The sequence below is a fragment of the Haemorhous mexicanus genome, chromosome 18 (genome assembly GCF_027477595.1).
Source record: "Haemorhous mexicanus isolate bHaeMex1 chromosome 18, bHaeMex1.pri, whole genome shotgun sequence".
NCBI classification, from domain to species: Eukaryota; Metazoa; Chordata; class Aves; order Passeriformes; family Fringillidae; genus Haemorhous; species Haemorhous mexicanus.
In genome coordinates, this window is record NC_082358.1 from 8,126,730 (window position 1) to 8,260,715 (window position 133,986).

The window sequence follows — 133,986 nt, forward strand, 5'->3', positions numbered from 1 at the left end:
GATCAATGCTCTGCTCTGAGCCAGGCTTTATTCTGACATGCAGCAAATGCTGCAGCAGGTACAACTTTTTTTTTTAAATTATTGATTAGTAAAGCAGGTATGAGGCAGCACAGCTCCTGGCCAGGGACCTGCCTTGCTGGAGGGGAATGGGAAGCATACCCCCACTCTTTCTGGAGCCCTGCCAAGGGAAGGCTGAGGAAATACAGTCAGTATTTTCAAATCCAATTTAAAGAATCTCTTTGCAGCCAACATCTGTCATCTCATGGCAGAAAACACCTGAAATAATCTGATTTTTTTTTCTGTTTATCTAGAGAGCACATAATATCCTTTTGATTGCTCTGTTGCATGCAGATACTCTCTTGTGAGTGATGCCTGCTCTGTGCCTCCCCTGGTGCTGAGGCCAGGGTTTAGGAAAGTGATACAGCACCACTGGGCCCCTTGGTGAATTTTAGGCTTTTCAGAAGAGGTGCAGGAATTGCACAGGTGCTGTTGCTGTGGTTGTGACCTGCTGTGAGGCGCAGCTCTGGAAGTGTTGGTGGGTTTGGCCTCAGGATTTATGCACCCAAAGGGCCAGGGGGAACCTAGTGGTTCCATGAAATCCTGCTCTCGTCAGGAGCAGGGTGGCTGTTCCAGCTCTCTCTGGTGCCACCAGCCACACTTCAGCCGGGCTCTGAGGGTGCATGTGAGCTTGCAATCCCCCTCAGCTGCAGGTTTTTCCCTTTGAGACAAGTCTTGCACGGCCTGGGACAGCGATCAGGATACACGTGGGGACGCATGTCCTTGTTCTTTCTGTAACGTTTCAAAAACCCCTCCAAATGCCCCCAGATGGGCCCTGGCACGGAGCACCGGGCACTGCCCCTCCGGCACTGCCCCTGCAGACGCTGGGGCCGTGCTACGATGAACGGGATCGCACTGGGCTGGGCGGTACCGGGCCGTGCCGTACCGGGCTGGGCGGGCGGAGCCGCGCTTTGCCCCGGGCGCTGTCCCGGGTGCTGAAGCCTCACCCGCCTACACCCGCGGGGCCCGGGGTCTCGCCCCGCGGGGCTCGGGGGCTGGGACCGCCGGGGATGCCAGGGAGAAGAAACCTTTCGGACCTGTGCGTGCCGCGGGGCTCTGGCCGTGCTGACAGTCCCTGCAGTGCGGTGCGGAGGGTCCCAGCGAGGCGAGGGAGTCCTGGCGGGACGGGGGGCCCGGGGGGTGCCGAGGGGTCCCGAGTGGGCGCAAAGGGGTCCGGGTGGGGCGGTGCGAGGAATCCCGGTGGTGCCGGGGGTTCCCGGCGGTGCGGGGCAGCACGGGGGGGTCCCGGTGGGGCGGTATCGGGGTGTCCCGGCGGGTCCGGGGGTCCCGGGTGGGCGCGGCGAGTCCGGCCCCGCCCCGCGCAGTTTGAGGATGAACCGTGGGAAAAAAACTTGGGGGGTGCGCCCGGGCCGGGATCCCTCCGCCGGGCGGGGGAGGCTCCGGGCGAGCCGCGGCACCGCCTCGGCGCGCGGCGCCCTCCGCGCGAGGGAAGAGCTCCGCAGCGCGGCGGCGCCGGGACCGCGGCGCAGCCCCGGGGACAGGGCTCGGCCCGGCGGCGCCGCCGCCCCCGGGACGGACGCGCCCGCGGCAAGATGGGCGCCCTGGCCCTGGCCCTGGGGATTTTCCACTACCTGGGGCTCTACCTGCAGCTCGGCGCCGCCTCCCGGCACCCCCCGTGGGACGCCCCGGCGGCGGGCAGCGGTGAGGCGGCGGCCGGGGCTCGGGAAGGGGGCGGCTGAGCGGCGGGAGCTCCCGGGGCTCGGTGCCCCGCGGGGCTGGCGGCGGGTCGGGGCGGCTCCTGCCCGGGCAGCGGGACGGGTGCGGAGGATCGGGGATCCCGGTCGGGCTCCGCCGCCGAGGGCAGTTCCGTGTCGCGGACCGTCGCGCCGGCTGCTCGAGAAGCGGAGCGGGGGGCAGCCGGGGCGAGCTGGGGTTGGGCTCCGCCGCTCCCGTCTCCGGAGCCCAGGGGATGGCCTCTGCCTTCGCCGCTGGGCTGCCGAATCGGGGGCTCTGCACGGTGCGTCCCGGTGCCTGCAGCTACCCGCACCCCGTGTCCGTGAACCTCCCGGTGCGCCTCCCGGTGCCCGCCGCCGTCCGCGCCCCGTCTCCGTGTGTCTCACGGTGTCGCCGCCGCCACCCGCACCCCGAGTCCGTGAACATGTCTGTGCGCCTCCCGGTGCCGCCGCCCGCCCCGCCGTGCGGTGCCCCACGCCCCGGCAGCGGGGCTCCCCGCCGCCTCCCGCTCCTCCGCTCCCTCCGGTGCACGGTGGTTCGGTGCTGCCGAGCAGCTGGGATCCACCGGGGTTGGGAAGGGGAAGCTCTTCCTGCATCCTGCACCCTCCGGTGAGGAACCTGGCGTAGGGGCAGCTCTCCCGTGGGTACCAAGAAGGTGACAGGGGACCGAGCCCCCTCGGAGGAGGCTGCTGAGACCCTCCTCGCTCTCTGTGGTGTGACACGGGCACGTTCGATCTTAGCCCGAGCAGTGACCACGGGGACATGCTGGGTGCCCGGGTCCCAGCTCTTCCCCTGCCCGGCTCCGAGGCCTCCCGTGTGCGGAGGGGCCAACTCTCTGTCCCGAGGAGCCTCCGAGCACACGACGCCTCGGGCCATGCCAGGGTGGCAGGTGTGAGGTGTCCCGCAGTTTGTGGTGTCCCGCAGCAGCGCCTGGGCTGGCAGCACTTGCCTGCCCAGGGAAGGGATGATCAGCCTCTGCATTGGGGGCTCACAGCAGGAGAGTTTCTAGACCTGCCAGGCTGGCATGCCAGATGGAAAGGTGGGTGAAGAGCCTCCATTAGCCATCGCTGCTCCCCACAGAAATTCAGCAATAGGCAAATAAATAGTGAAATGGTCGCTGCGAGGGAACAGGGAGCCAAGGAGATGAAATATTCTGGGAGGGCGAGTGCACTTTGGAGCCACATTACAGCTTGCTACTCGAGCAGTTCTGCAGCAACTCACTTAATCACAACAGAAACCTTTATTAACGATACTGAAAAGCAGTGAATAAGTGGGTCATGTATAATAAGCCATTTGTGTTCAGTAGGTGAATACCAATTTGATAAAAGCTGTGTGTGCTGAAAACCTGTATAAATCGCTGTTTAGCAGATCGGAGACTGATCATTTCATTACTGGCTGGTGCAGCTTTCCCTCCACACCACGAGAGTCCAGCAGGCTGGAGACGTGGAGCTGGAGAGGGGCTGTGGCCGGCGGGATGGGTTCGGCTGTGGCTGGCGGGCACGGGCAGGTCCTGCCAGGCTCTGCCCGCAGCAGGCAGAGCCCGGAGCTCGCCACCATCTCTGCCCGGTGCTGGAGGCCTGGAGGAGCCTCCACGGCACCCGCAAAGCTCTGCCACAGCCCCGGAGGGTGTTCACTCTTCCTTTTAACTTGTCCACACCGGATGCAGCGAGGGAATTGACCGGAGCAGCGTGTGCTCTGCAGGCATCGGCGAGCAGCCATGAGCATCCCTGGAGCACGGGCGGCTCCCCCATCCTGCCACCCCACAGTGGGCAGCGGGGTTCTGCTCGCAGGGCAGCCACGGCTCTGGGGAGGGAAAAGTCGCAATCAAAGAAAGTCCTTTACCTGCCGCCACAGCAAAGGCTCTGCCTTTGGCAAGGATGGAGCCAGGATGGGCTCCAACTGCCCCGTGAGAGCATCTGATCCGCAGGATTACTTCCCACCATCCCTTCCCTACCCACAGTGCTGCCTCTCCCCCTTCTCTCCTCTCCTCAGGCTGGCGCCTTCAATTATTCATGCCCCCCATTGCAGCCTGTGCAAGCTGGGTTGCTGCCATCGGCTTTCTCATGCGCTGGCTGGGAAGCTCCAGCCGCTTTCCCAGCCTGCTGGCTCTGGAGCGGGGCAGGGGAGCCGTGCCGTGAGGAGGAGCAGCCCAGCTTCTTCCCGGCATCGTGTACAGGCGATATCGCCTCGCCTCAGCTGAGCCGCGGCTGGAGGCTGGAGGAAGCGGTGCCCCGGCTCCCCAGGGCGCTGCCCTGCTCCGTTCCCGCACACCCCAGTGATTATTCTATCAATTACTTTCATAAACACTTTGCATTCTGCCGGATTTTTGCACACTTCCTGGTGGGAATTCTCCACGCGATGTGTTTTTCCTGCTGCTGTTCGTGCAGTCATTCAACGCAATTACATCTGACACCTCTCCTCATCAAACGTCTGGGCTTTCTCTTCCCTTGAAGCGGCTGACAGACGACGGGCCAGACACTGGGAATTATTACGTTAGGACAGTGACAGCTAATTTTAATCATAACGTTCCCTGCGAGCGAGGCAGGAATCAACCGAGAGCCGGCGCGGCTGCACGGGGTCGGGGGGCTGTGGGCAGCACGGCGGGGCTGGAGTGAGCACCTGGAGTGGGCCAGGGAGCTGGAAGCTCTGCACTGCTGCCTCCATCAGGGGCTGCTCTTGGGGCCAGATGGATGCCCAGGAGGGCACGGCTGGGCCCTCTCCCCTTCACGGCTCCTCTGGGGCTTTGGTTCATGGTGTGAGTGGGACTTGTGCACCTCGGGACGACAGCCCTTCCTGGCCCTGTCCTCGGCAGCTCCTCGAGCTCCTCTGTTCCATGGCTGTTTCCCCTCCTGCGGGGCCCTTTCCTGCCTGGCTGCCCCCTTGTTATGGCTCTGGGTGCCCGACTGATATTGGGATATTGGCTGGGCTCAGTTGTGAGGGGTGCATTCGTGACTTGTGTTGTGTGCTCCGTGTGAAGCTGGGTTGGGATGAGCTCAGCAGTGATGGGGTGGGCAGAGCTGGGCAGCAGAGTGCTGTGTCCATGAGCTCTAGGTACTGCCAGCTCTGGGGATGGTACCAGCACCTGTGTGTGGTGTGGGCAGCTCTTGGCAGCAGCTGCCAGTCTGATGGCTCGTGTTTTGGGTGCTGGGTGTGAGACCAGGGGGGCTCATCCTGTCTGCCCCATCTCATTCCTACTGAATGATTCCAGCTGAGAATCCTCCCCTGACTGCTGGGAACCATCCCCTGGCAGAGAGCAGCACCAGAGCAAGGGGTGGCTGCGGGCTGGCTGCACACACTGCTGGAGCCCCACGGGGAGCTGGCTAAAAAAGGCTGATTTAGGTCTTTGCTACTTACACTATCAAATAACAGCTCTTCCTTAAGCCCCTTGGGAGGGAATTTTCTGAGAACTTGAGTCCCCGGGAGCCAGATGGGAGCAGCAAGTCCCACACAGCAAAGCTCTGTGTAGCTGGGGCCAGACTGGAGACATTCACCACTGACCTCGCTCTTGCTGAGGGGGTTAAACATTAGAGGAGTGGGAAGCGCTGGGGGCAGGAGCTGGGGCAGCCCAGCACGAAGGGGCACTGTTGGAAATATCTGCAGTTTTCAAGGTTAATTCCAGCTCTCTGGCGAGGTGACCACTGGCCTGATCACAGTCACCGAGTTAGGTGGGGTTTTTTTGTTTTTAATTCACATGCTGCAAATTTGAGCTCCTTCTGCTGCTCATATGACAGTAAAGAGGGGCAGAGCAATGGCGCTGCCATCCCCAGCGTGTGGTGGGAGCCTCCCGGCCCCAGCCACGGCTGCGATGCTCCAGCCTGAGCGTCTCGTGGGAAGGGAGATGGCCGGCTGGCTGGAGCAGAGCAGCGCTCAGCGCCGAGGTGCTCTGCCCGCTCGGCTGCCGGGGCCGGAGCCACCTGCCCTCTGCCAGCAGAGACGCGGCCGTCACGCCGTGTTTATGCAGCGGTTTGCACCGCGATGTGTTTTCAGCGCCCCGGGGTCAGCATCCCTGCTCGCAGCCTTGTCAGGAGGAGACGCATCCACAGCTGTTCCTGGCGGTGGGAAGGGGAGGGGAGCGAGGCTGCAGCCCGACCTGTGCAGCAGCCTCTGGCAGAGCCGGTGTCCCCGCGGTGGGGACAGTGTGGGTCACCAGGCACTGGGGCAGTGCCCAGCTCTCTTCTGGATCCATCCGGAGGGTGCCTCCCGATCCCCCGGGATGGCTCTTTCCCAGGCAGGCTGTGCCAAGGGCTGGGGGGTCCTGTGGCAGCCAGGAGGGTCCATCTGTCTCTGGGTCTGGCCCTGTCCGTGTGCCGGGATGTGTCTCGGGTGCCTTTGCTGCCGGCAGGACAGGGAGCCCCTGAAGCCGGAGCCGGAGCTGTCCATCGGCCACAGGAGCCGCGGGCTCCCGGGAAGGGGAGGGTGCAGGGGAGGTCATGGATGTCTGGGGAGGGGACGGTGTCGGAGGGGCTGTGGGTGCCTAGGGAGAGTGCCAGTGGTGGTGGATTCTGTTGGACACACTTGCTTTTCCTGCAGCGGTGCAGCACAAACCCAGCAGGTCAGAGCCGGCCCTACACCGGGACGCAGGGCAGGGTCTGGATGGACACTCCAGTGGGCAGGAGCAGGAGCAGCCCAGCTCCCCCAGCCTCTGTCCCTGCCCAGCGCGGGATGGAGCCAGCCCCAGCCCCGCCGCCTGCTTGGTACTTGTCACCCCACCAGCCCGGCTGTAGCTCCAGTGAGCTGGGGTAGAGAAAGAGGCTTCTGACTCCCGGCTTAGGGAAAAAATCCCTCCCGGAGCAGGAACCTGCCCTGACCGAGTGATTAACAGGCGTTTGCAAGTGTCCAATGCATATTTCATCGCCCCTTGGTACATCTTTACACAACAGTGAGCCTGGGTTGGTGCCCATGACGCTGCTCCGGGGTCGTCCTTGGTGCCTTGTGGGGGCTGTGGTGGGGGGCCGTGGAAGCTGGCACAGCTGAGAAATGGCAGGCAGCAGGCACAGTCCTGCAGGGGCTTTCTGTGCTGTGTGGGGCCCACGGGACGAGGCAGGGGAACAGAGAAGGGGTCTGAGGTCATTTCCAGGTCCTCAGGGCAATGCGCGACCTGCTCTTACTCCAGCACAGCCCCATGCCCGCTGATGGAGCCCCCTCCCTGTGCAGAGCATGACCAAGGTGAGGGATGGTGCCCACAGAGGTCTGCCTCTGGTTTATGAGAGCACCAAGCTGTCCCAGCAGGCATTTTCAATTCTGTTTATCTGTGTTTCCCCATTGAGTTCATTTTATTTCCCCTGATTTTTATTTCCTGGAAGATTTATTGATCCTGGTGTTCTCAGTTTATGACAGGTAGCAGGCCATAAAGCACACGGAGCAGTGCCCCCCTCCCTCCCTCCTGCTGTGGGGATATGGCCCCAGTGTCAGTGGGGGGAGAGGGAGGGGGCTGGGGTGGGCAGGGCCCGGGATGCTGGGGGACAGGGCAGTGGCCAGAGTTGGTGACTTGTCCAGTGTTCTCAGGAGCAGTGTCCAGGCAGCCTGGCCAACCCCGTGCAGGGTCCATGCCCAGCCCGGGGGCTGCCTGGGGGGACCCTGATCCCACTGGTGTCCCTGTGAGGGGCAGGGCTGGGCGGGCAGGGAGTCACCTCTGTCCAGGCGGGGCTGGCATCCATGGCATCCACCAGGGAGGGCACACGGTGCTGCTGGAGGACATATCTGAAAGATGTGTCCCCAGCAAAGGTGATGACCCTGGCCATCCGTCTGCAGGATCTATGCTCCTCTGCATGTGCTTGGAGGTGGCTGAGCTCTGGGGTTAATTAGTACATACGCTTCCCAATTAAAATGGGAAAGAAAGAAGGCGCTTGATTCAATCCAGCCTTTCCTCAGCTTATCTGCCAAATTCCTGTCTGTGGGAGCAGATTTTAATTGTGTTCACAGCAATTTGGACCTGGCTGGAGCCCTCAGGCCAAGACCCCACCCCTGCACTGCTGGAGCTGTGGAGGCTGGGGGCAGGTGCAGGCTCTGCTGGGACCCACTGGCTTTGGCCATTGCTCCTGCCTGCAGGAATTCTGTGGGGCAAGAGCTGATCCTGGCTGCAGCCAGGGAATGGGTGGGAGAGTGCTGAGTAATGACTGGACACAACAGCCTCAGCCCTACTGTGGCTCAGAGCACAGAACCCTTTGTCCCGTGCCAAGAAGGCCCCCCTGCTCCTCCCACAACCCTCAGTCACCAGAGCTGTTCCCTTGGGGCTCCCTCCACTCCCCAGCACAGAATCCACGTTCTGTGGTGCCTGGTTCTGGGTGAACAGGATGTGGGAACAGCACTGGGAACCCCACCAGGACACCCTGCCTTGGTAAACCCCAGCTTTGGGTATTTTCCTCTGTTCCCTGCTGAGATGGATTAAAGGAAAGCGATAAGTGGAAGGGATTTCCATGCGTCCAGAGGGACAGGGAGATATTAGAGGTATTAACTTTTTGTCTGGGCTGGTAATAATTGGTTTTCAGAGGGATCAGGGCTGGAGAGAGTGTTGCTCCCGACAGGCTGTGTGTCCCAGAGGGCTCCCCTGGCTCCGGTGGGACCTGCACTGTGGCTGTGAGCCGGCAGTGCCGGCAGCTGAGGTGGTGAGTGAAGACAGGAGACGCAGGGCAGCCTCGGCAGTGCCCGGGCTGTGCAGGGGGCTGGCAGGGCTGTCCCCGTGCCGTGTCACGGAGAAGCCACTGCACCGATGGTGGCAGCAGCGCTTGCCGGTGCCCTGCGCGCTGGGGCCGTCTGTACGGAGAAACAACAGTCTCTCCAGAGGAGATGAAAAGAATTCTAATTACATCTCTGAACAATATTTGTTTTGAGCGAGGAAAGCAAACCATATGGCGTGTGGGAGCCTGTTTGGGGCCGCATTAAGTGAGGATTTGTTTTTCAGTTATGTCCTGATCTGAGTGAGATGCGATCATGCTCTATTCCCTACACCTCAGAGGTGTGACAGGTCCTGCACTCGTTCTGGGGCAGGGGTATGAGGGATGCTGTGGGAGCACGGGGGCACAGGCTCCTGCTCCCTCCCTTTACCCCCCACTGCTCTTTGCAATGTGCCTGGGGTGGGGGGCAGGCACCTCTGCTGGGGCTGGGAGGGGGCATGGGGTGGGAAAGGAGAAGCTGGGGATGACACGGACCTGTCTGCTCTGCTGTAGGGCTGGGTCTGTTTGGCCAGGGAAGGATCCAGGCGCTCCTGGAGACTCTGCCCGTGTGGCTGGAGGCATTGTCCTTCACCAGGACAGTGCTCTGTCCCCGCAGGCCCCCACAGCCCTGGCTCTGTCTCCAGCAGCTCTCTTCACCGAGACCCCGCACGACATGACGGCGCAGGCGGGTGAGGATGTGGAGATGGCGTGCTCCTTCCGCGGCAGCGGCTCCCCCTCCTACTCCCTGGAGATCCAGTGGTGGTACGTCCGCAACCACAAGGACTGGACGGACAAACAGACGTGGGCTTCCAGTCAGGTAATGCCCCTCGTCCTCCTCCTCCCCGGCAGCATGGAAAGGCTGAGCCCTTCAGGCAGAGCTCTTGCCTGCATTCCCCATGGGGAAGGGCTTTGTTTGCAGCCACTGTTGGGTTTTGGTGGGACCCCAACCTGCAGCAGCACCCCCGGTGCTGACCGGACCTGCAGGGCCCCTCTCTGACAGAGAGCAGCCGGGGGTCCTGTGGTGCAGTTAATGCATGGGCTGCTCAACATCCAGCTGCACTGAGGATGCTCCAGGGACAGTGGGGATGGGCTGTCCTGGCTGTCCTTCCCAGCCAAGGGGCTGCCTGGCCCATTGCCAGGACCTGTCCCAGGCTGAGGCTTTGTTGTTGTGCTTGTGTTTGTGCCTTTGCCTATCTCATCACCAGCTCATCCCTCCTGGCCCTGCACCCTCCATCCCTCCCTTGTCCCCTGTTTCTCTGTGTACTGGTCCGGCAAACAGCCTCTCTTTATTTCTCTCTCTGTTCACACTGAGATAAGGGCCAAAGAATGGGAAACAGCTTTGGGGATTTTAATGAGCCTTTATTGTAGTGTCTTTGGCAGGGCTGCTGCTGGTGCTGCCACAAATTGAGAAGCCTCAGGGCAGTGCTGCCAGGATGGGGGGGAGTGCTGCCAGGGGTCGAGGGTGGGCAGGGTCAAGGGTGTTGGAGGCACTGGGGATGCACAGCCAGTGGCTGCTGGAGAGGTGGCAATGGGGCAGGGGCTGGCAGTGATGGGGACAGAGTTCCAGGGACAGGGGTCACTGCTGCAGCAATGATGCCACAGTGATCAGGGCTCCATTACCACTCCGGGATCATGGGGAGCACCCGGAGCTGAGATGCAGTGGGACCTGTGGGTGAGCATCCCATGCTCCCTGGCTGCTCTGCTGCTGCTGGTCCCTCCCATCCCGGGTACCCAGTGTGGTTTCATCTGCCCTGGGTGCCTGGGTTTGCTGGCTCTGGGCAGTCTCTTCTCTCTTCCCCCTTCTCCCTCTTCCTTCCTCCTTGGGGCAGGCATCCTGGGAGTGGGAAGGAGTCTGGTGGGCTGAGCTGACCATTTCTCTTCCCTCTTTGGTCTCCCCCTCCCCTGCTTTTTCCACAGCTGAAATCATCACCACCAGAGGAGCCCGGGAAAGAGGCGACAAAAATCAGTGTGAGTTTGGGTGATGGCTCTTGTTGAGGGCTCAGCAGGACATCCTGCTGGTCCTGGTGCCACAGGCTGGGAACCCCAGGGTGGGAGGCCTGGACCTGCCTTGGCTCAGTCCTGGGGGTGACTGGGGTGAGGGGTGGCTGCCCTGCTCTCCCTGGCACCGAGAGGCACAGCCTGGACCCTGAGCCTCGTCCGGGATCCGAGTGACACATTAATGCCAGGGATAAAATAATCCAATTGACTCAGCGGATTAGCATCCCAAAGCCATTTAGGCTCATGTGAGCAGAATGAGGAGCCACTAACCAGTTAAATAAAACACTCTTGGCCTTCTGCTGCCAGGTGAGTGCCCCCCTGGCTGGCCCTGCCTTGGGGAGCTCTGTGTTTGGGGGTGCCACAGACACAAAGTGCTGGAGACCTTTCCACTGTCACCTGGCAGCCCCTCCTGGCACTTCCATTTTCCTTCACTGAGTGAGCAAGGGGGGATAGGGTTGGTCAGGCACCTGTGGCTTCTCAGATGGGTGCTCCCCACACCCAGGATCAGGCTCATCCCTGGGGGACCCTTCCCAAGGGAGAGCATCACCTTTCAGCATCCACCTGCAGGATCGGTGCATGGTTCTCTTGATGGTAATGAATCCCCCTCCAGGGATCAGGTCCCCTTCGATTAATTGAGACCCACAATCCATATCCAAACCTAAGCTATTTCCTCCAGAATCTGTTCCTCACCAGGGTGCTGTGGCTCTCTGCCCCACAAGCAGCACAGTTCCAGGACTGCTGCTGGAGCAGCCAGAGCCTGGGCTCTGCCAGAGCCTGTCTGCTGAGCTCGGGGGGCTGCTGCTCCCTGCATCCCCCCCAGGCCCTGCTCCAGGGGCAGGAGGGGCTACGGCAGGTGCATGGAGCCATCCTGGGGCCAGCATTCCCTCTCAGCTCAACCAGTGAATGTTTCAGCATAATTAGGCAGTTAATTGCACGCTGGGATGGAATTGATGGGTGTGCAAGTGTAACCAGGATTTGTTTTGAATCATTCGAGCTCTCTGCTGCCTCCTCCAGATCCAGCCAGCAGGGAGAGGCTGGAGCTTCAAACCTCTTTTGTTTGTTGTTATTTCAAATGTCCTTGATCATTAAGTGTTTATGGAATGGAGGAGGTAAATGAGCATGGGTGGTTCTGATGGAACGTGAGGTACAGACACAACTGCAGGTGGCTGGGAACAAACAGCAGGGTCAAACACTGAGGGGGGGATGTAAATCCCAAGGAGGAGCCACCGTGCCAGGCCCCCCTTGGCTGTGTGTTATCCACCAAACACACCTGGTGCTGGAAATGCTTTGCAGGGATGAAGAGCAGTGAAACATGATGGGTTTGGGTTTATTTTTTCTCCCTTCGAATCCAATGGCACAGCACAGGGCTGAGCTGGGGCTGGGCACAGCAAATCTGTCCATCCTGGCCGTGCCAGGGGCTCTGCCCCATTCCGATGAGCAGTGAGGGCTGTCCCTGCCCTGCCTGTGCTGGCAGAGCCACAGGAGTTATGTGCCATCATAAAATCTTCTCTCCTGAGGCTCAGTGACCTGCTGGGTAGCAGCTCCATGGCCACTGGTGGCACCAGCAAATTGGGGTTTTATTTTATTAGTTCTAAATTTCCCAGCCATTAATTTCAGTGACTTCTGGCTCTCCCAATGAAGAGGTTTTTTTTTGAAGCTCCTTTCCCATGACAGTCTCAGCATCTGGGCACACTTGCACCAGGGCCTGGCACCTCCTGCCCCTGCACATGGCCACTGAGCAGCCCTGAGGCGCTGTTTGGGGTGGCCCTGGCTGTGACCTGGGGCACCACCTCCCTCTCAGCAGCCCACGGTGTGCAGGGCAGCTGAGTGCAGCAGCATGTGTGAGCTCTTGGGTGTTTGTACGCGCTTGTAGGTGCACGTGTGGGCAGGTGCCTTCATGTTCCAGCACTGGATGCCCCCACAGTGAGGGGCTGAGGGGACACTGAGGGGTCCTGGTCCCCACAGTGCCTCCTGTGCTGTTTGGGGTGGGTTTTGCCCCTCTCCAGCCCCATTTCCAAACACCATAAAATCCTCAGCTAACAAATGCAGCGGCGAGTAGAAAAACGGCCTTTGCCATCCAGTGTGATTATAGGGAACAGAGCCAGGGGCCTCGGGGTGGGTTATAAATCTGATTTATTGACCCAGCCCAGAGCAGCCGCGGCTCTGGCTAGTGAGTAAGTCTTAAATTTCATTGGGTGATAAATACTGAGAGCGAATCAATTTGGTAGAAAAGCTAATTAGCCAGCGTGGTTCCGCATCGATCTCTGAGCCCCGCGTGGCCGGGTGCGAGCCAGGGCTTCCATCATCCCGCGGGCCCAGGCTGGGGCTGGGTCCCCCCGCACCAACTTCACCAGCCTTTACCACGGCCTCGCCAGCTGGGGCTGGTGGTGTGATGGCACACGGTCGGGGTGGCACTGACCCCGGTGTCTCGGGGGGCAGTGGGGAGTCCTGAGGGGGCCCCCTGACCGCCAGTCTGCCCCGACGCAGGTGGTGAAGGTGGTCGGCAGCAACATCTCCCACAAGCTGCGGCTGTCGAGGGTGAAGCTGGAGGACGAGGGGACCTACGAGTGCCGGGTGATCGACTCCAGCGACGGCAAGGCGCGGCACCACAAGGTGAAGGCGTACCTGCGGGTGGAGGCAGCGGGGGGCCCGGGGCACCCCCAGGACACCGAGCTGCGGGAGGAGCCGCTGGCAGAGCTCGCCGCGCCGGGCTCAGCCCACGCACACCACCACCACCACCACCACAAAGCCGGGAGGGAGCTGAAGAAGCGCTCGGCAGACACCTCCTGTGTGCTGTAGGTGGGCGGTGCGGAGGGACGCCGGAGCCCCCCTCCGCCCCGGACTCAGCGGGGCCATCGAGGGTCCCGCACCCCCTGCCAGAGACTGGCCCCACCACCCCGTCTTGTCCAGCCCCCCTCGCCACCTCCCTGTCCCACGGGGCCCGGCGGTGCTCGGGCTCGGCGCGGTGCGGGAGCCGGACCTGTCGGTGCCACGGCTGCATCCTGGGGCTGTGCCCGGGCCAGGGCATGTGCCCACGCGTGGTGTCCCCATCCCCCCGGCCTTGTGCGGGTGGTGCCGCGGGCTGTGCCGTGTCCCAGCTCTCTGTCCAGCGGGACCCTCCTGCCCACGGGACCCTCCCTGCCCTCCCCCGTGCTTCGCAGACCCAGCCGCCTGTTCCTGTAGGTTGCCCCGTTTAGTTGCTCGGTTCCAGTCCCACCGTGCGTATCTAAGTTCCAGCCTCCATCCTACAGCCCGTGTGTATCCCCCCGCCCCGCCCTGCCTGCCCCGCAGCCCCCAGCAGTCAAGGCCTGAGCTCAGCAGAGGAAGGACGGCACGGCACATTGCTGGCGTCCTCCCGGCACGCTCTGGCATCGCTCAGCCAGGCAGCTGCCCGTGCTCCGCGTGTGCCTGGGAAGGTGTGCCAGTGTGCCATCGGCGCTGGCCCCCTGCACCCATCATTCCTCCTCCCTTCGCATCTCACAGAGGATGGGGCGCTCACCCGCCAGCCCCGTCCAGCGTGGCCCCATCCCGCTGCCCGTGCTGCCGTGGCTCTCGGCCCCCTCTCGGTCAAGCACCCCTCCCCACCAGGCCACAGCACCACGTTGCCCCGGGCAGGGTCTGGCCCACGGGCGCTTATGTCGCAGTGCAAACAGCAGAGCCCGTCCCTGCTGCCCCCACGGGTGACCGCGGCCGCTGGGGCCGGAGCTGTGGGGAGGGAGAGGGGGGCCCGAGCTGCTCCCCTGCTGCCCCCCAGCCTGCCACCATCAGACCTGCTGCAGCTAATAAAGCTCTTTAAACGAAGCCTCTGCTGTCGGTGCTCTCTGTCTGTGGCACGGCAAGGGGACGGGGCTTTGGCACTGCCTCTGGTAAAAAGGGGCAGAGTTGGGGCAGCTGGGGCTGCTGGGGATGGGGATGAGCATCAATATCATCCCCTGCACTTGAGGGCTCAGAGCTTTAAAAACCTGCAGCTGGGGAGCTCCTGCCTAGCCTGCGAGCTGCTGCCGTGAGGGGTGCAGGATACAGTGAGGCCCCAGGTGAGCTGGGGATGCTCCATGCTGTGGCCATGAGATGCTGGGTCCTGTGACAGGTAAAATCCTGGCACCCACCTGAGCACCCAGACCAGATTTCCACCCTGGTGGGAATGGAGTCCCCAAAGTAGGGTGCTGGCTGCCTCTGGGGCCTGGCTCTGCCTCTGCAGGGGGAGAGCAACTCCGAGCATTGGCAATGCCCACCCTGGCCCAGCTGCCTGGAGTCCTGCAGCCCCTTTGAAGCTTGTTACGTCCTGTACCTCCATCTTGCTCACCCCTCACTGTGCTGATGAGAAGGAGAAAGAGCCACCAGCTCTTTCTGCCCCCAGAGGTGTCAGCCTGTGCTGGGAGCAGGAACAGGCAGACGTGGCTGGTGTCTCTGGAGCCATGGTCACCTCTGGCACCTGGAGAACTGTGGTCTTGGGGAGCAAAGAGCACAGGAGAAAAACATTCAGGAGCTGCAGGGCAGCAGCTGTAAATCACTGCAGCAAGTTTTTTCCAATAGTGATGGCTGTGCTGTAGCAATCCTTGGCAGAGCTGGGGGTGGGGGGGGGGGTCTATGCTCAAATTTTCTGTCAGGGAATGGGATTGCTGGGGGAAGAAGAGAGATTGGGATGCATTGGTCACCAGTGCAGCAAAACATAGGACACAGCAGAGGAAAAGGAAGACCCAGGGACATGCTAGGGAGGACAGGAGGCTGCAAATCACCTCAAACAGGGAATAAACAAATTGCTTTGCAGCCCAGTGATTTGTAAAACCTGGAGGTGAGCTTTAACAATAACAGGTTTTATTAGAAGAGATTAATTTTGCTGAGTTTATAGGAAATATTTGGAGCAGAAGTTGAGGAGTGGACCCTGCTGGATCCATGTGTGGCTCAGCAGTGCCTGGTGCCAAGGGTTGTGTGTGGGACTGTGCCCCCAGCACGGTGTGGCAGTCCCCCAGGGTCCTGGCGGGTTTGTGCATGGAGTAGGTGGCTGGGCACGGCTTTCTTTGCTCTCTGATCCCAGAGAGGGTGGCTGGAGTGGGAGGAGCTGGGGGTCCTCACCCCAGAGTGTCGGGGGCTGCTTGGTGGAGGAGAGTTCTGGTGGGGAAAGCCCGGGGCTTGTGAAGGGGCTGAGCTTAAAATGCAAGTCACTGCTGGGGAGGAACCAGCCTCATGAAAATGCCATTTCCACGCAGTCCCTCTCCCAGCCATTATCCTGCCTCAGACAAAAGCAATTTACTCAGCTTCCAATAAAGCAAGGGCGATAACGAAGCTGTGAGAGGAGCTGACTGACAGGCAGGACAGCCTCTCCTGCCACCAGCACCCACCTGCTGCCTGGGGCTGAGGCTGTGGGGAAAATCTCTGGACAGCACTGTGAATCACAGGCTCTGGGTGGGGGTGTCTCAGTGCAGCCAGCTGTGCCAGAGCCCTGGCTGGGTGATGTGGTTGGTTCCTGGGCACTGGGCACTGATGGGACAATGCTGCCCTTGAATTCCATGCCTGTCCTGCAGGATGGCAAGCCTTGGCATGGGCAGGATGGGTCCTTGGAATCCCCACCACAGCACAGCTGAGCAGAGCAAGACTGGATGCAGCATCTGCACCTAATGGATGAGTTTTGTCAAGTGCTACAACAACCCAGGAAACTGCACCAGCCCCAGGGGCGCTCGGAAACCAAAGACAGTATTTCACCTCCCTGCCTGCCCTGTCAGAGCAGCTCTGAAGGCTCCTTTGTATAGAACCCAACCAGCGTTAAGCACTGAACAGATATTAAAATAGACTAAAGCTGACCTGCAGCCCTGTCCTACTGGATAAAAAGCCACTGACTTGTGTTTTCCCTGGAGAAGCAAACAGGAGGAAAGCCTGAACAAAACCAGGGACACAAGGGGAGGTAACTTCAGCTGAGGGATGTGGCAGCAGAGGCAGTGCCCTTGAGCCCACCAACAAAGACTTGTTTTGGATGTTCACCCAGGATCCCAACAGTGATGCACAAAGCCTGCTCCAGGTCACAATCAATTTATTGCTTTGGTTTTTGTATTTCTGAGCTTGCTTCCAAATTTAGTCAAGATCTGCCCTTTTGCTTCACTTGCATAGATGTTCCCCGAGTGTCAGGAGGCAGCCTGCTGCCAGGAGCTGCTTGAGTGAAGCTGAGGGACTGGGAACAGCTGAGCAAAACAGTGCCCATGGACAATCTCTGCAGCAAGAGCCTGGGGATATGGGAGCTGAGATCAGGGGAGAGGCCCCTCAGCAGGGGGAGTGAGCTGACCCCAAAGACAAGTCATCCTCTGCTCCCTGTACCATGCTGTCCCTACTCTGACAAACCATGGCACTGCTGGGGTGCCACAGTGCTCACAGGCTCTGTCACCACTGGCACTGCCTGACCACAGACATACAGAGGCTGTACTGGGGCACAGGCAGGTGCTTCATCCACTTCTCCTTGGGGCGGGGGTTAGAAATGGCCTGAGAACCGTGATCTGGGCATGGGAGAAGTTGTAAATCCCTCCCAGGTGTAAATCAGGGCTGGCTGATTCTCTACAGAACCTCACAGAGAGTGAGATAGAGAACAGAGCACGTTTGGCCACCTCCATCTGGTCTCAGCAAACTGCAGCTGTGAGGAGCAGCCCTGATGCCTGAGAGGACACACTGTTCTTGATAGTAACATAGGTGAGGAATTTATTGGAAATGCACTTTAACTTCTGAGATTAATTGCTTTTAAAGAGAACAGGTTTACAGTGCACCCCAAACAAGATTCTCTTCCTGGGAAGGGTAAAGGCCAGAAAAAGCTTTTGCTTTGAGTTGTCAGTCACTGTCCAGCTGAGAATGGGGAGGGATCATCACAGCTGTGAAGAGATCAGAGAGGTGTAGGGGGTGCTGAAGGGGCACCCCCAAGGATCAAGGGTTAGGAAGTAATTTCTGGAAGATAACTCACTCTTCATACTGAAGAATTTGGAACAGATGTGCATATGGTGCTGGCCAGGCACAAGTCAGGAGGAGTCGGGGTCATGTACCCACCTCATCCTCAAACACCCCTTCAAATAATAGACCCTCTGCCACAGCGACAGTGTCTCAGCCAGTGCCCCAGGCTGGGCAGCCCTTCCTCTGCCCCTGAACCATTTGTGTCCTCAGTGACAATGTCTTCCCAGGCGAGCTCCATCCTTGTGGTTCCTCTTTCCCATCCCAGCTGCTGTGTCGGTCTGTCAGGAAGGAGATGCCTCCTGTGTGCTGGTGCTGGGAGCTGTGCCCTCCTGCTGCTGCAGCCTCTGGAGCAGGAGCAGCACGTTGTCCGTGAGCTCGTTCCGTGGCCGCCCCATCCCGCCGAGCTTCACCGGCTGCAGGCTGGCGTGGGGGGGCTCGTAGCCCTCGGGGCACCACACCTCACTCAGGAGCAGCCAGGTGCTGTCAGGGTCCACGTGCATCAAGTGCAGGAAAACACTATGGAAAACAGTAGGTAGAGAGGAAAGAAGAGTAAGGACAAAGCCTTGTGGTTGGCACCCAACGGGGTTATTACGAGCTAAGGAAAGCTTTGATGCTGCTGGCAACCTCTGGCAGCTGCACGAATTCTGCTCTTTACAGAAGGCAGTACAGTGGCCCCTGTGCCCAAGAAAGCAGCTCTGTGTCTCACAGCTACTGGCACGTGGGAGAAAAATACTTATGATACCACACAGTCACTTATGGATATCAAACAAGCAGCTGGTGCAGGACTGACCCCGGCTTGGTGCTGGCACTGTGTGAGCTGCTGCTGGCACAAGCATAAATCTGCCTGTCCCACGTGCTGGGGAGGTGACTGTGGGTGACTGCATGTGCTATGCATATCTGGGATCTTTTGGACAGCAGCTCCTGCAGAGATCTTGGAAGAAACTGTCTGTGTTGTTCACCACCCTCTCTGGTTTTTGGGGAGTGAGGGAGTTAACCCATCTGGGCTTCTCTGCCTTTCCAGAGGTGGCAAACCCAAGAGAATTTGGGGACAGCTGCCCAGGCTGGGCCCCAAGGGAAGCTCAGTGCTGTATTTGAGAGCTTTTTGCTCAAGTGAGATCTCCCACTATCCAAAGTCCTTATTAGCTGCCTCCAAATTTTTGTCACCTTTCACAGAGCAGGATTTTAAACCAAATCCAAACAGAACCTTTATTAACAACAGAATGAAGGAAAAGAGGAATCACAACTTCCTCTGCAGATTTACTGCTGTGTTGATGGTTTTCACTTTGCATTTCCATACCTCAGTAAGATGGGATTTGCCTTTCCAGCATGCCCTTCACACAGGGCTCCAGCTGTGAGCTGCTGGGACACAGCTGCTGCTGAAGAGCAGGAAGCTCAAGGAGTGAAAGAGCAAATGCTGATTTGTGTGACCTACACTTACTCACCCCCTCCTGCCAGTCCTCCCTGCAGCAACCTTTGGGTTAGCTAGGTCTGTGTCAGGGTTTAATGCACAGAAGGTGTACTAGGCTTAACTGGTATTAAACTCTCTGGCTGTGCCATGAACAAAATTAGACTGGAATTTGCAAGGCCTCTTCCTGAATGCTGCTGAGTGCTCTGTGAGCACCAAAGGCACTCAGCACTCACCACACCTATGGTACAGTTTTCCAAGATCCCAGTAAAGCCCAGCCATGATTCTTCAGGTCTCCAGTTTTCAGTGAAATCATGGAGTTGTGAGGAGAACAGCTGCCAGCTCAGGTAATGGGAACAGAAATCAAGTAGGTCTGTCTCTGCTCCCCCAAGAAGAACAGGACTGAACTCTCTCTCTACAAGCAAAGATTACTTGCTTCAAAAGCCACACAAAATCCAGATCTGATTTTGTGCTGTCCAAATTTCTCCTGGAAGAGCTTTCATCCCTAAAGTGAGGTTGCTTCCAATGTAAAGCAGGGAGAAATCCCTTTGAGAAGCTCTCCTCTGAAAAGGGAGTGCAGTGCCATGGGTAAAGTGAAAGAGCACAGAAATGAGATGAAGGTAGGAGAGAGCTCCCTCTCCTTTTCACAATAACCCTGTGGATGTGACTTGTTACTCATGCACAACCAAAGCTGTTGCTTTTGCCTCTCTGCCATGAACACCTCACCTGTCCCTCAGTGCAGGTCTCTGAACAGCAAGAGGGGAGATGCCACCACTGAAGCTGTTGGCAGTGTCCCCTCCCAAGGTGCTGGCAGTGCCTATCTGCCTGCTCCAGAGAAACCAGCGGGAATGTGCTCCACAATGATAGCTGGGCTTGGCAACAGCTGCCTCAGCAACATGACCTTTTTCTGTGGATTGGCCAGATGCAGGTGAGCTCACAGGACTCCTCATTCCCCAGGCTTTGTTCCTCCAGCTCTGCTGACTGGAAGGGGAGGACTGGCCCACTTGGTACCAGTGCAAGTGAGGGGCTGGCAGGGGAGTAAGTGATTTTTGTAACTGCAGCTTCATGCAATACTCAACAGGCAAAAATAGACGCTGGGAAAAAAAGGGTATGGAGCTCTCACTGCTGCCATCCTGGCTCCAGCTCCGCAGACACTGCCCTGGCCGTGCCCTCAGCTTGGCTGTGACAGCAGGAGCACACAGCTCCGTGTGCCAGCAAACACCAGCTCCCCGTGCTTCCACCCAGTTTTCAATGGGCAGCTGCAGAGATAATCCTTGCTCCTTATGGCTGGGATGGGAGCAGGCAAGGACAAAGAGTTGCTGTGAAGTGAACACGGGAAGAGGGGATATTGTGCAGCAGGCTGCTGATCCCCAGCACACACACAGCTGTAGCTCTTACACTCACAGCACAGACACTCTGCTCTCCAACCTCTTCCCAATCAGCTGCTCCAGGGAGAGCGACCCTCAGAGATTATCCAGACCCTGAAGAACTCACTGCCTCTGGTGCCCATAATGGTTTGAGGCTGTGATTATCCCTGATAGCCTGGAGTGCTCTGCAGCTTAAAGAACAACTTGACTTTTACATTTTCAAACTAACTCTGGGGTAGTTTCCAAGCAACCTGTTTCCATAGCAAAGAATCCTGGGGTTAATCCAAGTTTGTTTTCAGTTGTTGCCTTTTCTTTTCTTTTTTTTTTTTTCTTAAATATCACTTTATTGAATTTTGCCTTGAGCAGGTGGCTGTTCTGGCATGCTTCAGTCCAGCCTGGGAGTGACAGCTAACAATGAATACCCAAAAACCACACAAGCAAACCAGAAGAGGTAAGCTGCATAATCAACTTTGGTATGAAAAAAGCTCCCTGAATAGCTCATATTTGTCCCAAGAGTGCTAAACTTATTCTACTAGCACAGAGCAATTTGGCTATTCTATTGCCTTGTCTTTTCCCAAACTCCAAGCAAAGCCATGGCACAGTGAGCAGACTGGCAGGACAGGGCTTCCTGGCTTTCCATCCCTGCTGAATGTTTAACTGGATACAACCCACCATAGGCTTTGGTAAGAACTGAGGAAATTATTTCAGCATCTTAGGGGGGAAAAAAAATCATTCCTATCCAGACTGCTGACTGAAAGGTCATGGGCTGCAAACATTTAGTAGGAATTAAGTGTAAATTTCAAAACAGTCACTTGAAACTGAAAGAATGGAAAACTACTTGTCAGTTTTGACAAGGGCCAGTGACAATTTCCTAATCTCTTTTCCTTCAAGGTTTTATTCCCTGAAGTGAATGCTTGTCAGGGATGATGCAACTTCATAAATTGACGAGAAGCTCAGATTTACATACTGTGACTTTCAGTTTCCACCATCTTCCCTGGCCTTGCTCCCAGAGGTGGGGCCCCACAAGCTCCCCCTTGCTCAAGTCTTTCTGGGCACTTCCTCATCCTTGCACAGGCTCATCTTCTTCAATGATGGCAAAGACTTTTCTAGTTGCCATTCCCAAACTCTTCTTCAGTAGGTTTGGTCCCTTTGGTGATTTTGCATTTGGTTTTTGTTTGTTGTTTGGTTTTTTAAAAAGCTTTGGATAATACTCCCCTGGAATACTCTCAGCAGTCATCTTCTAGTAAAACCTATTGTTATTGTCCCATTTTCTCTTCCTCAGATGTGCTGGAGTTCTTTTTTTCCCAGCATCTATTTTTGCCTGTTGAGTATTGCATGAAGCTGCAGTTACAAAAATCACTTACTCCCACTGCTTCATCTAATAAAGCTACAGGGTCCCATAAATGGGATTAAGCAGACTCCTTGGGGCATGATAACATCCCTGGATGATAGCCAAACTCCCTTTCTCCTTTTTCTTCTTTTTTGTGTGGCTCAAGCACCTTGGCCAAAACTTCCTGCTCAGCCCTTTGCATGCCTACAGAATCCTCACATAGTCAGTGTATGATTTTTGGAGCTACAACTGACTTTGCAAGTCCTGACCTTGCTCTTGACAGGTCACAACCCATCAGCTGAATAAGAACCCTAAGAGCTGAGCAAAGGCCAGTTAGTATAAATCACCATGGCAAGCTGATTCCAAACATCCTTTTACCTCCTATGATTTCTGCAGTGATAAAGCTGAGTTATGTGACGTACCCTGGCGCTCAGGCTGGGGCTAAGATTAGTTCTGGTCTATCTGTTTTTAGAAGCATTTAAAATGCAGAATTTCTCATGTATCAGGCTGATAACACTGCCCTTGCTTAGATGGAAAGGCCCTTATGTGTGACAGCCTGTGTCAGTTTGCAGGATTACTTTCAGGCACATGGAGAGCAAGAAGAGCCAGAACTTAGAGGAATGTGGTGGTTCAGCAGCTGGAAAACAGAAATGGAAGGGTGGCTGAGAAGTGATTCTTATCCTGATACAGGAGCTGATTGTTATGGTCCAAACTAAATTTGACTTTTCCAGGCTGAAACCTCATATCAGGGAAATACAGTTAAAAGTGACTGTGATACAATGAACTCTGGTTCATTCAGGCTTCTAGACCAGGGATCACACAGGGCTAAACTGAAAAAATTAAACCCAAAAGAAACCTCCAAATGCTGCCGTGTCTGTAGTGTCAGGCCAGGCATGATGCATGCCTCAGTGCATACATGTGTCTGGTCAATGGAGTTAAACAGGAGACAGCAAGGGCTTCCAGGAGCAGCTTGGTTCACATATGTGGTGTATGGTGCATCAAAAGCATGGGGGGGAGGAGCAAAACATATGGTGTTCTCCCCTTAAAATATAATAAAAGTAACACACAGGAGAAAAATGTTACTTGCCCTGAACTTTGCTGCCCTTTTGCTCTAACAAGTGAGCTCACTTCAGCATACAGCTTCCAACAGGGCTCATTTCATATTCCCCCTACCCCTGCTGTTGGGGGGAAATTGCACAGCTTCTCAAGCTGCTTGCTTAATGATTTAAAAGCTTCAGATTCCAAATATCTAGATAAACCCTGGTGTTCTGCTTTTCATCCAGCATTGCTTGCACAGACTGAGGCATTATTGCATTAAGGGGATGCACTCCCACAGCATAGAGCCCCTCTGCAGAACAAATGCTGCTGGAGCCTGCTGTGCTGCTGTGAAAGCCTCCAAGGTAAAAATAAACCTGCTCCCATCCGTGCAGAGATACAAACAAAGGAATGCTCCAGCTCGGGAGAGCTGAGTCTCTGAACTGCTGCCCAGCCACACAAAGCCCTTCACACCCTGCACCCCCGGGATCCTGTGCTTTGTCAAAGGGAACGGATGGGCTGCACTTCCCTCTGCTTCCCTTTCCAGCAGCCTGCTCTGGAAATCCGAAACCGCAGAGCCTGCGGAGCCAGCTGCTTTCCCCTCCCCTCGGGGGAGGGCAGGGCTGGCCACACAGGAAGGGGGGGATGGCTGATTTTCACCCCCATCCTTCGGCAGAGGGGCTTCCTGATTTATGTCCCATGTTCTGTACCTGGACTTGTTTTGTCTTCTGAAATCCCCAGCCTTGGTTCCAGGTGACAACATATGACAACAGTGATTTCTTATCCTGACAGCAGAACATGCTGAGCTGGATTTTGTACACCAAGCAGCAAAGTATGTCTGTCAACACTTCCTAGAGCTGGAGTGTGTTTACCTAAACTGTCTTTACTCTTTTAGATTCTCCCAGCCTTCTCAGAGCAACACTGGTGCCAAGACTGACAGCTTCCCAAACAAACTCTGGTACACCTGGCAGAGCCTGGGTTGGAGCCCAGGGAAAATGGAAGGATAACAGAAGTAGATCCCCCAGCTTGCAGAAGGTATTAAGTGATAAAATACAAGGGAATGCCTGGCACATCCTCTTCCATAGCTGTCTTCCCTCTGCAGTTTGATGCCACCAGTGGGCCAAAAGCCTCAAGTATTTGGTGAGGAAATAGCAAGTAGCACATCTTCCCCTCTATCCCCAAATGCACCGCAAGGTCACCTGTAATGTGACAAGCCCTGTTGTACAGGACTTGAACATGCTGAAAGGTGGAACAGGAAAAGTGCAAAAGGAATGGGATCACCATGTTCCTTCTGTCCCCCACTATTTGTAAACCCAACACACCTGCATTTAAGGGACATTACCTCTGGGCAGCTTCTTGCAGTTTCACAGGTTGCTTGGCACTGAGGTAAATCAGGCAGGCATCTGCCACTTTATTCAGGTCACTCTCGCCTGCAGAAATGGAACAGGAAAGAAGGGTAGGAGGTGACCTCCTCAGCAGCTGCTGCCTAATGGAATCAGCTCCAAATTGGCTGCAGAGGCTTCAGAGCCTTTGAGCTGTCTGACCCAGGGCTCTTCTGACCTTGCCTTTTAAGCATCTTGCTGCAAAGCCAGGAAAGCAATCAAGGGCACTGAGAGGAAAAGAGCAACTAGCCAGCAAACCTTCTCCCTCATCAAAGCCAGTTCCAGAAATTTCACTTGGGGAGAATTTCAGAGTTTCAGTCAACAGAAGACTGTGATGTGCTGGATTTAAAGGGTCCACCAGAGATAAGCCCACAATGGAACCAGTCAAGCTAGCCAGAAGTCTTATCTGGGCTCCAGTTTGTCCAGTAAGAACAAAGTGTGGCCCATCAGCAATGCAGAGACTCCATTCTGTACCCTCTTCTCATCCACAAGTGGGATGAGCAGTCACATTTTGCATGTGGTGGGAACCTTCTCTCCCATTTGTCTCCTGGGGAGAAAAGTGCCCAGCACCTCTTCACAGAGCTCCCAAAGGGAACAGATTCAGGCTAGAGAACATCAGGAAATCAACTCTGGGCAGCAGGAGGAGAAGCAACAAGTTGACAGGAGACAAAGTCTGGCAGAGATCCATAGAGCCTGTGCTTCTTCTGGTACTCACCCATGTCCAGCTTCTCACAGAGGGAGCCCAGGCCCTGCAGCACAGCCAGCTGCAGCTTGAAGGCCAGTGTGTGGCTGTACACAGGCCCAGCTCGGGCACTCACTGGGGCCTGGCTGAGGAGGGAGCTGGTCAGCTTGGGCAGGACATCTTTGGAGAACCTCTGCCTCAGGAAGTCCCCACATGTTTGACCCAGGGTACACAGCACCTAAGAGAGACACCAGTTACAGGGGATAGTGCACACACTGGCCTGGGAGGAGCTCAATGATCCACACCAGCCTGGGGCATTCAGACATTCACTCTCCTGGAGAATTGTTTTTGCAGGGGAGAGCACTGTGACCACACCTGCCCCAGTTTCCCCATAATGAGTAGAAGGTAAATGTTTGAGAGGCTGAATGAGCTCGGCAGTGTCACTTGGCTGACCTCCTGGGCTGCCCTTCCCTCATTAACACAGTAAAGGTAAGGGCAGCTGTGCATTCTTACTCAGAATTAGTGGAGGAGGCTCTGATGGAAAATGCCATTAAATATGATTATATCCTTATATCTCTTTTGAGGTGCAGACAACCCATCTTTCCAAGCACGTCAGCAAGCAGAAAGGCCAAGTGGCCACAGAAAAAGGGCACCCAGCACTACTGGTGTTTGCACAGGATCAAACTCAAACTGGGTAGAGAATGGCCCTAAATGCACTAAAAACAAAGGGGGATCCATGTGGCCAGAACACTGATCTCTCTTTTGGAACTTCACTGAGCTCTAGGTCTCAAGTGTGCAGGACTGAGATGCTGGTTATGATGTGTTTGTTTTACACTGATATGACACTTCTTGTCCTGGAATTTAGGCAGGAAGACACTTCGGGGGGAATTCATACAGCAAAACCCATGCTGGGTGCAAATTGTAATGATGACTTGAACTTTTCAAGAGTTAATTAGTTTTTGTACAGCAATCTCTACCTCCTTTTAGGGCAGGCACATGATAGGTATGGCTATTCTGAGACTGTAGTGTGTGGCTTCTGGAATTTCAGGAATCAAAACTCTCTTTAGTCACGCAGAAGGATTCTAAAATGAATCTCACTCTGCTCATCAGATGAATTCCTCTGCAATGCTGGGGCTGGTAACCTCTGGAAACATGCTTTACTGGCCAGCCTGTGAGTCAGGAGGAGAAAGGAGCCAGTTGACAAGGTCAGGAGCTCTTTAATAATGTCATTATAGGGCCAAGTGTTTATTCAACCTCTCCCCTACCTTGCCAATGCCTCAATCATGAAATGTTCCCCTGGCTTCAATCTGAGACTTCCAAAGAGGATGCTGGGACAGTGTCTCCAGCAAGGTCAAGCTGCAGTGTAGGCTGTACAGCTGTTTTTCTTACCCCTGCAATAACCACCAACATGGCTGCTTCCCCCAGGAACAGCATCATGGCTTTACCTGTGGCCGAGCTGCAGTGAGAGTGGCACAAACCCACCCACAGCAGAGCATGGTGACCCCATGCTCCAAACCACATTTAAACATTGCTGCAGGAGCTTGGTGCTCTCTCCTGAGCTGCAGCACTGCTTGAACCACTTCCTGCCCAAGTGCCAGCTGGAAATGTTGCTGGCAGTCACTGCCATACCTTGAAGGCTCTGAGCACTGCCAGAGGGTCGTCGCTAATCAGCCGGGTGACGAGAGCTGGCCAGACACGGTGAGCCATGGGAAGCAGATGGTTTCCATGAGGATGCAGCATGGTTACACAGAGCTCCAGCACATCCAGGACCTGGGCAGGAGGGGAGGAACAGACTCTGAGTGCCGCAGTGCCAGGCATTCAGGTGGATCCCAGCATCACGGCAGCAAGCTGGGAGGAGGGGTTGAACAGCAATGGGTGCGGTTTTACCGCAGCAGGAATGGGGACAAGTGAACAGTGCTAGAAACCAGGCCTGCTTGGAAAGGGACAAGCACTGCAGTGACACAACCTGTGCTGGGTACAGAGCTGGGCTGGGAGCAGGGCAGGATTCCTGCCTGATCCCACTTGGACCCCACTGTGGCTGTGGCAGCAGGATCACCTGGCAGAGCTGGGGCTGCTGGGATGAGAATCTAGGTTATGCCTCATTTTTCTGTCTCACTTTGCACTTTAAAAGGAGGCCACCTTCAAAGGGTTTTCATAATTAGGAAAAAGCCAGGCTTTTAGCCCTGCTTATCATCACCCTAGCTACTTCAAAAACATTCATCAGCCTGTGCTCTGCAGCCTGAGGAAGGGGGATGGGAGGCACAGATGGGAGAAAGATGCTTCTGTTTCCTCCACCAAAGGACAAAGCACAAGACTTAACTGTCACGAGCATCAAGGGAAAGTGTCCAATACAAAGCCACCCTTAAGATTCTGTTCTGCCTGGCTGCCATTCCTAATCCAGAGCACTCCCAAAAAACTATCTCCCTTTCTCTTGCCAGGTTTGGAGGATCTGTCCTGCTGGAGCATATGGTAGCACAAACCTGGGGATGGCAGGGAGCCCAACGTGCATGGCACACATGCTGACGAGCTACCAGCCCCTTCATGGGCACCATCTGTCCCCTCAGAGCCGGCGATTACCGACCTTCAGCCGCACTCGGAGGCTCCCGTCAGACAGCAAGTGGATGCACCTCTCCATCACATCCCTGGCCAGCTGAGCATGGCCTGGCATTGGAGCCTCACCTTCTGTGTCAGAGTTGGGCTCTGGCTTAGCAAGGGGAACCTCATCTGGAAGACAAAACCATTACTGAAGCCATGAAAATGACTTGGGAGCTCTGAGAGATCACAGTCACAGATCACCCACACACAACGACTCTGTAAATTCCTGAGTAAGGCCTTTGGCATTTTTTAATGTGCTTAGATATAGCTAAGCCAGTGAGTTCTGTGAGTTAGTGTCAGGTTCAGTTACGAGTGTGGGGCCAGGGAACATTCGCTTTCTTTACGGGACAATGCAGCTGGTCTGACATTTGCAGTCTCTTCTCACCATGGACTTATTTCCCATTGATTTTTATTAAAAATGAAAAGCCTGGATATTTAAAGATGAAGTATTTAAAGGTCAGGATTGCAGCACAGCCCAGTGAAGACTAAAAAGTTCCCTATATGAATGTCTGCAGTGCCTGCCATGGCCAAGTGAGAAGGGAGCAGTGGCATCATTAGCCAGGAGAAAACAGTACAGAGATTCCCAAGGGAAGACGAGGAAACCACATAGGATCCTGGAAAGAGGAAACTTCAGGTCCTGAACCCAAATAAACTGTTATGAGGTAAGAAAAAGCACAGTGTGCTTGTGTCTCAGAGCTAGAGAAGCCTTGATCTGCAAACATTTGGCTTCCCCACTCAAAGAGAACCAAGTGAGAACGCCCAACAAGCACTTTACATGAAGCAAGGCCAGGCCAAAGAAGACCTGAGACTGCCAGCCTGGCCCCAAGGCCTCCATGTGACAAAAGGACACCTCAGAGGTCACAGTCTCTCTGCAAGCTGACCATGCTCCTCTCCAGCCACGCACATCACTGACCTGCCTCCTCCTCCTCCTCCAGGTCAGGAAGATCCCCCTCTGCAATCTGCTTCTGGCTGACATAGTCAAGGAAGAATCGTTCCACTTCTTGACTTGTCAATGTCACCTCCTGCTGTCCTTGGGACCGAGCCCTGCTCTGCCCCTTATCAGTCTGCCTTTGCTGGTGTTCCTCAGCACTGGGCATTCCAAACCACTGCACTGCAAAAAAGGAACTGACATGTCAGTGATCCCCTCCTGCAAGTCAGCAAGGTGCCATGAGAAATGAGATGGTTCTCACACCTCATGGGATTGCACCTGACTCAGGCACCTGCTGTCACATCCCAGTCACCTCCCTGATAGTATGGGAAAGTTAAAAAGGAATACATGGTAAAAGTAAGAAGAAACACATGCCATGTTCTCCTACAAAATGTTCATGGGAGCAGCAAATTCATCCTTTCTCAGCCACTAAAGGCCATGTTCCTGTGAAAGGCTGCAGGCCAGGCAAACTGGAGAGAGAAAGCTACTGGTGATCTTTGCTTGAGTGCTGCCCCAGCAAGCAAGGTACAGTGGCCATCACACTGCAATGCCTTGGCTACCTGGAACCTCCCATGGCAAGTGGAAAGGTTCAAGTACCCTTAGTGACAGCAAGGCTGAATTACACAAAGTAAACATTGTTTTAGTACCTAGAGCAGTCATGACTGAGTGGAGGACCCTGAGGAAAGTGGAAGCCTGGCTATTGTAAGACTGATCTAGTGCAGACAGGACATCTTGGATTACATCTTCTACCAGTGGCAGCAAGCTGGCATCTGAATGCTTCAGCATCGTGTCCAGGACCTGGGATGCACGCGGCTGACAGGCCAGCTGGCGCAAATTCAGGGAAATCCCGTTCACCAGATAGTCAGAGTTCTCATTAATCAAACACCGCACCGAGTCATAGCCACAGGCCTCACATATGTCTGCCAGGGTCCCCAGTGCTGTCTCACTGATGAGCAGAGTCCTGTCACCAGCCTTTTCCAGCACAGGGTAGAGAGCTGACAGCAGCAGCAGCTGGAACTCCTTCCCAAGGACAGCGGCGAAGCAGCCAACGCCCTCCAGCTGGATGCAGATCTGCCAGATGTTGCTGTTCATGGTGCGGGTTGTGACTGGGGGCTCTGGGGACAGTTGGAGAACGCTGCTGGATGCCCCTCCTGCACGGACAGTGAGTCCCAGGTGCTGCACTGACTGCTCAGGGCTGCTTTCCTCTGTGTCAATGCTAGTGACCAAATACCAGTTCGCCTGGTCCATGTACTCATCCAGAATAGATGTTATGGACCCTTTGAGATCATCCATGCTCAGTGGAACGTCCCTCTCCTGCAGGAAATCCACTCCCACTCCAGCAGCTCCTGTGACCAGCTCGTTGAGGATCATGGCTGCCTGCTTTCGGTACAGGCTAGACTCGCTGTACAGCCCCATGAAGTGATCCACAAGCAGGTAGAGGTTCCCGTAGTAGCCAAGAACACGACACACTTGCTGAAGGAGCTGGAAAACCTTCTCCTCCGTGAAGAAGCGGAAATATTTCTTCTGGCACCTGCCCTTCTGCACACCCTGCTGCAAGGGGCCTGGCAGCCCAGAGCGCCGGGCCTCCACTATCTTCACATCTGTCACATCCAGCTCCAGAACCTGCACCAGCGCCTTGGACAGGCGCTGCAGGTGGGACACGGAGTTGAGGACGATGTTAATCTTGGGGCCCAGCAGCTTCAGGTAGCCCAGCAATAAGCTCAGCGTGGAAACCTTGCCCATGTCATCCTGAGAGTTCATCAGGCGGGGAAGGGCTGTGGCAAGAGAATGGAGGTTCTCAGAGAGGACATCAGCAAGAGCCCTGCTCTGTGCCACAATCCTCTGCTCTGCAATCCCTTGCAGAACTTTGTTACACCTGCTCTGGACTTCACTGTTTTCATCATTAACCAGCCCAACCAAGGCCTTCAAGAGGTGACTGAATGAGTCCACCAGTGACCGACTGCAGTTCCTCAGTAAGTGGTGGACCAGCTCCACCAGCTCCAGCCTCACCTTCCAGTGGGGGTGAACTGAAGAAGATTCAACAACCTTATGCAAGAGAAGAGAGAGTTTTTCAGCAGTACTTTTAGTCCAGTCAGGTCCTCTGTGGATCATTAGCTCTGATATTCTGCTGTGTTCCACTAGCAGCTTTTCCTTACTCTTTGGGATTCTGGCTAGCTGTTTGTCAGCCATGACCAAGCCAACAATCAGATAAAAGAGTCTAATGGCAGAAATGGTGGTTTTGTGACCTTGTTTGATGTCTCCAGCAATAACTCGAGACAGTGTAATAGAAATCCCGGGCAGAAAAGAAGCAAACAAATCCCCACATTGCTGTGCCTCGTCTTCATCCAGGTGTCGGTGCTCCTGGCAGTCACACTGCAGAACCAGGACCTGTAGGCACTCCAAAGCAGAGATCTTGATTTGCTTTGCTTTTTCTTGCTCTGCAAGTGTCAGAAGCAAAGACACAGCAAATCCTAAGAGCGGAAGGGTGGAAGGTTGGTACAGAGACAAGATAACATCCCCATAAGCCGAATGCATCAGGGTGTGGAGTGCCTGGATCACAGCCAGCTTCAGCTCCTCGGACAGCGGGGCGGCTTTGCCCGAGCTGGGAGGGGGAGCGAGGCAGGTACAGAGCTCAGAGAAGAGCTCCTGCAGCAGCTCCTGTTTCTTCACGCACGTCGCGGCAAGCACGGAGGAGATGCACTGCACCAGGCTCTGCACCAGCCGCTCCTGCTTGGGCCCCGGCACCCGCAGGGCGAAGCGCAGCGGGAACAGCACGTACTCCTGCAGCTCCTGCAGGGCCGCGCCGCTCACCCCGGCCAGGTGCGCCTGCAGCTGCTCCACGTTTTCCACCGTCTGCGCCCGTGTCAGCTGCACGCAGACAGGGCGCAGCGCCCCGAACGCCGCCTGCGGGGTGTCGAACACGGCCATGCCGGCGGACTGGGGGCCGCGGGCCCTGCCCGGTGCCGGGGGATCCCACCCGGGCCCGGGGCCGCGCTGGGGCCAGGCCGGGCAGCCCTGAGGGTGCCGGAAGTGACGTCGAGTACCAGCACCACAAAGCTCCCGCGAAGTGGGGTGGGCGCTGTGAGAAAAGTCTCGTGTGCCAGCAAGACGCATGCGCTAGAGATGTGACCCTGAACTAACGGGCCTGTCAGTGCCACAAATCTCCCGCGGGCTTGGGCAGGCGCTGTGAGAAAAATCGCGAGTGCTGGCAGTGCGCAGGCGCTGAGGATGGTTGCGCATGCGCTGAGCCCGCCCGCCGTGCGCCCCGGCTCCCTCCGGCGCTCCGTACGATGCCGCCCCTCGCCCCGCGGCGGGGTCAGGGCGCGGGCGGCCATCTTGTGGCGGCGGCCCCGGCGGGTTGTTGTCGGTGAGGCCGCGCCGCGCCCCCCCCGCGGGCGGAGCAGCCCCGGCCCCATGTCCTCCTTCTCGGAGTCGGCGCTGGAGAAGAAGCTGTCGGAGCTAAGCAACTCCCAGCAGAGCGTGCAGACGCTCTCGCTGTGGCTCATCCACCACCGCAAGCACGCGGGGCCCATCGTCGCCGTGTGGCACCGGGAGCTCCGCAAAGGTGCGCGGGGGGTTTGTCCGGCGGGGGCCGCTCTGGCAGCCCCTATCCCGAGGTACCGGGGCCGGCCCGCGGAGCTGCCCGTGAGCGCGGCCGGTTCTTCCTCTCGGAGCTCCGCGGGCCGGCCCCGGGAGAAGTTGGTGTCCCGGGAGATCGTGGGAGCCTGGGCGCTGTTTAGCTGCTGTGTTGTTGTTTACTAAACTTTGGGGGGAACACCACGTGTGAGAGGAGTATTCCGGTGATACCGGCGGCGGCTTGCGGAAGGCAGAGGACGGAGGCACAGCCAAGCGTGGGTTGAGAGGAAGGGGATGTTCAGCTCTGGGCGGGTGTAAAACAAGAGATGTACGAATTACGTTCCCCTGACTGTGCTCAGGCAAACTTGGAAGTGGTTTGGCTCCGTTTTTAAATGTTGGGTTTGGATTCATACAGCTCGCCCGTTATAGAATTAGTGAAAGGAGATAAGCAAAGAAAAAGTAGTTGTAGAAGTCTATAAAACTCTTTGACGCTATCAGCCAGAAACATTTTGTGCGTGTTTTCCTTGCAGATTAAGAAAAGGTAATTTCCCAGATGGCTTCATCCTGAAGTCAAGGGAGACTGCCGGTGATGGGGGGTAGGAAGGAGGTGATCTTTAAAGTCCCTTCCAGCCCAGACCGTTCTGGGATTCAGTGTGGATGCCTTGTCCCTAGGTGCAGCCAGTGTCACCATTCCCCTGCGGGCACCAGCGCTGTAAGCCCCTTGGGGCAGCTGGGCTATGTGATTGCTGCTTTTTGCCGTTTGTAGTTTATTCATGAGTTTTGGGAAGATCTGCCTTTGCCCTGTTGTGAAAATGAGCGCCTTTATTTTCTGCCTTCTGTGTGGTGTTTTTGTTGGGGGAACAGTGAAACTCACTAATTCTGGCCATATTGATACAGAAACTGGTGGTGTCAAAATAGGAAAATTTAAGGTATATTGAAGAAATTTGATGTTAGGAGCATTGTTTGGAAAATTTTTGAGTCTCCACAATAGTTTCCTCTTGCAGGAAGTTAATTAACAAAAAATAAACTAATTGGTTTATTAATTTGCTGATGGGTTAGAACAGCTTTTTAAAATTGTCTTTAAAATTTATTGGATTTTCAGAGTCGAGGTGTCACTGTGCACAAAAAGCATTTAACTCTTGCTTGTTTTATGAATTAATTAGAAAAGATCAGAAGTGAGGACATTGAGAACTACTTGACTTGAAAGCCCCTGGTTTCCTTTGGTAAAATAGAAATGTTTTGGACTTTGGTTTTAGACTGCAAAGCTTTAAACAACTTTGAAAGCCCTGTTAATGATTCCAGGTGAAAGAAATGAGAAATAAATACAAACTCTCCTTTTGTTTTTTCTTTTCCCTTTCTCAGCAAAATCAAGTAGGAAACTTACTTTCCTATATTTAGCAAACGATGTCATCCAGAACAGTAAGAGGAAAGGCCCTGAATTTACCAGAGAATTTGAATCTGTTCTGGTGGATGCATTTTCTCACGTTGCCAGGTATGTTGCTGTATTTCTTCACCTTTCCTCTCTAGGGATTTGCATTCTTGTTATGCAAAGCTTAATTCATTTGGATTTTGTTGGTTTTTTAAGTCTGGGGCGTGCTTGTACCCTCTCTATAGTAGAGATTGGATCCTGACTTTGTGGTTGAGAACTGTTTAGTGTAAGTGACTAACTTTGTGTGTGAACCAGTCCTTCACAGCTTTACATGTTTGTGAAGTTCCTATGGACTTTATTTCAATTGTTACCTAAAGATCTGCCAGATCTGTTTATGAGCAGTGGAATTGAGCAGTTGGGTGTGTTTATTAAAGCCACATAATGAATGGCTCTGCCCCATTGTCAAAAGACTTTAAAAGAGCTGATGTTTTGGGTCACTGGGTTCTCACCAGCCTTCTGGTTTGAGCAGTTTCTTTGTGTGTTACCTGATCAGTAATAGCCTTGCTGGAGGAAGGAAGAATTTTGTAGTTAAAAGGGAAGAAGTCATGCAGGCACCACCTTACCAAAAATGCACTGTTGTTTAGTTAAGGTTGTGTCTAAATGGCTTAAGTCCTGTTACCTCAGCTAAACAACATTAATGCTCTGGGTATTGTCTGTTTTGGAGGGCTGTCTGACTGTCAGAGCATGCTGAGTGCATTTAAGTGCCTAATGATCCAATCAACCTGCTTTTAATTGGGATGTTATTGGCTGAAACAGCTGTTTAAAGTTAATACTCAGAGTTGTAAACTTGTCAGCTTCGGGGTTTTTTATAAACTCTTATTGCAAATTCTGAATGATAGCAAGTTTCTTCTTTCACAACTTTTCTGCCCCTACTTTGAGGTGGGAGACTTCTAGGCCATCTTTAGGTCAAATAAAGGGGAAAATTGACCCAAGTGTGTTTTGCACAGTTTGTCTCAGACAACATGAGCAAGATTCTCTCCAAATGTTCACATATTGCAATGGGTGCAGCTGCCAGTTTGGAAGATGCTCTCTGAAAACATAAGGAGTGTTGATCAGCTGAAGTGTAATCATTTCCCAATCTTTGAACAGAGAAGCAGACGAGGGCTGCAAGAAGCCCTTGGAAAGATTGCTGAACATCTGGCAGGAGAGGAGTGTGTATGGCAGCGAGTTCATCCAGCAGCTCAAACTGTCTATGGAAGACTCCAACAGCCCTCAAACAAAAGGTAAACGCATATTGCTTGTCAGGTGTGGTTTGGTTTTAAATTGGTGCCTATTTCACTGGAATTACTGTGAGGAGTTGAGTTATTGCCAGAGCTGGTTGTGGAGATTCTTCAGGACTGAGTTAAGAAGTGTGATTTTATTAAACCCTCAGTTCTGGTTTGCAGGTGTGCTGTCTTGGGGCTGGCAGTGAGCTTAACTGGGTGTGATGTCTGGTGCTTCTTGTGCAGATACAGTGCTCCAGGGCTGCCTTTTGGGGTGAAAGCAAGTCAGTCATGCAGGGAACTGTTGTGTCCACCTCAAATCAAGTGTCCCATTCTGCATCTCTGAGACTGCTCAGCTGGGTTATTAGAGTGTCTTATTCAATACTGTTAGTGCTTTTATTCTCATATTAATTGTTTTGTTTTCCATAGTTAGTGTATTTTATTATGATGCAGCAAGGAGTTTTGAATAACTGAAGTCTGGAATATATGCCCTAGGAGCTTGTCTGGTCTCTTATTTTCTTACACCAGCTGATGTCATTTGGAGAAAACGCTAACTTTGCATAATTTAATATCATTAGAACATCACAGGTATAATCTTATTACTGCATGAGACCTGTGAGAAACTGAGCATAAGCTTGTGTTTACTGTGCTTTGATTCACTGCTTTGGCAGATCTTGCCTCTTCTGTAGCACTTGGAGGTGTTTCACTGGTAGTGCTCTAATGGAAAGGGGAGAGCAGTGGTATGCCTCAACTATGGAAGGTGAGGGTCATTAAAAATCAAGAGTGTTCTGGTTAAAGGAATATTTGTCCACCTTACAGCTGAAGGAAGTGGATGCTCCATTCCTGGAAGTGTTCAAGTCCAGGTTGGATTGGGCCCTGAGCAAGCTGGTCCTGTGGCAAGTGTTCCTGCCCATGGCAGGAGAGTTGGAATGAGGTGCCCTTTAAGGTCCCTTCTGTTAAGCCATTCTGTGATTCTGTGAAGTGTCCGTGTCTTCACATGAGCTGGAATGACATTGCTGCTCTGGTCATATTTTTTCTATTGCCCGCAGAGTTCTGATGATATGAGAGAGTTGGTTGGTCATTAGTAAGAGACTCTTATGCCCTTCTTAGGTGGTGAAAACAAGGTCTGATTGAGTCAGTATTTAATGTAGCATCAATATGGAGATATGAGCATGAATAAGATCTGTGTGTGAAGACATCTCTGGCTATAGCTTTGAGCTTTTTCACACAGTGCTTTGGGCAGAACTGCTGGATGGATGCTTTAGCAGCTCACACCAATGCCCTTCCACCTGCCTCTGATTGAGGTATACCCTTTGGAAGAAGACTTTTGCAGTTTTTTTCCCCAAATGTTGTGAGCCAACTGCTCTGACCAAAGGGGTTATCCCATCTCTGTGGAGACAGAGGGAGTCTGTGCTCTCGGGGGTGAAGGTGAACAGTCTCTGCATGAACTGGCTCATGTTGGGGTTCCTCTTGTCTGGGTGCAGTGAATGAGGCACCTGTGTGTTATCAAAGGCCAGAATTTACACTCCCTATAACCCTGACCTGATTAACTGAGAATTTAAAACTTTAATTTAGTGTACCTGGGTAGGTGTTTCACAAGTGTTTAACTTTGAATCTGAAGGCATTGATTATTGATACCTTGTGTTATTTCCTGGTCATTTGGCAACCAGCTGTCCCTCAGCGTCCTTTCCCTTTGGCTGATGGTATCAACCACTTCTGCTACTGTTGTCTTCTCAACTTGAAAACACTTGTACAAAATTAAACTTCCTAAGAGTAACAGATCTTTGTCCGTGGGAAGCAGAGTGGAAGAATACAAACCCTGGAAGAGCTGCTGTGTGCACAGCTTCACTTGGCAAGAAACTTAGTTTATGCCTGGGTAATTAGAGATATTAATGTAGTATCTTTTATTTGAAGGAAGGTTCAGGCCTTTGCATGAGTGTGAATGTTACTGCCTTGTCAATTCATGGTCAAAAAGAAATTTGAAAGATTCAACAGAGTTATCCTGTGGGTTTTTCTCCTTGCTTTGACTGGCATGTGTGCAAATTACCTTCTTGATGGTAAGAGCTAGTTTCACCTGGGGGCTTTATGGATTTCTGACATAAATTAGTGTTTGAGTTTCTGGTGAGTTGCAGAAGGCTTTTTTGTGGTTACTGTATTCCATTTTCAAACAGGTGAACATAAGCAAGATGGAGATTAAGGTGTCCTGGTTTACAGATAGATCAATTGTTGTAAATGTGGAAAACTATAGTCCAATGCTCCTCCAAAGCCATTCTGGGCTTGCTGGGTTTGTGGACTCCCAAGGTAGACACAGCTGAGAAATAGGCAATGTTAGTGTCTGTAGATTGGTGCAAGCTGTGCTGTTAAAATGTTGGAGCTCCTTAAGGGCACCTGGTGCTGTTGATAACACCTGGTGCTGTGATAGCAACTATTCTTTTCTTCAGCCTGAGGTATGGCAACAGGTCAGTGCAAGGTAGTTCTCTGTTATTTTTCATACTGCAGTGTCTTAAATTCCTGGACTGATGGGTCCTTCTCTCTGAGAAGGATGACTGTTTGTCTTGAGAGCACCATGTAGAGTTGTGTGACTTGCTGAAGTGCAATGGAGTCCTGTATCAGTGAGGAAATACACCTTTAATGCTCATCAGTCAGTGTTTCAGTGCTACAGTTTGTTTCTTGTTTTGTGAGCAGCAAGGCCTTGGGTAGTGCACAGCCATTCAGTTGTCTGCACATGCTGAGCTCCTGTAGAGCAGAGCTGATTTCCCTTCAGAGACACAGAGGGGTAAGACAACCAGCCCTTTCTAAGCACTGTATTCCCTGGTTTGACTGCTCAGTGGTACAGCTGACTACCAGATTTTAGTCTTTTGGGTTCCTTAAGGAGATATGCATATGCATGGAAATGAGCTTTTGAATATTGATACATTGTTTTATCTCTAAATGTATTCATTAAGCTTGCATTTGCTTTCTCATTAATCTCATTTTTATTAGAATGTTTCTTTTCACAAGCAATAGGGAAGAGAACCCCCCCACAATCTCTCTCAAAGATTGGAAAAAGTAGGTCTTAAAGGTTTGATGTGAAACCCTTCAGGCAATACAACCGATATAGCTGATGTGTTTTCTTTTTGTTGTCTTTGTAACAAGCAGTTGAAGAAGGTCCTTGAATGTGCTGTGATGTAGGAGTGTGTCACTCTTAACACAGAACTGAGATGCTCCCCAACTGCTTTCATTGTGTTTATGTTGCAAATTCTGGCACAGAGAGTCAGACTTGTATTAAAATATGGAGAAGAACAGGGAGGAGAGCAGGCAGGGAGGTTTCTGAAGGTAGCTGAAATGAAAGCACCTGGACACAGAGCTGACTTCATTGGAGTTTCTCTGGCTTCTTTATGCCCACGTCAAGGTGGGCTCTTGATTTTCATGGAAGAAGCTGTCTGTATTCTACAAGGATATCTTGATTGTTTTGGGTATGTATTACATTCTGATCAGTTCTGGATGTTCTGAGTGCTTGTTTTCCCCTTCTCTGGCTGGATTTGACATGCTTTTCTGCTAGTGTAGACTGTGATGGTTAAATTACTCCTGGCTGGCAGATTTTGTAAGTTACTCAGGCAGGGTGTATCTGTGCTGTGCTTCTGTTCTCTTTCAGGGATCCTTTTGCTCCATATGCTCTTGGGTTTGCATATAAGCCAAGGGGTTTTTTTCTGTTTTGATGAAATTGAGATAGAGTTTCTAGAATTCTCCAGTGACTTTTGCTTAGGTTTGCAGGTGCTCAGCATCACCGATTTCAGAGTGCTTCCAGTCAGACTCACGTGGCCTTGTTCAGATGGAATATTCAATGAATTCTGAATCCTCTTTGTCAGAGTGGTGAGCAAGTGTAATGCTGTGTCTTGTGGTAGACCAGTTGGCAACACAGCAGGAATAACTCTTCAGCAATTTGAATCCCAGCTCTCAATTTAATTTCACTTGTGTGATCACATGGTCATGCATTCTTCTGTTGTTGGCTCATGTTTATCCTCTGTTGGTTAATTATTTTATGATAAGTACATACAAGTGATAAATGCTGATGACCTCTTGTGTTGGGCTGGGTAATTTTAAATGCTGTCTTTGCCCACTTTCTCATCTGCTCATCTCCTGTTCAACCTAACTCGTGTTTCTCACAGACCTCAGTGGGCAGCAGCTGTTTTCCTTGTTGATCTGGTGCATCACTGGCTTGTCAGATTGTCAAGCACTCATACATCAGTTGGATACATGCAATAATTCGCTGTCCTTTTTCTAGCCTAGGTAGCTTTGTTCTAGCAAACATTAACACTTCCTTTGGTTTAGGGTAACTTTTGTGTGCTGCTTTGCCTTCCACTGAGTGAGTCTGTCCTCTGACAGATGTGTTTCTGTCTGCCTTGGGAAGGTTGTTCAGCTCTTTCCCCAATGAGCAGGATGTAACAGCTCCTCTGATTTCTCTCCATGAGAATGAAGTTTTTTCATATGTCCCACCTGACAAGGCAGGCAAAACTCTGCATTTAAGGACAGACCTTTCTGTTTGGTTCCCCATTAGAGTGGGGCAGTCTGGTTTTGTTTTAAATTGAGTGGTCTTGGTTTTTCCTGTGAATCAAAGTATATACAGATTATCTAGGCAAGACTGGATTCCATTGAATAAATGTTCTTAAGACTGTCCAAAGATTTCTTACAAATTACCCTGTATCTTATTATCTTTGATGGCAAGTCTGAAAAATTATCTACCTTCTTTTGAAGGTTCTGTGGCTGGATCAAAGGTTTCATTATGACTTCTGACTCATTTAAATAAACTGTCTCTTCCCTTTCAAGCTAATGTTTGCCATGCTGAGGTTCATTTAACTAATGCTGTCTTGCTTTATGACATCCCTGTTTTTGAAGTGTTGCTGGTTACCTGCTTGGAGATCAGTTCGTGCTTTGCCCATTGGTGTTGCTGCTGTCACATCTTGGAGTTGTAGTTTCACAGAACTGTCCTGAAGCCCTTATTTTGATGAAAGAGTGGAAGGTTGAATAACCAGCAATTACTGTGTTGATTGTGGGACCACAGGGAGCATATAATTAATGCAGAAAGATAACTTGAAATTCTTCTGTCCTTGTGTGCCTTTACATCAGTGCTTCATTTCTACTGGTAGAAATCCTCACCTGTACACTCAGTGTTAGCCAGAGCATTAAAGGATTGAAGTCTGTAATTTATTGACAAATAGCACATTTATTTGTCTTTCCTACTTTCATTGTGGGAGGCACAAACACATGTGAAGTGCACACAGCTCATGTATCCTCAGGCTGCCATGCACAGAGATACATGGGAGGAAGAAATCAATCTTTTATTACTGTTTTGCATTTGAGTGTTTGGAATATGATTCCAACATTAAAGTCCAGCTGTGGTCATCCCCTAGAGGGCTTAATCATCAGAGCATCCATCTGGTGTAATTCTTTGAAGTACAGATAGTTAAGGTGGGCAGATCTGGCATCCAAATGAGTTGTTTCTGTGTCTTCAGTTGCAGAGGAGAAGAAATCTTTAAAGCGAACTTTCCAGCAAATACAAGAGGAGGAAGATGATGATTACCCTGGGAGCTACTCACCCCAAGACCCCAGTGCTGGGCCGCTGCTGGTATGTGGAATGGGTTGAGGCTGGGAGGAGCTCTGGAAGCCATAGGGCCACCTCCCCTGTGTCACAGCCACAAGGTGGAGCTGACAACAAGTGAAATGGATTTAGTGGTGAGATGCAGTTTGGGGTTGAGAAGTCCGCACAAAATGCAACAGATTGCTTTTTCCTACTGCAATAGTGTGTCACTTCTGAGCAATTCCAGGTAGTCTAACCCAAGGTCTGAGTAGTGCTGCCAGGAAAGAATCTCAAAGGACTGCTGGAAGAGCAGGCCATATTTTTAATTCTTCTTAAAATCAATGTGTAGCCTCTAAAACCTAAAGCTGTGAGCAGTTAATACACATTTTTCTTTCGTAGGCCATACCTTTCTGTAAGTTATTTTACAGCATAACATTTGTTATATTTGTATGGAGCTGGTAGGAAAACCAGCACTGAAGACTTTAAAGGCTCCATGTTACTGGTGTGGAAATATTTGGAATGAAATCGAAAATCATTGCGGCCATTTCAGGCTACAGAATGAACATATGTTAACCCAGAGCCTATTTGGAGGGGATAAAAAATTACACCATCCATCTGGTAAACTGTAAACATTGAAAAATAAAAATAAATAACAGTTGTCAAGGAAATAAGTGAAAATTTTGTTGTTGTTTTTACCTCCAGATGCCTTGCAGTTTATGGTTTCTCTTGATTATAAACATTGTCACTGTTGGAAATCATTTGCACTTTGCAAGGAAGTAGTAAATATTAGGTAATGGACCTCTTTGTTTTTCAGATTTAGAAAATGTTTATTTAAAATTTGTTAGTGTTTTCATTACCTTTCAAACTATTGAACGTAGTTTTAAAATCAGTGCTTGTGTTTATAGTATTCTGTTTCAAAAACCTCCCCTATTACAGAATTTTTAAAACAAAAAAGCAACACTTTGTTCTTCCTGTTCAGGGAGTTTCTCTGTTTAAATTTTTTTGAGCAAGGAGGAAAAAGAACATGTTAGGCATGGTCCTCCTAGAGCTCTCCTCATCCATGTCCTTTTAAAGTTTGGATGCATTTTGAGTGAATTAATTCAAACTGACACGTCTTTCCTCAGTGCAGGAAAAGCAGAGATTTAAAGCCAACTGAGAGATGAGCTGAGGGCACACCAAGGAGCCCAGCTGAGTTGCAGAAAGCTGTGTGCTTGCAGGGAGCTGGGTGAGGACAGCCATGGCATTGCAAAATCAGGAGATTACAAAGTTTGATTTATGGCAGGAGCTTTTGTCATCATTGGAATTTATAGTCAGTAGCAAGTTACAGAATTCTAAACCTTCTCATGATGGAAGTTTAGTATAGTTTTGTTTGGGCTGACAGAAATTTGGTGTTGTGTGGTTTTGCTCTGTCAGAATGCAGCTTTAGAACAGAACAAAAAGGTGCCTGTACACTCCAGGGAGGCAGAGAGACTGTCAGGGATGCTTGGGTGGAAGATTCAGTCCCAGCATGAGGCAGCACACAGCGCTGGTGGTTCTCTCAGACTGGTGTGGTCATGTCCTTCTCAGCTATGTCTTAAATGATCACTTTTCTTAATTGAACTGAGAAGTTTTCCAGTGCAGAGCCTTGAAAAGGATGGCCCTGCTGTAATTATGCAGGAGGAGCTAAACACTGGGATAGTGTAAACTCAATGAATACTCCTTGTGTTAGGTTTAAAAGTTACTTGAAGAAAATATTCCCCAAATGGTGCCTTTCAGAGGTGGGTGAGCTCCTCTGCAGTGACCACATCCCTGGGAAGTGGATGTGGTTAAGGTTACCTGGTTTTACTGTTGGCTCACTTGTAGACCGAGGATTTGATCAAAGCCCTACAAGACCTGGAAAATGCAGCATCAGGAGATGCAACAGTGCGGCAAAAAATTGCTTCTCTGCCTCAGGAAGTTCAAGATGTTTCATTACTGGAGAAAATTACAGGTATGAGACTGGAAGATGAATGAACATGGGTGCAAAGAATGACTTAGAAATCAAAGTGTGGTGTTTTTTTTTTTTAATAATCACAATGTATGGTGGAGTGAATTGCTGCTTTTGTGTCCTTGCTTTGTAGTTCTGGGGTAATTAACAGATAGCAATCCTGTGACTAACACTGAAGATTAAACTTACGTAGCTACTTCCTTTTTTTGGATAGGACTGAGGCTTTTGTACTTTGGGAGCATCATCAGCATTTTGCAAGAATATAAAGGAAATCGAGCCAGAGTTCTCGAGTGGATGTGTTTGCTCTTAAACACCTCAGCTGTTAAGATATCTTGAAGTTTTATCAGAGTGCACTGAGCACACACATAGTCCTTGATTGATATATTTTCAAGTTCTACCAGACTGCTGAGTACACACATACTCCTTGATTGCTATGGAAAAGGCAAATTGCTACCCCCGTTAATCTGTCAGTCTTTGTTTAAATTAACTTCTGCAATTGCATTTGAAAAGTAATTTTAATGGAAGCATTTAGAGGTTGAACTGATTTGACTCTTGTTCCTGGAGGTAGTTTTAATTTAGAATTCATTATTAATTATCACTTATTTGGCCGTTCATGATATATTCTTACAGTGTTCAACTGGACTGAGTGCAATTCTTAGATTTGTGTCAATACATTTGAAGTTGCTCCTATATAAGAGGAATTAACAAGTGCACACTGTGTTTAAATGTAGAAACCACCTGATTTGTTTACCTGAAGGTACTTCTAACATTTTAACCTGTTCGTAGAGGCTTACCATTCATAGATTTATCTCCCTGCTTTCACTGACATCTCTGCAAGGATTAAATGCAGTCAGTTATGTCACTGTCTAAAATACAGCCCACAAAGGGTGTATGTCCTATTTCCTGTTACCCCTGTGATAACAGCCCTTATTTTCCTGTCAAGCCAGAAGTATATTTACGAACAAGATGTTATTGTGCCTGTGGCTCATGAATCGCAGCCCTTCTGTCAACAATTGGAAGTTTTAAACTTTGTCCTCTAAATCACCCAACGCTTTTGCACGCAGACAAAGAGGCTGCGGAGCGGCTGTCGAAGACGGTGGACGAGGCGTGCCTGCTGCTGGCCGAGTACAACGGGCGGCTGGCGGCCGAGCTGGAGGACCGGCGCCAGCTGGCACGGATGCTCATCGAGTACACCCAGAACCAGAAGGATGTGCTCACGGAGAAGGAGAAGAAGCTGGAGGTGAGTGCCTGTTTCTGGGGCTGGCAGAACAATTGGCTCACCAAACGCTCGCCCTGGACTCCTAATCTATGGGTTTCTCCCGAGGGAGATGATTCCCGGTCCTACCTTTACTTTTGGTTCTAGGTTATCTAGGTTCTAGTTGTCTTTACACTTGGAGTAAAATGGGTAAGAAAGTGGTGTCATATCTGCAGAGTGCAAATTTGTCCTGATGTTCAGTCTAGATGTTTCAATGCAACTGGAAAGCCCAGAGTTCTATACTTCTTTAAGAAAAATAGACTTGCCTGACACATACCTTTTTTTTATGACAAAATTTCAAAAATTTAACGTTTATCAAGGAATTAACCTCCCTTTGCCATAATTACCTGAGGTTTTTTATATTGCTTGGGCTTTTTGTTATTTTCCTGATAGCTAGGTGTCCTTCATCTGCTTCCCAAGCCCCTACTTGTTTAGGGGAAGCAGTTTAAGCCAGATCTTCTGCTCTGCATCCTTTAACAGCCACTTACCCACAGCTGCTGTGGTGCAGCATAAATGGGGCTGGTAGTGAAAGACCAAGACTTGTGTTTCCTGAACAGCTCCTTTGAACAGGCAGGGCAGGACCCTAAAACAGCCTGGGGCTGAGCTGAGCCCCCCTGCTCAGGCTGTGCAGCCAGCTGTTTACAACTGTTTATCCCAAATGTGCCTTCTCCATGGAACTTCTTTCAGCAGCAAGTTGTGGGACTGGCGAGGAGTTTAATTAATGGCTGTGGTTGTGTGTCACTCTGCCATCTGCTAAACTGCCCCTTGGCGGCACATTAAGGGCTTCTCTGCACCACCGTGCTGGTGATGAGCAGCTGCTGCAGGGTGGGATGGGAGGGGATGTGGAGGACAAAATCTCCTGGAAGGAGACTGAGCTGCAGCAATTGCAGTCTCTGTTTACTCTCATGGCAAACCTCCTCCTCCTCTGACAGCTCGGCAACATTGTTCCCAGATAAAATTCATTTTGAGTGTTTTCTTTGCTTATGTTTATATTGGAGTTTCTCAATGCCTTGTGACTGAATTTCTTCAAGCATAGCATCAGCCTTATGACTGAGTCAGAAAAAACACTTTTAGACGTGGATACAGATGATGCCATGAAACCAAATGTTGTTTCGCAACTGATTTTTCTGTGGAAGTCTTGGGTCAGGTTTTGAGTTTTTTTCTTGCTTAAAGGATACCTATGTGTATGAAAAAAAAAGTTCATAAATGATAGGCATAGTGCTGTTTGCAGTAAATAGGTAGCAGAATGCTGCACAGTAATATTTTAAAAGGCTCAGAACAATGAAAAATTTTGAGTCAGTTTGAGACTTTGAAACTGAGAAATCCAAAATGACAACATGAAATTAAAATTTCTAATACATTAGCTGAAATGTTCTGACAATCATGGAGGTTTTTTGTTTGGAAAATATCCTTTTGCTAAAGAATGTTACTTGAAAATTGTAACTCTGGCAGAGGCAGAAATGTAACCCTGAAAATTAAGTGTTTTGCTGGTTGAGTTGCTTTGTTAATGATTGTAATCTTGCTGATGGCAATGGGACAGGCTGCTTGCACACTATTAGGTGTAAATGCAGTTCTTCACTACATTAGAAAATAAAGAATGATCCTATTTAAATATATTAGGATCTTATTAAGAATCTGTTTAGGTTGGCATCTTTGTCATTTTGCCAGACAGGAGGGCCTCAGTGCTGTAGCAGTCTAAACAGAGTTGCAGGAAATCTCACTCCAGCAGTGAACAGGAGGCACGATTGATATTCGTGTCAGCTCTCAAACCTCAGTGAGGGATGTTGCCTGATTACAGCGTTCCATTGTTCTGCCCTTGTAGAGGGTTAATAAACAGTGGAAGATGCTGGTTACAGATAAGGCAGGCCAGATCTGCTTATCAGTTATATTTGAGTCTTTGATGTTCTCACGGTATTGATAAGCCTGTATTTTTCTTTGTAGTGCTAATAAGCATTTTACTAGAAGGATCTGAAACTTGGAACAATTAAAAATGTATTAAAAAACCAAAACATTTATTCAGGCAAGGTCTGAAATGAGAAAATAACTTAAAACAATCTAATTTTACAAATCTGCTCATTGTAGGCTTTGCTCTCTGGAGGTATCTTTTCCAGAATCTTTGGTACTTTTAAGTTTTTCCTCTTGAGCTGAGGAAGTTTCTTCTAAGTTTCCTGACTTAGATGAGAGGGTGTGCTTGGATGGAAGATGGATTGTTTACTTCACCATCCTCATCTTGCCAAGGCTACTGGTTGGGTAGAGGGGCTTCTGACAGAAATAAGTCAGGGTTGTATTTTAAGAGATGGAAATAGCTAATTTGGAAATTACTCTGGATGTTTTTTAATTTTATTTACTCGCAAAGTCTCACTTTGATAGCAATGAAAGTAGCTAATCTGTGGATTTTTGAAAAGCAGCTTTTATGGTCTAAAGAGCTGCAGTTGTTTACTAATCCTGTTAATGCTGTCCCTCATGAAACAGCAAATTGTCAAAACATACAGAAACTCAATATATTTGTGTCTTGTGGGCTAATACTCAGAATACTCTGCATGTCAAACCCCTGTGACACAGCTCTTGTCATCACTTGCAGTAAGGCTGTTTAACTGAGGGACACTGCTGAGGAACGTGCCGAGGCTTTGGAAAGGAATTGCACATCAGCATGGACACAGCTGGCATGAGTAAGGATTGAAAGTGAGGGGCAAAGCAGCACTGGTGATTTGAAGGGAGAAAGCTGCAACAGTGCCTGAAGAGCATAACATATGGACAAACTCTGGTTTTAGGGTAGCAATAGAAAAAAATCAAAGTGTAATAATTAGGATTCCTTTATCCTGGGAGTGGTATTGTGGTGTTTTGACTGTAGTCTAAGAGCACTTAAGAAGGTTGATTTTCTTTAATTCTGTCACTAAAATCAGCTGGCCCCAAACTGATACTAAAGAGCCTATAACAAGGCATATATCTTCAAAGGTAAGTATTCCTCATGTTAACTTCCTGAAAGGTGTGGGGGATACTGTCATTCAACAGCTGAACACTGAATTTCTTTTAAAATGCTGCTTCATCTTGCTCAGCAATTGTGGGCTCGATACTGCAGCTGCAGTTTGATCTTCTGTGCCAGGGATAGATCAGAGGGGGCCTGGACATTCACAATAACAGATGACAGGAAATAAAATCCACTTTCAGACAGGCCTAGAAGCAGGAGCTGTTGTTTCTATAAGAATGAGATGTGTCCTTGTATCTCACAGTAGTATTGAACTTCCAATGGAAGTTTCCTGATTTGTGTTATTTTTGGTCATTGCTGCACCATTACAATTACTGAGCACAATCAGCTGGGGTGGTTTTTTGTCCTCGAGCACCTGAGCCTGCAGAGCTTCAAGGAGAATTGTCTTTTGAAGTCAGAGCACTCTTTTGGAATGCATGACAAGCAAGGAGAAAAAAATCCAGGGAATTAGTTTGTGTAAAATGGAAATGTAGTGGGGAGAACATCCCATATCGGTGTATCCAGCAGCTGTAAAGTGAAGTCAGATAAACAGATGAGACTGGAAGAGCCAAGGAAAAGTGCAAGGAAATGGCAAATTGTGTAGAAGCTTCTTGGGAACCTGAAATAACTACTGTCAGTAGGAAACATAGAGTGAGTGGAGGAAGGGTTTTTTTGATCTGATGGAGAGAAGAGGCAGAAAAAATAGAAGATTGTGCAGTCAGAATTTTTGGTTTGATGTGCAGTCAGTGAGGGCAATTCTTCCACATACCTTCTGTATCTGTGTTGGTGAAAGGTGGCATGAGGAGCAGTGTATGTACTCAAATGAGTGTGTGCTTACATGTCTGCAGCTATAAATCTAAAGAACATACTGTATTTAAGATCCAGTTTAGGGGAAATATTCTGATTCTTGGCTGCAGCTGAAAAATTGTCACTTAGAGTCCTGCTGAGAGCTCTAGGGGTTTTTAGATGTTTGTGAGTTTTAATATTCATGGCTTCAAGGCACCTTTAATAAGGTGTTAATGCCGTGCCCACACAAATTTGCAAACCCTCTTTGATAATGTATCTCTGAGGGATGAAGTGCATTCTCACTTGAGGTTTTCTGGACTGCCCAGGACTACACATTTTCTTGAAATACAATTTAGTTCAGTGGGTTAATAGGCAATTTATTGCTGTGCTGCTTCCACTGCCTGGGTCTCTGTAGTGTGTCACTGTTGGCACGGCTTTGTGGCTGCTGCTTCCCTCAGACAGGAATTCTTGGGTTCTGTGGTGTATTCATTTCAGTGGTTTAGACAGTGAAATAGGAGATTCAATTTTAGGGCTTCTGCCAGGAAACAAAATTGTCAGTATTTGACATGCGTGAAGTAGCAGGAGTGGCTGTGGGAATCAGCAGTAGAATGGGGTCAGCTCTGCCACCCTGGCAGGGAGATCCTGAGCTTGGAGCACCCAGACAGTGCCAAACCTGGGTCTGTGGGACCAAACTGGTGACTAATGGGGCAAGAGATGCTGGACTGTGCAGCAGTCCTGCCAGCAGTGAGCCACGGGTGCCTCTGGGTGTGGGGCAAGAGCACAGGCTGCTCTGTAGGGATGTGAGCTGACAGCTGCAGGCAGTGTGGGTTTCTTGGGCCGTGTATGGCTCGAGGCAACAGCTGTGTTTCTTTGCACAATGGAAAGATACAGTTCCCTCATTTTGTCAGTGCTTGTAGATATTTATAATTACAGTAGTGCTGCAAATAGAATAATACTAAACAATAAAAGTATTACATATAATAAAAATAATACAATATTAACATACAATGTTTTTATGCCTTTAACAGAAGTGAATGAGTGTTGACCACTCTCTTGCTTAGCTACAAAAGCATTAAGGTGCTTGGAGAGGTGAATGTAGCTGTTGGCTTGTGCCCTCAATGTTGATTTTTATGGCGTACAGCAAATGTACCCCCATCAATGTTTATTTCTGGAAGGGTATTTGGCAAATGAAATGATGATTTGTGTCCATCATACAGCGGCAGCAGGCTGGGCTTTTTCTGAGAGCTTTTGAACATTGCAGAGGTTGAGGCATTCCCAGCAGCTGGAGAAATGCTGCTCCTCTACTGCTGCTTCTTCTGTTGTCCTAAACAAAGAGGAGAGCAAGGAAATGAGTTCTGGTTTGAGAGCACGTAATTCTGCCAGGAGCAGAAACACCATCTCTGCTGAAGTGTGATGAATGATGCCACAGAAGAAAGAAGCCTTGTCAAATTTAAAAGAGCAAGACTGAACAAATTTAAGGTTGGAAATGAACTGAAGACTCTGTAAGGAAATACATCATTCAAGCTCTGATTCCTGAACTGCATCTTTCAGATAAAAACTGCTGGTTTAGTGCTTCTGCAGAATGAGGAAACCTGGTTTCACCCTGGCATTTGGTTTCACTTTGCTTTTGAGGAGGGTTCTGATGCGATGAGCTTTGGAATGGCTGAAGTTTTCCTTTCTGTTCTTTTTCTGGTGACTATGTTTTAAAAGTACTTTGCATAGGTTAAGTGGCAAGGAGCAGAAGGTGAGAAATACCTAATCAGCCTGCTGCAGTACTGTGGTATATTTAATGGTTTTAAAGAGAGCTTTACATATAATCACATGGCTGTCAGACCTCTCACTTCACTACATACTCTCCAAATTCCTTCTGAGCCTCTGATGCATTTTTCCCCGGGCTTGTGGTCTTCTGCTTTCCTACAGCTGGCTCAAGCTGCATCATATCAAAACTGCGCCTGACCGGCTGCTCTTCCTGTTCACTTTCCAAATTCTCATTAATGCTTAGATAGATGTTTTTTCAGCAGATGCAATTGCTGTGATGACTTACAGCATGTTCCTGCTCGACCCTGCGCAGGAGAGGACGTGTCCAGTACACACTCTGAGCCAAAATAAGCTGAAATCTCTGCTGTGGAACGTGACAAGGTGAACCAGGCCACGCAGCAGTGCTCAGGATGAATTTCCTGTCATGTTGATTACAGACAGTTCTATAATGTTCAAGCATGGCTGCTTTGGAATGAAACACTGTGTCAGCTTCATTCAGCAGTGGCTTATTCTGATTTTGCATTTGTTTCAAGGACTGAGTATCTAATTCTCTTGGCCACTGAGGATGTAGAACGCCATGCACTGAAAGGAAATGTTGATTAGCAAAAGCATCCGTGTGGCACAGAGCCAGTTTTTTCCTCTATCGTCCTGAAACTCCTGCTTACAGCAGAGGTCTCATTATTTTGTCTAAAAAAAGCAAATAGCATCCAAATACTATTAATCTTAATATAAGCCTACTGAGCAGTGAGACAATCAGCTCGACACAGAGTACAAACAAAGGACTCGGAAAGCAGCAGCTTTTTAACTGGACTTTGTGTTGCTCAGTTTCATGGAATGGAAGGACCTTGTGGAAAAATGTGCAAGGTGCAGTTTCCAGGCATGTCATGGGCTACATGAAAAACATGGTTGCCCATAAAACCTGCTTCCAGAGTCTTGTGTTGCAGAATATGGCCAGAACTTGTGGAAAAAGCAAAGCCCTCAAGCTGGAAGGGGGTTTGGTGTCTCTGCTGCTGTGTATTCTTGAGGGGAGCAGCCAGCATTCCCTGTCTCAGCTCTGGCTCATAGTCTCTCCTTGACAGCTCTGCCAGGAATCAGCACAGCATCTCAGGCCCAGAGGGGTGGAGAGGGTTAAACATAGAGCAGACAGTTTCCTACCATGCTCTGTGATGTGTATCCAATCTGTCCAGTAAGTATTCATCTATTCTAGGAAATCTTGGTTTCTGGATTACTCCCTTAGTTTCCATTCCTGAATTTATTGATGTTTTTCTGAGCCAGTTTTGGTTTGGGGGCTGTTGCTGCCTCTTCCTTGTGAGAATTTTTTCTGTCTTATTTTTTCAGTTTGGTTTTTAGCAGGTAGGATTTAGGCCTTTGGTGTTGACAAGGTAATGCTTGCATTTACTTATTAGTAAGGTGGAATTACTTAGAATTGAAAGGAATATGGTTCTCAAGGTGACTTGATGTTTATTTTTTGTCATCGTGTGCATACAAAAGTCTCTCTCCAAGTTGAGAGGGTGTTTCTGATAACTCAGTGTTCCATGTAGCCCTCAATGTAGAGTATCCCTGAAAATAAGGACATGCTATGAGCAATATTTTCCTAAACATTTGAAGCTATTAACTGTGAATTTGGAAGCAGGTTGGTGCTGTTAATATACAGAAGAATTGCTCCTAAGTCTGTGTGTTTGCCAGCAGCAGTGTGGTTTGGACACATCTTGGTGGTTCTTAATTTGCTGGTGTGTTTTATGAGAACTGGGCTGTCAGGCAAGGAAGGCATTGGCAAGATTCTCCCTCCCCTAAGTAGCTCTCTTGGGAGAGAAATGTTATTTGCATCTAATGTAACTCTAATGGTCATGCAAATCATCTTCAGCTCAAAAACCATCACATTCCAGTCCTGACTGTCCATGAGAAGTGATGAATCCTGGTCAGTTTTACCCTGAAAATGGCAGGACATTAGTCTTTCTGTGGAGGTTGTACCTGGTTTTACATAATTGTTTTTCGTGGATCTATAATTGGATCCATGAACCCATAATTGTTTTGTGTGGATCTTGGCAATTCAAGCCATATTTGAGGTATTTTCTTGGCTTATGCCTGGAATTTGCAACTTCTTTTCATCTTCAGTGCCCATTTATCAGACCTGGAGGACTTGCCAGATGCCTTGCCCTTTTTTTTTTTTTTGTTCCTGTCTTTAGTGGGAATTATTACAGAAGAAGGAAACACCTGCTGATACTCACTCTTGACAGTTTGGCATTCTTGAGGAGGAAGTGCTGCTCATTCTTTCCTGGCTTGATAACCATCATTCCCTGACAATGGTGTGAATTACAGGTTTTAAAATATTTTTAAGATGGTCTTCTGTGGATGTCCAAGTCCAGCCTCTTCCACCTTCTCTTTGCCAGCATTTGGAGCTCAGTAGATGTTCCTGCAGTCTCTGCTGTGTGTGCAGGAGCTGGTGTGCTGCTGTCTCCATCTCCAGCACTGGGGGTGTGCCAGCCGGGTACTGAGCACTCTGGGCACACTCTCCCTATCCCCAGGGTTGGCTCCCACATTCTTTTGGAGAAGAATCCCAAGTGTTGGAATGCTGTGCCTCCATGGCATCCCTCTTTATCTGCTGCTGCTCTCTGTTAATGCCAAGGAATCTGGGGGGTTTGTTTTTGTTCTCTGACTTCATCTCATGAGTTTCTCTACTTGTTTCTCTCTTTAAAAATTCCCAAAAGAGTGTGATTAGGGCTGTGGGTACATTTTTTTTTTTGGTCCTGAATCTCTGTCTTTCATTAAAACAAGACAAATCCTCACAGAATTAATGTGTGCACCTTGAGGTGTTTTTTTCTGTTACTGTTCTCTAGGCATGAGAACAGCACCCTGCAGTTCATGGAGCTGGGAGGGCTTTGTTTGGACTTGATTATTTCACTGCATATCCTGTATATGTTAACAAAAGTGTTTGGTTATATTAACTTGCTGAGCCTCATAAAGGATTTAAGTTTGAAATAGGCTGTTAAAAGACATTCCTGCTTGGTGCTGGCAGGAAATTTATGGGATGAATTTACACAGCCATTGCAGGGGTATCGGGAGTTGTTGCGATTGACGGCTGCTCTCACTGTTCTAATTCAAAATAATGAAACACAGAGAGTGTAAACTCCTTGCTTGTAACCCCACAGGAACTGCTGTGCTTTGATGTTTGGAGAAGGTGAAGAGAATTTCCATCACTGAGAAGGTTAGAAAGTCTGGATTAAAGTTGTAAACTCTTCAGAAAGATGTTTTGATTAAACATGTGCCTAGTTTCATTTGATCTTCAGAGATATAAACTTCTGTTCTCTTTGCCAAGTAATTAAGAAATGAAAAGTAAATTGATATTCTAGCTGGCTGTGTGGCAGTCTGTTCTGTGTATTTTTTTTTTCTTAAGCTCATTGTTTCCTGCATTCTGGAGGTGTCATGAAAAGTAGGCCACATGTAGTTGAGTAAAGACTGGCACATTCAAAAAAAAATTATGTGCTACTGGAGTTTTATTCCTTCAATTGCTGTCTTCTCTGACTGGTACATGAATGTGTAGAATCACAAAACCTTGAATATTGCATAAACACTCTTTAATTAAAATCTTCTGTATTGAATAATTTGGATGTGTGCTGGGCTGCTCCTAAGTGGCCTCTCAACAGAACTGACCAAGGTCCAGTTCTTTGTTTCTTCCATTTTCAGGGTCCAAACTCCTCTCTCTTCTCATTAGGAACACAAGTCACTGGTGTCTCTGAGACCTGGGGGAATTTCTGCACATGGATAGGGATTCCTTACTGCACTTTTACTACTCAATCCAGACCTCATTTGTGGAAAAACCAGTTGCAAGTTTCCTCTTCAGAGATTTTTAGCTTGCTCTTTTTTCCCTCTGTAATAAAATCCTGAAGATATTAATGTCTGTATCTGGTGTGGATATGCCTTTCCCTGGTTTACCTTCCGTGGTCCTGCACGTGTTTCCATGGTGTCCCTGCCATGCCAGGGTTGTAGTGTGAGCTCATAAAGGAGGCTCTGTTTGACAACCAAAACTTGGGTTTGATTTAATAGCTTGAAAGGGGGAAATTTGATTAATTAAGTGTTGAAAATTGATCACGTTTGAAAGCAATGAGCATTTTGGCAGCATAGTAATACCTGTGGTGTGCCTCAGCCTGTGGCTTCTGGCAGTGGAGGGGTGTTGGGAACATTCTGGCAGCAGCTGGGAGTCAGTATTTGGGGAAGAGCACAAGGATAAAGCAACTCTGCACTGACACTTCTCTCAAATGCTCCATCAGGCCCTAGTGTGTGCTGGTTTGGGGATATTTTACATGTAAAATTAGTAAGGCAGGGCAGGGTTATTAGTTTAGGGATTCCAGAGCCTGTGGGCAGGCTGTGAATTTGGGGCAGATGGCAGGGTCTGCAGTCACGCCAGCAGTGGCTCAGAGCACCAGGGCCTGGCCGTCTTCTGTGAGTCCTCACCTGGAAGAGACTCCTGGCTTAACTAACAGTACTGTTAATTAACCTGTGCTTAATCTTTGTTCTCTTGTCTCTTTCCCTCAGGAATATAAACAGAAGCTTGCTCGGGTAACCCAAGTGCGCAAGGAGCTGAAATCTCACATCCAGAGCCTTCCAGACCTGTCACTGCTGCCCAATGTCACAGGAGGTCTGGCACCTCTGCCATCTGCTGGGGACCTGTTTTCAACAGACTAGAACAAACCATGTGCCCCAGTTTTCATGATTACCAGCAGAAGTAAGAAGACTGGTGTTGGCTGAAAGTCCAGTCTTCCAAGATCTGCAGTAGGAAGGAACTTGCAGACCCTGCTTTGAACCTCTTGGCTGCTCATACTCACCCTCTCTGTGTGCACTGGCTCACGTGAGAGGAGGAAGAGGAGTGAGTTTTGTGAGCTCTAAAGGGAGTGGGGGTGGTCTGTTTAGGCAAACTTCTCTCATCTTTTCCTGTACTCTTTAGTTGCTGTTTACCCTTAGCACTTGTTACCCCCACAAAGATCATGAATCGTGTACACACATACCTGGGAAGCTTCCAGAGGAAGGTTGACTATGCTGCATCTTCCCTCTGTACAAATATTGTATTATTTCTGAATAAGTCTCATCTGTTTTAGTTGGGTTTCTGAGCCCCTTCTCTGGGAGCAAAGGAATGGCTTATGGGCTTCAAAGGGATGTGTGTGCATGCCAGTCCTGTGCCACGTCAGGGGAAGCATCTGCTCAGCAATGGTACAGGGAAAGATTTGTTCCTAAACCTGCAGTTCCTCATAATGCTGTGGCCTGATGTGAAGGTAGTTCCCATTTGGCATGGATGTAAATTGAAGTCACAGGCAATAAAAATAAGCAGCTTTTCTTTGTGAAATTAGAGGTAGACTCATAAGTTACACTGTGCTGAGCAAAGCAGAACTGGATGTTACCTAAGTGGGAGTGGAAGTAAATTTTGTTCTAGCTACCTTAGATTTATACCACATTTTTCCTCTTCATTATATGAAATCAGATGGTAATGGAAGCTTTGATTTAATGACCTGAGAGGCTGGAATGGTGTGTGGCAGCTGCTGGTGTCCCTGTGACAGGCGCTGTTAGGTCTGCTCTCAGGATGGTTACATTGAAAATCCAATGATAGAAACTCTCTACATAGCTTTAGTGAAGTTGTCTGATGCACAGATGTTAAATGTGGTATAAATATTTATTTATATAGAAAATAGACCCAAATATATGCATATATCCTGTATGCACATGTACCCTGTCCGTGCATGTAGATATTAGAAGGATGTACCTAATTTTGTGTCACAGATTGTGAGTTGATTTTATAATCAGGAAAAGTGTAAAAAACAAAAAAGGTAAATTTAAACAACTCTTAATTCCATTATGTTGCTGGCTAGTGTTTTAGCTGCCAGGGGTGTAGTTACATTTCAGTTTGTGTGTTAGGTGTGACAAGCTGGACTCTGATCACTGAACCATTCCAATCTGGATATAATTCTGCTTAAATTTAACACCTCTCACTATAAAACAGGTTCTGTTTCTGGAGGCACTTGATCTGGTAACACAGGTTTTGTAAGACAGAGGATGAAATGAGCTGAGATGCTCTCTCTGTGCCTCCCTGTGGTTTTGAGCTGGTGTCAAAGCCAGGAGAAGAAAATGCAGAAATGCAAAGCTCGTTCTGCTCCGCATTAATTTATTTTTCAGGCTGTTCAGTACCCGGTCAGCATTCAGTTACAGCAAACACCACCACAGCATCTTTTGATCATTCAGTTGTTCAGAAGCTCACGTCCTTTTCCTACTGACACTTCCTTTTGTCCTTTTTTAATGCTCCTTGCACCCTCACTGCCCAGCCTACAGATGTTTTTTTCTCTATAGTTTACAGGAATTTTTCCAGTGGCAGAACTCTGTGTTCCCTGAGTCACTTTGACTGTGCAGCCTTTTATGGTCCATACTTTAGATTAAACACTGTACATTCTCTCTGCTTTTGCCAAAAATGAAAAACAAACAAAAAAAACCCAACACCAAACTTCAAGAACCCAAACCAAAAGACTTTTCCATCCTGATTCAGCTCACAGAGTTACCCCGAGGCTGTTAAACCAAGTTATTTTGAGCAGTGATTGAATGTGTATCCATTATAGGACAAAAACTGTCAAAAACTGATGTAGACAAATGTGTTGGCATCTCACGTTTGTGTTTTGGGCAGATCTGTGAGAGAGTTGTCTGTCTGGTTTTTTTATTTTTTAATTGAAATATTTTGATTTTTTTTTCTGAATATATGCGTGTGTTTTATTTTGCTTAATTTAAATGAAGTCTTGTAGTTTTTAATTTTATTTGTTTTACTTTTTGGGCAAAGGGCATCTGGTGAACTGGGTGACATTTTCTGAAGGTTAAACAGATTTACCCACAGTGTGTCTTTTTTAACAAAAGCTTAAATCTGTATATTAATTGACTTAGGAATTAATTTAGACATATAGGCTGCCATTTGACAGCAGTATATTCTGAAATGTCTCATAGATATCTATTTTTGAATAAAGAGGGTGTCATTGAACAGTAGTGTCTTTACTTCTTTCCTCAGTGCTCTGGCACCCTGTGGGTTTTGTTTGGGTTTTTTACCTTTCTAAAGCCCAGGCAGTGACTTGGGGAGATCCTTGTGTCAGTTTTCCATGGATTTCTGTAGGATGTGTCAGTTGTTACACTGGGAAAAATACAAATAAAAGGCAAACCTGGCATGGGAGGAAGGTGCCTCCCTGCATGAACACCAGGAGCTGCTGTTCCAGAGGGTCACTGTGATCAAAGCCTCTCAGCTTTGGGGTCTTCACATTGCCCTGGGAGTTAAATCTGGAGATTTTGGGAAGGTTTAGGAGTTCTTCAATTAACCAGTCTGCAACAGCCTCTGTGGGCAAACAGTGATTGTTTCATATGCCCTGGAGAGGATCTGCAAAGCGGATTATGTTTTATACTGATTTACAAGTCTTCCCTTAAAGGGACTATATTTAGCACTGCTTTCACAAAGCCTTGCAGAGGCTGGGCAGTGTTGTGGGAGCAGGAGGGAGCTGGTGTGGGTCCTCCTAGTGAAAACCACCTTTGTGTGGTGTTGCAGGAACTAAGGTGGGGTTTTCAAAGACAGAAATGTGACAAGGTACTGGCTGTCCTTCCTTGCCTTTGCAAATCAGGTTTTTGTTGTTTTTTCAAGAGCTGAAACAAACGCCTCCAAAAATACGTGGCTGCTAGGCAGCTGCCTTTGCAGTTCAGTACCTCAGTGCACTGGTATGCTTTCCCTACTGTGTAACCAAGGAATGGGGGCTTATGCACCTGTACAAGGTGAGGAACTCACTCCTGACTAACAGGTTAACTGTGAGATCCCAGGTTGTGGTGGTGTTGAGGAAGGGCTGGCAGAGCCTTGGAGTGGTGGAGGCATCCTGGGGGGGGGAGGGTGGGTAGTTGTGCTGCCAGAGTTTTGACCCAGGGCAGGCTGCTGTGGGCTTCGGTTTTTTGGATCAAGTTTTGATATGTTCCTTGGTCAGTTCCAAACTTTATGTATATTTATCTCTAGGATTAGTTAGAAAAAGTATAAGCTGTCCCTAATGCTCTGAGAAAAAAAAAAATGACCTGGTAAAACACTTGGATGAAATTTCACAGCAGACTTGGCACCAGTGTGTTGGAGTGAGGCCGGGACACACATTTGTCAGTGATGTCTCTGGCTTTAGGGATGTGCCACAGGCATCTTTTGCCTCTTACCTGCTGGAAGGCAACAGTAGGTAGAAAACGTGTTCTTTATTTTTATTTTCAGTAACAGCTTCATGTAATGACGTTTAGGAAGAAGTTTAATAAAGGCCAGGGGCCTCACAGGCATTCTTGTGTGCTGGAGCAGGTGGAATTGTGGTCATGCTGGTCATGTACAGGTTTTGAGGCAAAACCCAGGAAAGCCCAGGACTAGCCAGGGTTGGAGTGGGATGTTTAAGGAAAGTGAACACTTTGAGTACAGACATGTCCCCTGGGTGCAGAGCAGCCTGCGGGGTGGGTGTTGTACAGCCCATCAAGTTTGGATTCTGGACAGGGGTTGCAAATCCATGTCCCAGTGTTTTCCCTTGACACAAGGATGTGATAGTATGCACCTTGGCTGGGGCATGGTGGCCAAGCATTGCATTGCTGCTGACAGAGCAAATCTGTGTCACAACTAATAGTAGTAAATCATTCACAGATTCAGGGACTTGTCACTTTCTGGGAAGACACAAGTCTTGTTTCGTCTTTCTGGGAAAAGACAAGTCTTGTTTTGTCTTTCTAGGAAAAGACAAGGCTTGTCTTGTTCTGGGAAGGGACAAGGAGCTGATAGCACATCCCTCTGCTTCCAGTGCCCAACTGACCAGTCCTTACTGGTTTGTGTGCCAGCACAGCCCACCATGAGGGGCAGGACAGGGGCCTCACAGGGCGTGGACAGGAGTGCTCCCCTGGGAAGCTGCATCAGGGATCAGGCAGGCACAGAGAGGCTGTTGGAGTTGGCCATGCTAGAAGAGGCATCTCTCCATAGTGTCTCCTGTACTTTCTGTGGCTGTGGAAGAGGGGATATTTTCCCATGAGGGACCTCCTGCATTGTGGGTTTTTTGTCTCTTTTGCTGTTTGATGGTGCCTCAGTTGTCTTGTTGCACCAAGGAGAGTAAAAATGTGTTCCATGTTTGTGGAGGAGGAGGGAGACTTTTGGAGAGGCAGTACCATTTGGAAATCCCACACATTTGTTATTGTGAAAGCTCTGATTTATGGGAATTTGTTCTAGTTTCGATCCATCAATGAAGGTAAGTTAAAGGTCGTCAAGTCTAAAATGAATTTACAATCAATTCTTGGCAAGTCAGCATCACCAGTGAGCTGAGATACATCCAGAGCCTCTCCTCCCCAAGAATGCTCCCGCCTGGCTTTGGCACTTGGACTAGCACTGAATTACAAACCCTCCCACACAATGGATACTGGAAATACTTGATTTATAATTTATTGCTTGCATGGTGAGAGTGCCAGAGAGTCTGATGGATGCAGCCCAGAACTGTGCTGGTGATCCAGGATGGGCACGGGGAGATGGATGCAGTGTGGTACCACGTTGGTGATCTGGATTAGGCACAGGGAGATGGATGCAGTGTGGTACCACGTTGGTGATCTGGATTAGGCACAGGGAGATGGATGCAGTGTGGTACCACGTTGGTGATCTGGATTAGGCACGGGGAGATGGATGCAGTGTGGTACCATGTTGGTGATCTGGATTGGGTGCAAGGAAGTCAACGTCAGCTCTGTGGATGATGGAAGAAAACCCAGCCCTGAGAGCCAACCCCTGCTGCTAAACTGTAACTGCAGCGTTTGGAGTCTGTTCCCTTCTCATCGGAGCAGCCTTGCTCTGCCGAGGCTCAGATGGATGGGAGTGACCTTCAGCAATAGCTGTTCTAATGTTTATTTTATCAGGACCCAGCTCTGAAGCAGCAGAGCTGCTGGTTATTTTTAACCCAGGCGCTGAGCAGCTGGAGGCCTGGCTCAGCAGGACCCAGTAACAAATGCTCTAAAGAGGGGCCGTGCATCATTGCTGGGCTGAGGAATGTTCCTGACAGGGAAGGCAGTGCTGGTTTGTGCTGTTAACTCCTTCAGGATTCTTTGGGGCTCCATGTGCTCTTGGCACTGGTGTCTGGGGGGTTGGTGCTGCCAGAGCTGGGGGCTGGCATGGCCCCTGCCCCTTGCCCTGAATGCAGGTGAGAACCCCATCCCTCTCCCTCCTGGAGCTCTTGCCCTGTCCCTATGCCACAGGGTGGCTGCTCTCTGTCCCCTGGCAGAGCTGCTTGTGCAAATCCTTATGACTCCCTGTGCCAGGCCCCACCTCTGTACCCTGTACCCCATGGGGGTCCCAGCCTCCAGCTGCCTTTTTGGGTTGTGTTTGAGCAAAGCAGGGCAGGGAGGTGTGGTGGTTAAAGTTCCAAAGGATAATGGGAGATGGATTGTGTGGTTCTCCTGGGGGAGGGTTTCTTGAAAGGTTTTTTTTTTTTGGCCGAACAATCTGCTGCTCCACGTGGGGCCTGGGCTCTGCTGTGTCCACTCAAGTTCTGCACTGGGAGCAGGAGCTGGGGCTGGAGCTGGGATGTGTCCTTGGCCTCCCATGGATGTTACTTTCCCAGGCCAGGGTTTGGGGAGTTCTGTCCATGAACCCCAGCCTGGCTTGGGAAAGTAACATCTGTGTGTGGAGCACTGCACATGGAGATTTTATCTCATCCTAAAGATAAACAGAAAGGAAAGCTGGAGAACGGGCAGTCCTTGATGGGAAACACAGCTGCCCATCCAGCCTGAGTCACAGCTGGGATGGGAGAGCCCACAATGTCAGGGTGACTGGGACCAGCCACTGTGAGTGAGATTCTCCTGTCCCGCAGACAGTCCCCTCTGCGGGGGCTGTGGTGACTCTGGGACCCTCAGTCAGACACCACCAGCTCTATAATGGTTTCCAGGGTGTTTGTTTACAGGAGCAGGGAGGCTCCCACCCTTTTTGTGGGGAGAACGTGGGTGGGCCATTCTGGCATGGAAAGTGTTTATCTTCAGCAGAGCCTTGACCCCAGTTCCAGGTGTGAGACAAATCCCCACTCTCCTCCCAAATCCCTGTGCAGGATCCAGCTGCCCTTCACCTGCCCCAGCCTGGGTGGACAGCCCTGCCCAAGCCTGGCACAGTGTGCAAGACCTGTTGGTTTGATTAGTTGTAATGTTCTCTCTCCAGTTCTCTGAGCACAGTTTGGAAGCTTTGCTGAGAGAGGAGAAATTACCTGGGAAAGTGTCTTGGGGGCTGAGTGTAGAGCACCCTGAGAACCCCAGACCAGGCTGATTTGGGGCAGAGGAGGTGGCCAATATGAGGCCATCGTGGCTGCAGTGCCAGCCATGGCAGTGTTCTCCCCCCGCCGAGTGCTGGGCTGGCCCCCCCCACCCACATGGGTGCTGGGCAAGGAGTTGCTGGGTCCTGCTGTGGGGAGGAAGGGCAAGAAGAGCCAGGTCTGGCTTTTAAAGTGAAAAATAAAGTTTTTATTCAGTGTTTGCATAGTTGATTTATATCAAGGTAATGTCCCATCCCTCCCTGCAGTGTCTGCAGTGGCAGGACAGTTATCAAAGCCAATGCCTGGCTGTACCCAAGCAGGTTATTTGCAGTAAGTATTTATAGATTTGGTTTATAAGTATATGGTGCATAAACAGCTTTGTGCTCACAGTATAAAATCTCTCTCTGTGGAGCTGCAGTCAGAGGATGATGATGGCAGGGGCTGGAGGGGTCGTTCTGCTGCTGTCTCTATGGCAATGGCTCTGTGGGCCGGGGCTGCCAGCACTGCACAGAGGAGGGGGCTGGCACGGGGGTCCCGGTGTGCCCAGTGCTGGGGCACAGGCAGCACAGGGATGTTTGCACCCCACAGACAGAGAACAGCAGTGAAGTGAGCAACTGCCACGGCGGCCCGCAGACCTCCCCAGCCCTTTATCCTGCCTGTGCTCCCGGGGAGGAGCGTGGGTGGCATCAGTGCCACGTGTCGGGGTCAGGCTGGGCTCTGGCAGTCGCCCTTCTGGGACACCTTGGGCTAAGCGGGTGGGGGCCAGCGAGGCAGGGTTCCTGCAGCTGGGGGGGCCACGGCAGCAGCTCACAGGGGCTGGGGTGCGATGATGACGTTGCGGTAGCCCTTGACCCCCGTCAGCTGGTCACTCTCAAAGTCCACCATCAGCTTCTGCAGCCCCGGCAGCCGCGGCATCAGATCCATCCGGAATTTGGCCTCTGCCTGTGGCTCCACCGGCTCCTCACTGTGGGAGGGCAGGGAGTCACTGTGGCCTGTCACCCTCAGAACCCCTTGTCACCCTCTCAGGACCCGTGGTGCCACAGGACAGTGCTGGGACTTTGGCAAGCAAAGACCTCTGTAGGGTGGCTGAACCCCTTCCCCAGACCCCAGGTGTAGGGTCTGGATACTCTGAGTCCACAGGGGCCAGCATAGCCCTGGCTCCTGCTGTGCCCCATGGCTGCCCTCCCTGGGGGCTTCACACATAGAAATCCACCCCCACACCACTCCCGCATCCCAGCCAGGTGAAGGGGGAAAATATCTTACAGCTCCTTGACCAGCTGCCCCTCGGTGAGGCCGGTGCCCTCCACCACGAACACGCAGCCGTTCAGGGGCACGGTGAGAGGGTTCACCAGGCTGATCTCAGCCACCAGCTTCCGATTCTGCATTGGCTCTCCTAAAATCTGCAAGTAGGAGAGGCTGGACCCCAAGCACCACTGATCCTGGGGGCCATGGTGCTCCCTCTGCCCCGGGGCTGAGGCAGGACCTTAGGGATGCAGGTCCCAGGGGATGCAGCCCTGCTCAGTGAAGCAGGACCTGCTGCCCAAGCCCCAGGGGTTACCCCCAGAGATCACAGCAACTCATTCCCCTCAAACCTGCCTGGGATAGGACATTGGACCCTTACCCTGATCTTGATTGGTGGATTCTCAACATAAATGTCCCTGACAGCCACGATGATGTCGCCAGTCTGGTGATCCTTCAGGAGAGCCACCACCTTGATGAGGTTGTCCTGGGTCAGTTTGTCCCTGTACTCTTCATACAGGATGCGCAGGGGCACCCTCTTCTCTGTAAGGGCAGCAGAGAGGGGTCAGCACCCATGGCCTCTCCAGCCCAGAGCCCACAGTCCTGCGCTGGCTCCCCAGGAACTTCTCCAGGTGCCTTGCAAAGATGGGGGAGCTGGGATTCCTGCAGGCTGGGGTTCTAGTGCTGAGTGCCAGAAGGGATGTTCAGGGTGTGGGGATGGGAAGGAGCCATGTCCTAGGGCAAGATTCCAGGGTGATGCCTGCACCAGAGGTCCAGAGTGCCAGCCCTTGGCAGCCAGTGTGGGCACTGGGAGGCAGCCTGGTCCCTGGCAGCTGCCCTTACTCAGCCCTGTTTATCTGAAAGTCCTTCAGGGATGGGGCTGTCTGGAGGAAGGGCAGGGAAGGAGGCCGAAAGCAACCAGCTGCAGAACTGCCTGGAACAAGGAGCCCAGAGTGGCTGTGACCATGAGAAATGGAGCCTGACATTCATGAGGCAAGACTTGAAGTGCCATAGCATCATCTGAGACTGTGGGGAGGGGAACAAGCCTGGCTTTCCATACTGGCACAAAGTACTGGGGTGCCCCAAAGAATGCAGTCTGGGAAGTCCTGGGGTCTATATTCTGAAGCAGGAGTTGAGGGTAGAAGTTTCAGGATCTCATAATTAATGTTTCAGAAAAAATGGTGCTGGGTTAACTTTTGCACAGGAATGTTAAGTACCCCGAGGGCCACAGCACATGTCCCCACTCCCCCATCCAGCCCTGCAAAAGGCTTCAAGTACCAGCTGGTGCTTCTGCCAGCATGAGCAGAGGCACATCCCTCTCCCCTCCATGGTGGCAAGGGCCAGCACATTCCTCATTCCTGTAAAGCAGCTCAACACCTGGCAGAGCGCCGAGCGCTGTGATTGCAAGAGAGCTGGTGAGGAGCAGGGCTCGGTGCAGGGTAAACATTTTTCTGTTCCAGGACAGCAGATGTGTGGCCTTTCCAAGCCCTGAAGGGTCTCTGCAAACTCACGTAAGCCCAAACTCGTGTTTAACAACCAGATGGTGATGTTCACGTGTGACAAGGGCGAGGGAGGGGCGGGGGCTGTGCCAGGACAGCTCTGCAGCCCAACACCCACCCACGGAGACACTGAGAACTTCAGTGCTGCTGGCCAGGAAACCCAGTGCTTCTCACTTCCTCCAGCCTGGGACCACGAAATCAGGGCTGAGCTGGGCCAGTTCCTCTCTGTGGTGTGGGAAGATCCCACCAGAGAGCCCAGCCTAGCCTGGAGTCTGAGGGAAAGCAGGAGGGATGCAGACAAGTGCCACAGAGTGCCTAGGGATGGCAGCCTGGGCATTCCCAGCCTGCTCCCTTGGCATAACAGCTACAGCAGCAGCGGCTTGTCCGGCTCCAAATGCATTTCCAGCTTCTGCCTGAGCAATTTCCTCATCCTCTCACAAAGATAAAAAATCCACAGTGGTAGTTAACTAAGGAGGATGCCCCAAAGTGGCATTTCCTACTGAGTAGCAGAACACAGGCTGACCTGACCCCAGCCCTGATAAAGCATCTCCTTCACCATCAGTGGGTACCTTACCTGCCCTGGGCTCAATGTCAATGTCCACCGGGTCGGTGAGGCCGCACTGGGGCCCGAGGGTGCCATTGTGGCTGGTGGCACGGGCACACAGTGTCACCCTGCAGACACGCTCCTCGTCTGTGTTGTTGTTGACGACAGCGAAGACATCGAAGTCACTGCCCTTGTTTGCACCCTCTGACACCTTGATCCTGAGGTGCAGCCCCTCATCCTCCTCCCCGATGGACTTCTTCTGATGCTCTGCCTTCTCAAACACTGCTCGCTCCTCCTCAGACCCTGTGGTGCACAAAATCCCTGTGATTCCCTGGAGTGCGGGGAGGGCCTGGCCTGGGCTGTTCTGCCCTGAGCCCTGCAGCCCTCCTGCTGCAGCTCTTTCCCAGCAGCAACGTCCCTCCCTGGAGTCTGCCCCTGAAATCCCCCATACCCTCCGGGTATTTGTAGTTGTGGGTGATGTCCTCCCGGCTGTCCCTGCCTACGCTCTTGGTGCTGATGAACTTGCCCACGTCTGAGGATCGGATACTCTGCTTCTGCACCCCGTCACCCTGCACCACCCAGTACACCACGTCAGCGTTCACCTCGGCGAAGATGAAGGGGATGTCGTACTTGGGCAGCATGTCACCCTCTTTGATGGCTTTGACGGGGGCTGGCCCGCAGCAGTAAACTCCTGCACAGAGCAGAGCCACTGTCACCCCTCCAGGGCTCAGCCACAAGGGGTGGCTGTGGTGGGGTGACCCAGCCGTGCTGGGGTGTGAGGAGGATGGAGCTTCTGTGTGGAGCACGTTGTACCTTCACTCTTCTCCTGAGGGGTCGGGTCCAGCACCTGCCACCCATCATAGCCATCTGCCAGGTCAGGACGGGCCATCCATGACTCCACCCAGCAGTGGAAGTTCCTGTGAAGGAAACCAGCATGTAGGAGTCTCAGCCTCCCCCAGCACCTGCCAGGCTCTGGGGAAGGGGCAGAAGTAGCCCAGGGGTGGCCAGGCTGAGGTCCTGCTGTGCTGCTCACCAGATCTTGTCCCAGGATTGCCTCTCCTGCTCCCCCCGCTCGTTGATGTAGCGGTCGATGGTCAGGTTGGCGTTGGTGTCATGGGCTGAGTTGTAGTTGGTCACCACCCGGCTGGGGATCCCCAGGCACCGCATGACTGTGGGGAGCAGGGCAGGGTGAGACAGAGCCCAGGTAGCTCCACTCCCATCCCACAGAGCCCCAGGTTTGCACAGCTCATATCCCACGGAGCTCCGGGTTTGAACAACTCCTGCCCTTCCCTTTGCCTGTGAAAGGGCTGCCTGGGGACTGATCCCCAGGAGAAGCCAGTTCCCACAGCCACAGTGCACAGGCAAGCTGGCTGGGTGGCACCTGCTCTGACAGCCTGACAGGTTTGATATTGCAGCAAAAAAGGCACAAAAAGCGTCTGTGAGAGCTTTGGAGGTAGAGTGTGGGCAGCCGTGCTGAACCCCGGATTTCATCTCCCAGCTGTCTTTCATTGCACAGGAAGCTCCCCAGGGAGCAGGGAGGCAGTTACAGTGCTTCAAAGGAAGGCTATAAACCTCTGCAAGTCACTGAAAATCCACTTTAGTTTTTTGCTATTTCTCTCCTCTAAAAAGGGTCTTGTCTGTCTGTGACACATCAGTGCTCTCACAGGCAGAGTTTTTCTTGGGGCAAAGCTGCACGAGCATATGTGAGTGTTTCCCAGCAGCAGCAAGTCTGGAATTTTTCTCTTGTTTTTCCCCAGTCTGATTGCCCTGGTGGCTGTGACATTATCTTGATCTTAGTGGATTCGTGACTTTATTGCAAACTTGGCCTTAAAGCCACTTCCCTCACCCTGGCCTGCCTCAGTTCCTCCCTTGCTGCCTGGCCTGGGAGGCAGTGCTGATTGAAAAAACAGAGCCCTTTTGTATAATTTTTTCCCTCTATTTCCTGACAAACTAGAGTAATAGAGAGCTAATTGCAAAGGAATCGTTGCAGGCTGATTGCAGCTCTTCCCTGGGATTGCAGCACCAGGAGTGGATGGGGGGCAGGGGCCAGGGTGGGAGATGGGGGGGAGATGGGTGACCCTGTCCTGTGGAGAAGGAGACACCAGAGGAACCTGCTCTCACCAGTGCAAGCCACAGCAGCAAAGACCCAGCACTGGCCATACTTGACTGGCTGGCACCCAAACTTCTTCCACCTCTTGAGAATATCCACGCTCCCAATCCAGGCCATGGGGCTCATCCCATCCTCGTAGTGATTGTCCCACCGCCCAAAGAGCACCCCCCGGTCCTCGTCATTACAGTTCACCTGTGGCAGGAGAAAAGGGGAAGGATGGAGGGGCAGGAACAGGGAGGGAGGGAGGGAGGGAAAAAGCCTTTGCCCCATTCACATGCACTGTCACCCACATTAATATCCTGTATCCATGCAAGAACTCACTGGGATGCAGTGGACATGGGATGAATTTTAGAAACATCCTCCTGGCCTGGGAATTTGGGAGTGATTATCCCTGAAATGATCTGTGCCCACCCCTGTTTTTGTTTCCTCTAAAAAAGCTCTTACACATATAGGAGCAGTAACAGGGAAAGGATGTAAAAGAGAGAGGAAACACCTCAGAGAAGGAAAATGGTGTGAAACTGGGGGGGATGGCAAATGCTGTCTGCCACAGCTGTAGCTGGGGGGTGTTTGCAGCCCAGGGAATGAGGGTGCTGGGGACACTGTGCTGGCTGCACCCCGACTCACCATGGCGCTCACCACCCTGCCGATGTACACGGGGTCGTTGCGGCGGGAGCAGTCCCGGTTCTGATCCCTCAGGTGTTTGGGGTTTATGTCCAGCATGTTGAGGCAGATGGCCAAGACTTCATCCTCAAACTGGTGGAGAGCAGGGAGAAAAGGTTGTGTGAGGTTCCCACAGGGGCTCTGCTATCTCTGTCCTCCCTCTCTGGCTCACTCTGATGCCCCTGCCAGCGGAACTGCTGGGTACAGGGGTCACACCTCCTCAGGGTCCCCTCCCTGCCAGCATCTGCTGAGTGATGTCCCAACTCAGCCTGTGAAGCCTGTGGGTGACCTCCTGCCTACGTCCTGGGGCTGGATCTGGTTTCCTGTGACTGCACAGGGGTCAGGGCATGGACCTGACCTCCTGGAAAATCTATTTCCCATCACGGCTGAGTCACAGCCCTTCCTTGAATTGAGGTGTGGATCCTGCGGAGGCCACGGGCACCCCCAGTGTGTGGGCCCCCAGCCCTTTGCTCAGGGAGGGTGGCTGAGCGTGCCCTGTGTCCCGGGGGTGCAGCTCGGGTGTGAGCACTGCCTTATCGGCACCCCTGGCACAGTGCCCAGGAATTCATTATCAGTCACCAGCTCCCAGCATAGCAGGGCCACCCAGATTAGGGACACATGGCCATGGGGCCCCCAGGAGCCAGGGGGAAACACTCCCCTTGCCTTGCCATGCTTTGAAGTCAGCCGCATTCCCTCTTGGAAATGAGACTCCGGTTTCTTTGGCCCATGGCTGGACTCCAAGGTGCTGACAGCACTTGGGGTGCAGGTTTTTGAGGGGCACACACGTGGCACCAGGCCCTGTGTCCTGCAGCACCAGAGCTGCATGGCCAGAGGTCCCAAGGGTCCCAGGGGGCCTTGCCTGCTCACCTGGCCGAAGTTCCAGGGGATGGAGTAGATGTAATCACAGGTGCCCTGGTAGATAAGCCCGTCCTGGGACAGGACGTACTCACGGCGCTCGTTCTCGTCACGCATGAAAACTGTGTCCTCTGTGGGGACAGCAAGAGATGGGGACAGGGCTCTGCCCTGCACAACCAGCTTCCTGACCCCCTCCCTGTGGACGGATCCAGTGGGAAATGAGGCACCAGGGGCTGGAACTGCTCATGCCTTAAACAGCAGCTGGGGAATTTCAGCCCAGGTTGATTTAAAGCGATGGGAAAATTTCAGCGGGTTTGTGGTTTGCTTTTCATTCTTTCTCATGTCTCTGTCTTTCCTCCCTTTTAGTTAATGGAGATGGATCTTTTCTCAGCAGGGGAGACCTCCCTAGGGGTGCAGGGAGCAGTGGGAGTGGGTGTGCTGGCTCAGCACAGCCAAAGCCATTTCACTCACAGCAGCTACTGCTGAGGAAATCAACATTTACTGGAAATGTTTGCAGAAGGAAACCCCACAAGTCCACCCCCAGTGCTCAGCACAGCCCTGGTTGAGCACAGCTTCCTATGGCCCCTTATCTCTGCAGATCTAGTGTGGGACACTTGAGATCCAGGAAATCAGCCAGTCCAGTAGCAGGGGAAGGACATGGAGAGAGAAAAATCCCAGGGCTGTTGAGCCTTACAGCACTGAATCAAACCTCTCCTCTGGGTCTGGCTGCCCACATTTCACCAGGACACTGATATCCATGTCACTGAGTCCACAGCTGGGTGCCTGGGTGAGGATGGGTGAGAATGGGCCTGGTGGGGGCAATTAGGGAAAACTGGGGGCAAATGGGGATATTTAGAGGCTTTTCCCTTGTCCCCTGCCTGGGCAGGAGTTGGTGCCAGGGACAGCCCAGGGGTCCAAACCAGCAGCACAGTGGTGAGCTCCCACCATGTGGTGGGGGCAGCCTGGACAGGCTGTTGGGTTTTTGAGGTGGTGACAAAGAGGCTGTGTGAGCTGTAGGGTGGGGATGGTGCTCCTGGCCCCGACCCACTGCAGGGATTGTGTGGAGATGGAAGCAAAGTGAATCTTTCTGCTTAAACCTGCCTTCAGACCAGGGCTTGGGACACCTGGGATCTGCGCTGGGATGAGACCTGTGGGGGGGTGCTGGGAGAGCATCTTGTGCTCGCCTGAGCCCTGGAATCCCTGGACTCAGAGAAGTGAAAGCCTCACCTGGGTGCCAGGGGTTGAAAAGCAGGATGAAGTCCCCGATCTGGTAGCTGGAGCCCTGGTAGTCGGTGCAGGTCTCCAGGGTCAGGCTGTAGCGGCCGATGCGCGCGTTGGGTGGGGAGCAGAGTGACACAGCCAGGGACTCTCCGTCCTGCTGCTGCACCACGGCACTCCAGCACGACTCCTCGGGGCAGTCAGTCATGGCAAAGTGGGAGCTGGTTCCTGATGTCTCACTGGGGCAGGGCCCTGTAGAAGGAGTAGGTCAGTCCTCCCAGTGCTCCAGAGCCCCTGGGAGCCCTGTGTCACTGATATTTTCTGAAAAATCCCTTCACTAGGATTTTTCTCCCAAGAAATTGAGATGCCTCAGAAAAGAAATGTAAACAATAATTATCTGATTGCTTGGAATGTAGTCTGGAGGTTGATTACCAACAGGTGCATCTTTGACTGATTCCATGTGAATTGTTTTTAGTTGATGACCAATCCCAGCCCAGCTGTGTCAGGACTCTGGTCAATCATGGGGTTTTATTCTTCATTCTTTTCCAGCCTTTTGTCTATATCCTTTCTCTTTCTTTAGTATAGTTTTAGTATATTATTTCATTATATTATATGATATGATTATGATATGATATATCAGCCTTCTGAGAACCTAATGTCAGATTCTCATCTCTCACCTCATCCTCAGACCTCACAACACAACAGCCCTGTGCCATGAAGGCTGCACCAAGGGCACCTGCTCCAAGCCCCCTGCCCTGGGGCAGCTGCCTGGATCTTGGCTGTCCCAGTCTGGGAACATTCACCATGTAGTTTGTCAGGTGCTGAGGGCACAGGGTAGCCCAGCTGGGGGAGTTCAGGCATGTCTCTCACTGTTTGGGAAGGGACAGACTCGCCCTGGGGGGGGCCCAGCAGAGCCCTGGCACTCACCCCGGGGCCAGGTCTCTGTTCTCAGATGCACCCGCTCCTGCCTGTCCTCCGAGCAGCGCTGCCGAGTCCCTGCAGCCGCGGCACGGGGGGAGCAGAGCCCGGCCATGAGCCCCGACCCCCGTCCCCGGCTGCCCCAGTAGGTGTGCGCAGCCTCAGGCGTTGCCGCAAACATCCCGGCATTAGGGATGACCTCAGTGGCCAAAGCGCCGAGCCTGGGACAGTGTGATCCCTGCTGGCCCCTCCGAGCTGCAGCCATGGCCAAGCCACCTGCACCGAGCCCGCTCCAGAGCCGCTCTCCGGAGCGGGGACGCCCAGCCCGGCCCTGCCGTTCCCTGGCCGGGCAGAGCCTGGCCGGCAGCCGAGGCAGCGGTGCCACTGCTGTCCCTTCTCCCTGCCGGAGCACAGCCCCGGCTGGTCCCCTGCCAGCCCTCGCCCACAGGCCAGTCGCCAAAAATACTCGTGAACTCATGGTAGTGACACAGTTTCTCCTCTCGGGGAGGCTGGGCTAAGTTCACGGCGTCCTTTGGGCAAGAGCCAGCCCAGCGCTGCCGTGAGCTGGGCAGACACAGGAGCCTTCCTCGTCCTCCTCCTCCTCCTGCTCCTGCTGCTGCCTCCACAGCCCACAACATTCCCCTGGACTCCGGCACCTCAACGGGGCTCTGCCAGCACGGCTACTGCAAAAATACAGCTCTGCTGTCACTCTACTCTTCCTTCCCTCTTTCTTGTGGGAGGCAGCACATGGCCTCGGTGGCTTTGCTGTCCCAAACAAAGGGACAGCTCTGGCAGTTCCTGCATTGACAGGTCCAGCCCCAGGGAGGAATGTGCTGCCGGAGGGGTGGCACTGCCAAGTGCCTCTGCAGCACCACAGCACCTTTGCCCTCTTTCTGCAGTGCTGGGGCTGGGCTCCAGCCCAGAGGAGCCTCTGCCAGCCTGTGCCTGGCCCGGGATGCTGTAGCATGACCATGGGGCTGCTAGGGCACCGAGGGAGCTGCTGGTGTAGGGTGAAGCTGGGAGGTATTGGGTTTTGTTTTGTCACCAGAGCTTTTGGGATGGAAAAAGGAGAGTTTTACTCTGCGAGGAAACTTGAGTGCAGTTTTACTTTGAATTCTGGCCGGTTTGACTCAGCATGGTGCTTCAGCCCCAAAATAACTCCTGCCTGAGGAATAGTTTCCTCTCCCTTTGCTCTGAGCTGGCAGGGCTGAGCCCTTGCCCGGAGGCTGCACCCAGCTCTGGCTGTAGAGCCCAGCCCAGCCCAGCCCCGGCACGGGGGGCTGCCCTGAGGGGGCTCCGTGGGAACATTTCCTCTCTCCAGTGTTTGTGTTTCCTGAGCAAACTCCGCTCTGGGATGTCTGAGAGCACAGCAGAGCTGGGTGTAAATCCCATCAATGCTGCAATACCTCTGGCTGAAAAGATACAATGTGCTGATGTTTCTGAGAGGGGCAGGAGGGTTGGGCAGGATCCTGGCCTCAGCCAAGGTACTCGCTGGTGAGCTGGCAGCTCTGTCATGCTCTTAGTCTGGCTTGGCCCTGGGAGGAGGAGGAGGGGGAGGAGATGATGATGCTGGTGGTTTTTTGCTGTATTTATGACTTCTCTTCCCCTCTCATTAAGGAGATAAGTTTCTACCTTTTATTCTTGTTATGAGATAAAAGCTGCGCCCAGCACCAGCCTCTGCCAGGTGAGGAACAGGAACTGTGTGACCTGGGGCAGGTGCTGTGGCACGGCCCCTGTGGGAGCACAGGTGAGCTTGGGGGCAGGGGCAGAGGGTGGTGACACCCACCCAGCCCTCCCTCGCGACACAGGTGTGGCGGCACTCACCGGTCTCGACGTTGAAGGAGAGTTTGTCCACGCCCTCCTCGTAGCCGCGGCCCGAGAAGCGCAGGGTGATGGTGAAGGGCTGCCCCCGCCGCAGCACCAGCTGCTTGCAGCCCATGTCCGCCGTGCGGTGCTCCTGCCCATTGCGGTCGCAGTGCAGGTCCCACGTCTCCAGCACCAGGTCTGTGAAGGCAGGGACACGTACAGCTGTGACCCTGGGACACGTCGCGCCGTCCCGAGGCTTGGGAAGGAGGGGTGGCTGTGCCCATCCCGGGCTGGGACCTTGGCGAGGGGTCTGAGCCTCCCCCACCCGCCCCGCCCTGTGCGCCCAGATGTGCCGGGCAGAGCATCTCTCCAGGAGGGCGCTGTCACCGTGCCAGACCCTGAGCATCCTTCCAGGAGCACTCTGAGGGCTGGGCTCCCGTTGTCTGTTGTGAGAGGGGCACAGCTTTGGCAGCCAAGCTCACAGAGACTTTTTGCCCTCCTGATGCAGCTCTACGCTGTGCTGTGCCCTGGAGCTGCCTCTGTGGTATCACTGTGCTGCCACAGCTGTGCCAGGCCTGTGTCTCACAGCAGCCAGCACCGGGCAAAGCCCAGCACTCAGCTCTGCTCTCAGGGGGCCTTTCACTGGGGCTGCTGTCTGTGTGCCCCCATCCCAAACACGTGCTGCTGAGTGAGCCCAGGAATGCCCAGGATGTTCCTGTGCCTCAGCCAGGCCTCCAGCAGCTTTACTGTGCTGTAGCTGCTGACAAATTGGTGAGAGCAAGTGTAGATTTGGTGACAGAGGGCGTCTGATGCCCCAGCCATATGCAGGCTGCTCTGCTCACAGCCCAGACAGGGCTGTGTGCCAGAACACCAACAGCCACGTCCCTGCCACTCTGGGCACTGTGCTGGAGCGATGAGACATCGTCCATCATCCCCTGAGGCCACTGACCCCTGACTGCTCTGCAGTGATGTATTAATCACCAGAATAAGCAAAAGCATTCTATGCAGAGAGCACACAGCAAGCTCAGTGCCAGCGAGGGACTGGGCAGATCAGTGAGCAACCAGTGGGCAAGCTGAGGCTTGCTGACCCATGCCATGGCTCTCCTCGGCCATGCCCTTCCCAGTATCAGCTCTGGTAGTCACCAAGCCCTCCTTGGACAGTGCCAAATGGAAACTGCAGCCCACAGGCTCACCATTCCCAGAGCTAAATGAAACACTGCTCCTGGCTCTCTGGGCAAGGTGACTCTGCAGTATGGGCCCAGGGGAGGGCAGTGAGCTTGTCACTGTCCCCACCACAATGTGAGAGCTGCTTGAATGGTCCCTAACTAAGGGCAATGACCCCACAGCCAGGCCATGGGAACTGTGAAGTGGGGACAGAGCACAGACAAGCTCTTTCCCTCTCTGTGAGCAGCACAGCCCTGTGCTATGGAACATGGAATGTACAAGTGGAATCTCATGGCTGACATGGAGCTTGGTTAACAGGGTTAAGCTTGCTGACAATAAAAAAACCAAACAATAAGTGCGTTCAGAGAACAGGATCGGGGCTCCTCCTTGTCCCCGTCACCCTGGGGTTTTCATCCTCAGCAGATTTAGCAAAAAGTAGATTTCTCAAAGCACAGGTGCCTCCAATCAAACCAATGAGTGCCAAGAGATGGGTGGGACGGGGACTGTGGTGCTGCAAGTGGTAGCAGCATCCTGAGCACTCAGGAGCAGGAGCTGCCCAGTGTGTTCAGGACAAGAGGACACAATGTTAAGCTGTGCCAGGGGAAATTTAGGCTGGACATTAGGAAAAAAATTTTCACAGAAAGAGTGATTGGACATTAGAATGTGCTGCCCAGGGACATGGTGGAGCCTCTGTCCCTGGAGGTATTTAAAAAGAGACTGGATGTGGCACTTAGTGCCAGGGTCTGGTTGATAAGGTGGTGTTCGGTCATAGGTTGGACTTGAGGCTCTTAAAGGTCTTTTCCAACTGAGTTAATTCTGTGATTCTGTAGCTGCTCAGCTATGTGTCTGTGTGAGTGTCTGACCCGAGGGACCTGCGTTGGTATTGCTACAGCAGTGCTGGGAGCCAGGGCAGCCTGAGGCACTGTGGCACAGCAGAGCAGAGGGATGCCGTCTCACCCAGAGGGCTGTGTGCCCGCGGGATTCACACAGACCCATTTCCTGGGACTTTGGGGGCAGCTCTGTGGGAGCTGGGGGGTGTCCCTACCCTGAAGAGCCAAGCGTGCAGGATTCCCGAAGCCCAGAAGCTCTTTTCCTGCCTGAGGCTCCTGAAATCGCCTCACCCTGTCAGGCACACGCTCCCGACCCAGCTGTCCCCCCTGCTCTTTCGGGAAAGCTTTAAATAGCACCAAACTTCATCCTACGGATCCTAGCGACGCGCGGGCCGGAGGAGAGTCGGGAGCGAGGGAAGGAAAAAGGGACACAGACCTGCATGGACCCCGCACGGACCCTGCTAGGCTTGTGATCGCCGTCCCGCTTTAGTCTTCCCGTTCCCCACGGCCCTTGCCTTCGGCGGGCGGTCAGGGCCCGGCTGTAGCCCCAGGCGAGCAGGGAGCGCTGCGGGGGCACCGAGCGCCGGCTGGGGCTGGGGCGGGGGCGCGGCCGCTCGGGACTTCCCGCGGACGGGACCGAGCCCGGCACCTGCGGGGGTTCTCGCCGCGGTCCTACCTTCGGCCATGGTGCCGGGCGGTGCGGTGCGGTGCGGGTGCTGCCGGTGCCGCCGCTGGTGCCTGTCCCGGTGCCGCTGGCAGCGCTGTCGGTGCCGATGTCGGTCCTTGTCGCGGTCCGGACGCCGGGGGAGCTGCCCCTCACCACCCGCTGTCCGGCCCCACCGCCCGTCCCATTTATCCCGCCCGCCCCCCGCGCACCCCCCTCCCCTCCCCGCGGCCGGGCCGCCGGAGGGAAGAAAGGAAAAACAAAGTTTCCAGGAAACGGGCGGCTCTAGGTCCCACCTATTGAAAGCAACCACCCAGAAAAAAAAAAAAAAAAAAAAAAAAAAAAAAAAAAAAAAAAAAAAAAAAGAGAAAAGCAGCCGCCCCGGAGTACCCCGGGTTGGCACCAGCGGAGTCTCCCGGGACCCCACAGCTCTCGGGTAGGAAATGGCCCCGCTGCCGATCAAGAGGAGGGAGAACAAGGGGGCGGAGAGGGGCTGCGCGGCTTTCAGCGAAGTGCCAGGACTCGGGACTGTTTTCTCCTTATAAAGTTCTTTCCCTCCTCTGGCAGCGTCTCCATCCTGGCCAGTCCTGGTGGGATGCGTTTGTCGGGAATTGCATCCCCGTCCCGTAACTGCATCGCTGAGAGATGGGGTCTGAAGGGGAAATGTGGTGAAAACTTTGCTGCTGGACAGCAGATGTGTTGGAATCAGCGCTGGTTGCTCTGGGACGTGGAAGTGTGCACACAGCAGTGACCACCACATTCCCTGGAATTCCCTGCCCACGCACTGGCCATCCCTCTCCTGCCTTGGGGTCTGTGCCTCAGGGTCTTGCCAGTGGTGCAACCTGAGCATGTCCCAGCCCTCCCTGTGTGTTCTAAGGGTCACCCAACACACCAGAGACCACCTGTTAGGGACAGAGGGCTGAGACCCCTCACCTCCATGGGCTCTAGGGGCTTGGGAGCTCTGCCCTCCCCACACTTGGGGTGGTCCTGGTCAGGGGCCCTGAGCAGAGCTCTGCTCAGGCACACCAGGGCACTGCACAGGGAGGGTTTGCAGTGAGTTGGACTCCTCCAGCTCTACCAAGGGATTTTGGGCGCTGACAGAGTTGGTAAGGTCCAAGCATGCCAAGGACAGAGTCCAGGAGAAGCCTCATGTGCAGGGGCTCCTGGTGTGTCCTGCTCTGGGGCACACGGCTGGTTTTACAGAAGCACTGCCCCCAATGCAGCCGTGGCTGGGGGAGTCCCATCCTCCATCACCTTCTTTAAGGGAGGTGGGGAGGGATATTGGAGCAGAAGTAGCAAATCCTTGAGAAAGCTTAGGACAGCTGGTTTTAATGGAAACAGTTCATGTACTACTCTACCATGGATCTGTATGGGCTGGGGTGTGCAGGTCGTGGTAGGGGCCTTTGCCAAGTGCACAGCCTGTGCCAGCAGGGCCCTCCTCACACCAGCAGTGCCACCTCAGCACAGAAAGGTCCATATAGGAACAGTGCTGCCCTGTCAGTGTGCCACTGTCATGGCTGGGTCTTGCTCTCCTTGCTCAGACTTGAGAAGAGACACTGAAAATGAAACCTTCTCCCTCTTCCCAGACCCCTTGGTCATCGTGGGCAGCACTGGGCTGAGTTCCCATGGATGGAGGGAGGGGTCAGTGGGGTCGAGGGTCCCATGGCCTGCCCCTCTCTCTGAGCATCAGAGCCACAGGAATTGCTGTCCACTGCCAGGCCACTGTGACACCAGGGCTGGTGGCCATGGGAGCTCACAGCTGGTGTCACCTTCCCCGAGCTGGCTTTGCTCCCAAGGCTGCTTCCTGGGCATAGGAACCTCTGCCACTGGTGCTGATGAGTGCCAGTCTGCCTGGGCTGGTGCTGCTGGGTTTTGCTCTGCCTGCACAAGCCCTCCCCTCCTCCTGCACCAGTGTGAACTCTGGATGCACTCTGCAGCGGAGGTGCACACTTGAGTTAATGTGTGACAAACAGCCAGAAGAGGACCGCTGGCAGGGCAGGATTTGGAAGCAGCCATTACTCACTTGGCTTGGAAGCACGAGCAGTTTGTTGCTGTGAGGGGTGTAGGGGTGTGTGGGATGTGTTGAACTGGGCAAGCTGGGGTGTCTGGTGCTGAGCAGGCTGTTGGATTGTCTGCTGTCTGGTTTCCTGCCAAGCACAGAGTGGGAACCACTCACAGTACCTGTCCCTGCTCTGGCACCTCGGGCAGAAGTGGCAGGAGACAAGTGCCTGGCTGTCCCCTGGGGCAGTCTCCCAGAGATGCTCCTCTGGCTCTGTCCAGTCAGGGCTGTCCCTCAGGGGCTATCCAGGGAGCTCTGGGCTTGGTCCCAGCACCTCACCAAGAGGAAACCTCCCTTGTTTGCAGCTTTAGTGCCCACTTCACTCACCACCTTGTACTGCGGAGGCATCTGTCTGCCCAGGCACTGGAAAATGCCGCCCATGGTAGTCCAGCCACACTGCTGGGGTTATTTTTACTCTTCTTACTAAGACAAGGTTGCATTAAGAGGTTGTTTGCACTGCTGAAGCCCAGAATAACTCCTCATTTGCTCAAGGTGTTCAGTGCAGGATTGCGACTTTCCTCGCCCCCGCCCCTCTCCTGGAGCTGCTTCAAAGCGTGCCGGTCCCTGCAGTGCCGGTCCCTGCCGAGTGTCCTGCACAGACAGAGCCGCTGTTTGCTCTGCTGGGTGTGTGCCGGGGCGGCTGCAGCCCCTCCAGCGCCCGCACACATCCTGACTCAGTCCCTTGTACAGGCAGATAAACAACCCCTGAAAAGGGGCAGTGTCTGCTCTGAGTCGCCCTGTTAAGTCGTCAACCGACTTCAGGAGCTCTGCCCATCTCCTCGCTGCTTCCCGCCCCGGGTATTCCCCACACTCAGCCTCAGCCCAGCCGCTGCTCCTGCAGGCCCCCGCAGCCGGGACACCTGTGTGGGGTGTCCGGCATCACCCCGGGGTGAGGGTCTGTGAGGGACATTGCAGGGACGTGAGTGACTTCAGGACAAAAAGTGGTTTATGTCCATGATGGCAGGGCCGGCGGGGAGCTCTGGGGGCTGTGTGGGCATCCTGGCATGCAAGATGAAGCAGCTACCCCTCTCACACCCATGGGAAAGTACTTCCCAAAGTTGGGTGAAAGTCCTGTAGCTCCTCCATAGGTGATGGGCAGAGCCAAGGGGCTCGGCAGCAGCCGCAGCCAAGGGCATGCAGGCTGGGGTGAGGGAGGATGGGGTTGGTAGTGGCATCACGCTTGCTTTGGGGCTCTGGTTGCCACAGGCAGCTCTGGCACTGAGCCAGCGGCTGAGCAAGACGGGCTCAGTGCAGCGCCGAGCTCCCGAGGCGGTGGGGTTAGAGCCGGCATAAAGGGGGGCTTGTTCCCAGCTGCGGACAGCTGTGCCAGGCCAAGCACTGCAGCCTTTCCTTTGGGAAAAGAAGTGGCTTTTTAAGGAAAAGCAGATTGTTTTTCCACCTGGCCTCCCAGGGCAGGCGCGGTGCGCTCCGGTATGGCAGGCACAGGACAGATACTGCCCGTGGAGCTGGGGCGTCCGGCGCTCCCAGGGCAGCGGGAGGGATGCGCGGTGGTGCCGGACTCAGCCCGGGGCTCTGGCTCCCGGCCCACGGCACGGGCTGAGCCAGAGGCTGTTCCCGAAAAATGCGGAGCCTGAATCAGCACGGCCTGGAGGGATCGGCCAGCAGCTGATAACCAGCTTCTCTTGGGAGTCCTGGTGCAAGGCACCCCCTCCCGCTCCCGGGGTGGGTGGTGGGGGGGGGGGGGGGGCTCAGGAGGAATTAATTATGTCTTTGTTTTTAGGCAGAGTCTGTATTTTTATTTAAAAGAAATGAGAGAAAAAAACCCTCTCAAAATTCTCCGGGTTTATTGGGTCTGCAAGCACGGTGAGGGCAGGAAAGCTGGGGGCTTCCCTGGCAAGGTCCCAGGCAAGCCCCTGGGAGGTGAGTCCCGTGTAGGACAGCAGCAATGCATGTAGGGGGGGGGGTGAATTCTCCAGCTGTACCAAACCTTTCCTTGCTGGTGGCCCCAGGATGGCCACAAGGCCAGTCCCACTGTGGCAGGGTCCCACAGCACTCAAGAGTGGGCTGCAGTGCTGCAGGATGGGCTCACCTCCACTGCCACCGTAGTCATGAGCCAAACACAATGTTTTGCAAACTGATCTGGCCGTACCTGGTGGAAACTGAATTCCAGCCTCTGGCTGTCATTTCCCAGCAGTTTGTTGGAACCCCCCCAGCCCTCCCTCCCCAGGGCGCCTGTTCCCCCAGGGCACCGCTCCCTGGTAATCCCTCACCACCTTCATAGCTTGCAGGCTCCAATGGGTCTGCAGGGGGAAGCAAGAAGGGTCTGTGCTCCCCAGATGGTGCATGGAGTGTTTGTGCTCCTCTGTGAGTTCACATGTCCAGATTTAATGCCTGAAGCTGGGTGGTTCCCCCAGGGCTAACACATGAGCCGTGTGTGTCCCCCCTGCAAGTCACCTGTGTGCTGTCATCATCTTCCCAGGATGGGTGTCTGCAGGGCCCTGAGCAAGCACTGGCAAAGGCATTTTCCATCCATCCCTTGGGATGCAGCACAGCTGGGATTTTGGAATGCAGCTGGGTTGGCCTTTCCTTGGCCAGCTCAGATCAGATTGAGTTACGTCCAGCCCTTGGAGCTCTACCCTTTGGCGTTACCCCTCACCCTTCCTGTTTTCCTCTGGTATCACTGGTTTTTTTGGTTTTCCATTTCTTATGGCTATCCCGCAGCTTCCCAGAGCACCAGCAACCCCAGCTCAGTGACAGGCAAAACCTCTTTTTGCTCTGCCAGAGCAAGCACTTGGAGATAATGAAGCTTCTCTGGGATACCTCTGCTTGCAGCCACGTCCCAAAGCCAGGACTGAGCTGGTGTCCTTGTCCCACAGCTCAGCTGCCTCTTGCACCCAGAGCTGCCTCTGTGTTTACCTGCTGAAACCAGACCCACTGCCCTGGCTGTCACCCAGGAGGACAAATCCAGGCAAGACTGTTCCCATTGTGGCACGGACCAAGCCCCCAATTTGTGCTTCTGAACTCCCATGGCTCTTTGTGGCTGAACCCCAGTTCAGGGGCTGCCAGGACAGGAATGGGCCTGTGGTGGCTTTGCTGGCACCAGAACTGCTGGGGGGCCCATGTGGGGGGCTCTGAATTTTCCCACATGCTGTTGCCACTGCATCTCTGCCTTGTCACCCATTTCCCACACTTCCTCATTGACTGGGACAGGGCACAACTGTGGCAGTGGCTGGGAGTGTGGGAACCCCTGTGCCTCTTGCTCTTCCTCTTCTGTTTTTCCTCTTTGCTCTATCTTGTCACAATTGAACCCAGTGACCCTGCAGCCCCTGCAGTTCGCAGGGCAGAGCTTGGTAGAATCTGGTGGTGAGGAGGAGAAGGAGGAGGAAGAAGAATGCTGTGGCTGTCTCTGGTCAGAGCTCCCTGCTCTGACCCACATACTGTCTGCTCTGCTGGGCAGGACTCAGCAACCACAGGGGGAATGGCTGACCCAGGAACTGCCATGGGGAAGAGGAGGTCATTCCCTGGGGCAGGGATCTGTGACTGATTCCTGATGGGCCCTCCACTTCCCTGAGCTCATTTTGTCATCTGCTGCATCCAACATTTTCGACCTTTTTTCCTTTGGAAAAAAGTATTTCCTGGGGTTTTGTGGGAGTTTGCCTCCAAGGCTGGAGGGTGCTTTGCATCCTGGCACTGCCAGACCCTGACCAGCCCACACTGCTGGATCCCTGCCAGCTCCTGACAAATGATTTTGCCATTTCATGAGGGAAAGGAGACATTGATTAACTCCTGCACTTGCCTTTCTGGAAAGGTTATGGCTTAATTGGTCAAACTTGGGAGTCATAAATCATGTGCTGAAGGATCAGCAGAGATAAGAAAATTTTTGCCAGAATGTTGCAAAACACTTTTTGGTAGGAGGAAAGGAGGGATCTGGGTATGCCCATCCAGCTGTGGGTGCTGACAGCTCTTGAGTGCACAGGACCCTTCCAGGGAAACTATTCACTCTCCAGCCACAGGCTGGAAATTCCCCTTTTTGTTATCAGTTAAACTCAGGATTTGCAAAATATCCTTTTTTTTATTTTACTTATGGAAAAAGAAAACAACAGGAAAGTCACTGTTTGCTTTATTCGGAAGAATCATAATTCCATCTGGTTTGAAAAATGACTCTCCTTCTCACTGGAAAGTGCTATTTCTCCAACCTAAAAGCTGTAATGGGGGGGGATACAGCAGATCAGCTCTTAACAGAGTGGAAAATTGAGCAAGGGAACTGTCAGGCTTGGCTTGGAATGATGCTGGAGGGAGAAAAGGTTTTTGGCTCTGGCAGTGAGCTGGGTCCCATCCAGGTGGGCACGGTTTGCACTGGCCACATGAGCACACGCAGCTGCAGGGCATGGGGACGGGGAGCAGGGACATACCACGAAGAGGTAGAAATGTCCTGGCTCAGTGACCTTGGTGCCACTCAGGATGTGGCGTTATTGGAGAATGGAACGAACTCTAGGCTCCACAGGACAGGCTGTGCAGACCTGTCTGGGCTCTTTTAAACCAAAAGGAATGGGATGGACTCAGCAGCCAGGATTTAAGTGGAGCAGGGACAGGATTGTCAGTAGGGAAATCAGTGTTGAGCTGGGGAAGATGAAGTCTAAAAAAATTGTAGGGAGAAGTAAAGAGCAGACAATTGGGTAGGACCAGGAGTGGTGACAGGCAGAGGTCCTGCGACAGGGCAGGGCCGGGGTCGGTCCCGCTAATGCTTCAGTAATGACCCAGACAGGAGGAGCGTGGCGCCTGCGGGGGGCAGCTGGGGCCGTAAGGAGCTCAGCGGGGCTTGGCTTCGGGATCTGGCAAAAACAAGGCTGAGGGGGGTATGAGTGATGCTCTGCCAGACTGGGATGGGCGAGTGCCCTTTGCCGAGGCGCAGCATCCCGCAGGGTGCGAGCCATGACCGCCCTGGGCTGGGAGGAGGAGTGTGTTTTTCTGGAACAGCCTCCAAGGCAGAGATCGCTTCTCCTCTGATGTCTCTTGATTAGCTCATGCTGTGGCTGCCCAGGGGGGCGGCCGGTCAGTGCCTGGCCCGGCCATTCAGGGTCCCGCCTGCCATCACCCCCTCCCGGCTGCCCGGACAGGCAGAGCAGGGATGTGCCTGCGGGGACAGGGTCTCTGGGGACCTCGGGCTGCTTTGGACTGGGATCGGCAGGGTCGCACCCAGACCAAACGGGTCCCAAAGGCTTCAGGACAGTGCGTTCCCAAAACAGAGTGGGGAGGCTGGGCAGGATGACACCACTGTGCTCATGCACTGGGTGGGAGAACAGGAGACTGCGGCACTTAACCCTTACAAAAGGGTCCTTTGAGCAGGGCCAAGGTGCTGGCAGCAAGTAGGAGAGCCAGGCTGTGGGCACAGCCCATGCAGGGGGCACAGGGGGCATTCTTGGTGCCACCAGATGCCTGTGGGCACTGTGCTGGGATGGTTGGAACAGTTGGAACCTGGGTGTGAACCCCAGCAGCTGGCTCTCAGCAGGACACAACTTCCCACTCTCCTCCATGAGGACCATCCAGGTGCTTCTCTTCAGGTTTATTAATGTTAATGGAGTTAGTCCCGTGCTAATGAGCACACACAAACCCAGGGCCCACTGCTGGGGCTCAGCCAGGGCTGCAGCAGCAGCACAGGGATGGTAAAATCATCCAGTGGAGCAGGGAGTACAGTGAGTGACCGGAACATCTCACAGGTCTGCACTCCCCTAGGATGCTCCAGGCACAGCTTCTAATGTGGGAACCCTCCCCACTGCCTGAGACAAGGCTGGCACTGGTAGGGATAAAGGCACTTTATGGGAGGATTGCTACACATCTGGTAGATTGTGAATGAACCCTGTGAGCTGGTGATGGAATTACTGCTGATCCATGGCAGGTAGAACAGGGAACCAAAGATTCTGGCACTGAGGGTGGGGTAAGAAGTTCCAGCATCCCACCTCTGAGCATAGGAAGTCTCATCCAGTCTGTGATCAAGACTTATGCAGTTGGACAGAAACAGCCCCAGCTGGAAGAACTGGTTACTTGGCATTTGCTTTAGCTGAACTTTCAGTGTGGTGGTTCTCCAGGTAAATGATCTGGTGGGCCTTTTCGGATGGGCAGGGTGCTCTGGGACTCTGGAGGTCCTTGGGCAAAGCCAGGCTTGCTGCTGGGACTTCTTCCATGGAGTTCTGTGAATCTGAGTCTTCAGAGGAGAAACTGCTCTGGCTGGAAATCTGGAAGTACTGGGCAGCTTCTGCCTGTGGCCCCACTGGTGCACCAGCTGTGCTGGGGTCTGAGGCTGTTCCATGGGGCACAGCAGTAGGACACGGTGGGTCAGCTCCTGGGAAGCGTGTCCAGGGAGGCAGGGTGACGGGACGTCTCCGACGGGGCTGGCTGCGCTCCTGGGCCTGGTGTCCTGTCACTCCCAGGCTGGCTTTGCTCTTGGGTTTGGCATGGGGGGTGTCAGCAGAGATGTGGTGGTGAGAGGCGCGGGCACCCTGAGGCTCCAGCCGGCAGTGGGGCTGCAGAGAGCTCTGCTCCACACCCAGCGTGGAGCCAGGATTGGTGCTGGGCTGGGACTGTCCCGGCCCCTGGGGCTGTCCTGGCCCCTCAGTGCTGGTCTCTGGCTGCTCTGCCAACTCCCTGCCCCCCAACACTGCTGGCTCGGGGCTGGAGGCTGCTCTGCACACAGGGACTTCCATGTGAGGAGCTGCAGACCCTGGGCTGGGGGGGCTGGAGGAGTCTCCCTGCCCGTCAGCTTGTGCTCCCCAGGCCTCCTGCAGTTCAGCCAGCATCTCCTCCAGGATCTGCCGGGTCTCCTGGTACCTGTGCTGTGCCTCTGTCCAGGCTGCCAACCCTTGGCTGCTCTGCATCCTGCGCACCTGAGCCTTCATCTCCTTCAGCTTCTCCAGGGCGAACTCCACCGAGAGCTTCTGGAAGGATCTCTGCAGGCACCGCAGTGCCTGGCCCTCCCCGCGCTGCGCCCGGGCTGAGCACTGCCGGCAGTCCAGCTTCAGCCCTGCCACCTACAAAAGAGGTGAGAGGGGCTGCTTTCGTGGCCACCAGCAGCACCATGTCCTGTGGGGGAAGATCCCCTGCACCCACCTTGTTGGAGAACCGGACGAGCTCCTGCAGCAGCTCCCGTTCTGCCTGCCGCCGCTCCAGCTGCTGGGAGAAGCTCATCAGCTTTGTCTGGAAAAGGGCTGCAGACACTTGGAAAGCATCTGCCTCGGGGAACGTCCTGCCTCGGACCTCAGCTGCCTTCTGGCACAGAGTCAGGCCATGGTGGTACCGAGCCTGCACAGACAGGAGGAAGGAACAGCTCCACACTTGGGAATGGTGCTGACCTGGGATACGTGCACTGCAGGTAGCACTTGGCATCGCCATTAGCCCATCCATCACCACTACAGATGGATGGGAAACACTTCTGGGCAAGTGAGAACATACAAAGCAATGGGATCCTCCAAATCTCTGCTCTGCCCGGGCCTGGTTCAAAATGAACCCAATGCACCTCCTGTCCTGAGTGGGGTCACCATGCCTCACCCTCCCTGCACTGTGTGTGACTAAAGGGCCTACACATCCAGGGAACCAGAAGATCCTCATCACAATGTTATTTGTTTTCTGATGGATGCCCAGACTTTGTAGGAAAAGGAGCTGCATGGATGGAGTGCAGCAAGGGTTGGGGACAGCAGTCCCAGCCCAGCACACATCAAGGAACAGCACAGTCACCCCCTCATTGGAGCAGGACTACCCAGAGTCCCCACAGTGCTGAGATTGACAACTGCAGTGTGACTCAACAGATCAGGGACACCCAGTTCTGCCCAGAAGCCTCTTTCCAAACCCAGGGGATGTCTGTTACAGAAAAGCCCCTCCAGACATACTGTGGCCTGGGTGAGGAACTCCGTGAAGTGCTCGGTGGAGCCCTGGCAGCTGTCGGGACTCCAGTCCTCGGTGCCCATCTCCTGCAGCCGAGCTGCTGCCTCCCCATCCAGCCAGGACCCCAACTGTGAGAGAGCAGAACAGGGATGAGGAGGGACCAGCCACAGCAGCAGCAGCGTGTCCACAGCACCTCCTCTTCCTGCCCCGGCCCGGCATCCCAGCCCAGGCTCAGTCACACACAGTCGCCTGTAATGAAAATCAAAGCCTGCCATTCTCCAGGCTTCTATCATCATCAAAAATAAAGGAAATGTGACCAAAACACTCAACCATGGAACACCACAGAGGGCAATTTCAACTTGTGACACCCCAGGGACACCCAGCTCACCTTGCCAAACTCAGTCTCAAGCTCCCGGACCTTGCGGAGGAACTGCAGGTGCTCCAGGCAGCTGTTGGACTGGGACACAAGGCTGTGAAGTTCTTCCTCCAGCTGACTATACAGCCCCTCAGCCAACTCCATACCGGTCCTGCGCGTTGGGAGGAGAGGGGCCATCAGCGCCAGGTGCTACCAGGTGAGCTCACAGATGCACAAAGTGGAAGGAAGCAGGTCTCTTGCCCATCTCCTGACCCCAGCCTTGAAGGCACCCGGACATCTTCCCAACCCATGGAGCAAATGGATAGCAGGGACCATGGGATGGGAAAGCCCCGTCTATCAGTACAGCCCAGCCCCACTGAGAGAAGGGAGCAGGAGGGAGCAGTGGATCAGTGCTGCCTCAGTGCATGACTGTGGAGCAGCATGGCATGGCTGGAGCAGTGCTGTATCACCAGATGGGTGCAGCATTCCCGGCCAACAGCGACATCAGCGGGTGAGTATGGAATGGCCCAGTTACAGCATGGCTGGATGAGTAACGGCATGGCCAGATTACGGCATCACTGGATGAGTATGGCGCGTCCAGGTGGGGGTGACGTTACTGGATGACTACAGCATGGCCAGAGGAGCCATGCACAGCCAGATTGTCACATCACTGGATGAGTGTGGCACGGCCAGACAAGTGCACATCACCGGACGATCACGACATGGCCAGAGGAGCACAGCACGGCACAGCTGGCTGGGCGCGGCATGGCCGGGACTTGGCCCCATCTAGTGGCTTTTCCCGATCCCAGCCCAAGGCACTGCTGCCGGCATTGCACAGCATGACAGATCTGGCCTGGCCTGGGGCAGGAGACCCTCTCAGGGATCTGGCACCAGTGAGGATGAGGGGACTCCTGCAATGGGCTGTCCCAGACATGTGGTCCATGCTTCTAGAGCAGGACTGACCATGGAAATAGCTTTGGCTCATGGGGACCAGGCTGTCCATGGGGAGGTGGCTGTGTCAGCCAGCAGGACCGGGGGTTCCTGGCATTGGCACCCCCTGACAGTGGAACTGCCCAGTCCTACCTGATGTGGTCAGAGGCGCAGAGGCGGGCAGCCTCCCTGCGCAGCCTGGCCAGCAGGAATCCCCCCTCGCGCTGCACCCGCACCAGCTGAGGGTCATTCAGCACCTTCTGCATCAGCTCCTGGTGCCTCCTGATGCCTGCAGCTGCATCCTGTGGAGAAAGGGAGGGTCAGACAAGTGTCTTACCTGGGGCCTCACCTGGGGTCTCAGCCAGCACAGGACGGGTATCTGGGGCTGCTCCCCAGGCAGGAGCACAGGCGACAGGGAATAGCCCTGTGGCCAGGAGCAGCCAGTCTGGGAATGGTTATGCCAAGTTTTGGGGAACTGGAGGGAAAAGCTGCTATGGCTGCACTGCAGATGGGCTCGTTGGGAATGTCCCTAGCCTGTGGTGCTGCCACCCCTGTTACCTGTGTCCCAGCCAGTGCGTCGGTGTTCCGCAGCTCCTGGATGCAGTGCTGCAGCAGCTCTGATGCCCGCCTGAGGCTGGCTGTGAAGGGCTGCAGCTTCTGTGGGGGACACACACCGTGGGTCAGTGGGGGCAGCCTGTCCATGAGGAGAAGGAGGAGGAGAAGTGCCAGGACAGAGCAGGAAATACTGTGAGGCACTGGGTTAAAGCTGATGAGGAAGGGAGTGAGGAGGTGGATGGACAGCTGCAGGCAGGAGCACATAGGAAGGAGCTTAACCCTCCCGTGCTCAGAGCTCTCTTGTTCATTCCCCTCTCCCAGCCCTTCCTGTTGCTTTTCCAGGGATGTGTGTGGGACACATAAGACGCAGTGGGGACAGAGGGACACGGGGAAGGTGAGGCAATGGCTCATGGCGTGGTAACAGACACCTGGAAGAATTGAACCCACTCGCCGTGGCAGTAGGGGAAGGCACCGTCCAGCTCTGGGGGCAGCTGGGAGCTGTCGACGTGGCGGCCCAGAGCCTTCAGCGATGTCAGAGTCTCCACCTGCAGGGCACAGTGCTTGTAAGGCTGCCTGGAGCAGAGAACAGCCCCCTATTGCACCAGCTCAGGGGACGGGGACAGGCTCACCTGCACCCCAGACAGCTTCTCACGGTGGGAGACCAGCTCCTTCTCAGCCAGGAGCAGCATGCTGTGAATGCAGCCTGGAGACACACTCTGTGGGAGGCAGGGGAGAATCACCAGAGCAAACCCCACATGCAGCCCTCAGGTTACCCATGGCAGTGCAGGGTTTTCCTGGGTCAGCTGAGGCTGGTGAGCTCATTGCAAAGGAAAACGCTCCCACTCTCACTGGTGTGGGAGAGGGAAACATCTCCATCAGGCCATGAGCTTGTCCCAGCCACCTTGCCTCCCTGGCAGAGGACCATGGGAAGAGCCTCATGAGTGAACCCCTTCTCTGACACCAGTGACACTTCTCCATGTGAGGAGCATCAGGGCCAACATGGGTTTTATTGGGCATACAAAGGCTGTGGCGGGGGGACTCCATAGCCCCTGGACAGCACAGGACACTCCTGTGGCACTACCTGGGCACTGGCACAAGGACTCTGCCACGACAGTGGATTGCCACTTCGGAGCCCATTTCATGGTGAATTCACATATGAGGATGCTGGAGGGCTCTTGGTGACACCTGCCAGGTGATGGCAGGGCTCGGAAGGGACCTTTGGGAATCACATGGAGAGCGAGCACAGGGGAGGTTCTGAGGGACCCCTAAAGGGTGGCAGCACTCCCTCCCAGAGAGGGACACCCCTGGCATACCTATGGCACAGGCACACACAGCCTGGCATACCTGGACAGAGCGGAGGGCTGAGAACAGGACAGGAGCGGGTGGCTGCTTCCTGGCATCCACCACAACTGTCAGCCCAACATCCTTCGCTTCTCGCCTCTCACCATTCTTCACTTCTTGCCTAGAGAGGGGAAACACAGCAGGAGTGGGGGTCCTTCGCTGGGGCAGGGCTCTCTCAAAGCCCCCTCCCACATTCTGCACCCCCAGGCAGGCAGGAACCCACAGCCACAGGCAGTGGCCTTATCCCTGTGCGATGTCCCTGCCAAGGGCTCAGAGCATGTGCCACTGGCAGCGGCATGGTCCAGGGACCTCAGGGATATGCCCAAACCAGAGTGTGTGGGATGCTGGGTATCCATCCCAACACAGCCTGGGAGCCCTGAGCCAGGCAGAAGCTGGGGGTCCCTGGAAGATCCTGCTGGCTCTTACCTGGGGAGGGAGGAGAGGCAGAGGATGAGCCTTGCCAGCTCGGCAGCTGAGCACCACGCAGCCCGCCAGGCACTGCCACTGGTGGTCACCAGGAGGAGGGCCCTGCCCAGCCTGTCTGAACTCCCTGTGGAGAAAGGGTGAGTGACTCCTCTGGCAGCTACCTGCCAGACCTGAGCACTCCACAATGGGCTGGGGTAACCATCAGTGCTGCCTCAGCTCAGCCTGCCATGATGCAGCCCCTCTGGCCCTTTAGAAGGGGGAAAGCCAGCCCAGGGGGGGCTCTTGGCATAAATGTCTGGAATTCCAGAGCTGCTGGGGATGTTTTTCCTGAGAAGAAGATGGGTTTTGTTACTGCTTTTTGGTTCTTGGGAAAAAGAAGGAGCCAAATGTTTAGTGTTTGGCAGCTAAAGCTGAACAGCTTCATTGGAGAGGAATGGTGTGGGAGGGCTTGGGGCGGCTGGGACCAGGGCAGCTGCTCTGCACAGGCTGCCGGCATTTATGTTTTTAATGTTTTTGCCTAGCTGAAAAAAAATTTTCCACTTGGAGTATTTCTGGCCTCCAGCAAAGCCCTGAAACCTTCCTCCAAAACACTCTCTCTAGCAGCCTGTGTTTCCATCCAGAGGCCTCTCCCGCCCATTCCCCAGGCTCATGGTGCCAGCAGTACCTGGCAGGCAGATGATGCCTGAGCGCAGCAGCCCAGCATGCAGGTCCTGCCAGGCTGGAGGCTCCCGACCAGCAGTGCCAGTGCTGGGCACAGAGGGACCATTCTTGCAGCTGGAACTTTCCAGAGACCGTTCCTCCACAGGAGCAGCAGTGGCTGCATTCGTACCTGTGCACAGGGATAGAGGAGAGGGAAGCTGGTGACACTCAACGAAGCAGAGGAACAGCAAAGCCCCAGCAGAGCCTGGTCAGGTGCTGCAGCCCCAGAGGATGTTACCTTTCCCTGCTGCCCTGGCTCTGCCCATCCTGGGCGAGTAGATGGCCGACATCTTCTTCCAGGCCCCCTCGTGCTGGCTGCTGACTCTTTCCTCCTCGGGGGCTGCCCTGTGCCGCGTGCCCTTCAGGAAGGAGAACTTGTGGCTGGAACCTGGGGGCAGCCGGGGGCTGCCCCGCTGCACCAACCCCCCTCGCCCTGACACCCCAGGAGTCGCTCGGCGGGACTGGTGGGTGAGGAGCATGGGGCTGCCAGCCCCCTTCCTGTGCTGCGCGGGGGTCTCACGGGGGGTGGCAGGGGGCAGCTCGGAGCCAGGGCTATCTGGCTCCTCCAGGATGGCTGCCATCAGCCCAGAGCCGAAGCTCACCGGGTTCTGCAGCGCGGCCATGTAGGAGTCACGTTGGCGGCACTTTGGGCCATGTGACCCTGGCTCTTGGCTTATCTTCCTCCCCAGGCACGGGCTGCAGGGACTCTCCTCTGAGCTCAGTGCTCCCCCACAGGGCCAAGAATCTGCTCCTGATCCCCCATTTGCCCAGGGGAGCATCTCATCAGCCCCAGCCCTTATGCTCCCTGGAAGGCAGGTGGGCAACAGGGATGTGGTCAGGACGTCCAAGTCCTCCTGGGATTGCTCCAGCAGGTCCACATACTCCCCCTCCAGGTTCTGGCTGATGATTTCACTGAGACTGGGCACAGCCAGCGTGGCCGGCTTCTTCCGCAGACCTGCCTGCTCCACCTTGATCAGTCCCGGGTATCGACCCTGGCTTGACTTCCGAGAGGTGGCCTTGCAGCCTGGGATGGTGCCCACAATGTTGCTGTAGGGTATGGGGACATTTGCTGTGCCATGGGGCACAAGTGTGACAGGTGCAGTCTCAGGAGCAGGTTCATGCCAGGCACCAGGGGGTACACTATCAGCTCCAGCCCTGGGCTTGTCGGTGAACTCAGGCGTGGCAATCCGGCTCCATGGCAGTGGGGTGACACCGTTCTCAGTGGCCACCAGGCAGGTGTGCAGGGGAGCTCCGGCCCAGCTGCTGTTCACCTCCTCCAGCCATGCATTGGTGAAGAGCAGAGCGTGGGTGGCCTCGGGGACAGGTGTCTCCTCCACGGAGCGCAGGTCCAGGGAGAGGTGCTTGATGGTGACACGTGCTGTGTGCTCCTCACAGGGCTCTGCTTGCAGGTAGAAGTCCCCAGGGCGCAGCAGGAGGGGGTTGAGCGGTGCGAGGTGCACAACCACCTTTTCGTGCAGACATAAGGGCCAGCCTTCATGGAGAAAGATGCGGTTAAAGTAGGGAGCCTGGGAAGGAGAAAGAACACAGTGCATGAGGGAGCCCTGCCAGCTCTGTGCCTTCCAGCCACCCCCACACGCTCTTGCTGCCCGGCCCCGTGCTTTCCATGAGGATGAAAGTGCTTGGTGACCCAATGCACGTCCCTGAACCAAGCCCCTCCAGCACAGCCCTGCAAGCCCACCCTGAGCCACGGCTATTCCCACAGTGTGGAGTCTACCCATGTGCTTACAGAGGGAAAACCCCTGTTTAAGCCTCTCTAGGATCAAGACAAGATGACCCCAGAGTTCCCCTGCCCTTATTGCAGGGACCACATATGCTGGACAAATCCCGGGGAGCTGGTTGTGCGGTCCCCTCTGCAGGGAGCAGATGGGACAAGGAGTGGACGTGCAGGGAGGGAGCCCACAGGGCAGCGTGCCTGTGCAGGCAGGACTCCTTAGGGCAAACCCCCCGTGTCTGGGAGTGGCTCATGGGGGCACCGTTGTGGGGCACGGGGCTTACACAGGCCGCCTGCCGCAGGCGCTCGAAGAGCCGCTTGGCCGGGATGAGGAACTGGAGCAGGCAGCAGAGCCCATCCCCCTGGTAGCTGGTCTCCAGCAGCCGAAACACCTGGCCCAGGACGGTGGGAGCTGTGGCTTCGAAGGGCGGGTAGAGGGCCTGGAGAGCACTTTGCACCGCCGCATCCAGTGACCCGGCATCCTGCGGGAGAGAGGCAAGTGTCGCTGGTGGGAGAGTGGCCCCGCAGTGGGGACACCGTTCCTCCTGACCAGCTGTCTCTGCCCACCATACCACGCTGCACTGTGCCACTGTCGGGGCCCTGGGACGCCCTCACTGGCAATGCTGCTGAGCTCAGGGGCTCCAAACCCTCCTGGGCTGGAAACGGGAGGAGCCAGGAGTGGAGCACAGCAAGCACGGCGCAGGCGGGGCGGGTCCGGTTCCCAGCGCCGGGCTGTGGTTAAGGTGCCTGGGAGAAGCCCCGAGGCAGCAGCCGCCTTGCTCGGCCGCCAGCCATGTGGAGGCGGAGGAGCCGCAGCAGCCGAGGGGTTAAGAGGAGTCAGACCAGACAGATCGTGGGGCTGTGCCGGGCTCCTCAGCTCGCTGCAGGAATGCAGCAGATGGGAGGAAGGACAAACATCTGAAGATGGATAGGGTGTTTTGATCCAGACTCATTGCTGAATTCGCCAAACTCAAAATTATTCCTGTATTTTCTGGGAAGCATTCTGCCGCGTTGCATCCCCCCACACTGCCCCAGAGCAGGGTGAGGACACTGGGGCTGTGCCACCTGCGGACCAGCAGTTCCCGGTTCATTTTCTCAGTGCTGCAGGAGCTGGCGGCTGTGTGGCACGGCTGGTACATGGAGAGAAGCCATCCCACAGCTCCCATGATGCCCGGGCTGTGCTCCAGGCAGCTCAGGGATGAGTCTGGCACACCTGTCAAGGGAACCTCATTGGCGAGTGGGGAAGAGGAGCATCCTCCAAGCAGCTGGGTCCTGCTCCCATAAGAGCCCCCAGGAAGTCTCGTGGGATTAGCTCAAGGTGAGCATTACTTTCAGGCAGCTAATCCCTGGTCCAGGAGCCCATACAGAGACAAAAGGGCCACGGTTAATTCAGCTTAATTAGTTTTAATGCGCTTTAGCTAAAGCACTTTGCAGTCATGCTCTGGTTAATTCTTCATGACTTTTTTCCATGTCTCGGCGCAGGAATCTCCTGCCCCTGCACCTGACAGGAGAAGCCAGAGAGCCAGACAAAAGAGGAGGCAGTCCCTTCTCAGGGCCTTGATCTGCCACTGTGTTTCCTGCCCAGGCTTTCTGCCCTTGGACCTTTCTCCTCAAGTTTTGTCTTATGTGTACTTGTGTACAGTTCCTAGAATGGACTGGAGACCTTACTCTGGAAAATCCCTGATGAAGGGCAAAGCCCAACACCCCATTCCATGTTGCCCCACTGGGGCCCTGGGGCAGCCACCTGGTCCCCAGTGCTGAACCCAACTGGGTGCTCACCACCTCCATGCCCAGCACTACCCAGCTGGACTTCCTCCCCGTCTCAACACTAAGGCAAGGAGCCACAACAGCACAGGAGGATCCATCCAGCTCTGAATGCTGCCATGAGAGATGAGCCAGAACTGCCTGCCTTGCCTCCAACAGTCTTTTAAATCCTCCCATGGGTGGTGACTCCCCCATTGCCTGGGCAGCCTGTGCCAGTGCTTGACAACTCATTCAGTGAAGAAATTTTTCTCAAGTATCCAGTCTAACCCTCCCCTGGCACCACTTGAGGCTGTTTCCTGTTGTCTTATCACCCAGGACTTCATCCAGTGGTAGGGACTGTGTGAGCCAGTGTCAGGAGAGAACCAGGGACTGATAGAGGCACCAGACACAGCCCAAGTTGTGCTGGGGAATATTTTGGCCGGGAATGACTGACTAAAAATGTTTTCATGGAGTGTCACAAAGCACTTCATCACTGGGGGAGGCTTTATGGGGTAACCATGGTGCAGCAGCTCCAAGTTCGTCGGCGAAGCTGCATCCGGGCCGGCCAGGAGCCCATAGGAATCCAAAAGCAGCCCCTCCACCAGCTGGGAGGGAGTTGGAACAAAGGCATTAGGGAGCATAAGGAGATTTACATTTGCAAAGCTATTTCCATTTTAATAAGCCAAAGTGCTGTTAAATAGAGATTGATATTTCTCCCCAAATACCCATATTTTTAAACTGGTTTACATCAACAAGACGGGCTGGGCTTTGGGGTTTTGCTGTGGTAAAGTTGTTTAACCCATGCCCGAAGCCACAGGGTGACTCAGCTGTAGCTCCTTTCTTCCCACTGCACAGGAAGGAGAGGTTTGAGCCTGGGACCAGTCCTGAATACCAATTCCTCTGCCTCTACGCAGCCCTTGCTGTCACCAGCTTTGGCAGGGCACGATGCAAGCGCTCAGCCTGGCCGAGAGCGGGGGCTGCGCTCAGCACAGAGCCCGGGGCAACGGCACGTGCCGGCTGCGGTGAGGAACGATCCAATCGGTCTGCGAGCGTCCCCTGCGCTGGCACGGCTCACACAGCAGCTCCCAGCCGCTGCACGCCATCCCCCTCACAAACTTTGAAGGGAAGTTTAAGCATCGCAGGAAGCAGCCCCGCACACACCTGCCCAAGCGGCCACGGTCACGTCCTCTTCTACACCTGATATCCAGCCTTGTTCAACCTCCACCTTCACATCTGTCTCTGCCTTCCCACCCACCTCTGCCCTGACACCCACCTCCACACCCACCTCTGCCTTTGCGCCTCCCTCCCCCTTCACTCACGACCTCCCCGTGCTGTCGCTCCCGCTGCCCACCCTCTGCCCACCCGGTGCCCGCGGGATCGGCAGCCACGGGGAGGGGCAGTGGCAGGGAGAGGGATTACCCCAGGGATTACCATGTTTCCCAGGAAATGGCAGAGGCGCCGGGGGCCGCCGCACCGACCGTCCCGTCCCTCCTCCTCCTCGCCGGCTCTCCCCGGCCCGGGGCTCCCGGCCGGTCCCCGTTCCGCCGGCGGCTCTTCCCGGCGCCGGCGCCTCCGGAGCCGCGGGCGGGGGCGGGCAGCCCCGGCCCCCCCGGCCCCCTCCGCCCGCCGCGCCTCTTCTGGGGGAAAAAAGAAGAAACTAAAAAAAAAAAGAAGGAAAAGAAAGAAAAGGCGAAGAAAGCGGGAGCGGGGCGGGGCGGGGGAGGGGAGGGAGGGGGCTGGCGGGGGTGGCCCGGACAGAGCCGGGGGGGCGGCGGGCCGCTTTCCTGTGCCCGCCGGCGGGAGCCCCCAGTACGCTCCCGAGACGCGGCCCCCCGGGGACAGTCCCCCTGTGTGTCCCCGCGGGCGGCCCCCGGGATGGGATGGGATCGGAGTGGAGGGAGAAAGAGATCCCGAGCGGGTGCAGGAGGGGACTGTACCGGGGGTCCTCCCCCAGCCCCCGCCGGCCCCCCCGAGCAGCTCCAGGCAAAGGGTCCTGGAACACATCGGGAACACGCAGAGCTATATGTGCATGTGTGTGTATGTGTGCATGTGTGAACACATGTGTTTGTAAACTTGTGCAGATGTGCTCATACAGGCGTTTTGTGCGAGGGTGCCCCTCTTTTCCAATCCACCCAGGATCAGTGTGATCCCTCCGCAGTGGTCTATGTCCAGGATGGATGCCATGCTCCCAGTTCCCACTCCTGAGTTGCCCCAAAAGCGCAGCATCAGGACAGTGAGTGCCTCTCTTGGGACTTTAAACTGTTCCAGGGATGGGAAGGACCTACTGACGGGCAGGATTGTGGGATTCAGCAACCAGAACTGTACAAAAACAACCAGTATAAGAGCCAAAGCCACAGATTTGTTCTCTCCTAAGGCAAAATACTGCTTCACACAGCTCTGCCCGTCCTGGGCACAGACACCTCTCCCAAACCCGGGCATGCTGGGCACAGCTCTCCCAATCCGAGGCACTGTGGGCACAGCATCACCAGCTCTGCCAGCCCTGCACAACGTCCAGCACTCTCAGCCTCTCTGCGCCTTACTCAGGCTGCAATCATTTCCACTGTTGCATTCGTGGGAATGGGCTCAAGGCCGGGACTGGGGCTGGGAAAGCACCAGGGCGGGTGGGACAGCCTCAGCGTGGGCTGCAGGCTGCCGGGGCTGTCTTGCTAGTGAACATTTGTCCAGGGATCAGCGAGCGGCCAAAGGACACGCTGTGAAAACAAGCCGAGACGGGAGGAGGTGCAGCTGGGCTGCTGGCGTGTGGGAGGGAGGACGGCGCCAGTGAGGCCTTCGCGTTTGCTTCTCATTTCCTTGGGAGCTGGTGAGAGCCTCCTGCTGCCTGTATGGATCACGAGTGCTGGTCCTGTGGGTGGGCAGAGGCTTGGCCCTGGGTACCAGGCTGGGCTGCCCAGCTGAGCCCACCACAGAACTGGCCCTTGGCTCCAAGCCAGCATCCCCAGTACCAGCTGGGACCAGCTGGGCAGCTCCCCATCCCAACAGCGGCCAATTTCTCCTGTAATTGTGCTAGTTCACTTACCAGCTTCAGGTTTCTCATAGTTCCTCTGTGTGCAGGGGAAGGTGAACTCAAGGCTGTGACCTTTTGTAATAGCATGGTCACCTCTGAAATGGACCCAAGAGCGGTGGCTCTTGCATCTCTTAATGGATAGCAGGGCCAGGAGAGGGCGTTGAGGGCAGGGAGGAGGACAGTGTGACTGTGTCCTGGACCAGCACAACGGATCAATTCCGCTATGGTACTGGTAAGCAGGAAGAGCGAGATGTGGAGCTGAGCCCAGAGGGACCCCACCACCCTGCACCCAGAGCAGCAGCTCCCCATCTGCACCTTGAGATGTCTCTTGCCACCTGTGCTCAGCTGGGCCAACATGCAGAGGTAACCAGCAGGTCCAGCTTTGCAACCCCACATCTCCCAAAGCAGTTCCCCATGCCCTCTGCCCAGCCTCAGACAGCAAGGCTGAGAGTCAGGGTGCTGGGTAGCAAGTCCAGCAAAAGACAGAGCTTCTGGGGGCCACCCGGGTGCCCCCGGGGCCCCTCACCCCATGAGCTCACCCTCCTCTGATGCTTCTGTTCTCCATGTCCTGTTTGTCCCAAGCAGCTGCTGGGACAGGCTGCATGTGGCCTCTTGCCCTGCCCCTCTGCCGGCACAGAGCCACCATTCAGATCCCCCTAGGCTCTGCTCAAGGTCACCATTCTTGCATTTTTATTTTTACTTTTCTGCAAAATCAACCCCTTTGGCTCTCTGTGTCCCCTTTTGTCTCCCATGAGGCTCCCAGACTGTGTCACAAGCTGGCGTGCTGTGAGAGGAGCCCGCCTGTCTGGGGGAATGCAGCCCCTGGCAGGGGGAGACACACTGAGTACAGTGCTGGTCCCAAGGGTCCCCTGGGCTGTCACTGGGATGTTGGGGTAGAGGGAGGGTGAGAGCGCTGAGCCCAGCATCAGGGCTGGTCTCTGGGGCTGGCTGCCGGTGGGACCCTGGTGGCTCCTGCCCACATCCCCACATCCAGGGGCCATGCCCACATCTGCTGCTGTCTGTGCCCCATGGGGCTCTCAGTCTGTGAGCTCTGGGGTCTCTGGGTATCCCTGCTGTCTCTGCTGGATGAAGTGGTCAGGGCTTGCGTCAGCAGTGGCCCCATGCTGACCCAGAGCCCTCCCAGCTCCAAGAACAGATGAGGCTGGGTCATGCTGAGCCTGCAGCTGGGAAAACAACTGTGGAGGAGCCCCCACATGTTCCTCAGCTGTATTTTTAGTTGCTGCTGGGTCAGAGGCTGTCAGAGATGTGCAGGTGATAGTGGACAGCATCAGGCTTTGACACCATATGCGGTGCAGTGGGCAGGAGCCACAGCTCCCCACACCTTGATGACAGGGTTTCTCCGAGTTCTGGTGAAGTCCCTGTTGGTCTAGGGACAACCACAGTTGCCACAAGTCCTGACCACAGCCCAGTTCTGTGGGTGACAATGAACTTATCCTGGCTGGAAATGGGTAAGGGAGGTTTTCTTTTGGGCTGATGACTTCTCTTTCCATGTTCTCTCCAAACCCATGCAGCCTGCTCTCAATTTTCTTCCTGTCTCCACGGGTTTTCCCTGGTGCTTCCCCAGCCCACATACACCTGCCAGTGTGAGGCTGGAGAGCAGCAGCAGTCATGTCTTTGGCATTGGTACAAGCTACCAGGGGAATTCCTGGGCTGGTTATGGCACCAGGGAACACAGATGTGTCTGGATTTCCTTGCAGATGGCAAAAATGGCTGGTGTCCTTGCTCACAGCCACAACCCAGCTCCTGTCATCCCTGGGTAGCCCCAGCACGTGGCTGCAGGGGGGCTTGAGCCATGGCACCATGAGAGAGATGTGGAAAGAGCTGGGACAGGATGGGGAACTGCCCACACGTGCTGAGGAGCGTGTGGGGCCAAAGGAACTTCTGACCTGGGGAGCACGGGGAGGCTTATGGACAGTGGAGAGAGGGGTGTTGACCTGCAAAGGACAGAAGCAGCACAGGACTCCTGCAAGTCCCTGTCCTCCTGGGCTCCTGGTTCCCACCTGACCATTCCCATTCCTTCTCCAGCAGCCTGAGGGAGCCAGCCTTTCCCCAGTGGAGCAGACCCAGCACTCCAGAACAGGCAGAGCAGCTCAGCAGGAGAAGCCTTTACCTGTCCAAAGGGTTGGGGCCAGCAGGGCAGGATGTCATGTTCCAATCCCTCTGTCACCACTTGCAGGAAGCACTACCGGGACCGGCACATATGTTGAGCTTTAGATGTGGTTTTGGCTGCTCCTTGCCAAACACAGCAGTGTTTGGTCAGAGTTCAGCTCTTTGAAGGCTTTTTTTTCAGTTCAAGTTCAAAATTTGTTCAAAGCCAGGGGGAAGACTTCCTGGTTTTGCTTCCTCTCTATGCTATTCCTTATACAATTTCATTTCTCCTTATGGAAGAGTTCTGCTTCCTCCATGCTCTTCCTGAACATCTTGAATGTTGTTTTGATGCCACCCTTCAGTGAGACGGGGTTGTCACCCAGCAGGTTTGGGAGCTCTTGCTCTGAACTGAGCAAGATCCAGATAAGAGCTGATGATGGGTGACAGGAAGGGTCACAATGCCAAGGAGGCTGTGAGTGGGGATTTGGTCTTTTGCCTTTCTCCTCTGTTCTTGCATGTTTCTTTCTGGGCAAAAGGAGCTCTGGACCAAAGGAGCTCTGCCCACGGGCTCCTGGCTCCCAGTGAAGGATTGGGCTGGCACTAATGGAGAGTCAAAACCTGTAGGTGGTGATGGTGGGTGCCTCTGGGACACAGCTCTTCCCTGGGTGGTTGGTCCCTCTCTGCAGGCACCATCCTTGCCATGTCTCTCTTACCCAGGTCCCAGAGCTGACAGTGACTGCAGTGCCCCTTTCAAAAGCCGTAGCCACTCATACAAGCGTGGTAAGCATTTACTGGTTGTCTGCCAGGCAGCCTGTAAGTGACCCTGCTGAAAACTTGTGGGACAAAAGGCAAAGGGGAACAGAATGCCTTGGTCTCTCTATCCTTGGTTTCCACGTGCTGAGTTCCTCCAGCACAGACTACATGGCTTCATCCCTTGGGGTCTCCTGAGGCTGCAGCACCAAGGGATATTGCTGTGCTTGAGCAACAGCTGCGTTTCACAACATCCTTAATTGGCTCAAGGATGTTGCCTCTGGCAGCCAGGACTTCCCTGGATCCAGCTTGAGATCTGCCTGCATCAGCAGCCATGGGTTTCCTGTGCCTGGACCCCAACAGGAAATGAAAGTAACTGAATCATTTCTTCTTCCCTCAATTTGTCTTGCAAAGAGAGACCAGCCAGCCCAGCTCTCCTGGCTGGGGGGGCACAGGGGTGTTCCCCCCTCACACCTGCCTGGCTGCACCCAGCTCCTGTCCCTGTCTCCAGCCATCATGACAAGAGCTGTGACATATCAGGCCTCAGTAGTGACGTCTTTGGAGCTTGATCCTGGGATAATGGATGTCTCCTCTTGTGCATGGCTGCTCTGTGCAGGAGCCCTGTGACAGGGTCTGGAGTTGCAGGGCACCCCACTGAGGTAGTCACCCTGGTGCAGCTGCCCAGCCCAGGCAGGTGCTCCTTTGCCAGCCCTGCTGGGTGTGGGGGTCCCTGGGATCTGCTCACATGAGGTGAGAAGCTGTGACCTGCCTTCTTTGGCCACTGCTGTGCCCCAAGGCTGCTCTGGCGCCTTTGGCAAGTCTGTGGTGTGACAGAAGCAGCTCACAGAGTAGCCAGGAGAGCCAGAGACAGGCTGGGACCCTGCTCCTGGGCTGCCCAGGCTGTTCCCAGCTTTTACTGGGTGCAGGCTGCAGGAATGTGGCTCTGTCAGGCTCAGCTGCCAGTGCCAAACCCAGCTCTGCTCCACTGAGGATGCCACAGGCAGGGACCAGGCTGGCAGTGACAGAGAGATGGAAACTGGGCTGTTGCCTCCCAGTTTCCACTGCTCCTTCCCTGCCTTGGGTGGGAGACACCAGGTGTGCCTCTGTGCTGGGCTATGTGCCCATGGTGCCAGCAGCACAGAGGAGCAGAGTGGTGGCCAAGCAGGAAGTCCTGGGGACGCCCCCCGTGGCTCCTCACACCACCCTAACTAGCAGTTCCCTTTTTGGCAGGGATATAAAGGTGGTGTGGGCTGGGAGAGCCCTGCACTGCGTGGCACTGCAGGAAGCCAGGATGGGAATGCAGAGCGTGGCTGTGGCTTGTGGGGCACTGGTCCTGTGCCTGGCACTCACCACAGCCACCAACCCCGGCTTCGTGGTGAGGATCACCCAGGCAGGCCTGGACTACGGTGGGTTCTGCTTCTGATTTCTCTCCTCACAGATGTGCTGGTGGCAGAGGTGTGGAGCCAGGTACCCTGTGAGAACTTCAGGGTCCCAGGGCAGGATGGGGAATCATTGGCCATGGATGCCCATGAGAGGAGCACAGGGACAGATTAGGGAAATGCTTGGACAGCGGTGCAAATGCACCATCAACCAGGGCTTCCCCTGCTGCACCTGCCTGACCCCCACGCCACAGCTTGATGGAGCCCCTGCAGAGGGGACCAGCCCTGTGGGGTCTCAGGGAGCTGCAGCCAGGCAGTGTGGGAGGCTGGATCAGCAGGAGGGTGCTGGTCCCACAGCACATCCAGGCAGCCGAGCCGTGAGCCCTGGAGGAGGGAGCTGCAGAGGAGAGAGGAGCTGGGGAGTTTAGGGAGGGGCAGTGACAGAGATGGATGGGCCCCGTGCTGGTTTTATCAAGGCAGGCAGAGCCCTGGCTCCAGCAGAGCGCAGTTATGGATTGAAATACACTGTGTGAGAAACAGCTCATTTACCAGGCAGTTCTGCCAGCCGTGTGGGAGAGAACGTGACTCCCCTTCTCTGATGGAGGCTGGGGTGCAGCGCCCACTGATGCTGTGCTGCTGCCTGGGACATAAGATCCATCCATCTTCGCCTGCTGGCAATGGGCATGGAGCCGCCCAGTGCTTCCAATCTCCCACACACCTCACCTGGTTGGCAGCCTGGAAAGTGAGGACTGGGACATCTCTCTCCTTTCTGCAGCCACCACCTTCTCCTGCAAGCAGGGCACCAGGCAGCATTGCCTCTTTGCTCTCAGGACTCTGTGCATGGAGGTTTGCTTTAAAGCCAGCCTGGGAGGCAGCATCACCTGGATCTCTCCTTCGATCCTTCTGCTGCATGCCCAGTGTGTGCTCCAGCTTTTGTAGCAGTGGTGGAGTGACACTGCGCCTGTGTCCCTGCAGCCCAAGAGCAGGGGATCGCGATCCTGGAGAAGAAGCTGGCCCAGCTGAAGCTGCCAGATATCTCAGGGGACACTCGTGTCTTGCGTGTGGGGAAGGTATACTATGAGCTCTCCAGGTGAGCCCTGCCAGTGGTCTGGAGCCACCCACTGCCCCCTGACCCTGGTGAGGGGCAGGAGGAGTGGGGAGGGTGGGGCACCCCGGAGCAGTGAAGATCATCCTCTCACCTCCACAGCTCCCTGTCCATCCCGCTTGCCCTCCTTCCCTCCCTGATTGTCTCCCTTGCTCCCTAGACTTGTTCTGGGGAGTGAGGAACCACTGTAACATGACTTTCCTTTTCATTTGTATATTTTTAGTCTGCGCCTTCGTGATTTCCACTTGCCGTACTCCCGGATTACCCCCGTCTCCAATGTGGGCCTGCAGGTCTCCATCTCCAACGCCTTTGCTGAGCTGGATGGAGACTGGCGGGTGAAGTTTCTCTTTATGTGAGTGCCCAGTTCTTCCTCTCCCTGTTCAGGCACCCACTCTGTGTCTCCCTCTCTGGAATTGGACAGGTTTTTTCTCCTCTCCCTCCCCCTTGTGTTTTGGGCTGCCATCACTTTGCTCCCCCAGATATGATGGATAAAACAGGGTGGGAGGCAGGAACAAGGAACATGAAAGGGGAGCTATACATGGACCTTCAGGTCTCTCTTCCACCACCCCTCCTTGCTCTCACTCCCTTCTGGTTAAAGGTTACCTGTTGTACTTTATGTGCCAGTGAAATTTGGTTCTCCTGAATTTAAACACTTTCCCAATCTCCTCTGGATGCACCATATAAGGTGGAGACTCAACCAGATTGATGCATCCTAAAGCAGATTTGAGGTCTCTTCACCAGACCTTGGCATTTACAAATTTCCCTTTCTCATCCCCGTCTACCAGTAGCCGGGACCACGGATCTTTCAACCTGAAGGTGGAAAATATCTACATCAAAATTATTCTGAGGCTGGGCAGTGACACCACTGGGAGGCCCACCATCAGCACCTCGGACTGCAGTGCCCACATCTCCAAAGTCCGGGTGCTCTTTTCAGGCAAGCTTGGGTATGTGACTTCACTGGAAGTTCTGGAAACACTGTGTGTTAGCCCACCTGCCATGGGAATGTGGTTCTGCCATTGGAATGTGGCCTTGTTGAGAGGCATCTCTTGTTGGCAAATCTGAGGCTGCCTGGTCTTAAAACTGGCCTGAATTTCTCCTGATGTGGCTGCACATTTAAGGGGGTGGGTGTGGTTTACCAGTGAGTCTGTTTTCAAATGTAAACCCTGGGGCAAAGCCACATGCTAAATTGGTGCGGGAATGATGTTCCCAGGGTCTTGCATCTCTAGTCTCTCCGTTTCCTGGGCACATACTACTTCAGTATGGATCTGAGCTAGACAGGGCTTCTCTATGTGTTTCACTGCAGGTGGCTTTACAATCTGTTCCACAGCGTTATTGAGTCCAGGTTGCGAAAGATTTTGGAAGACAAGGTATGTGAGCAGTGGAGGGCCAGGCCCTGGGTTTTCCGGTGGTCTTTAACCCTCACTTGTGGGTGATGTGCTGGAAGGATCAGAGGTAGGGATGTAACTAGAGCCAGAGCATGACTGTGTTGCCAATTCAGTAAAACCAAAGGAATGGGCGTTGCAGGCTCCACAGCATAGAGTGACTCAGGCTGAATTTGAAACCTGGAGCCTTTGCCAAAGCCCAGCATAATTGGTTTCTAATTAACAAAGACTTTTCTTTCCATGTGGTCAGTTAATTAGATCTTATGTCTCGGCCAAACTCACTGTAACGTGATCAGAGCTGTCCTTTAACCAGCCATATTCTGGAGGGCTTTGGGGAGCACTTGGGGGGAAACTCTCATTCCTGGATTTCAGACATTTGGTGTTTTGTTTTACTGAGGGGGGTCAGGGAGCTCTGGTACCGCTGCCTACTACAGACACTGACGTGCAGGAGACCTGCAACAAGACATGGAAACAAGCTGTTAGCAATAATTACTACAAGGATAACTGGCATGAGTTACAGCCTCTCTGGATGTGAACCTTGCTTGGGAAGGAGGCAGTTGAAGAACAGGCAAATCCCATTCCTGCAGCAGATCCCATCCTGCCCAGGCACTATTCCCAATTCCATGCAACACTGTTCCCTAGTCCCCTGGGGTCTATGGCAGCAGATGGTCTGGCAGCAGGAGCAACACCAGGGCTCAGAGGCCTTTTCTGCTGTTTTGTCACCTGGAAGAAGGACAGCTCTAGGACTGCAAAGGGACCCCACTGCCCTCTCCTCTGCCTCCAAACCCCCTCTGCCCCACACACATTCTTCAATGTCTTTGTGGAGTCATGGTGTGAGGGACAATGGGCAGGAGAGGGCAGGGGCAGGGACTGAGCTGCACCCTGGGCATAGCTGGGCCTCAACCCAGGCCAGGCAGCCTGTATCTGCCTCCTGCTGTTGCTGCAATGCTTGGGCAGTTCTAGCACCCCAGTTCTGGGACTCCATTCATAGGGAGAGCCCCGTCACACGGAAATCCAGGTCACAGGGAAATGCAGGCCATGGGGAAATCCCAGTCACTAGGACTTGCATTCTTCTGCCTGCAGTAACATCCTCACAGGCAGCAATGGAGCATTTCCAGCACAGACAGAAAAATATCACTGGGGATGGGGAAGAGCTGCAACCTGCTGTCACTAAGGCCATGCCCAAGGCTGTGTTGCCTCCTCCTCATCATCTCTGTCAATGTGGTTGCTGCCCCTCCGCAGCACTGCATCTCACCATCAGCTCTGTGGGCTGCGTGCCCAGTCAGACAGATGACAGACAGATCCTGCCCGTGGTTGCTGTGATGTTACAGTGAAAACATTGAAAAGAGCTTGTGCAGATATCCTCAGCCATCTGCAGGACAGTGGCCCGCAGTAAATTTCCCAGGGCAGATGAGCCTACAATAAAATCCCCACAAATGCCAGGGCTTCACTTGTGGATGACAGAGGCAGAGGGATGCACTCTCCTGTCTTGGCACACAGAGCTGTAGGAGCTCAGCAAAGCTCAGCTTCAGGGCAGTCAGTACTCCCGTCCCACCATGGGGTGGGTTAATCGTCTCTTTTGCTCTTTTTTGGCCACTGCCCGGCTGCTCAGCACAATTCATTCCTGCATGGGCCACATGAGATTCCTTCCAAGGGTCTCCCCAGAGCTGAACTGTGCTGAGGGAAAACTGCTGCAAGCAGATGCTTGTAGGTATAAACCCTGCTTGTGTCTTGGACACTTAATGTGCTGCCTGATGAATGGAGGCAATCATCACTGTGCTCATTTACTTAAGAAAGCTTTGTCATGGAGCTGGGAATGTGGCTGTGACCCGGCTGTCCCTGCTCAGCTCTGTGGCCTTTCTGTCCCACAGGTGTGTGACATTGTGGCCAAGTCTGTGCACAATGATCTCCAGACGTACATCTGGACACTGCCAGGTACTGGGGGGGGCTGTAAGTGGGTTTAGGAGCAGCTCTTCCTGGCTTTTCTCAGCCATGAGGAACGTTTTCCTTTGTGTCCACTCCCCACGTCCTGGTGTTCCAGCACCCAAGCTGGGAGGTGGTGAGCACATTCTCAGCAGAGACAAATCACTGTGTGTCCTATCAAGCTGTGGAGATCCCTTCAGGATCTGTGCCCATGGACTAGTGGGGGCTTGGGCTACTTTAGCTAAAGGAACCAGGCCATTCTTCAGGTCCAGGAGATGGTTTGCATCACTGAGAAACATTGATGAGGAAAATGTTTTTTCTCTTGTAAAGAGAAGCAAGCAGAGGGGCAGTTGGTAGTGGTGCACCAGGAAGCCCAATCATGGCACTGCCCAGATGCCAGTGGAGGCCATCTGCTCCCAGCTTTCCTGGCCATCTCCTTTCTCATCTCTGTTCCTTGTGTTTGCAGTAACAGCCAGGATAGATGACAAGATTGGGGTTGATTATTCCTTGGTGGCACCCCCAAGAGCTACCCCCAAGTCCCTGGATGCAGACCTGAAGGTGAGAGGCAGCCCTGGGGACACTTGATTTGGCCAATGCCATTGCCTAAGGCAGGTGGGAATCAAGGTTTTGGTACCTGATGCAAATGCTGTTTGCCAGCCTGAGTCAGCAGGTGAGACCCACTGCTATTTGCACCCCTTCTCCATGTCTCTCCCTCCTCCCAGGGTGAATTCTACTCCCGGGCCCACCGCTCCACCGTCCCCTTCTCACCGCTGCCACTGGCCTTCCCCTCGGATCACGAGCGCATGGTTTACTTTGGAGCCTCCAGCTACTTCTTCAACACAGCTGGCATTGCCTACCACAAGGCCGGGGCACTGGTCTTTGAAATCACAGAGGCCACGGTGAGTGGCACGAGTGGGACAGGGCTGGGAAAGAGGTTCCATTTGCTGAGGAGCCAGCAATCCTGGAGATGCCCCAGTGAGAGAGCTGGGGGCTGTGGGATGAGGCTGTCACACATGGCAGCATGTGGGGATGCCATGGGCTCCTCTGTGCCACATTGCCCCCAGTGTGACCCAGTCCTCTCCCTGCAGATCCCAAAGGATGTAGAATTCAAGTTGGACACCTCTGTCTTCTCAGCCTTCATTCCCCAGGTGAGCAGTCTGGCCCTGCCTGCCCTGAGCTCTTGCACACACAGGCTTTGCTCTGTGCCAGGTGTTCTCCCCTGAGGACTGGGGGTTTGTGCCATCATACCCATCCTCTCCCTACTCCCATACAGCTGGAGGAGAAGTACCCAAACATGCCAATGAAGTTCAGGCTGTCCACTCCCACTGCTCCGTATCTGACTATTGGACCAGGAGGAATCTCGTTCCAGCCCATTGTGGATGTCCAGGCTTATGCCATCCTTCCCAACTCCAGCCTGGCTCCTCTCTTCCTCCTCAATCTGGTGAGTTCAGACACGGCCTGTGGTGACGGGGAAGAAGGGAGTTTGAGCTGTGCCCAGTCCTGTTACCCAGATCCTGCCAGGAGAGCTCCCAGGTGCTGTCCAGGCACAAGCGAGGGTGTCCCCTACTGAACAATTCCTGAACTGACAAATGCCAGGTTTAATGCTGGGTGCAAACACACCCCTGGATGGGCGGTGGTGTGTTTCAGCTGGTCAGAGCCATTCCCCTGGGTGTCTGCTTTGGGCTGAGGTGGGGTGAGCACTGCCAGAGCTCTGTGCTCTCTCCCCAGACAGGGAATGTGTCCGCTGTCATCAACGTGAGATCCGGCCGCATAGTTGGGAGCCTGGATGTGGGCAGGTACAGAGGGGAGCAGCCACTGACTGGGCAGGGGGTGGCTGGGGGGTCATTCTGTTTTGGGTGCCCAGGGACAGAGATGGGATGTAGGCTTGCTGTGGAGGGAATGAGCTGGGGCTGGAGGGAGTGGATCTGCATGGCCATCAATGGGTGGAATCGCTCCCTCCCTTGGCACATCCTCCACAGAACCACTTCTGTCCCTGTGCAGGATCAGGCTCTCTCTGAAGGACTCATCTGTTGGCACTTTCCAGGTAAGCTATCCTTGACCCCAGCCAGAGCCCCCAACATGGAGCTGGCAGACAGGACAGGGAGTCATTCACTGCTGCCTCCCACCATGGGACCCAACACTGACCCTGCTGCCACCTCCTGCCTCAGCCTGCAAGGCTGGGAAAGGATACAGAGCCTGATCTGTTGCTGCTCTCACCCCAACATTTCCTACACTGCCAGTGTGAACAGACAAAACTGCTGGTCTCTGGCAAAGTGTGTGACCATCCCACTCTTCATTTCCTCTTTCTAATTATCCTCAAGTACCTGCATGTCTCCTGTCCTGCAGACTAAAGCTTTTCCTCCCCCTCTCCCCACTCCCCAGGTACGAATGATGCAGTCCATAATGAACATCCTGACTTCCAGTACCCTCCTCCCACGTCTCAATGGTGAGAACCTACTGGGGGGGATGGGGTTGCTGGATCACCCTCCCCTCAGATTTCTCCATCCAAGGGGTCCCAGCTCACTAATTAAATCCTCATTGCCAAGGCTGATGCAGGGCAAAGTGCGTGCAGGAGGCAGCAGTGAAGCAGAGGGAGCCTCTTGCTGCTCTGACAGGCTCCCAGCAGCAAACGCAATGGAAAATATGAGCCCTGTGCAGATCCTAATGCTTTCCAGACCCTCTCCCTGAATCCCTGCATCTCCTGCCTCGCCAGCAGCTCAGACCAGAGTGGGGCTGGTGGCAGGAGTGGCCAAGGGGGCTGTCATGGCACAACACGCAGCCCTTCTGTAGAGCTTGGGAGGAGTTTCCTCCGCCAGCCCCAGGAGCAGTGGAGGAGAGGAAAGGGCTGGGGGAAGGAGGTGGCCACCTTCTCTGAGTTCTCCGTGCTCCCTTGACTCCCATTCCCATCCCAATGCAGACACATGTGTTGTCTTTTCCAGCCCGCTTAGATGAGGGCTTCCCTCTGCCACTTCTGGACAGGATTCAGCTCTCCAATATCCTTGTGAGGTTCCACCAGGTAAGTGAGGGGGAGCAGCTGGCCCCAGCTGGGGCCCATCCTGGTGCCCACAAAGCCCTGTTTACCAGCACAGCCTCCATATCTAGTTCCCCCAGCTGTGCCATGATGTGATGGATGGGAGCTCTGAGCAGCAAACCAGTTCTCTGCTTTTCCCGGCTCCATTTGTGTGTCTGGCATGGCACCACATTATTCTTCAGTTCTTAAGCCTGGGGTCTGAGTTTCCAATGCTGCTTTTTATAGCAGTGTCAGCCCCAAATCCCCACTCTCCCTGACTGGCAATGCCTGCCTGGATGGATGCTGTGATGCCTGGTAGGATGCAGCCCCTGCCTGCTCATCTGTTAGCAGCTGTACCAGGTCCAGGGGAGCAGAAAGAGCCCCTATTGTGGGGTGCCTTGGGGAAACCCCAAAACAGGGTCACCATGGGGATGCTGAAAAGCTGTAGTGAGGTGTGGCTGTGAAATGCCTCCAGAGCCTGTCAGAGGGAGAAACAAGCACAGGGGTTGGCAGAGCCACATGTCCCAATCCATTCTGCCTTCAGGGATGTGCTGGGTGCTGGGCAGCGCAGCTCCCAGGGCCTGTAGCAGCCCAGCGCTTTCTCTCTTTCTCCCAGAATTTCCTGCTGCTTGGAGCAGATGTTCGCTTCCAGCCCCGGGGATGAAGATGAGGCAATGAGAGCCCTTCAGCACTAAATATGCTCCATTCACCACTTTGCCCTTCCCTGCCTGAGCCGAAGACCACTGCTCCTGCCACTGTCCTGCACTGCTGCCTCGGCCAGGACCCTCCATCCTTCTGCTGGGGCCTCACCTGATGCTACCATGAGCTGGGGGTCCCCTGCCCTGAGCCACCCCCTCCCCTCCTCCCTCTGAGCAGCAATAAAGGCATTGTTGCTGGGGCTGTGCTCTTGGTATCACTGTCTGCACCTCGGGCCACACAGGGCTGGATGGGAGCTGGATCAGGACCACTTCGTTGGGCTGTTTCCATGGCCATGGAAAGGCACCATGGAACACCTGTGTCCTGCTGTCCTATTCCTTCACTGCAGCCTTGGGGCAGTGTGGTTGGAAAACGCACAGTGGAAAAGGCCCTGGGAATGCTGGCCAACAGCAGCTGAACATGAGCACCAGGTGGCCAACAGGGCCAGAGACATCCTGGCCTGAATCAGCCATACTGGGGAAACAGGACCAGAGAAGGGTTTATGCTTTTTCCAGTTCTGGGTCCCTCACTTTAAAATGGACATGCAGGTGCTGGATCATGTCCAGAGAAGGGCTTGGGAACCAGGGAAGAAGATGGAACATCAGAGAAGCTGAAGGATCTGTGGAGGCTCAGCCTGGAAGAAGGGAGGCTCAGGGGGGACCTTCTCACCCTCACAACTCCCTGACAGGAGAGAGCAGCCAGGCGGGGGTCAGGCTCTGCTCCCAGGGAACAAGGGACAGGATGAGAGGACATGGTTTAAGTTGCACCAGGGGACTTTTACATGGGATATTAGGAAAAAATCTTTCACAGGAAGTGTCATTTGACCTTGGAATGGGCAGCCCAAGCAGGTGGTGGAGCCACCGTCCCTGGAGGTGTTTAAGGGAAGACTGGTTTAGCTGAAATGGTGCCTCTGGTTCACAGGCTAAACTCGATAACCTCTGAGGTCCCTTTTAACCTAATTAATTCTGTGATTTTGTGATTCCCGCGGCGGCACCGCCCAGCAGTGGGGCGGGCCCGCAATGGCGGTGGGGCGGAACGCGGCGCCGAGGGGCGGAGGCAGCGGCGGAGTCTCCCCGTCCCTGGCTGGCCGCTCCGTCCCCAAAGCGCCCCGGTGTGCTGTGACCAATGCACGTTTTCTCCCGTAGAGCTTAGTCCCTTAATTGTTTCTGCAGGGGAGATGCTCTCAGGCAAGCAAAGTGATCGCAGATAAGACAGAGATAAGACATAATCCCCACACCACAAGCAGCACTCTCAGGTGCCATTAGATTCCCTGCCTTTAGCTGAATTCTCCTCACAGAGCACTTGGGCCGCTTAGGCTGGGGCTCTGTGCAGGAGCAGCAGCTGCAATACCCCGTTCTGCTGGCTCCCCAGGGAGAAGGCAGAGCAGGCCATCTGGAACCGTCTGCAGCACCTCAAGGCGCTGAAGGCCCGGCGGCCCCAGGCTCGTGCTCCACTCCGCGTCGGGATCCTGGGTACCGCCGGGCTGCATGGCCTGAGTCCCGCTGGCAGCAGCCGCCTTGGCCTGGGGTGAAAGCAGCTGGAAGGGCTGCGGGGGAGTAACGGGGGGGCAGGCACTGCCTCACGAGGAGCCTTCTTTGCTGGCAGGATGCATGGCCGAGAGGCTTAAGGAGGAGATTCTGCACAGAGAGAAGCTGGTCGATATTGTGGCAGGCCCTGATGCCTACAGTGACCTCTCTGTGCTGAAGTTCCTGTAGGTCTAGGGACAACCATAGGTCCTGCCACAGGTCCTGACCACAGCCCAGTTCTGTGGGTGACAATGAACTTATCCTGGCTGGAAATGGGTAAGGGAGGTTTTCTTTTGGGCTGAAGACTTCTCTTTCTATGTTCTCTCCAAACCCATGCAGCCTGCTCTCAATTTTCTTCCTGTCTCCACGGGTTTTCCCTGGTGCTTCCCCAGCCCACATACACCTGCCAGTGGAAGGCTGAAGAGCAGCAGCAGTCATGCCTTTGGCATTGGTACAAGCTGCCCGGGGAATTCCCAGGCTGGTAATGGCACTGGGGAACACAGATGTGTCCGGATTTCCTTGCAGATGGCAAACATGCAGGTTATGGTGCCACAGAACAAAGATGTATTCAGATTTTCTTGCAGATGGCAAATGTGTCTGCACTGCTCACAGCCCAAGGAGCAGAATTGCCCTAGGCTGGTCCCCATAGTACCTGGTAGCCCCAGCACATGGCTACAAGGGGTGTGTGAGCCATGGCACCACGAGAGAGATGTGGAAAGAGCTGGGACAGGATGGGGAACTGCCCACACGTGCTGAGGAGCGTGTGGGGCCAAAGGAACTTCTGACCTGGGGAGCGGGGCAGGGCCTGTGGACAGTGGAGAGAGGGGTGTTGACCTGCAAAGAACAGGACTCCTGCAAGTCCCTGTCCTCCTGGGCTCCTGGTTCCTATCTGACCATTCCCATTCCTTCTCCAGCAGCCTGGGGGAGCCAGCCTTTCCCCAGTGGAGCAGACCCAGCACTCCAGAACAGGCAGAGCAGCTCAGCAGGAGAAGCCTTTACCTGTCCAAAGGGTTGGGGCCAGCAGGGCAGGATGTCATGTTCCAATCCCTCTGTCACCACTTGCAGGAAGCACTACCGGGACCGGCACATATGTTGAGCTTTAGATGTGGTTTTGGCTGCTCCTTGCCAAACACAGCAGTGTTTGGTCAGAGTTCAGCTCTTTGAAGGCTTTTTTTTCAGTTCAAGTTCAAAATTTGCTCAAAGCCAGGGGGAAGACTTCCTGGTTTTGCTTCCTCTCTATGCTATTCCTTATACAATTTCATTTCTCCTTATGGAAGAGTTCTGCTTCTTCCATGCTCTTCCTGAACATCTTGAATGTTGTTTTGATGCAGCCCTTCAGTGAGATGGGGTTGTCACCCAGCAGGTTTGGGAGCTCTTGCTCTGAACTGAGCAAGATCCAGATAAGAGCTGATGATGGGTGACAGGAAGGGTCACAATGCCAAGGAGGCTGTGAGTGGGGATTTGGTCTTTTGCCTTTCTCCTCTGTTCTTGCATGCTTCTTTCTGGGCAAAAGGAGCTCTGCCCATGGGTTCCAGGCTAAAGGATGTTGCCTCTGGCAGCCAGGACTTCCCTGGATCCAGCTTGAGATCTGCCTGCATCAGTAGTCATGGGTTTCCTTTGCCTGAACACCAGGCATAGGAAATCGACTGAATTATTTCTTCATCCATCACCTTTATCTTGCAAAGAGAGACCAGCCAGCCCAGCTCTCCTGGCTGGGGGGGCACAGGGGTGTTCCCCCCTCACACCTGCCTGGCTGCACCCAGCTCCTGTCCCTGTCTCCAGCCATCATGACAAGAGCTGTGACATATCAGGCCTCAGTAGTGACGTCTTTGGAGCTTGATCCTGGGATAATGGATGTCTCCTCTTGTGCATGGCTGCTCTGTGCAGGGGCCCTGTGACAGGGTCTGGAGTTGCAGGGCACCCCACTGAGGTAGTCACCCTGGTGCACCTGCCCAGCCCAGGCAGGTGCTCCTTTGCCAGCCCTGCTGGGTGTGGGGGTCCCTGGGATCTGCTCACATGAGGTGAGAAGCTGTGACCTGCCTTCTTTGGCCACTGCTGTGCCCCAAGGCTGCTCTGGCGCCTTTGGCAAGTCTGTGGTGTGACAGAAGCAGCTCACAGAGTAGCCAGGAGAGCCAGAGACAGGCTGGGACCCTGCTCCTGGGCTGCCCAGGCTGTTCCCAGCTTTTACTGGGTGCAGGCTGCAGGAATGTGGCTCTGTCAGGCTCAGCTGCCAGTGCCAAACTCAGCTCTGCTCCACTGAGGATGCCACAGGCAGGGACCAGGCTGGCAGTGACAGAGAGATGGAAACTGGGCTGTTGCCTCCCAGTTTCCACTGCTCCTTCCCTGCCTTGGGTGGGAGGCACCAGGTGTGCCTCTGTGCTGGGCTATGTGCCCATGGTGCCAGCAGCACAGCGGAGCAGAGTGGTGGCCAAGCAGGAAGTCCTGGGGACGCCCCCCGTGGCTCCTCACACCACCTTTGCCCAAGCTTCCTGTTTTTGCAGGGATATAAAGGTGGTGTGGGCTGGGAGAGCCCTGCACTGCGTGGCACTGCAGGAAGCCAGGATGGGAATGCAGAGCGTGGCTGTGGCTTGTGGGGCACTGGTCCTGTGCCTGGCACTCACCACAGCCACCAACCCCGGCTTCGTGGTGAGGATCACCCAGGCAGGCCTGGACTACGGTGGGTTCTGCTTCTGATTTCTCTCCTCACAGATGTGCTGGTGGCAGAGGTGTGGAGCCAGGTACCCTGTGAGAACTTCAGGGTCCCAGGGCAGGATGGGGAATCATTGGCCATGGATGCCCATGAGAGGAGCACAGGGACAGATTGGGGAAATGCTTGGACAGCGGTGCAAATGCACCATCAACCAGGGCTTCCCCTGCTGCACCTGCCTGACCCCCACACCACAGCTTGATGGAGCCCCTGCAGAGGGGACCAGCCCTGTGGGGTCTCAGGGAGCTGCAGCCAGGCAGTGTGGGAGGCTGGAACATCAGGAGGGTGCTGGTCCCACAGCACATCCAGGCAGCCGAGCCGTGAGCCCTGGAGGAGGGAGCTGCAGAGGAGAGAGGAGTTGGGGAGTTTAGGGAGGGGCAGTGACAAAGATGGATGGGCCCTGTGCTGGTTTTATCAAGGCAGGCAGAGCCCTGGCTCCAGCAGAGCGCAGTTATGGATTGAAATACACTGTGTGAGAAACACACAGCATGCTAGGGGCTCAGACCACATGCAGATCTCACCCAGTGCACTGCCTGGAGAGTGAGGCCTAGGACACCTCTCTCCTTTCTGCAGCCACCACCTTCTCCTGGGGCTGCAAGCAGGGCATCAGGCAGCATTGCCTGTGTTCTCTCAGGGCTCTGTGCACAGAGGTTTGCTTTAAAGGCAGCCTTGGAGGCAGCATCACCTGGATCTCTCCTTCGATCCTTCTGCTGCATGCCCAGTGTGTGCTCCATCTCCTGTGGCTGGAATGTTGGAGTAGTGGAGTGGTGGAGTGACACTGCGCCTGTGTCCCTGCAGCCCAACAGCAGGGGATCGCAATCCTGGAGAAGGAGCTGGCCCAGCTGAAGCTGCCAGACTTCTCGGGTAAATCGGGGAAGGTGCGCTACTCATTCTCCAGGTAAGCCTTGTGAGCCTTGCCAGTGGCCTGGAGCCACCCACTGCCCCCCTGACCCCAGTGAGGGGCAGGAGGAGTGGGGATGGTGGAGAGCCCCCAGAGCAGTGAGGACCATCCTGTCCTCTCCACAGCTCCCTGAGTTGTTGGTCCTGTCCTTGGTGGATGTTCATGTTTTACTCCTTGCCCAAGGGGAAAATTGGAACCAGGGTCATGGCACTCTCGTCATGGGTGGACTGTGTGCAGTCAAAGCCTGGGTAGTGGAGATGGCCTTGCCTGTGGGACCAGGGCACACATTCCGGTGTGAAGCAGGAGCCCAGTCCCTGTGGAAATGCCAGCTCCCTGCTGCCCGGGTGCCTCTCTGCTCCTGCAGTGCAGCGTTTGGAGCTGCCTCGGGTGGCTCCAAGGGCTTCATTCCCAAAGGTGCCACTCTGCTCTGTGTGTCCCTGCCTGGCATAGCTTTGCAGCAGCAGAACTGCAGCTGGAAATTCTGCCAGTGCAATGACTCCATCCTGCTCGCCCTCCTTCCCTCCCTGTCTCCCTCCCTCCCTCCCTCCCTCCCTCCCTAGCCCTGTGCTTGGGAGCGTGGAACCACTTTAACATGACTTTTCATTTTATTTGTATATTTTAGGCTGCGCATTCCCCGTTTCCGCTTGCCGTACTCCCGGATTACCCCCGTCTCCAATGTGGGCCTGCAGGTTTCCATCTCCAACGCCTTTGCCGAGCTGAATGGAGACTGGCGGGTGAAGTTTCTCTTTATGTGAGTGCCCTGTTCTTCCTCTCCCTGTTCAAGCACCCACTCTGTGTCTCCCTCTCTGGAATTAGACAGGTTTTTTCTCCTCTCCCTTCCCCTTATGTTCTGGGCAGCCATCACTTTGCTCCCCCAGATATGATGGATAAAACAGGGTGGGAGGCAGGAACAAGGAACATGAAAGGGGAGCTATACATGGACCTTCAGGTCTCTCTTCCACCACCCCTCCTTGCTCTCACTCCCTTCTGGTTAAAGGTTACCTGTTGTACTTTATGTGCCAGTGAAATTTGGTTCTCCTGAATTTAAACACTTTCCCAATCTCCTCTGGATGCACCATATAAGGTGGAGACTGAACCAGATTGATGCATCCTGAAGCAGATTTGAGGTCTCTTCACCAGACCTTGGCATTTACAAACGTCTCTTTCTTACCCTCTTCTCCCTGTAGCCGGGGACATGGATCTTTCAACCTGAAGGTGGAAAATATCAACATGAAAATCATCTTGAGGCTGGGCAGTGACACCACTGGGAGGCCCACCATCAGCACCTCGGACTGCAATGCCCACATCTCCAATGTTCGGGTGCGCTTTTCAGGCAAGCTTGGGTATGTGACTTCACTGGAAGTTCTGGAAACACTGTGTGTTAGCCCACCTGCCATGGGAATGTGGTTCTGCCATTGGAATGTGGCCTTGTTGAGAGATGTCTCTGGCTGGCAAATCTGAGGCTGCCTGGTCTTAAACCTGGCCTGAATTTCTGCTGTGGCTGCACATTTAAGGGGGTGGGTGTGGTTTACCAGTGAGTCTGTTTTCAAATGTAAACCCTGGGGCAAAGCCACATGCTAAATTGGTGCGGGAATGATGTTCCCAGGGTCTTGCTTGAGAATGGTGTTCTCTCTCATCCCCCTTTCCTGGGCACATACTACTTCAGTATGGATCTGAGCTAGACAGGGCTTCTCTCTGTGTTTCTCTGCAGGTGGCTTTACAATCTGTTCCACCGTGTTATTGAGTCCAAGTTGCGAAAGAATTTAGAGAGGAAGGTATGTGAGCAGTGGAAGGCTGTATCCTGTGTTTTCTGGTCGTCTTTAGCCGCCACTTGGAGGTAATGTCCTCAAAGGCTGAGAAGTAGGGATGTAACTAGAGCCAGAGCACACACCCCACACCCCCCCCACCATGGGGTGGGTTAATCCTCTCTGTTGCTCTTTTTTGGCCACTGCCTGGCTGCTCAGCACGATTCATTCCTGCATGGGCCACATGAGATTCCTTCCAAGGGTCTCCCCAGAGCTGAACTGTGCTGAGGGAAAACTGCTGCAAGCAGATGCTTGCAGGTATAAACCCTGCTTGTGTCTTGGACACTTAATGTGCTGCCTGATGAATGGAGGCAATCATCACTGTGCTCATTTACTTAAGAAAGCTTTGTCATGGAGCTGGGAGTGTGGCTGTGACCCGGCTGTCCCTGCTCAGCTCTGTGGCCTTTCTGTCCCACAGGTGTGTGACAATGTGGCCAAGTCTGTACAAAATGAGCTCCAGAAGCAGGTCCGGACACTGCCAGGTACTGGGGGGCTGTAGTGGGCTTAGAAGCAGCTCTTCCTAGCATTTCCCAGCCATGAGGAACGTTTTCCTTTGTGTCCACTCCCCATCTCCGGGTGCTCGTGCACCCAAGCTGGAAGGTGGTGAGCAGCTTCTCAGCAGAGACAAATCACTGTGTGTCCTGTCTGGCTGTGGGAATTCCTTCAGGATCTGTGCCCAAGGACTATAAGGGGCTTCGGCAAATTTAGCTGAGGGACCCAGGCCACTCCTCAGGAGATGTCTGTGAAAAAGTTAGGGGAAAAGTGGGGGTTTTTGCTTCCTAGCAAAAGCGAGTAGAGGAGCAGTTGGTAGTGAGCTGGTGCACCAGGAAGCCCAGTCATGGCACTGCCCAGATGCCAGTGGAGGCCATCTGCTCCCAGCGTTCCTGGCCATCTCCTTTCTCATCCCTGTTCCTTGTGTTTGCAGTAACAGCCAGGATAGATGACAAGATTGGGATTGATTATTCCTTGGTGGCACCCCCAAGAGCTACCCCCAAGTCCCTGGACCTGGACCTGAAGGTGAGAGGCAGCCCTGGGGACACTTTATTTGGCCCAATGCCATTGCCTAAGGCAGGTGGGAATCAAGGTTTTGGTACCTGATGCAAATGCCGTTTGCCAGCCTGAGTCAGCAGGTGAGACCCACTGCTATTTGCACCCCTTCTCCATGTCTCTCCCTCCTCCCAGGGTGAATTCTACTCCCGGGCCCACCGCTCCACCGTCCCCTTCTCACCGCTGCCACTGGCCTTCCCCTCGGATCACGAGCGCATGGTTTACTTTGGAGCCTCCAGCTACTTCTTCAACACAGCTGGCATTGCCTACCACAAGGCCGGGGCACTGGTCTTTGAAATCACAGAGGCCACAGTGAGTGGCACGAGTGGGGCAGGGCTGGGAAAGAGGTTCCATTTGCTGAGGAGCCAGCAATCCTGGAGATGCCCCAGTGAGAGAGCTGGGGGCTGTGGGATGAGGCTGTCACACATGGCAGCATGTGGGGATGCCATGGGCTCCTCTGTGCCACATTGCCCTCAGTGTGACCCAGTCCTCTCCCTGCAGATCCCAAAGGAAGCGGGATTCAGCTTGGACACCTCTGTCTTCTCAGCCTTCATTCCCCAGGTGAGCAGTCTAGCCCTGCCTGCCCTGAGCTCTTGCACACACAGGCTTTGCTCTGTGCCAGGTGTTCTCCCCTGAGGACTGGGGGTTTGTGCCATCATACCCATCCTCTCCCTACTCCCACACAGCTGGAGGAGAAGTACCCAAACATGCCAATAAAGTTCAGGCTGTCCACTCCCACTGCTCCGTATCTGACTATTGGACCAGGAGGAATCTCGTTCCAGCCCATTGTGGATGTCCAGGCTTATGCCATCCTTCCCAACTCCAGCCTGGCTCCTCTCTTCCTCCTCAATCTGGTGAGTTCAGACACGGCCTGTGGTGATGGGGCAGAAGGGAGTTTGAGCTGTGCCCAGTCCTGTTACCCAGATCCTGCCAGGAGAGCTCCCAGGTGCTGTCCAGGCACAAGCGAGGGTGTCCCCTACTGAACAATTCCTGAACTGACAAATGCCAGGTTTAATGCTGGGTGCAAACAGACCCCTGGATGGGCGGTGGTGTGTTTCAGCTGGTCAGAGCCGTTCCCCTGGGTGTCTGCTTTGGGCTGAGGTGGGGTGAGCACTGCCAGAGCTCTGTGCTCTCTCCCCAGACAGGGAATGTGTCTGCTGTCATCAACGTGAGATCCGGCTGCATAGTTGGGAGCCTGGATGTGGGCAGGTACAGAGGGGAGCAGCCACTGACTGGGCAGGGGGTGGCTGGGGGGTCATTCTGTTTTGGGTGCCCAGGGACAGAGATGGGACGGGAAGGTCCCTGGGATGTAGGCTTGCTGTGGAGGGAATGAGCTGGGGCTGGAGGGAGTGGATCTGCATGACCATTGATGGGTGGAATTGCTCCCTCCCTTGGCACATCCTCCACAGAACCACTTCTGTCCCTGTGCAGGATCAGGCTCTCTCTGAAGGACTCATCTGTTGGCACTTTCCAGGTGAGCTATCCTTGACCCCAGCCAGAGCCCCCAGCATGTAGCTGGCAGACAGGACAGGGAGTCATTCACTGCTGCCTCCCACCATGGGACCCAACACTGACCCTGCAGCCACCTCCTGCCTCAGCCTGCAAGGCTGGGAAAGGATACAGAGCCTGATCTGTTGCTGCTCTCACCCCAACATTTCCTACGCTGCCAGTGTGAACAGACAAAACTGCTGGTCTCTGGCAAAGTGTGTGACCATCCCACTCTTCATTTCCTCTTTCTAATTATCCTCAAGTACCTGCATGTCTCCTGTCCTGCAGACTAAAGCTTTTTCTCCCCCTCTCCCCACTCCCCAGGTACGAATGATGCAGTCCATAATGAACTACTTGACGTCCAGTGTCCTCCTCCCACGTCTCAATGGTGAGAACCTACTGGGGGGGATGGGGTTGCTGGATCACCCTCCCCTCAGATTTCTCCATCCAAGGGGTCCCAGCTCACTAATTAAATCCTCATTGCCAAGGCTGATGCAGGGCAAAGTGCGTGCAGGAGGCAGCAGTGAAGCAGAGGGAGCCTCTTGCTGCTCTGACAGGCTCCCAGCAGCAAACGCAATGGAAAATATGAGCCCTGTGCAGATCCTAATGCTTTCCAGACCCTCTCCCTGAATCCCTGCATCTCCTGCCTCGCCAGCAGCTCAGACCAGAGTGGGGCTGGTGGCAGGAGTGGCCAAGGGGACTGTCTTGGCACAACACGCAGCCCTTCTGTAGAGCTTGGGAGGAGTTTCCTCCGCCAGCCCCAGGAGCAGTGGAGGAGAGGAAAGGGCTGGGGGAAGGAGGTGGCCACCTTCTCTGAGTTCTCCGTGCTCCCTTGACTCCCATTCCCATCCCAATGCAGACACGTGTGTTGTCTTTTCCAGCCCGCTTAGATGAGGGCTTCCCTTTGCCACTTCTGGACAGGATTCAGCTCTCCAATATCCTTGTGAGGTTCCACCAGGTAAGTGAGGGGGAGCAGCTGGCCCCAGCTGGGGCCCATCCTGGTGCCCACAAAGCCCTGTTTACCAGCACAGCCTCCATATCTAGTTCCCCCAACTGTGCTGGAAAGTGACAAATGGGACGGTGCTGTTCACTGACATCCCAATGGCCCAGCAGCAAACCAGAGCACATGTCCCAATTCATTCTGCCTTCAGGGATGTGCTGGGTGCTGGGCCGTGCAGCTCCCAGGGCCTGTAGCAGCCCAGCACTTTCTCTCTTTCTCCCAGAATTTCCTGCTGCTTGGAGCAGATGTTCGCTTCCAGCCCCGGGGATGAAGATGAGGCAATGAGAACCCTTCAGCACTAAATATGCTCCATTCACCACTTTGCCCTTCCCTGCCCCTGATCCCAGCGCCAAAGGTCACTGCTCCTGCCACTGTCCTGCACTGCTGCCTCGGCCAGGACCCTCCATCTTCCTGCTGGGGCCTCACCTGGTGCTACCATGAGCTGGGGGTCCCCTGCCCTGAGCCACCCCCTTCCCTTCTCCCTCTGAGCAGCAATAAAGGCATTGTTGCTGGGGCTGTGCTCTTGGTATCACTGTCTGTGCTTGGGGATGCACTGGGCCAGGTGGGAGCTGGATCGGGACCACTTCGTTGGGCTGTTTCCATGGCCATAGCAAGGCACCATAGAACACCTGTGTCCTGCTGTCCTGTGCTTTCACTGCAGCCTTGGGGCAGAATAGCTTAAAAGAGCACGGTGGAAAAGGCCCTGGGAATGCTGGCCAACAGCAGCTGAACATGAGCACCAGGTGGCCAAGAATGTCACGGACATCCTGGCCTTTATCAACATGGCCTGTAACCAGTAGGGCAGGCAGACCAGGGAAGGGATTGTCCCCCTGGCGTGAGTGAGGCCCACACCTCAAGTCCTTTTTCCAGTTCTGGGTCCTTCACTTTAAAATGGTCATGCAGGTGCTGGATCATCTCCAGAGAAGGGTAATGGAGCTGGCAAAGGGGCTGGGAGCATCAGAGAGGCTGAGGGATCTGTGGAGGCTCAGCCTGGAAGAAGGGAGGCTCAGGGGGGACCTTCTCACCCTCACAACTCCCTGACAGGAGAGAGCAGCCAGGCGGGGGTCAGGCTCTGCTCCCAGGGAACAAGGGACAGGATGAGAGGACATGGTTTAAGTTGCACCAGGGGACTTTTACATGGGATATTAGGAAAAAATCTTTCACAGGAAGTGTCATTTGACCTTGGAATGGGCAGCCCAGGCAGGTGGTGGAGCCACCGTCCCTGGAGGTGTTTAAGGGAAGACTGGACATGGCGCTCAGTGCCCTGGTTTAGCTGAAATGGTGCCTCTGGTTCACAGGCTGAACTCGATAACCTCCGAGGTCCCTTTTAACCTAATGTGATTTTGTGATTCCCGCGGTGGCGCCGCCCAGCAGTGGGGCGGGCCCGCAATGGCGGTGGCGCGGAACGCGGCGCCGAGGGGCGGAGGCAGCGGCGGAGCCGCATTGTCGGCGCACGGCGGGGCTGGTCCGTCCCTAGCCGGTCGGTCCGTCCCCCAAAGCGCCCCCCAGCAGCCGCGGCCATGCTGCCAGCGAGCCGAGTGCTGCGTGCGGCTGGGCTGCTCCGCCCGCCCGGGGCCGCTCCCCGCACTGGGGCCGCCCGCAGGGCGCGCTGCGGGACGGGACAGCGGCCGGTGTGGCGCGGCTTCGCGCTGCCCGCGGGGCCCGACCTGCGGCACTTCCTGAGGGCAGCTGCCGCGGGGCAGCCGGGGCCGTCGCCAGAACTGCCGCCTGAGCCGGGCTGTACCCCCGGGGCCCCGAAAGGTCTGTGGGTCTTCGGGGTCGGAGCTGTTGGAGTTAGCCTAACCCCCCTGCTGTGGCCTCGCTGCCGGGTCAAAGGCAGCCGTAAGGCCGGTGCGGACAATGGTGCTTCCCAATCGGAGCAGAGTGGGGGAAAGGGGTTCTTTGGTTGCTTTTGGGGCCCTGAGGGGGTTTTGACGCTAGAAGGAGTTTAGTTCTTGGCTGCAAAGTCGTGTATGTTCATCCACCACGGAGTTGGGATGAGAGCAGGTTGCTGTGGCGCCTGCCCGCAGTATGTGCTGGGCAGTCAGTGAGGCAGTGGCAGCCCCTGTGGGGCTGTGGTGCCCTGGCGGGGATGGTGTTAATTGCCATGAGCGTTGTATCTCAGGACACAGCTGCTGCTGCTGTTCTGCAGTCACGGCCCAGCCCTGCTGTGTAGCAGAGCACGCAGTTTTCCCAGAGCCTGACCTTCGGTTTATTGTGGGCTGCAGGTGCAGGCAGCTTTTGTGCTGCTTCCCTGATTCCAGTGGTGGGGTTGAGGCTTGTTCCCGCAGAGCAGGGGATAGGACAGGTTGTGGATGGGAGCTGAGCAGACTCCTGTGTCACACGGCCTTTGTTACAGTGTACCTGGAGACCTACGGCTGCCAGATGAACGTCAGTGACACCGAGATTGTCTGGGCCATCCTGCAGAAGAATGGCTATGCCAGGACAAAGGAGCTGGGTGAGGTAAGGCAGCACCTCGGCAGCTCTCCTGGAGCACAGCCCTCATGCCCTGGCTGTGCCTGCAAGTTCCAGCTTTTCTCTGGAGTGCAACCTTATGGGATGTTAGGAGTTTTGTAGTCTGAGTTCTGTGAAGTGAAGGAAACTACTTAACAAGTGTACTAGAAAGCTGTGGGTTGTCTTTTTTCTTTAAACTACTGGGCTCCATCTCAGTTGGAGAGACATTGGACACAGCAGGATCCTCCTGTCTCATCTTTGAGTTTACTTTTACCATTTAGTGAAGACTCTGCTTGTCTTCTATTTCTTTCTCGCAACTCTTTTTGTTGAAATCTTCTGTGTACTCAGGTAGGTCTTTTTCCCTGAGTTAAGTGAGTTTCATGGTCTACCTCTTCAGGTTACCTGGGCAGGGCATGAAAACTTACTGTTTGGTTTTTATAGATTCTTCTCTTTTTGTTGCTTTTGATTTAGGCAGACGTGGTTCTTCTTGTCACCTGTTCTGTGAGGTAAGGAGATTTTTGTCACTGGTTTGGGACAGTTTTTAAGGAATTTCCATTTGAAAACCAAGGCAATAAAGGTGTTACATGAGGAAAGGAGTGTGCAGGTGTGAAACTGGCTATTTAGTTGAGGGTAGAGCTGGCTGGTGCTATGATTTACAATTCATAATTTTGCTATGAATTGTGTCTCTGGGTAGTGACAAGTTCTTTGGTAGTGTAATCTCTGTGTATATGCCATGAGCAGTGAGAGACCTGCACAATTAATGATTTTATTTTAAAATATTCTGTCTTCTCTTGAAGCGACTATCTAGTACAGTGTCTGTACTTAAAAAATGTGAGAAATATGTTTAGGGGCAACTTGATATAGAGGGAACTTCCCTTGTTTTTTCTGAATGCAGAAGACACCAAATGCTCATTGTCCCTTGCAGGGTACCTTGTAGTGTGGTCAATGCACTTTTTCTCCCCTAGAGCTTAGTCCCTAAAGTGTTTCTGCAGAGGAGATACTCTCAGGCAAGCAAAGTGATCGCAGATAAGACAGAGATAAGACATAATCCCCACACCACAAACGGCACTCTCAGGTGCCATTAGATTCCCTGCCTTTAGCTGAATTCTCCTCACAGAGCACTTGGGCCGCTTAGGCTGGGGCTCTGTGCAGGAGCAGCAGCTGCAATACCCCGTTCTGCTGGCTCCCCAGGGAGAAGGCAGAGCAGGCCATCTGGAACCGTCTGCAGCACCTCAAGGCGCTGAAGGCCCGGCGGCCCCAAGCTCGAGCTCCGCTCCGCGTCGGGATCCTGGGTACCGCCGGGCTGCATGGCCTGAGTCCCGCTGGCAGCAGCCGCCTTGGCCTGGGGTGAAAGCAGCTGGAAGGGCTGCGGGGGAGTAACGGGGGGCAGGCACTGCCTCACGAGGAGCCTTCTCCTTTGCTGGCAGGATGCATGGCCAAGAGGCTTAAGGAGGAGATTCTGCACAGAGAGAAGCTGGTCGATATCGTGGCAGGCCCTGATGCCTACCGTGATCTTCCCCGGCTGCTGGCAGTGGCAGAGTCTGGCCAGCAAGCTGCCAATGTCCTGCTGTCCCTAGATGAGACCTACGCTGACATTTTGCCTGTCCAGACTAGTGCAGGTGGCACAGCAGCATTTGTGTGAGTATCTTTTCGTAGTGTTTGTTTCCATGGCTCTGGTTTGAAAATCTGTGCAGAGTAGATGTGTCAGTGACAGCAGCTGCCCAGGAGATTCAGTGCCTGGCTGCACTGAGTCTCCCAGAGTGTGCGTGTGTGTGTGTGTGGGGCTTTGCTGTTGCTTTGCTGTGTGATTGATCCCTGGAGAGCATGCCCTGAGCTCTGGCTGTTGTGGACTTCTCTCTCTCTCCTTCGGGAATGCTGACTCTCAGCCTGATGCTGCATTGAGTGATTTCTGTGCCACTGTCCCTTCCTGAAGTCCGTGCTTCTCTCATCCCCTGCCTTCTGTGGTACCCTGCCCCAGGTTCTGCTATTCCTTCTTCTAATACTCCACACATTTTAACTTCTGATTGTTTAGTTTTGGTGATAACATTGCCAGACCTGAAATCAGACTCTGCTCAGTGTGGCCATCGCGTATGGAAGGACAGTATCACTCTGCAGGAGTGGGATGTAGAAGGATCTTTGATCACTGCCAGGCTGCAGTGGCAGTCTGTGCCTCATTAGCTCTTCCCAGCTTTCTTGGAAATGTGCAGAAAAATCAGGAGGTGTTAGCTCAGGGCAAGATGAATGCAGTGTGGATGGTCTGTGTGTGAAGCTGGCTGCAGGCAGCAGTTCTGGGCTCATCTGGGCAGGATGCAGCGTGGATGGTTCTGAAGGAGAGGGGTGTGACCTGTGCTTTACCTCTTGGCAGGTCCATCATGCGGGGCTGTGACAACATGTGCAGTTACTGCATCGTGCCCTTCACCCGAGGCCGGGAAAGGAGCCGCCCCATCGCCTCCATCCTGCAGGAAGTGAGGATGCTCTCGGATCAGGTGAGGCAGAGCCTCCTCCCACCTGTCCCAAGCCATGGGAGGAAGGGAGATCCTGGGAACAGTGTTTTCAGTGGTACTTGTAACCAGTGTCACTGCCTTTATCCTCAGAGATGAGGTTGTGGTGGGGCTCCACCAGCAGGTTTTGGATTCCCCTTGTAATACTCCATGACAGACAGGGATGGGAGGGCTTCTGTTGGAAACTCCTTGGAGTAAAACAATGGCTGCCCTTGCAGCTCAGCCATCCTGCCCAGGTTATATTTCTTCCTTTCTCTTTATTTTGTAGGGAGTGAAAGAAGTGACTCTCTTGGGTCAGAATGTCAACAGCTTTCGAGACCTGTCTGAGGTGCAGTTTCAGTCAGTGGCTGCCCCGGGCCTCAGCCGTGGCTTTAGCACAGTCTACAAAGCCAAACCGGGAGGTTTGCGCTTCTCACACCTGCTGGACCAGGTCTCTAGGATTGATCCAGAAATGAGGATCCGTTTCACCTCTCCACACCCCAAGGATTTTCCTGATGAGGCAAGTATGAAATAAACACCTTGGCCTCTGCTTGCCGGCAGCAAGGCAGCTCTGAAATGTGAGGTATGGGATGGGCTGCCTTCCCAAACAAAGAGAATGTGCGTTCCCAAACTGGGAACAGCAGCTCCTGGGAGTTGGATGTTGGGGCTAAAGCTGGCAGGCTTGCAGTTTGCTGGGTTTTAACCAGGGAAGACTCTTCCCTTGGCACCCAGGTACAGTTAAACTGAGGCATCTCCTGATCACTTACCACAGGTCCTGCAGCTCATCCAGGAGCGACACAACATCTGCAAACAGCTGCACCTCCCAGCCCAGAGTGGGAGCACACGAGTCCTGGAGGCCATGCGGCGAGGGTGGGTCACCCCATGAGGAACCCTGTGTCCTGCCCTTTGATTTGCCTGCTGGTTTCTCCTCACTGATGTTGTGGGTTTCCAGTTAGCAAATCCATGTGCTGTTCATTGCAGATACACAAGAGAAGCATATTTAGAGCTCGTGCATCACGTGCGTGACTCTATTCCAGGTACGTGTTCCTTTGGCTTGGTCTGAACTCGGCATAGCTGCATCTCACTGTCCTTTCCCGAGTGCAGCATTCCTGTCTTCCGTGAGGGAAGTGTACAGCTGTGTCTCTGTTACAGGAGTGAGCTTGAGCAGTGATTTCATCACTGGGTTCTGTGGAGAGACAGAGGAGGATCACCTGCAGACGGTGTCCTTGCTGCGGGAAGTCCGCTACAATGTCGGCTTTCTGTTCGCCTACAGCATGAGACAGGTGAGTGCAGGCCCTGGTGGAGAAGGCTGTTATTTCTGGCTGTGTCCCCTAAACTCCTCAGTGCTGTTTCTCACAATAACATATTTTTTAAAAAGCTGATGAAAATCATACCCAAAGACTTGGTATACTGGTAGATGTCATTTGTCCCGGGTAGCACTTGTAGGGTATGTGGTTCTGCAAGGGCTGCTGTTGTGCCTGGGAGGCTTCCAGCTTTTCTGTAGCAGTGTCAGGGTTGGTAACTGCTCAATGACCTGGCTCTACAGATGCTCCAGGGTCATTTCAGGGAAGTAACTGTGTCAGCAGAGGCTGCAAATACATTATTTGCTGATGAGGAATGTGCTGATGGAGTTGGGCTGGAGCCCAGCTATGAGGGTCTGTCAGTCAAGTCTGGAGGGAAGTGGTGAATTTTTGAGAAGGGATTTCCATGAGAAGAGTGGGTAGTTGGTAAGTCTCCATTAGAATGCTCTCCAGAGTGTATGATACTGTTGGGGACAAGGACAGAAGGTTGGAAAACTTAAGGAAGCAAAGGGCTTTGGATCACCATTCAGTACATAGATTAGAAGTAGTAGAATCTGTTGCATTTCTATGGACAGACAGGCACAGGCACATCCCACACAGGAACTGCAAAACTGTTTCACAGCCACTGATACTCAGTGCCCTGCATCAGACCTTCTGCCTAAAAGGTGGAGAAGAAAGATGTGAGGAGCACAAGGACATGGCTGGCACTGGAATAGTTCCTTTGTGATACAAACTGAAATGCTGTTGGAATGTGGGAAGCTGTTGCGGAAGAGCAGTGGAGCTGGCTGGGGTCAGACAAGGCTCTGGGCTCAGGCTGGGTGCTGAGGGGCTGCACTGGCTCTGTGTGTGCAGAAGACGCGTGCGCATCACCGGCTGCAGGACGATGTCCCCGCAGATGTGAAGAAGCGGCGGCTGGAGCAGCTCATTGCCACCTTCCGGGAGGAGGCTGCGAGGGCCAATGCGGCGCTGGTGGGACAGGCCCAGCTGGTGCTGGTGGAAGGGGTGAGTGGGCCTGGAATGGAATTGTCCTCCTCCCTTCTTGCTGGATCTAAGCAGTCACCACTTCTGCCTTCCCTTTCTCACTTTCCCGTTGTAATCCCAGGACTCCCAAGACTGTTTCTTCACACTTAAGCAGACAGCCTGACTTTGCCAGGGCACTGAGCTGAGCACAGGGAATGGGATCAATTAGGGATGCATCTCTGGCCAACCACAGAATTTGTGCTTTGGTGTGTGAGTGTCACCCAGCAGCTCTGGACACAATGCTCTGTTCCAGGGCTTGGTTAATGTGGGTTTAATACCATCAATAGTGCTCAATTAATTCCTGAAGCAATAAAGCCCAGCAGTGAATCAGAGCAATTGCCATGCAGGTAATGTTCCCTGTCCTCTTTCTAGCCCAGCAAACGCTCTGCCTCGGAGCTGTGTGGGAGGAATGACGGCAACATCAAGGTGATCTTCCCCGATACCGAGCTGGAGGATGCTGCCGAGCGCGGGGCTCCAGGCAGAGCCCAGCCTGGAGACTATGTGATGGTGAAGGTGACCTACCTGCAGTGCTCATTTCCTTGCACAGTGCTGTTCTCTAGGGCAGCTGCTGCCAGAAGAGCCTAAAATTAGAGTGGATCCTCCCCAAGGCCTGAAAGCCTGTGCTGTTTCTTTCAGGTAACCTCTGCCAGCTCGCAGACCCTGCGGGGAGTTCCACTCTATAGGACCACCCTGTCCCGTGCTGCTGCTTCTCACTGAGGGATCCCTGCAGCCCCTAGATGGAAGCAGCACATGTTCTCCATGAAGAAACATGGAAGTGTGGTCAGGTGGAGAGATATGGTAGAACTAGGAAGATATATATGTGTATTAAAATTTATTTATGAAATAATAAAATACATACGTATTTTTGCTTTGGTGCCAAGTTATCTGTCATAGTGTGTGCAGGTTCAAAGGGGTAGAAGCTGTGTGTGAACTTGCAAAATCCATGTACTGTGAGATTGTGTATTTTGACTTGCCCTGAGGCTTGTCCCACTCTCAGAGTGCTGCAGGTCTGTCGTCTGACTGTGATCACGTCCTCTGGCACAGCTCAGCCTGAGATGGATGTGCAGAGCAGTTCCTTCCTACGAGCTCAGCTGAATTTAGGAGCTGCAAAAGCTGGTAGTACCTACAAAACACAGCCCCAGTAGCTGCTGGAGAATGGCAGGAGTACTGTCAAAGGGTAGAAAGAAATGAAATAACAGAAGATTATTAATTCTTTCCAAGTACTGGCAAAATACTTGGAAAGGGGATGAAAGAACCCCCACCACACTTTTGTGTTGGAATGTGGCACTGGACTGTGGAATGAGAAATTACGTTTAATGTGCTCCAGTGAATCTGTTGTGCCTGGGGCTGAAGGAATGCAGTCTTGCCCTGGTACCGGGGAGGATTGGATCTTGTCTGGAGAAGATTTCCTTGTTTTCAGGCCTGGGGAATGTGGGGGAAGAGATGGCTGCTTAAAACATGGGGTGCAGTTCTGTAATCCAAACATCTATGATGTCCTTCCCATTGCTTACCAAGAGAAGTGGTTGTACTGATTTAAATGGCCAGTAAGTTCTTCAAGTGCATCTGACAGTTCCTTGTTTTCATCAGCCTGCAGCTGACCCTGGCTGCGCAGTGTCACATTCCAGCCTGCTCTGTGAAATTCAAACAAGGACCTGTGACCTGCACTTGTGAGTAAACTGAGATGTGAGAAAGGACCAACCCTTTTCAGACAGATAATCATGTCATTAAAATAAATCCTTCTAAAAGGCTCAAGCCAGTGTCCAGTTTTGAAGGAACAGCTGGTAGCAGGGCAGTCATGACACGAATTTGCAGAATTTTTAAATAAACGTGGAAGGGTTTTGCTTGAAAGCCACCTCTCCTGCTCAGCTCTTTCTGTGCTATAATTGTTTCTCTTTGAAAACAGCATGGTTCACTGAATATTCATTAGGCTTCAAGAAACAAATACATTTTGTTTATTATCAGAGCTGAGTTCCTTTTCCTAGAAGTAAATCTGCACAGATAGCGCCGTCTGTGTGGGGGTTTTGAGGGGCTGACAGGCACACAGGGCTGATCTGCCCTCCTGCTTCCACATGGGAATGTGTATTTGGCCCAGGTTCACAAACCAGGGCCTGAACCTGTGCTGCTCAATGAGGATGAGCCTGTGGTCCAGGGGAGTTTCAGGAAGAGGCAGCAGTTTGGGTGAAATCCCAAAGGAAGCAGCAGCATGCATAAGCATCAGCCCTCAGGTGATGGGCACTGAGGCCAAGATGCTTGGCTCATCAAGCCCACTGAGTAGTGGCCAAATTTAACTGCCCTGTTGCAAATCTTTCAGCTCATAATTCCCAGGCATTTTGGGACTAGGGCCCAAGCCAGCACCCTGGAAAAAGGGCTGACACCCACCTTTCCCAGCTCATTTTGACCTCCCCAGGAGCATCTATTCCAAGTAGGAAATGCAGAGCACAGTGTGCCTTCCCCCCTCCATCCTGCTTTGAGGCCAGCTGCGGCCGTTTTACAATCATTATTTTAAAAGGGGAGACTAATGAGGAGGAGAGCTGGGTTTTACATTTTGATGAGGAGGTGATAATGCTCACTGCACGGGCTCCCCGGGGAGCCATAGCACTCACCATTTGCTTCGCCTCCTTAGTTTTTATAGGCCTCAGGAATGAAGACCGAGGTTTTAAGGCAGCAAAGCATCCATTAGGAAGTGCTTACGGTGACCTTGGAGGCTGAGTCAGTCCTTTGGCGCTGCGTGGATGAAGGAATGTGTTGTTTTCCTTGAGGCCTGGAGGTGGGATGTGGGTTCTGTGTCACTTGTCAGGTTTGTTGCCTAGATCCAGCTGTTGGGAAAGCTGGACTCCTGCCTCGTGTTCTTGCACCTTTCTGTTCCCACCCTGAGAGCCCTGAACCCTCCCAGACCTCCCATCTCCATGTTGTACACCTGTGCCTTCTGCAGGTCAGAGCTGTGCCCTTACAGTAAGTCCTGCCCCAGTTACGACATGGGCAAACACCTAAGGAGGCTTTTGGCAGATCAGGTTTCCCTGAAGTGCTGGGATGACATTTACTTTCCAGCAGCAGCCGTGCCCTGAGGGTGTCTCCTGACACCGGAATTTCGTAAATCACAGCCTGCACTTTCCTCTCTGCTGGCAGGGTGTGGGTGAGGCCGGACATCACCCGCACACACAAATTGCTTCACCTGGCAGGAAGGTCTCTGTCAGGGAGAACAAGAGCCTGTTTGTTCCCCTGGCCCCCATCAGAGAACAAACTCGTTTGTCCTCAGGTCTTGGCTTTGCTCAGGGAGTGGAGGGACAGAGAGCAGCAGGTGCTCACAGCCCCTGTTCCCTGCTCAGCACTGGCTTTTATTGGCCTAAGGACAGCCTCAAAATTGAGTCCCATCACTGCCTACACTCTCCTGCCCAAATTGGCTCCCTTCTCCGAGACTTTTGAAGCAGCTTGTGCAGAGCAGTCAGGTTTTTCCCAGTGCCAGAGCTGGCCGTGGTGTATCATGTCCTCCCCCAGAACCCCTCGAGCTGTGCAGTCTGTGTTCCCTCTGCATGTCATGGTGCTGGTGGAGGGAAGGATGGACGTTTTCCCCGATGGAAGCCTGTAAGCCCAGTTTGCTTTAGGTTAGCTGGAGCTCACTCTGCTGAGGGGGTGGCAGGTGACAAGGCATTGCCTCTGAGTGATGGCAGCAGCCTGCCTGGCTGTGCCAGGGGAAATGCTTTCCTCTTTTCTCATGGCTTTTCACTTCAGCAGACAGGCTCCATGTGCCTGCCAGCCCATTCCCCCAGGCCTCCTCTTCCTCCCTGCTCTGGAACTGCTGTGGGCTGGGGGTCCAGGGACTTTTCCTTCAGCAGTTTTTCATCACCATTTCTGAAGCCAGCTCTTTGCACAGAGCTTTGGGATTTAATGCAACATAAAGAGCTTTCAAAACTGTTTTCCACTTCTAAAACCAGTTCTACAGTTCACTCCTTTCTGAAACTGGCAGTGGTTGGGCTCTGGCAGGGCAGGTACAGCTGCTCCTGCAGGCTCCTCTGCAGCCATTGGTGAACTCTGTGCTGTGCTGGAAATGCAGCAAGCTCTCCATTGCCGTTGCTTGGTGCACCCCAGACCAGCCCCAAGCTGCTCTGCAGCCCCCCCATGTTGGCATTGTCCATCCCCAGCCTCCCTCCATGTCTGTGTGCCTCCCCAGAGCACTGCTGGGCTGTGACCTGCATGGCAATGACAGAGGTGTGAGTGGCAGCTCCGAGCTGTGGGGTTTGTGAATTCAGAGGGTAACTCACAGTCTGTCACAGGCACTGCTGCTCTCTGGGGCCCAGCAGTCCTGCAGCGTTCCCTCCTCTCTTGTGAGCAATTTATTTCCTTTACTGACAGACAACTATTGACTTCTCATTCTCCTGAAGATGAGATGTCTTGTCTCATCAGGTTTGAATTAGTTTTATCTTTAGCCTTTCCTATTAATAAGCTCTCATCGCGGTGTCATTACTTGATATCTATTTTCTGATGTTTTTCATTAATGGCTCTATATCTTCCAGATATTTTTTTCAAGTATTTTTTTCCCCTGCTGCTGAGTTATTTAACAGTCAGACACAGATCAGAGACATGAAGATGATCTGATGCTGGTCAGAGACAGCGTGGAATGGCCCTGCACCACTTGGTGTGCAGGGCAGGGTACTGGGACTGTGGGGCAGTGGGGCTGCATTGGGCTGTCAGGGGTGGTCATGCATTCCCTCCCTGTCTCTCTGCATCCCTCTGATCCCAGCCTGAGCTCTGACACGCCTGGGGCTCTCAGGAGAACGAGTCAATAGAGTAATTAAAATGCCTCCCGTGAGGCGAAGGTGCTGCAATTCCTTTGGACAGCTGTATCTTTGAAAAACAGAGGACTGCTTTCTGTGCTTTGTGTGCCTGGCAGGGGCTTTTCCCCTTCAGCAGAACTTCCACCAGGAAATGTGAAAGGGAGTTATTTCCCATTATTTCAAGGGGGCCCCTGCCCAGGGTCCCTGTTCCTGCTGGGCCTGAGCCACCTTCCCCAGCAGCCAGTCTGGGGCAGCTGCCACTGCCACCAGGAGCTGGGCGTACTGCCAGCCTGGGGACAGACAGGGTGGCCAGCGTGGGGACAGGCAGGGTTGTCAGCACAAGAACAAGGCAGGGCTTTCTCATTATGTCTCCAAGGGTGTCAAAAGCAAAGCCCATCAGTGTTGAAAACACCCAAATCTCAACCTCACTGCCCTACTTGCATTAAGGAGGAGGAGAAGGTATCTAATTCTTGGAGAGCAAACCCAGGGATGACCACAGCCTGATGCACAGTGGCATGTCTAACGGAGCTGTCAGGGTGTTCAGGGACACTGCTGTGGGTGTGTTTGACACCTACAGAGTGAGGTCGTTGGGGGATCCCTCGCCCACCTCGGCTGTGGCTCCCATGTAGGAATTACAGAGTGGCTGCAGGACTAGCAATTTGCAGCAGTGCCTCCAGCAGAGGGTCTGAGAGTGATTAATATTCAGCCCACTGCTGTGAAAATGAACAGCCAGAAAGGATTGTCCTCCTCCCCTTCCTGCATCCGTGAGGACAGTGATGGGAACAGAAATGAGATTCACTTTTGGTCAGGCTGATTATGGGGTTTTGGGACTAAACAAGTTGCTCCCTTCTCTTTGGGTTATTTAGTGTCTTTTAATCTGTTCCTTCTCTTTTTCTTTTTTTTTTAATGTCATCTTTCTGTAATTTAACTACAGGAAGTTTAAAAAAGAATAGTAGGAGGCTTTGGTTGAAGCTATCAGAACCAAACAGGAGGCAATTCCACAACCAACTTTCCTTTACAAATGGCAAACATTCTGACATTTCATTAAAGGGAAGATTCTTCCCACAGTTTCTTATCCAAACTCCACTTTGAAAAGCCCTTGTACTGTTGGTGGCAAGGCTTTCCCTATCCCATGCTCAGCAGCCAGTACAGCAGAGCCTGACAGGAGCAGTGGCAGTGCTGACAGTACCCCTGGGATGCTCTGCACAGCAGACAGGTGTCATTGGGTGCAGAAGCCTGGGAGAGGCTCAGACCAGACTCCACAGGGCAGCCCAGTAGGGTGAGAGGAACCTCAGGAAAAACCCCATCAGTGCCCTTGCAGCCAGAGCTGGCAAAGATCTGAGCTGTTCCAGAGTCACCTGTCCTGGCACACTGGGGCTGGGTGGTGCCAGCGGCAGGGACATCCCCCATGGCACTGTTTTTATCAATACTGGTGGGTCAGAGCAGTGCAGGTGCTGCTGCTGTCCCCACAGGGCTCACAGTGGCCAGTGGCTGCCCAACCCTGCCTCTGTGGGACCCAGCCTGATGGCACTGTGCCACTTGGAGAGGTTTGGGCTTTAGCATTTTGGCTCTAGGGTTACTGAGGAAATATTTACACCTCTTTTTGCAATCATTCATAGCAAGTGAGCCTAGAACGGGGCTTGGCACGTTCCTTCCTCCTCCTCCCTCTGTTTCCTTAGGAACTGGAGACTGAAGGTGCCCAATGAGGCGTTACGGATTCAATAGCTCGGGCCAAACTCTGCCACCCATCCTGTCCTCGTGTGACAGAGCTCTGCCACTGTCATCAAAGGGCACCTGGCATCTGCCCTTCATCTTTGTGCTCTGAGCACACACAGATCATCAGCACCAAGACCCATTCCCTGCGCCCCCAGGTGTGGGTGTTACTGCAGCCAGCACGAGGTGCTCGGGGTGCAGCCCAGACACTCCCACATCTCATTAGCATTGTTACCTCTGCCATTAATTGGCAGGGCAGCGGTGGCAGTGCCTGCTCAGGGTGCAGCTCACTCACAGTGGTGAGGTAAAGGGACTGAAGGAGCAGCAGAAGAGGCTGGGCTATGGTCCTGTGGCACTGGTGACATGTAGCCACACCATTACCTTGGGAAAAGAGCAGTGAGAACCTCCAAGGTTTTCAGGGGAACAATTTGCCACTCAGAAGATATGAGCAGGAACCCTGGCCCTGGAAGTGCAGTACCAGGAGTTTGCTGGCTGCAAACTCTCAGCTAACAGCACCAGAACTCCCCTGTGCCTGTTGAATGGGGCCCTGGGCAGGATGAGAGGGACCCACTCCAGGCAGAGCAGAGAAAAGTGTGGGTGCTGCCCACCAGGAATGCCCAGCAGAGCCAATGTGGACACTTGGAAATGGTTGGTGGCACACGGTGCTGTGCCAGTGGATCTGGAGGCTGCAGGGCTTGGGCATCTGTCCCTGGCCCCAGCATCTCACCATGCAGCCATTCAGCTCCTGGGCTGTGGCACAGCCAGCCCTGGCATGAGGTTTGATGCCAATGCAGCCAGGAGCAAGCTCCTGTGCCCAAGAGCTTGCTGGCTACTGCCACTGCCCTCCATGGGGTCCTGGTGCTCCCAGCCCCAGCCTAGGGAGGAGCTGTCTCCCTGGGGCCCCAGGGATGTGTTTGTTCATGTCAAACAGCCCCCAGCTCACTGGCAACAGGCAGGAGCAGGAATACACACTAAAAGAACCAGCAGCTCAGGGACAGGGGCAGAATAAATCTGCATAAATACAAATGAGGGGGATATTTATTTGCCACATTGACCATGTTTCTGTAGCTACTTTAAGCTGTGAGAGTGGGGGTCTGGCAGCCTGGGCAGGGTTTGGGTTTCACTCGGGCCTGGCTCTGGAGCTGCAGCCCCTGTGGTTCCCCACCTTTCTAGTAGACTCACCTATTCAATATTCCTCACATGTGAGTTACTCCTGTAGCTGATGGGAGAGATAAATAACAAAACCCTTGCAAATGCAAAAATCCTTTGGCAGTTTGGAAAGGAACCAAGTCACGTGCTGAATGCAGATGAAGAAAAATCATTTTTATTGTAAGGAGTAACAGAAGGGTGTGAATCTGCCTCAAATCCACCTCACCCACAATGCAGCATGTCCAAATCCACTTGGAGATTACAAGGCAGGATAGCATTCACTCTGATCAGTTCAAAGCTTTGCTGTTTGGGAACAAATAGGCTGAGTGTGCGCCTGGATTAAGCTGGGGGCTTTTTTTGCCTCTTTTTAACAGTATGAAATCACTGGAAACAGCAAAAATCCCTTTTGAAACAGTAAGCCAATCAAGAAGCAGAAGGAGAGTAAAGACAAAGTGTTTACAGCTCATTGAATTCGTCCCTTTTCTCTCTTCCTTTCACAGAAAGATTTGGGCAGTTGGTGCAGTCTCATGAAATTCCTGAGGGGATCAAACCCCTGCCTGACTGTCTGCATCCAGCGCCTGGAATGTTCCCTCTGTGCTGAGCCATTACCTGGCCTAAGCCCCAGCCCAAGTGAAGCTGGGATGGGTGTGAGTGAAAACCAGGGCATCAAGGTCATCCCTTCATCAGTGAGTGCCATAATAAGTGGTTTCTGGCCATGACAGCCAGGAGGGACAGTGTCATCAACATGGCTGATCCATGGCATAGCTAATTATCAATATGGCTAATTATCGACCTATCATTATTGGCGCAGATAACTCTAGGCTGGACAGAGACAGAAAAATCTGAGAAGGCTGAAATGTAGAACAGAAGAAAGAGTCTTTTCTTGGTAGGGTTTCTCAATTTTCATGTCTATACTCCACCTACTGAGTCGTTTTCCTCCCTTCCCTCCTCCTCCTGGGGGAATCGCCTGCAGGGGCACCTGGAGGGATACCAGAGTGGAGATTTTAGGCAGCCCCGTGCTACCCCTGCCACCTCTCACTACCAGGTAGCAGGGGCAGGACTCTTCTCACCCAGCCCAGGTTCTGGCACTGGCACAATTGGCAGCAGAGCTCTGAGCCAGGTCCCAGCCAGCCAATCCTCCTTACCCCAGGGCGCTGCCAGTCCTGCAGCTACGGATTGATCTCAGGATTGACACCTGCAGCTGGGGGAGACACACCCAGGTCAGTGCACTCCCTTCTCCAGGTGCCCAAAGCCTGACAGTCCCCTGGTGTCCCCCACCACGGGAACACGCTCAGCAGTGCCTCATGTACCAGTGGCCTGAGAGGCCCCAGCTTTATGGGCAGAGATGATTTAGTGCCCTCAGGAATACGACTCTGGGGAAGCTGGGAAGACTTCCAACTCTTCCTTCCCTTCCCTATATATTAACTTTCCATGCATATGAAGCTGAAAGCTCTTCCAATCACCTCTGCAAATATTAATTAATCCTCGCAGCATCCTGAGGACCATTATTCACTCTTATTAAGCAAATATTATTAAATCCTTTTATAAGAGGTGAAGTGACTTTTCCAGGGCTGTGCAGGGCACAAGTAGGAGTGCACAGACTTTCTCTTGCTACTGTATTCCAGACCTGCCACTGCACAGGGGCAAAGCTGCTCAGATCTGAGCTGGGGGCCATCTCTGAGGACCAAGGACCCCAACCACCCTCAGCACTGCCGTGCCCTGTGAGGTACAAGTGCTCTGTGGGACTGTTTAGAGATGCACAGCACCTGGCAGCTCTGGCTGCACCCCAGAGCCATGAGAGCCCTCCCCACTCTTGACCACTACCCAGAACTGTGTCCTCCATTTCAGCTGCCCCATTCTGGCTCACAGAGAGCCATGGGGATCCCCGTGGCTGTGCTGGGGCTGGACTTACTCTGAAGGAGCCAGTCGATGAAGGTGCTTGGGAATGGGGAATTCTGCAAAGAACAAGGAGGTGTTAGAGCATGGGAATGTGGAGGGAGGGCAGCAGTGTGGCGACATGGGATGGAAAATGGGATGGGACATGGCTCTACCTGCAGATCCAGCTCCACATAGTGCCCAGATGTCAGTGGCAGTTTGGAGAGGGCAGAGTAGATTTTCCCCAGAAGCCCAAATGAGATGACACCTGGAGAGAGGGAGAGGCTGTCAGGGCTGGGCAGAGCTGTCTGTGGGTCACTGAGCCTGCTGGAGGCCTGTGCCCACCCAGAGCATCTGACAGA

General features: G+C 53.7%; 9 protein-coding genes and 1 long non-coding RNA gene across 21 annotated transcripts in view; 6 read left to right on the forward strand and 4 right to left on the reverse strand.

Moving 5' to 3' along the window:
* Positions 1–1,550: 1,550 nt before the first annotated feature.
* On the forward strand, positions 1,551–14,204 carry VSTM2L (V-set and transmembrane domain containing 2 like). 2 transcript variants are annotated; one of them, XM_059862797.1, is made up of 4 exons: positions 1,551–1,719; positions 9,050–9,222; positions 10,323–10,373; positions 12,891–14,204. In XM_059862797.1, exons 1-4 carry the CDS (start codon positions 1,611–1,613, stop codon positions 13,200–13,202), a joined length of 645 nt encoding a protein of 214 aa, XP_059718780.1. In that variant the 5' UTR covers positions 1,551–1,610; the 3' UTR covers positions 13,203–14,204. The 2 variants fall into 2 exon arrangements, with proteins under 2 accessions (XP_059718780.1, XP_059718781.1); XM_059862798.1 differs by having other exon boundaries at positions 9,053–9,222.
* A 2,207-nt stretch (positions 14,205–16,411) lies between these two features.
* Positions 16,412–31,089, reverse strand: TTI1 (TELO2 interacting protein 1). Of its 3 annotated transcripts, none has more exons than XM_059862810.1 (7): positions 28,699–31,089; positions 28,043–28,234; positions 27,110–27,255; positions 26,158–26,298; positions 24,562–24,766; positions 23,807–23,894; positions 16,412–17,843 (listed from the first exon to the last, which is right to left on the reverse strand). In XM_059862810.1, the coding sequence occupies exons 1-7, from the start codon at positions 30,977–30,979 to the stop codon at positions 17,609–17,611; spliced, it is 3,288 nt and encodes a 1,095-aa protein (XP_059718793.1). In that variant the 5' UTR covers positions 30,980–31,089; the 3' UTR covers positions 16,412–17,608. The 3 variants fall into 3 exon arrangements, 2 of the variants coding, with proteins under 2 accessions (XP_059718793.1, XP_059718792.1); XM_059862809.1 differs by having other exon boundaries at positions 27,110–27,252; positions 28,037–28,234; positions 28,699–31,088; XR_009488755.1 differs by lacking the exons at positions 16,412–17,843; positions 23,807–23,894; positions 24,562–24,766 and having other exon boundaries at positions 26,163–26,298; positions 27,009–27,252; positions 28,037–28,234.
* A 256-nt stretch (positions 31,090–31,345) lies between these two features.
* On the forward strand, positions 31,346–55,551 carry RPRD1B (regulation of nuclear pre-mRNA domain containing 1B). Of its 2 annotated transcripts, XM_059862812.1 has the most exons (8): positions 31,346–31,616; positions 32,990–33,119; positions 34,146–34,279; positions 39,751–39,863; positions 41,658–41,784; positions 42,846–43,021; positions 51,695–51,750; positions 53,079–53,217. In XM_059862812.1, the coding sequence occupies exons 1-7, from the start codon at positions 31,466–31,468 to the stop codon at positions 51,725–51,727; spliced, it is 864 nt and encodes a 287-aa protein (XP_059718795.1). In that variant the 5' UTR covers positions 31,346–31,465; the 3' UTR covers positions 51,728–51,750; positions 53,079–53,217. The 2 variants fall into 2 exon arrangements, with proteins under 2 accessions (XP_059718795.1, XP_059718794.1); XM_059862811.1 differs by lacking the exon at positions 51,695–51,750 and having other exon boundaries at positions 31,348–31,616; positions 53,079–55,551.
* A 4,458-nt stretch (positions 55,552–60,009) lies between these two features.
* Positions 60,010–73,507, reverse strand: TGM2 (transglutaminase 2). The gene is made up of 13 exons (XM_059863063.1): positions 73,344–73,507; positions 70,692–70,871; positions 67,959–68,201; positions 66,744–66,862; positions 65,841–65,969; positions 65,228–65,408; positions 64,140–64,275; positions 63,920–64,023; positions 63,558–63,797; positions 63,137–63,409; positions 61,446–61,606; positions 61,088–61,224; positions 60,010–60,788 (listed from the first exon to the last, which is right to left on the reverse strand). The coding sequence occupies exons 1-13, from the start codon at positions 73,351–73,353 to the stop codon at positions 60,632–60,634; spliced, it is 2,070 nt and encodes a 689-aa protein (XP_059719046.1). The 5' UTR covers positions 73,354–73,507; the 3' UTR covers positions 60,010–60,631.
* A 5,947-nt stretch (positions 73,508–79,454) lies between these two features.
* On the reverse strand, positions 79,455–92,713 carry KIAA1755 (KIAA1755 ortholog). 2 transcript variants are annotated; one of them, XM_059862563.1, is made up of 15 exons: positions 92,439–92,623; positions 89,549–89,746; positions 88,135–89,058; positions 87,771–87,891; positions 87,498–87,662; positions 86,834–86,957; positions 86,411–86,528; positions 85,696–85,782; positions 85,495–85,611; positions 85,070–85,168; positions 84,665–84,813; positions 83,615–83,753; positions 83,232–83,354; positions 82,456–82,647; positions 79,455–82,376 (listed from the first exon to the last, which is right to left on the reverse strand). In XM_059862563.1, exons 1-15 carry the CDS (start codon positions 92,439–92,441, stop codon positions 81,390–81,392), a joined length of 3,546 nt encoding a protein of 1,181 aa, XP_059718546.1. In that variant the 5' UTR covers positions 92,442–92,623; the 3' UTR covers positions 79,455–81,389. The 2 variants fall into 2 exon arrangements, with proteins under 2 accessions (XP_059718546.1, XP_059718547.1); XM_059862564.1 differs by having other exon boundaries at positions 87,771–89,058; positions 92,439–92,713.
* A 5,286-nt stretch (positions 92,714–97,999) lies between these two features.
* On the forward strand, positions 98,000–106,603 carry LOC132335953 (bactericidal permeability-increasing protein-like). 2 transcript variants are annotated; one of them, XM_059862963.1, is made up of 15 exons: positions 98,000–98,297; positions 99,246–99,360; positions 99,599–99,727; positions 100,161–100,319; positions 100,679–100,742; positions 102,629–102,692; positions 103,147–103,238; positions 103,403–103,579; positions 103,769–103,828; positions 103,954–104,121; positions 104,409–104,476; positions 104,682–104,724; positions 105,063–105,126; positions 105,620–105,696; positions 106,307–106,603. In XM_059862963.1, exons 1-15 carry the CDS (start codon positions 98,015–98,017, stop codon positions 106,352–106,354), a joined length of 1,611 nt encoding a protein of 536 aa, XP_059718946.1. In that variant the 5' UTR covers positions 98,000–98,014; the 3' UTR covers positions 106,355–106,603. The 2 variants fall into 2 exon arrangements, with proteins under 2 accessions (XP_059718946.1, XP_059718947.1); XM_059862964.1 differs by having other exon boundaries at positions 100,164–100,319.
* Positions 106,604–107,539: 936 nt separating this feature from the next.
* Positions 107,540–108,099, forward strand: LOC132335710 (uncharacterized). The gene is made up of 3 exons (XR_009488723.1): positions 107,540–107,641; positions 107,758–107,858; positions 107,992–108,099. It is a non-coding gene; the product is annotated as an uncharacterized LOC132335710 (long non-coding RNA).
* A 2,332-nt stretch (positions 108,100–110,431) lies between these two features.
* On the forward strand, positions 110,432–117,389 carry LOC132335952 (bactericidal permeability-increasing protein-like). The gene is made up of 15 exons (XM_059862962.1): positions 110,432–110,589; positions 111,418–111,517; positions 112,143–112,271; positions 112,708–112,863; positions 113,232–113,295; positions 113,744–113,807; positions 114,251–114,342; positions 114,508–114,684; positions 114,874–114,933; positions 115,059–115,226; positions 115,514–115,581; positions 115,804–115,846; positions 116,185–116,248; positions 116,742–116,818; positions 117,084–117,389. The coding sequence occupies exons 1-15, from the start codon at positions 110,475–110,477 to the stop codon at positions 117,129–117,131; spliced, it is 1,425 nt and encodes a 474-aa protein (XP_059718945.1). The 5' UTR covers positions 110,432–110,474; the 3' UTR covers positions 117,132–117,389.
* A 976-nt stretch (positions 117,390–118,365) lies between these two features.
* CDK5RAP1 (CDK5 regulatory subunit associated protein 1) lies at positions 118,366–124,995 on the forward strand. 3 transcript variants are annotated; one of them, XM_059862958.1, is made up of 13 exons: positions 118,366–118,711; positions 119,220–119,323; positions 119,786–119,820; positions 120,506–120,606; positions 120,742–120,952; positions 121,680–121,800; positions 122,084–122,314; positions 122,567–122,664; positions 122,776–122,831; positions 122,947–123,077; positions 123,948–124,097; positions 124,488–124,628; positions 124,752–124,995. In XM_059862958.1, exons 1-13 carry the CDS (start codon positions 118,381–118,383, stop codon positions 124,830–124,832), a joined length of 1,791 nt encoding a protein of 596 aa, XP_059718941.1. In that variant the 5' UTR covers positions 118,366–118,380; the 3' UTR covers positions 124,833–124,995. The 3 variants fall into 3 exon arrangements, with proteins under 3 accessions (XP_059718941.1, XP_059718943.1, XP_059718944.1); XM_059862960.1 differs by having other exon boundaries at positions 118,366–118,621; XM_059862961.1 differs by lacking the exon at positions 118,366–118,711 and adding an exon at positions 118,799–119,126.
* A 6,907-nt stretch (positions 124,996–131,902) lies between these two features.
* The window catches only part of LOC132335810 (BPI fold-containing family B member 4-like), an 11,575-nt gene continuing 9,491 nt past the window's right edge, over positions 131,903–133,986 (reverse strand). For all 4 annotated transcript variants that reach the window (XM_059862702.1, XM_059862705.1, XM_059862703.1 and 1 more), the window contains 4 exons: positions 133,801–133,892; positions 133,662–133,704; positions 132,895–132,950; positions 131,903–132,728 (listed from right to left, as the gene is read on the reverse strand). In XM_059862702.1, the coding sequence (XP_059718685.1) occupies positions 132,919–132,950; positions 133,662–133,704; positions 133,801–133,892 (167 nt within the window). In that variant the 3' untranslated portion in view covers positions 131,903–132,728; positions 132,895–132,918. The remainder of the gene's footprint in view (positions 132,729–132,894; positions 132,951–133,661; positions 133,705–133,800; positions 133,893–133,986) is intronic.

What these genes read in the sequence shown, in the direction of transcription:
- CDK5RAP1 (XM_059862958.1), top strand. Translation starts at nt 118,381, where the DNA reads ATGCTGCCAGCGAGCCGAGTGCTGCGTGCGGCTGGGCTGCTCCGCCCG. An exon ending in CCAAGGATTTTCCTGATGAG is followed by an intron (nt 122,315 to 122,566) that starts GCAAGTATGAAA and finishes CACTTACCACAG; the next exon opens with GTCCTGCAGCTCATCCAGGA. An exon ending in CGTGCGTGACTCTATTCCAG is followed by an intron (nt 122,832 to 122,946) that starts GTACGTGTTCCT and finishes TCTCTGTTACAG; the next exon opens with GAGTGAGCTTGAGCAGTGAT.
- KIAA1755 (XM_059862564.1), bottom strand. An exon ending in CAGCCCTCCGCTCTGTCCAG is followed by an intron (nt 85,783 to 86,410) that starts GTATGCCAGGCT and finishes TGCCTCCCACAG; the next exon opens with AGTGTGTCTCCAGGCTGCAT. An exon ending in TTGAGACTGAGTTTGGCAAG is followed by an intron (nt 83,355 to 83,614) that starts GTGAGCTGGGTG and finishes GCTCTCTCACAG; the next exon opens with TTGGGGTCCTGGCTGGATGG.
- RPRD1B (XM_059862811.1), top strand. Translation starts at nt 31,466, where the DNA reads ATGTCCTCCTTCTCGGAGTCGGCGCTGGAGAAGAAGCTGTCGGAGCTA. An exon ending in CCAGTGCTGGGCCGCTGCTG is followed by an intron (nt 39,864 to 41,657) that starts GTATGTGGAATG and finishes GCTCACTTGTAG; the next exon opens with ACCGAGGATTTGATCAAAGC. An exon ending in ATTACTGGAGAAAATTACAG is followed by an intron (nt 41,785 to 42,845) that starts GTATGAGACTGG and finishes TTTTGCACGCAG; the next exon opens with ACAAAGAGGCTGCGGAGCGG.
- LOC132335953 (XM_059862963.1), top strand. Translation starts at nt 98,015, where the DNA reads ATGGTGCCAGCAGCACAGAGGAGCAGAGTGGTGGCCAAGCAGGAAGTC. An exon ending in TTGAAATCACAGAGGCCACG is followed by an intron (nt 103,580 to 103,768) that starts GTGAGTGGCACG and finishes CTCTCCCTGCAG; the next exon opens with ATCCCAAAGGATGTAGAATT. An exon ending in TCCTTGTGAGGTTCCACCAG is followed by an intron (nt 105,697 to 106,306) that starts GTAAGTGAGGGG and finishes TCTTTCTCCCAG; the next exon opens with AATTTCCTGCTGCTTGGAGC.
- VSTM2L (XM_059862797.1), top strand. Translation starts at nt 1,611, where the DNA reads ATGGGCGCCCTGGCCCTGGCCCTGGGGATTTTCCACTACCTGGGGCTC. An exon ending in CGCCCCGGCGGCGGGCAGCG is followed by an intron (nt 1,720 to 9,049) that starts GTGAGGCGGCGG and finishes CTCTGTCTCCAG; the next exon opens with CAGCTCTCTTCACCGAGACC. An exon ending in AGACGTGGGCTTCCAGTCAG is followed by an intron (nt 9,223 to 10,322) that starts GTAATGCCCCTC and finishes CTTTTTCCACAG; the next exon opens with CTGAAATCATCACCACCAGA.
- TTI1 (XM_059862809.1), bottom strand. Translation starts at nt 30,979, where the DNA reads ATGGCCGTGTTCGACACCCCGCAGGCGGCGTTCGGGGCGCTGCGCCCT. An exon ending in CAGTGCTCAGAGCCTTCAAG is followed by an intron (nt 24,767 to 26,157) that starts GTATGGCAGTGA and finishes TGTCTCTCTTAG; the next exon opens with GTGCTGTGTACCCTGGGTCA. An exon ending in CTGTGAGAAGCTGGACATGG is followed by an intron (nt 23,895 to 24,561) that starts GTGAGTACCAGA and finishes CCATTTCTGCAG; the next exon opens with GCGAGAGTGACCTGAATAAA.
- TGM2 (XM_059863063.1), bottom strand. An exon ending in CCCTCAGGAGAAGAGTGAAG is followed by an intron (nt 63,798 to 63,919) that starts GTACAACGTGCT and finishes TGCTCTGTGCAG; the next exon opens with GAGTTTACTGCTGCGGGCCA. An exon ending in ATCCACCAATCAAGATCAGG is followed by an intron (nt 61,225 to 61,445) that starts GTAAGGGTCCAA and finishes TCCTACTTGCAG; the next exon opens with ATTTTAGGAGAGCCAATGCA.
- LOC132335952 (XM_059862962.1), top strand. Translation starts at nt 110,475, where the DNA reads ATGGGAATGCAGAGCGTGGCTGTGGCTTGTGGGGCACTGGTCCTGTGC. An exon ending in GTGCGCTACTCATTCTCCAG is followed by an intron (nt 111,518 to 112,142) that starts GTAAGCCTTGTG and finishes TGTATATTTTAG; the next exon opens with GCTGCGCATTCCCCGTTTCC. An exon ending in GGGAGCCTGGATGTGGGCAG is followed by an intron (nt 115,582 to 115,803) that starts GTACAGAGGGGA and finishes GTCCCTGTGCAG; the next exon opens with GATCAGGCTCTCTCTGAAGG.